This window comes from Pseudorca crassidens, chromosome X, assembly GCF_039906515.1.
Source record: "Pseudorca crassidens isolate mPseCra1 chromosome X, mPseCra1.hap1, whole genome shotgun sequence".
Classification (NCBI taxonomy): domain Eukaryota; kingdom Metazoa; phylum Chordata; class Mammalia; order Artiodactyla; family Delphinidae; genus Pseudorca; species Pseudorca crassidens.
Window position 1 is genome coordinate 19347671 of NC_090317.1, and position 144179 is coordinate 19491849.

General features: G+C 39.6%; 2 protein-coding genes across 2 annotated transcripts; one reads left to right on the forward strand and one right to left on the reverse strand.

The window, feature by feature from the left end:
• Positions 1 to 7106: 7106 nt before the first annotated feature.
• On the forward strand, positions 7107 to 35949 carry FRMD7 (FERM domain containing 7). Its single transcript, XM_067724489.1, is given in 12 exon segments — positions 7107 to 7628; positions 8341 to 8445; positions 9251 to 9293; positions 11294 to 11372; positions 14225 to 14322; positions 20799 to 20913; positions 21133 to 21280; positions 26071 to 26166; positions 27539 to 27702; positions 29027 to 29095; positions 29438 to 29513; positions 31124 to 35949. Coding segments are annotated over 12 exon segments (2079 nt in total). The 5' UTR covers positions 7107 to 7619; the 3' UTR covers positions 32201 to 35949.
• Positions 34351 to 99457, reverse strand: STK26 (serine/threonine kinase 26). Its single transcript, XM_067724490.1, has 12 exons — positions 99196 to 99457; positions 98943 to 99093; positions 54723 to 54953; positions 46720 to 46776; positions 42155 to 42263; positions 41912 to 42069; positions 40807 to 40992; positions 39559 to 39707; positions 38199 to 38292; positions 37712 to 37774; positions 37493 to 37629; positions 34351 to 36440 (listed from the first exon to the last, which is right to left on the reverse strand). Exons 2-12 carry the CDS (start codon positions 98982 to 98984, stop codon positions 36416 to 36418), a joined length of 1251 nt encoding a protein of 416 aa, XP_067580591.1. The 5' UTR covers positions 98985 to 99093; positions 99196 to 99457; the 3' UTR covers positions 34351 to 36415.
• Positions 99458 to 144179: the final 44722 nt, after the last annotated feature.

The following is a 144179-nucleotide window of genomic DNA, read 5'->3' on the forward strand; positions in this document are numbered from 1 at the left end:
ATCAGGGCCTAGACGAGCTCTCTGACTCCCGAGTTCCCTTCTGAACTTAGTTTAATCAGTATCAACATGGCTGCAGATAAAGAGGGTGGTATATAGGTATAACTGAATCACTTTGCTGTACAGCAGAAATTAACACAACATTGTAAATCAACTCTACTTCAATAGGAAAAAAAGGGGCGGGTGGTCAGTCAGCTGCTCAGGTTGATCCTTCAGGACTCCCCTAGGACAGCCACGTGGGCCGGAAATCTTTCTGAGCTGTTAATCTTAAGCAACTTTAAGCCTTCCATCAATCACACAGGCAGTACTTTGAACTGCTTTATGTTTTCAGAAATAAAATAAAAACCAGTTGTAATTTGGTGTGAATTTCACACGTGCACAAGCAACTACAAGGCTTGTTCTCTCTGCTTACCACCACCAGGAAGTCTTAAGTACCCATTTAAACTGTTCTTCCCTCCGGGGTTTATTGCTGAGTCCTCTGGGCTCTGGGGAAAGGGCCTCCCTCGACATCCTACTTATTCTTTGTTCTTTGATGTGTCTAACTGCACCTTGCTCTCTACCAGATGCTGAAAGACTAGACTGCCTGCAGAGAGGGCTCCATTTTAGAATGAACTGCAGCTACCTGGTAATTAGCCTCTCACCACTCTCAGCAGTTCTCTTTTTACCAGGAGTTGAACCCCCAGGAGGGTTATAGCTTGGCCAGTAATTTCTTCTGCCCTGCCCCAAAGGAGCTCTGTTTCCTAGTTCCCCGGGTCGTTTACACAGTGTAAATTTTGAAAGTATGTCCAACTTCGTTTTTAGAAAACTGGTTGCATCTGACTATATTGGTAGATGAATAAGATATGTGTCGGATTTTTGCTGTTGTTTGTTGCAATGTCAGGATATTTGCATTAAAATATTTTTTTAATTTATTTATTTTTGGTTGCTTTGGGTCTTCGTTGCTGCGTGGGCTTTCTCTAGTTGCAGTGAGCAGGGGCTGCTCTTCGTTGCGGTGCACGGGCTCTAGGCACACAGGATTCAGCAGTTCTGGCACGCGGGTTCGGTAGTTGTGGCACATGGGCTTAGTTGCTCCACAGCATGTGGGATCTTCCCGGACTAGGGATGGAACCCTTGTCCCCTGCATTGGCAGGCGGAGTCTTAACCACTCTGCTACCAGGGAAGCCCCAGGATATTTGCACTTTTAATGAAAAGTGAAACAGCCCTTTAAAAGGAGCAGTCCCAGGGTTTAACACTTAAAGGGTTCTGAGGTTTCTGGATGTAGCCTGCAGACAACAGGAATGGAGGAAGACTTACCTTCCTTCAGAAAGGTCCAAACTCTGTAAATGAAGTGTGTGCCTATTGCTGCTTACAAACAGAGAGCTGGATGGAGGTGAGGGAGTGTAGACCAAGATGCAGAACAAGATTTCTGCATCTTGGTCTACACTTTCTACAAGATTTCTGCCCATCTTGGTGAGGCTCCTGCTCAGTGTCCCTGTATCTCCCTCGCTCCTTTAGGAACACCACACTGCTTACAATCGAGTTGTTCACACCCTGTTTTCTAATCTCTGCCTCTGACACCCTTCTCTTTTCCTCCTCTTCACCTGGCTAATTCCAACTCTTGCATCCTATCTTGGATTAGGTGTCCCCACTGTTAAGAATCCATTATGCAGGGACTTCCCTGGTGGTTCAGTGGTTAAGAATTCGCCTGCCAATGCAGGGGACACGGGTTCGAGCCCTGGTCCGGGAAGATCCCACATGCCACGGAGCAACTAATCCCGTGCACCACAACTACTGAGCCTGCGCTCTAGAGCCCGCAAGCCACAACTACTGAAGCCCACACACCTGGAGCCTGTGCTCTGCAACAAGGGAAGCCACAGCAATGAGAAGCCCGTGCACCGCATCAAAGAGTAACCCCTGAGTGGCAATGGAGACCAAATGTAGCCCTCCAAAAAATTATTTAATTAATTAATTTTTAAAAAAAGAATCCATGTACTATACCCTCACCCACATTTCTGGGTTAGGTGCCCTTTGGGTGTGATATCACATTAACCCCTGCATACAAGCTTAAAAGCACACTTAGTCCCAACCACTGCGATCACCTGTTGACGTGCCTGCCTTTCCTGCCAGCCTATGTATTCCTTGGTGGTAATGCCTGGGTCTTGTTCACCTCGGTATCCCTGCAGTTCAGGAAAGTACCTGGCACAGAACAGGCACTCAGTATTGTGTGTTGAATTGAAGGGGTTGTAGAAAGTGTCACAAAAGAGTAAAGGCATATACAGGAGGAAAAGGGCAAACGCATCAAAAGTAAGCCTGGAGTTTGCACAGGGGGAAATTACAACAGGAAAACAAAGAGAACTGAAAAAAGAGAATAAAGAATGGAGAAAAAACATGTTAAAGGAGAGGGATTGACTTTTAAAATGTTTATTAGGGAGAAGGTTAAGACTGGTGAAGCAGTTCTCTGTCCCTGTTTTTTTGTGTGGTTGTTACGGTTGAGCCTTACCTATAAAAATACGGAACCAGGGTTAACATGACTGAAGGGTACCTCATTCACTTGCTACTGGAGGAATGATCATCAGACACCGGTTTCTATGAGGGGAAACTAATAGTCATGTCTCTGATTCTTAATATTCCAAATTTTGAATATTCAAATAAATGCTGCCGTTGTCAAAACAGACCCCCTGGAGTGGTCCAAATACAAATAACTAGGTGACCATACATCAGAGTTTGTCCAGGACAGTCCTGGTTTACACCTATTGTGACAATATAACAATTACTAGTGCCCTGTCAACTCTCAAAACCGTCCCAATTTGGATGATAAATTATATAGTCGCCCTATAAACAGTCAACATTTCTTGAGCTCTTCCTTTGGACCAGATACTGCGTAAAGTACTTGACAAGAATAGTCTCATTAGATGCTCGCTATGACCCTTCTTTAAAATGGAGATGCCATTCACATGCCAGAAGATTCATCCTTTTAAAGTGTACAATTCAGTGGTTTTTAGTATATTCATTGTTGTACAACCATCACAACTATCTAATTCCAGAATATATGCATCCTCCCCAAAAGAAGCCCCATACTAGTTAATAGTCACCCCCTATTCCCCTCTCCCCCCAGTCTCTGACCACCACCAATCTGTTTTCTGTCTCTATAGATTTGCCTGTTCTGGACATTTCATATAAATAGAATCATATAATATGTGACCCTTCTGTGTTTGACAGTCTTATTTTGCAACTGAAGAAGCAAAGGTTCAGAGAGATTAAATAGTCTGCCCAAGATTACCCCTCTAGCAGGTAGACAGGTCAGAACTAGAGCCAGCTGTGTCTGGCTTCAGAGCCCACATTCTTAGCCACCGTGATGTGCTGCCTTCTCCTGTGTATTGCAGGTACTCAGCACATTTTGGAACTCCTTTTTGGCCTTCTGTAACTGGGCACATTGCTTCCAAAATGACTCACAAATCTTCATTATTTGAGAGTGGATTTCGTGTTTGGAAAGAGTCAAAAGTCATAAAGAGCAAGTATGATAACTAAAGTGGGCTATCAAGTTGGGTCATTGCTATGGACTGAATTGTATCCCCCCAACCCAGATTCATATGTTGAACCTCTAACCCCACTCCCCATGTGATTAATCTGACTGTATTTGGAGATAGGACTTTTAGGAAGTAATTAAGGTTGAATGAGGTCATAAGGGTGGGGCCCTAACCTGATAGGACAGATGGCTTTATAAAACAGGAAGAGACAGGTCTCTCTCTCTCTCTCTCTCTCTCTCTCTCTCTCTGCTATTTTGTTGTCGTCACCGGAGTTTATATAGTCATATTTTGGGATTCAAAAATGAGGCATAACCATAAAATCAGAAGAATGGGTGATTATTATCTGTGACTTCAAAAACAGTTTCCTGAGGGGAGCATGAGAAATATTTTGAATGTGGGAATCAGCACTGGAAACAGGAGAAGCATCTATAAGACTCTTTAATTTTCCTTATATTTGTTATATTTTCCAGAGAAACACAATACACATTATAAAATTAAAATGGCCTATCATGCTACTGTTAATAATACGCTGTTGTTCCAGCTTATCCTTTTCTGAAACCTTAATTCTGTAGCCTACATTCTTTTGAAGTACACAGTCATTATGTGGATGCATTAGAATCTCTGTTATCTAATGTGATCAAAGGTGATTGTTGATCAGTTAATTGATCAAATTTGCCAAAGCAGAAAATCATAATAAATACATACATTTACACACAAACACCTTAAACTTCTTACTTCAACATAAAACGTATACATTTATATTCATATGCCAAGCTTTTGATGCAGGGTCAAGGGCATTTTGAGTAAGGACTTCTGATCGGTGTTTCCATTTTTCTTCTCTGACTTATACGCATAAGGCATCATCTATGATTTCCAGTATTTGTTCATTTAATGTGGAAAAATTTGAGTACAGAATCCTTCCAGATTTTATCCCCCAATATTTTACTGCTGTCCTACCCAAAACTAATTTGACAGCACATTTTGGGGGATTCCCCCCTTATTGATTTTTTTTCAATTTGGTTTTCATAGAAACTACTCTTGCTATTAGTGATCATGATTCTTGTGATATACATACAATATAATTAAATTGTATAATTACAATAATAAGTAGAATTGTCAAAATATGTTCAAGAAAATAATTATTATCAAGCCTGAGACTCAGTCAATGGATGTAGAAGTGCAAAGTCATATTAGCTTACTAGCCATGAGCTTTCATCATGACTTAGGCATCTGTCAATGTTTTAAAGGGGGAATGGAAAGCATTCTCTGTGCGTTGTTGAATTAAAGTTTATTAAGAGAGTTTCTACTGTCCCTGTTCATTTAAAAAAAGAATCCAGATATGTACAAACTAAAAAGGTAAGGTTCCCTTTAATCTAAACCCCTCTCCAGGAATAATGTTGTTAACAGGTTGGTATGTATTCTTCCAGACTCTTCTCTCTATATATCTATAAATATATGTGTGTATTACTTATGTCTTGTGATGTGCCAGGCATAGTACTAAGGCCTTGATGTGAATTATCTTGATTAATCCACACAACGACTCTGTAACATAATACTATTATTATCTCCATTTTACAGATGAGTAAACCAAGGCTCAGAACGGTTCAGTAATTTGCCCTAGGTCACATAGTAACTAATTTGTTCTTCCTCTTGAGAGGACTGTCCTGCTAATGCACATGAATCAAGTTAAATGTTCGGATCCATTCATCTATTTATTCAGTAAACATTTATGGAATGTCCACTCTTTTCCAATCACTGTATATAATGCCAGGTACTCAGACACATGGTTTCTGTCTTCAGGTACCTGGAAAAGGGAGATCAATCTGTGAGCTAAAACATTTGCCCCAATTCATCCAGTTAGTAAGTGGGTAGAGCAGGATTACAATACAGGCTTGTTTTAATAAACTGTTATATGACAGCCCTATGTGCATAGAAGATTTGATGGGCTGTTTTTTGGAAACGGTCACCTTGAATATTTATTGTTTCCGTGAGAAGATGAGTTTGGAGCCCCAAGAAATCAGTGTCCAATGGTTAAGACCGAGCTTGTAAGCTGAAGATTATAAACACAAGTTCTGAAAAGTTTTAAATTATATGTGTGTGTGTGATTTTTTTAAAGGCAAACACTGCTCTACTGTAATCCAAGGGAGATGAATATAAGACAGGGTTCAGGATTGGAGTTCCAATTCCTTGAGTGGGAGGCCCGGTGATAAATAATTTAGATCCACTAAGGAGCTTGATTAGAATGTTGAAAAGTGTCAGCTTAAACAAGAACAAGCAATGGAAAAGAGAATCAGAAGTCCAGAAAAGAGAAAATAGGAAAGTTGTATATAGAGATATTATGAGAAAAATAATCATAACATACAAGTTGAAGAATTGGTTGAAAAAAATTAAAGGCTGCATGTTAAGACAGAACCAAGACCTTACCTATTGTGCAATACATTCCACTAGGCTGGCCAATTTCAACGTACACTACGGAGGGTTGAAGGGAAATGCCTCTCCCGGAGATGTGGGTAGAGAGCTTGAGCCACATGAGCTCCTGACCTCCTAATGCACAAATGCCAAAGGCTTTTAGAGCCAGTTGGCAAGATGTACAGGGGTGGACGAATCAGAGGATTATTCTTATAAACATGGTATGGGATCTTACAGAAAGGAGCAAAAAGGCAGCCTGGATTGGAAACCTTACAGGGATGGCTATATATTCTTTGTGACTGCAGAAACATTTAAATATACAAACACATGGAATGTGGCAGCATTAATGGCGATGATTAAGCACCCCAATGGTAAAAAAAAAAAGAAAGAAAAAATGAGGAGGAGAAAGGAAAATCTTGAGTTTCTTAAATTGTTTGCAAAGAAACTGGAGTCTATGACGGAATTTGGTCCTCATGACTGAAACGTTTCTTTGGTGTTGGAAAAAGTATTGCTGTCATCTCTCTCTCTCTTTAGAAAATTTTTTAATTCATAATAAAAATCCCATAACAGCTCCTGGTCTGGAGGACTTTGAAAATAGCAGCGATTTCATCTGTCTGGAATGGTCTGTGTCAGGACTTGCCCTAGGCAAGGTTGCCACATAGGCAGAAGCGCCCCCTCCCTCCTCCCTCCCAGACACCCCCTCCCCCACTGCCCCCTAATGCCCTTCAAGCCCCCGAACCCCACCATGGGCTGACCCCTTTTTCCTGGATCACAGCTCCAATGTGACTTCCCACATAAAATCAAACCCCCTTTCCCTCAGCCCTCTCTCCAGGCACTAAGGATGCAGTAGCTTTCACCCTCTGCATCCTATTTGCATTTAAAAATAGGACCCTGGTTAACCCTCATGGATCTCAGTTGATGGAGCTTTGGACTACGAAACCAAGTGGAGAGAAGTCCAAGGGAGAGGGGAGCATTTGGGGTCGTTGGGGGAAGGGGATGGGGGAGGTCGCCTTCCTGGAAGCTATTAAATACCAGATGTGGGTTCTGTTCCGTGTGGGACTGCCTTGAGGGAGAGGGTGGGGTGTGGGAGGAGGGTGGCTGGACTCTCTGACCTCTCAAGGTTGGCATTAATTCTATGCGTCGGTGATTTCCAACTACATTTCCCTGCACCCAGCTTCCTTTGCAGCACCAGAGGCACCGTGTGACTTGGCTTTAACTAGGGGTTTTCAGCAGTGTGTCTTTGTGCCTATCAGCTAGGGCCCAATTTTCCCATCACCGTCCTCCCTGCAACTGTAACCCTCGGCCTCAGCAATGCTGGCTGAAGATCAGCTCCAGCCCCACTCAGCTCATAGAGATTTTCACAGAGAGCTCTTCACAGCTCCTATTCTCAGAGAAGCCTGAAAAAGGGACTGTTTTGTGCTCCCAGTGTATGCGGGCTTTATGAAGAAAAAAAAATATGTGTGGCCTTATGTGAAAGGAGTATGCTAGATGCAGTTATGATGGGAAAAGCTGTAGAATGAAATCTCCTCGTGGAGCTCGGAGGAGGAAGTTGGTCAATTTCATGTTGGATCAACCAACATTCAAGACCCCTAGTATGTGGCAGGCTCTGAGTTAGACCTGGTGAGTAACAAGACAATTAAAGCAAGGCCCCTGCTATGAAGGAATTCAGTCTAACGGGGAACATAGACATCCCGTGTGAGAAGTGCCATGTTTGAGGTAAGCAAGAGTGTTTGGGAGCACGGAGGTTGCCCTTGGCTCCAAAGGTCTCCCGGGGAGTGGCATCTGAGCTGAGTAGGAGGAAGCCAAAGCAAAGAAAGGTGGGAAGGGCGTTCTGTGTAGAAGGAATGACATGAGCAGAGGCATGGAGACATGAATTTACTTGACGTGTGGGGAAACATGAGCAGGCTGCGATTATTAGAAAGGAAGGGGGAAGGGAAAGTGATGAGGCTGGAGGGGCAGGCAGGGCCACATGAGGGAAAGGGCCCAGCCTTCCTGCTAAGGAGTAGAGACTTTATCCTGAAGGGAGCCACTGAAGGATTTTAAGCAGGTCAGATTTGCATCTTGATTAAACTATCTGTCAATTTGGGGAAAATCTTTCAAATTGCCTGTGGGATGAATTGATGAAAGAATTCCACTGAAAGGGTAGATTTGCAGATCTAGCCATACGTAGTTAAGTGCAAGGCTGTCTTTTTCCAAGAGGGTTTGTCATTAATCTGAGGCTTTTAAAGAGGTACCGCTAAAACAATCTACAGATAGATGCATGTATTTGTGTGGAAAACTCAACAACATTTGGGAGGATACAGGGCCTGAAAACAGTGTTTAAAGGAAACTGAAGAGAGTCTAGTTGCTTCTACCCTTTACTCCACACTACAGCAACAATATCAGCTTAGGATCGCAAACTGTGCTATGGTCTCTTTGTTTTGTTTAGCAAAAGTCATCCGGGAAGGTGCTGTTTAACCTGAGTTGCAGCCATCTAAATCTTGCTGAAAAGGAATATTTTGGATTAGAATTCTGTAGCCATTCTGGAAATAATGTAAGTTGGTTTCATTATAGGTTCTTTGTGTCTAGAATTGCTTCTAAATGCAGCTTGCAGCTAGATATGCAGGGCTCAAACCCCCAACTGCAAAAGGAAAAACCATTTAAACCCTTGCAAAATGAGTGGATTTAACAACTATTTCCCCTCCTTGTCTATTAAAAGTCACCTCAGTTTGCCAAGCACAAACTCTTCCACCCTCTGCTCCTCTTTTGCCACTGTGTGAAGAGGTCTCTGTGCTTTATTCTGACTTTCCAGAGGCTGGACCTCAACCTCCAAACTGAAGACTCCTAACCTCACCAGTAGTATTCGGGAATGCTCCTTGCCCCTCTCTCACATTCTAACATTCCCGATGTTCTGCCCGCTGTGTTCTGCCTTGGTGGATCTGTTATCTGGCTCCTTCCCAGAAAGGCTCATTATGACTATTAAGCTGGCATTTGGGGGCTGTAGGATTCAAATGTGGAGCCATGTGCCTTCATTAGTCTTTGTGGCAACTAATGAGCCTTGTATATGACACCTCTGTCATTCTCCTGAGGCAGGGAGCAGTGACTCAAATGTCAACAGCAAGAGTTTATAGATCATCAATGTGCACTGTCATTGGGAAAATAGAAGGGGACAGATTGAGTGTGGTGGAAGCACAGCATTTCTTTGACGTTGCTATTTCTTACTATCTTTAGAAGTCTAAAGAGTCTTGACATTTGTTTGTTTCATGTTGACTTTAATCTGCTATCAAAAAAAAACCCAAAAAACAAAAAGCTATACTCAGTGCCATGTTCTACCAATTCTTTCATTAATGTTATTACAGGTCTGGTTGGAACTTCTGAAGTCCATTACAAAGCAAGTAAAAAGTAAGTATGGAAAATCACTTAAGGAATAGAATTCCCAGTTACAACTTGAAAATATTTCAACAATACCACACTGTTCCTCGCCTTAATATAAGCGGAGAAAAGGGCTTTGATGTATTGTTTTAATCCTTCATCCATCCAGTAAATTTAGCAATTTAAAAAAATCATTTTAACTTTGCCTGAGATGAGGAAAATCAGGCTGCTGGATCTTTGAGTAAATTTCGAGAACCCTGGTAATGACAGCGCTCTGTGGATTGGCTCTAGGAATACATCTCTGAGTCTAGACCTGTAAATCTTCGAGCATCCTTGATGTCAAGCAGCAATGCCATTCACCTTCTTCCAGGAGGTGTTTCAGTTTTATCCCATCACAGACATTGTCCATCCATTTCAGGTCATATTTGAGTGCCTACTATGCATGAAATATTCCCCCGAACCCTATATGTCACAATCTAGTGTGGTGGTTCTTAACTTTCAGTGTGTATTAGGATCACGGGCCGGGAGGAGGGGGCAGTTCTTGTTAAAATGCATATTGCTGGGCCTCATCCCCGAGTTTGGGGGCAGCAACCTGCATTTTTAACAAATTCCATAGCTGCTTCCGCTGCAGGTGGATTTCAGTCCACACTTTGGGAAAGGCTGTTTCGTGTCACTTCCCCCTCCTGCTCTCTACGTGTTGGTGTCTCCCACAGTTCTGTCTTTTCCCACTACGTATTGATAATCTGTCACATCATCCCAACAGCTTCCCAACTGACTCCCCCCAATCCATCATGTACACTACTCCCAAAGGGAACTATTGCAAATACAAACCTGACCACATCAGTCTCCTGCTTAAAAATGCTTCCATGACTCCCTATTGTCCTTAGAATAAAGTCCAAACTCTTTAACATGATCCTCAAAGCACCGGACTCTGCCTGACGTTTCAGCCTTTACCTCTGCCTCTGACCACTTCATACTCCTACCTCTCCTAATTTGAACAAAACTAACTTCAGGTGTAGGCTTCTCAGATAAAATAGAAGTTGCCCAACTATATTAGAATTTCAGATCAACAAAGACTAATTTCTTTGTGTAAGTATGTCCCAAGCAATCATTGTATATCTGAAATTCAAATTTAACTGGGAGTTCTATATTTTTATCTGCTAAATCTGGCAGCCCTACTCAGATGTCAGCTCTTCCAGGAAGCCTTCCTTGACCTCCTCCAAACTCTTTTCTCCCTCTTGTGCTTACCCAGTACTCGGGGCTTATAACACTTTGTGGTTCTGTGATTGTCTGTCTAGGTGTCTGCCTCTTCTACCAACCTTTGAGTGCTTAACTGTATTTTCATTTCCAGGAGCCTCTAGTACAATGCTTAGCATACAATAGGCACTCAACATATATTTACTGAATCAATGGTGTTAATGCTACATGTGTGTATTTGCTTTTGATACAGAAAGCTTCTTATTTTCAAATGCAAGTAGGAGTGAAGGCAAGTAGATATGTTTTCTTCATGTAGATTTTAAGATACACAGAGGCCTCAGTCCCTACTACTTCTAGTTCCCTTTATGAATCCTTGAGCCAGCTGATATTCACCTGCCTCTATAGCTGGGCCCTTCTCTCAGCCAGGAATGCAGAATCCCAAGTAGCAAGTGGTATATTTTTCTAAATGGAACACTTCTTAAGAGAGGACACAGTAGGCCCCAAACGAGGCACATCTTTACAAAAAGAAACTCAAAGAAAGAGAAGGGAGGAAGAGGGGCAGGAGAACTTTCCCAACTGTTATCCACATAGAGGCACAATTCAAAAATAGCAACAGCTCACAAATGTGAAAAATTGAAATTTAAATGAAAAGTCTGTGAGAGGGAGTGCTGGGGAGAGGAGGGAAGAGGAGAGGAGAGTGTGTGTGTGTGTGTGTGTGTGTGTGTGTGTGTGTGTGTGTGAGAGAGAGAGAGAGAGAGAGAGAGAGAGAGAGAAGCTCTGTAACTGTTGTGATGGACATTTAAATAAAACTTATGGAGATATTGTGTTTTAAGATCCTAAGGAGGTTGTTTTCAAATTTATGGTGAAATTTTTCCCAGTGGACCCTGGACATCTGCGAGAAGAGCTTACAAGGTATAGTACTTGCATGATGTTACTTAATCATTATTATCCATTTATCAGGGAATGGGCTCCTAGCCTTCTTTGGAAGGCTTGGGTCTCAGTCACTCTGGGAGATCGTAAGAAGTTGGTGAGAAGGACGACCTGGCTGGTCCCCAGGGTTAATCTTCCAAAGGATAGGGACTTCAGGGAGAAGGAAGGGTGGTGTTCTTAAAGTGGTAACCAGCCTGGGCGCCCACTTGGGGGTTAAGGCATTAACTACTACAACAGTTAGAGTGTTTGCCTTCATTGCATCTGTGTTCTAATCAGAGGGCAGCTTGACAGCTAAGTTCCCTGCATACTGAAAACGGCTGTGTGCACATGTGTGTGTGCACGTTTGTGTGTGTGTATATCCCATAGGTAGAAAGTGATGATGACATACACTTATAAAACCTTTTTGAAAGTAGAGAAGTAAAAAATAATTTAATAAATTATTTTGCACAATTATAAATTATTGATATTTTATTATAATTATTAATAATTACAATAATAATTATTAATAATTTATATAAGTAAAATATTTGTATACTTACAAAAAAGTAAAAAGTATAAAACATTTTAAAGTATTTTTATATTTATAAAAATGCTCTTTAAAATGACCATGTAAACCTACTTCTTCAAAAATACTTTGTCAACATAACACTCCCCAAACCTTACTCTGCTTTCTAGACTTTAGACTCCAGACTTCTACACATAGAAGGGATGTAAGAGATAATCTAGTCCAGACCTTTTGGTTTACAGATGCAGAAACTGGTCCTGGGAACTAGAGTGACTTGATCAAGGTCACAGCGTGTTGGCAATTATTCTACCTGAAATATTCCCCATCATGGTTCATGGCCAATTTTTCTTCACCCTTTTTGTAAAATGGGGGGGTTCTTTTCTGAGGGGTCTTTGTAGAAGTCACTTTAAAAAAGTCAGTCTCGGGCTTCCCTGGTGACGCAGTGGTTGAGAGCCCGCCTGCCAATGCAGGGGATGCGGGTTCGTGCCCCGGTCCGGGAAGACCCCACATGCCGCGGAGCGGCTGGGCCCGTGAGCCTTGGCCGCTGAGCCTGCGCGTCCGGAGCCTGTTCTCCGCAATGGGAGAGGCCACAACAGTGAGAGGCCCACATACCGCAAAACAAAAAACAAAACAAAAAAAAAAAAAGGTCAGTCTCTCTCTCTCTCCCAATCCTCTCCAAATTTGTGAGTTGTAGGCCCTTTTCCCAGATAACTTGATGTCTTGGTATCTCTATCAGTTTGCCTTTGCTAACTCATTTCAGTCGAGTCTCAAATTGTAACCAATTTTGATGGAGATAAACTTTCTCTGGGGAAAAAAAAAAAGAATGAGAAAATCAATGTGATGATAAATGATTCATCAGCTGTTCAGAGGAAGGATTTGGTATTTGCAGCAGGCAGCTGCCTTCTTAACAGCAAGGAATGTGTCAAATGACAAGAAGGTTACTTTCTTTCTTGCTAGGAGTAAAATGAAATTCACGTCCCCTTTAGCAATTGAGGCTGATTATTCCCATTTACATCTATATTTGAAAGCAGGTAATGGCAACGGTTAGACTTCCTTTATTTTTTCCCCATTGGTCCATTTGAGAATACTTAACTGTAGTTGACTTTACAAGGATGCCTTGATTGGAGCCACTACGTGAGTTTCTCAGAGTGGTGTGCAAATATAACTTTTCTAATGAATCATTTCTAATCCGTTAAGAGAGATCACAATTTGAAGGATTATAATGAATGGCTTTGTAAATTAAATAATCACCTACTAATTTACCTGTTTTTTCCCAGTCTGCATTTTCATCTATCACGTGCAATTAATTCTGGTTCACCACATTGCTGTCAAGTCTTAATTGGTTTAAAAAAAATCTAGACAGAACTTTATTCAGAAAATTACATCTTATTTAGGGAAATGCCCACAGTAGATAGTAAATGTTTTAATATATAAAATAAAACTTTGGAACCAATTTTGAACCAAGAAGGAACATAGTCGGCAGTAGAATCTTAATTATACACATCTTTTCAAAAGTTGATTGCCTTTGATATGGGCTTAAAAGTGTGGGACAAATGCCATCTGTTTTGCAAAGTTCTGGATACCAATGTGTACTTTATGGGTCCCTGATTATCGGTAGGAAAAAGGGTAGTCTGGCTTCATTCCATTCAATACACAGTAATCCCATACCTGCTCTGTGCAAAGGGCTAGGCTGGGCTCTGGTGATACGGAGACGGTGGTCCAGGTGAAGGGGCAGAATCACGGCCTCAAGTTCTTGATTTCTGAAATACAGTCTTTTGGATAGGAGGCAGCCTGGAATTGAGAGGCAGACCTGAGGTCTTGCCACAGTTTCACTGTCTTGGGGTGATATGACTCTGCCCAAATCGCCTAACCTCTCTTTCCGTAATTGGAACATGTGGTGATGATGCCAGCCTTCTAAGTTGTTACGATAGTGAGTATTTGATAGCATTTTGTAAACAGAGCAGTACTGGCCTCCTGAGTAGGCTTATTCTTGCTGAATCTCCCTTTCTCTCTGGCTGGGTATGTGGCTTTGCTACGTGGCAGAAATCACCAGAGGATTGTTGGCCAACTCCCTCAAGTTGGCGGGAGGATTTGGCCGGGGCAATTCCTAATGGCTGTGAGGCCTGCTGAAATGCTGGATCAGCTGAGTTGTGGTCTAGTGCTGGTTAGGGGCCGAAGCAAAGCCTATGCATTACTCACCACCCCCAAAAGGCATCTCCCTGACTGGGGGCACCGTGTCTTTCTTGAAACATCTTGATCTGGGAGAAGGGAAATGCTTCTTTCTTGTTCCTGTTTCTTCCTCAAGAGATTTCCCCCCACTTCTTTGCAGGTATCTTTTTACTCTTCAAATAAAGAAGGATTTGGCTCTGGGAAGGCTTCCATGCAGTGACAACTGTACAGCGTTGATGATATCTCACATCTTACAATGTAAGTAGCAAATGTCGACTTTGGGGCCTATCAGCCAGCTAGAGAACCAGGCAAAGAGGTTGAGCACCCTCAACATCCCTATCATCATGTTAGCGCTTCTCTGTAGAGGAGAGAAAGCCTGGATGAGATAGAAATGGCAGGGTCCAGTAGAAAGAGGCTGGTTACTGTAGTCATTGAGATTTGGATTCAAATCCTGTTTGTATGTTCTAACTGTTGTAGCCTTGGGTGAAGTCCCCTCATCTGTCTTTGCCTGAGTTCCCTAGTCTTTAAAAGAGTGACAAGAATGCCTTCTCACAGAGCAGTTATGTAGATTAAAAGTAAATGCTGATTTTCTTCTACCTCGGTCTAACCTTGGCCTCCCACTGCCCCAGGCTTGCTCTCCAGGAGCTGGTCTGGACTAATCTGGGCATGGACTTTGCTAGGCAGGCCCCCACTCCCTCTGCTTGCCCCAGGATCCATTTCTGGTACGTGCTTTCTGCAGCACATTGTCACGTTTAATGTGATTCCCATGTTGCTCTTTCTCATGATTCCAGAGAACAAAGCACAGAGTATAGCAGGTGGAGAGAAACTAAAAGGGAAAAAGGCCCCAGGCGTCTATTAGAGTTCCCCATATCCTAGCAGCCAAGTCCTTGGACTAGGCTGAGTAATGTAGGCAGGGAAAAGAGGCCCGGGGAGCAGTGGGGCCTTTCCTGGGAGGGGGTGAAGCTGGGCACGTCAGGCTGCTCCTGTATCCCCGAGGGCAGGATTAAGGCAGCTGGAAATATTATCTCTTCTTCTAGGGCTGGCTGGACTTTCTCTCTCTTCTAGAGAGGCCGTCCAAGAATAGGCTGTTCCTTACTGTTCCTGAAGGATCATAACTTCATTTTTTTGTTTCAAAAGTTCATTTTTGACCTCTATCCATTGCCTTCCTGACAGTCCAGAAATGGTAGATTTCTGATTTCACTGGGAACTCCAGAATGAAGGGCTTGGATAGAGACAGTATATGAATCAGTGTTTACCAAGTGACTCATAAGCGAGACAGGATGAGAGCCCAGGATCTCAGGAAGGCAGTGAGACCAGTAGTTATCAGGGAAGGCTTATGGATGAGATGGCTTTTGCGCTGGGCCTTAAAGTGATGCATAGGAATTGGATATGTAATGATAAGCAGAGAAAACAGAAAAGAAAAAAAGGTGATGGTACAAGAAAAAGTATATACAGAGGATGCAGCTCAAGTACAACTCGAGCATAGGGTCTGTTTAGGAGAGGTGGCAAAAAACTAAGCATCATTTTGAAGGGCCTTGAATGCCAAGGACACTAACTATATGTCCAGTATTGTTCTTGGGGTGGGGTCGGGAGATGGGGTAAGGCAGGTGGAGAAAACAATATTGGAAGACTTATCCTTCTCCGTTAGCTGCCTGTTTAAGGCAGCAGTCAGAGGATTGGGGCTCCCCAGACAGCCTCTGATGGGGGAGCCCAATTTCATTCTTAATAGTTCAACATTATGGATTTGAGCATTCCCTAGTGGCCATTTCAGGCATAGCACAGAACACTTCAGCTTTTCTAGAGGATATTTTGTTTGTCAATAGAAGCTCTTTCCACAGAAAAAAAGCGAAAGTTTCAAGGAGTCAGCTCTTCACAATCCATCCAGGTCAGATTATTTCACTGGTTGCTAAGACAGTGTGCAGAACACAGCCAGGATGCTCATTCATTTGCTCATTTATTTATTCATCTAATATGTATGTTCTAGGCATTCAAGAACCTCCACATTCTGACCTCATCTGCTTAAATCTCTCTTACACACCCCTCTGGCTCTAGCCAGACTCTTCCTCCCAAATACAGTTTGTACATTCCAAATGAAGCCTCCCTTTTATGAATGCCCTTAGTACAGTAACTCTTCTTTGTCATTCACTCAGCAAATTTTATTAAGTACCTACTACATGCCAGGTACTGGGAACATAGCAGTGAAATAAAAAGATCTTTGCTCTCGTGGAGCTCACATTTTGGCAGTGGAGGACAATCAGACCAAAATAAGGAAATATATAATGTAAGTTTGAAGGTGATAAGTGCACTGGAGAAAATAAAGTATGGAAGGGAGAGAGGGAAATTCGGGGGCTGGGTACTGAATTTTTAAATAAGGTGGTCAGGGTAGGCTTCACTGTGAAGGTGATAGTTAAACAAAACTTGAAGGAGGTAAAAGACCAAGCTATGCAGAAATCTGGTGGAAGGGAGCTCCAGGCAGAGAACATCCAGTGCAAAGGGCCTGAGGTAGGAGCATGCTGGGAGTATTCAAGAAACATTAAGCAGGCTTTGTGGATGGCTGGAACTGAGGGAGAGAGGGAGACAGTAATCATGGAGTGCCTTAAAAGCATATTAAAGACCTAGGACATTACTCTAAATGTGATGGGAAGCCAATGTAGCATTTGAAACAGAGGAGTGAAATGATCTGAACTAGGTTTTAACTACATCATGTTGGCTGCTGTGGTGAAAACAGAAATTTGTAGCGAGTAGTAAATAAGCCATAGTGATCTAATGTACAGTATAATAAATATAGACAATAATATTGTACTATAATTATGTAATGTGATAAGTATTGCTACAATGGCAACCATATTGCAATCTATAAATGTATCAAAGTAACATACTGTACACCTTAAATTGCTGCAATGTTATATGTCAAATTTATTCAATTTTTAAAAATGAGAGAAAATAGACTTTATGAGGGATGGTGGAAGTGGGGAGACAAGATAACAGACGACAGCAGGAGAGAGAGAGATGATGGTAATTTGGACCAGCGTGGTAACAGTGAAGGTGCTCACACCACATGCTACCTTCTATCACTAATGATATTTACTCATTTGTATGTCATAGGTCTCTTCCTAGATTGTTATAGTCCTGCATGGAGAGAATGTTCCTATGTTCCTATGTTTTCCTTAGGGTCAACGTAAGGTCTTGTGCTTAATACTTGTGCTTAATAAAGAGAAAGATTGGGGTGTGTGTGTGTGTGTGTGTGTGTGTGTGTGTGTGTGTTTAATTTATTTTTTAAAACAGCTCTATTGTGGTATAATGTGCATACCATAAAATTCACTCATTTTAAGTCTGTAACTCAATGGTTTTTAGTAAATTTACAGAGTTGTGCAACCATTACCACAACCCAGTTTTCAAACATTTCCATCATGCCAAAAGAGCTCTCTCATGCCCATTGGCAGTCACTCAACCACTAATTTAATTTCTGTTTCTATAGATTTGCCTTTTCTGGACATTTCATGTAATAGGAATGATAAAATATGTGGTCTTTTGTATCTGGCTTTTTTCATTCAACACAATGTTTTTGAAATTCATGCAAGTTGTAACATGAATCACAGCAGTTTGTTCCTTTCTATTGCTGAGTAGTATTCCATTTTATGGGTATACCACATTTTATTTATCTATTTACTTGGCCAGGGACATTTGGATTGTTTCCAGTTTAGCTATTATGAATAATGTTATGAATATTCATGTACAAGTCTTTGTGTGGACACATGTTTTCATCACTCTTTTGTAGATTTCCAGGAATGTAATTGTTTTGTCTTAAGGTAAATTTGTGTTTAACATTTTAAGAAACTGACAAACTGTTCACCAAATTGTTACAATAAAACCAGAAATGTATGAGGTTTCCAATTTCTCCACATCTTCACTAAAATTTGGTATTGTCTATCTTTGTGATTATGGTCATTCTAGTGCAATGAATCTCATTGCAATTATAATTAGCATTTTCCTAATGACTAATGATGTTGAGCACCTTCTCATCTGTTTATTAACCATTCCTATGTTTTCTTTGGTAAAATGCGTATTCAAATTTTTGCCAATTTTAAAATGGGTTGTCTTATCGAATTTTAAGAGAGTTTTATATATTCTTATTAAAAATCCTTTATGAGATCTATAATTTGTGAAATTTTCTTCCAATCTGTGGCTTGACTTTTCATTTTCTTTGTGTGTGTGTGTGCTCTTTTTTTAAAATTGAAGTATTGTTGATTTACAATGTTGTGTTAGTTTCAGGTGTACAGCAAGTGATTTATATATATATATATATATATATATATAGACTGACTGACTAGAATCACCAGTAGAATGTTGGATAGAAGTGGCAAGAGCAGACATCCCTGTCTTGTCCCTGGTCTTAGGGGAAAGCACTCAGTTTCTCACCATTTAGTATTATTATGATGTTAGCTGTAGGTTTTCCAACTTTATCAGGTTGAAGAAGTTCCCTTCAATTTTTTTGTTTGTTGAATGTTTTTACCATGAATTGGTGTTGGATTTTGCCCAATGTTTTTTCTGCATCTATTGATATGATAATGTATTTTTTGTCCTTTATTCTATTAACATAGCATATTACATTAATTAACCTTCACGTGTTGAACTGATCTTGCACTCCTGGGATAAATCCCACTTGGTCATGATGTATAATTCTTTTTTATATGTTGCTGGATTCAGTTTACTAGTATTTTGTTGAGGATTTTTGCCTCTGTATTCATGAGAGATATTAATCTGCAGTTTTCTTGTGATGTCTGTGTCTGATTTTGGTATCAGAGTAATACTGGCCTCATGAACGAGTTGGTAAGTGTTCCTTACTCTATTTTCTGGAAGAGTTTGTGAAAAATTGGTATTTGTATCTTATCTGAATATTTGATAGCATTAACTAGTGAAACCATATGGGTGGGCCTGATTACGTTTTTTTGGTTTTTTTGGTTTTTTTTTTTTTTTGCGTTACGCGGGCCTCTCACTGCTGTGGCCTCTCCCGCTGCGGAGCACAGGCTCCGGACGCACAGGCTCAGCGGCCATGGCCCACGGGCCCAGCCGCCCCGCGGCATGTGGGATCTTCCCGGACCGGGGCACGAACCCGCCTCCCCTGCATCGGCAGGCGGACTCTCAACCACTGCGCCACCAGGGAAGCCACTGATTAAGTTTTAATGAGATTTGTACATTTATCAATTTGGGAAAAAAATAAATAGATAAAAGAGCCATTGATTTGGTCTTTTTAAAAAAGCTTGTTATATAAAGATTTTCATTCTAATGTGGTTTTGAAATATATAAATACACTTCACCTATCTAAAAATGAGCATGCCATCTGTCTAAAACACAATAGAAAACCAAGCCAAAAGAGAAAATAACTTTCTAGTACTCAAAACTGATGCCCCCATGTCCATGAATTTTACTCAGTAGGAGAGCACCACATGATTCCATGGAGTCTATTTACTCTTATAATTCATAAAATGCGAACAGGTTTGGATATCTGCATTCCCCTTTTTTCATGTTAAAATGTGAATTTTAATTGTAAAAATTGTTTTGGGTGCCCATTTTATGGTAGATTAGAAGTCACAATTTGGAACCAAGTAGAGACTTCTTCAGGGGAAGTCAATGACCAGGAAGTGATTCCTATTAATCTGACAGAGAGGGAAAAGGCATAATAATGATAAAGAACACACAAGAATTCAAAAATCAAAACAGTTTCAAGCCATTTACTGTAGGGGCAGATAATCCTATATACCTCAATTGCCTTTGTAGGCACAGTGCTATTATAACAATAAATTGGATATATCTAGAATAGATTATGAGCAGGGATAAACTTCCAGTGATTTGGAAAAGTGAGAATAATTTCCAGAATTATTCACCGACTGGGGATTCCATATAGCAGGGTTTTACTAGATTCCCAATGTACAGAGTGATGAATGGCTGTGACTGGCTTGCATTGGAGTTGGCATTTATATTCTCCTTTCTTAATAATGCCTGATCAAGGCAGAGGGAGGTTAGGGGGCTGAATTAGTTTGCTAGGGCTACCATAACACAATACAACAGACTAGGTGACTTAAAGGACAGAAATTTATTTTCTCACACTTCTGGAGGCTAGACATCCAAGATTGAAGTGTCAGCAGGTTTGGTTTCTTCTGAGGTCTCTCTCATTGGCTTGCAGATAGCTGCCTTCCTGATGAGTCCTCACCCAGTCTTTCCTCTGTGTACCTGCATTCCTGGTGCCTGGTGTCCAAATTTCCTCTTCTTATAAGGATACCAATCAGATTGGATTAGGGCCCACTCTACTGCCTCATTTTTAAAATAATCACTCCTTTATAGGCCTTGTCTCTAAACACAGTCACATTCTGAGGTACTGAGGGTTAGGAGGTCACAGTTCAACTCATAACAGGGACTGATCAGAAGTAGAAGAGATCATCAACAGAATGTGGGAGAAGAAAATAAGAAAATATTCATCTATGATCCTGGAGCCTTTAAGACCTACACTGTGTCTGTGACTTCATTACAACCCACTGCTTCTTATTTGAAGAAGAACCAATTAGGTCCTCCCCCACCACCCATATCCTGAAACAAATATACATATATTCAGGAGGTCTAGGGCTGCACTGGCTGCAAAGAAAGGGCTGTTTGGGGGAGGTCAGAGGGTCTGCTGGGTGCTCCACTGCTTAACTCATCAATGGTAATGTAACAAATGTCACTTTACTGTCATGCAGCAGAACTGGGAGACTTTCATGAAGAAACAGATAGGAAATATTTGGCACAAACCCGGTACTTACCGAACCAAGACGATTTAGAGAGCAAGATCGTGCACTTCCATCAGAAGCACATGTAAGTACTTTCCCTGGCATCTGCTTCCGCCTGTTCTGCTGGCAGGGAAGACTGAAGCTGAGGACAGACTCTTAAAAGCAAGCCTTTAAGTCAGAGAAACTTCAGGCTCAAGAAAACACTGAGTTCCTCTTCGAGCTCTCGGGGTAGAGGTGTCATTCTTTTTTTTTAGGCGTCATTCTTGCTGCATTTATTAGGCTCATAAATTCTTTCCCTTTGCAGTGGCAGGAGCCCAGCTGAAGCTGACATTCTGCTACTGGACATAGCGAGGAAGCTGGATATGTACGGCATCAGGCCGCACCCTGCCAGTGATGGTGAAGGGATGCAGATCCAACTGGCTGTTGCTCACATGGGCGTACTGGTGTTACGGGTAACAGCTCTTTTCCTTTAAAGTCTTCAGTTTTGGGTGTTATCTTGGCTCAAACTTGAATGTCCATTCTCAAGGTGACCCCACCCCTCAGTCTTACCACCAGCAAGGAAAGGAGGCAGTGCTTGGAAGAGTTTAGGGTAAGTCTCCTTCCCTTGATGTCCTTTGCTTCCATTTGCAGTCTGGAGCTGACTGTTTTGATTCTCAGGAGCTCACACATTAGATCAGGCCAGCATGGTGAAGAGATGAAGTCAAGAGGCTCTTTGGAACTTTTAGACCCTAAATAAGAATACAGGTTTTTGGCATCCTAAAAGCTTAGGCTGTGAAATAAAGTGCATTCAGCCTGTCCAAATCCACCAGAAACAACCTGAAGGGTTGTTCTCATTCAGTTAGCAGTTTTTTTGGAGGTGCCCAGTGCCAGCTAGTAGGGAATTAGTGCCCAACCCTGAAAGCAATGGTTGATGTTTACTGACTCATCCTTTTCCCAGGACTCTGTTTTCCAGAGAGGGCTCTCTCCATCACCATTAATCCTCACTCCTTGGAATGTGGCCAGAACATATTTTTCAACAGTTTTTCAGTCTTTTTGGACTTCTTATATCTGTGAGCATTCAATGAATTTAGATCCAAGTTAAGGTTTAAGAAGCTTCAGAATGATAGGCAGATACCTAGACAGGTTTTGGAATGAATCACCTGTGACAAAGAAAGGGGTGGCTTCAGACCCACTGACCCCCAGGACCGAATTAGAGCACTGAAATAAGTCACAAAGCAGATCAGGTACAGACTTGGCAACAAGAATCTTAACCTTCTAATTTATGTGGTTATAAACTTTACAGCATGAGAGCCACACTGATGGACAAAAGACCCAATGGATCACAGGCACACCTGTTCACCCAGGAGGGAATTTTTACCCAGTCCACTCAAACCCTGATTCTTTTTTATTTTTATTTTTTTTTAGATAAGCAACAAAGATATATTATACAGCTCAGGGAAATATATCCATTATCTTGTAATAACTTTTTAAAATTTTATATTGGAGTATAGTTCATCAACAATGTTGTGTTAGTTTCAGGTATACAGCAAAGTGATTCAGTTATACATATACATGTATCTATTCTTTTTTTATTAATCTTTTAAAACATCTTTACTGGAGTATAATTGCTTTATGATGGTGTGTTAGTTTCTGTTTTATAACAAAGTGAATCAGCTATACATATACATATATCTCCATATCTCCTCCCTCTTGAGTCTCCCTCCCACCCTCCCTATCCCACCCCTCCAGGTGGTCACAAAGCACCGAGGTGATCTCCCTGTGCTATGTGGCTGCTTCCCACCAGTTATCTATTTTACATTTGGTAGTATATATAAGTCCATGTCACTCTCTCACTTCACCCCACCTTCCCCTTCCCCTTCCCCGTGTCCTCAAGTCGATTCTCTATGTCTGCGTCTTTATTCCTGTCCTGCCCCTAGGTTCTTCAGAACATTTTTCTTCTTTTTTTAGATTCCATATATATGTGTTAGCATACAGTATTTGTTTTTCTCTTTCTGACTTACTTCACTCTGTATGACAGACTCTAGATCCATCCGTTTCACTACAAATAACTCAATTTTGTTTCTTTTAATGGCTGAGTAATATTCCATTGTATATATGTGCCACATGTTCTTTATCCATTCATCTATCGATGGACACTTAGGTTGCTTCCATGTCCTGGCTATTGTAAATAGTGCTGCAATGAATATTTTGGTATATGGCTCTATTTGAATTATGGTTTTCTCAGGGTATATGCCCAGTAGTGGGATTGCTGGGTCATATGGTAGTTCTATTTTTAGTTTTTTAAGGAATTTCCATACTGTTCTCCATAGTGGCTGTATCAGTTTACACTCCCACCAACAGTGTAAGAGAGTTCCCTTTTCTCCACACCCTCTCCAGCATTTATTGTTTGTAGATGTTTTGATGATGGCCATTCTGACTGGTGTGAGATGATATCTCATTGTAGTTTTGATTTGCATTTCTCTAATGATTAGCGATATTGATCATCCTTTCATGTGTTTGTTGGCACTCTGTATATCTTCTTTGGAGAAATTTCTATTTATGTCTTCTGCCCATTTTTGGATTGGGTTGTTTGTTCTCTTGATATTGAGCTGCATGAGCTGCTTGTAAATTTTGGAGATTAATCCTTTGTCAGTTGCTTCGTTTGCAAATATTTTCTCCCATTCTGAGGGTTGTCTTTTCATCTTGTTTATGTTTCCCTTTGCTGTGCAAAAGCTTTGAAGTTTTATTAGGTCCCGTTTGTTTGTTTTTATTTCCATTTCTCTAGGAGGTGGGTCAAAAAGGATCTTGCTGTGATTTATGTCATAGAGTGTTCTGCCTATGTTTTCCTCTAAGAGTTTGATAGTGTCTGGCCTTACATTTAGGTCTTTAATCCATTTTGAGTTTATTTTTGTGTATGGTGTTAGAGAGTGTTCTAATTTCATTCTTTTACATGTAGCTGTCCAGTTTTCTGAGCACCACTTATTGAAGAGGCTGTCTTTTCTCCATTGTATATTCTTGCCTCCTTTATCAAAAATAAGGTGACCATAAGTGTGTGGGTTTATCTCTAGGCTTTCTATCCTGTTCCATTGATCTATATTTCTGTTTTTGTGCCAGTACCATACTGTCTTGATTACTGTACCTTTGTAGTATAGTCTGAAGTCCAGGAGCCTGCCTCCTCCAGCTCCATTTTTCTTTCTCAAGATTGCTTTCATGTATCTATTCTTGCTAACCCTGATTCTTGCTATTTCCTATTGCATGAGAGAAAATGGGAAGGGTATGAGAGCAAGACCGTCATGTTAGTTGTGATCTCTTTCATTGTGAATACTTCTGTGGACAGTTGGGAACAATATAGATGGTCTATTTTGTCCTACCTGAAATCCAGTCAAAGAGTATTTATGTATTGAGTACCCTCTATCTGTTCTTCATTGTACTATTCTTTCTTTAACAAAAAACAGCTTTATTGAGCTATAATTTGCATAACATAAAAGTCATCTGTTTTAATGGTACAATTCAATGAGTTTGAGTATATTTATAGTTGGGCAGCAATCCATTCATCCTTCTATCAGTATACTTATTGTACATCCACTCTGTGCCAGGTACTAGAGCTGCAGAGGTAAACAGGCATGACCCTGACTTAAATTCTAATAGGAACTTAAATTCCAGTAGGAGGAAGACAGACAATTAAACAAGTAATTATAAACAAATGTGATGTGCTTTGTGCTAGAGGAAGCACAGGATGCTAAGGTAACACATGTGAAAGGGACTTAACATTTAAGTAAGACCTGAGGAAATTAACCAGACCAATGGGATATGATTGCCTGATGAAGGAGGGTGTTCCAGGGAAAGGGCACACAGGCAAAGGCCCTGAGAAGGATAAAGGATGACATAATCAAGAAACTAACATTAAGCATGACATATGGCTCCTGTCATTACGATAGTCACAATTTATTTTGAAAGACCAGAGAAATAACAATCAATATCAGACAATGAGTAATCAAAAGCTAATCTATCACATTTACTTTAGTTGCAGAAGTAGTATACCCAACAAAATAATGTGGTTACCTGTAGACAGTGGTTAGATGGGGACAGAGGTAGAAGTGACAGTGGTGGGCGTGAGACTTCTCAATATATTTATTTTTGTGCCCCCTTTGATTTTTGGACTATGTGAACAAACAAACAAACAAGAGAGTTAAACTGTTTGAGTAGTCCAGGAGAGCTAAAGGAGTTCAGAGGAGTTAGAAATGGGTGTAGGCTATGGCAATGATATGGAATATCCTAGAGGAGGTGCTAGTCATTCTGGGTAAGGAGAATGAGGAGACCTATGGGAGGGAAGGTACAGAGTAGGATGGAAAGGTGTTTTCTGGGAGCAGTGAGATCAAAGTTATAGTCAATATAGTTGGGGCAAAAAAATCAAGCCAAAAGGGTTTAGAGTTGATGTAGGTGGTGCAGAGCTATTGAAGGGGTTTGAGTAAATGAGTGGCAGAATAAATGGGATTTTTTTTTAAAGCAGTTGAATTTGGAAACATGGGAAGGGGGTGAGATTAGAGGAGCTATTGCAGTTCAGGTTTCCCCTGCTATTTGAAAGTAGAGCAGTCCTATGAAACCTTTCCTAGCTGAAAGAGTGTAAAGTGAAGAAGCATTACCTGAGGACACATTTTGCTAATGGGTGCACAAAATAAATCGAGATAAAGTACCGATGTACAGTTCAAAGCTATGGTGGTTTGATGCTGAGCTGCCGAGCAGAGTGTAGTTCCTGGGGAAGGAGCTTAAGAGGTGCCGCTCTCACTGCTCAGGGTGTATGCTGGCTCTATAACAGCTCACTGCAAAACAAATGCTGATTTTTATTTTCTCCTTTTTTGGAGTAAAATCAAAAATCCTCTTTGGATTTCTTTCAGTTAGCAAAAACTTGTAATAATGTGGGTCTTTCGTCAAAGCGAAGTAAAAGCGAAGTGGCATAAAGTGAACTTTCGAAAAGTGGGGTATACCCGGATACCTGCAATCTTTTTCTACTGTGATCCCCTATCCTGGTTAGAAACTTTTCCCAGGCATGCCCCTTCTTACTTGCATTTCAGAGCAGGCTTGTGTCCCACCTGGAATGCCTTCTTTGGCCATAGCTTCTATCTAGTACAACTGGATCAGTCTGTGCAAGAGATAGATCAAGGATAGTCCTGTTCATGAAGTGCATTTTCCAACAGGTTTGCATTGTCTTACAAACCAGCTTGTGCTGAAATTCATCCTGAAATTTGCATGTGTTTCATCATAGGGAAATACAAAGATAAATACTTTCAACTGGGCTAAAATCCGCAAGTTGAGTTTTAAGAGAAAACATTTTCTCATCAAACTTCATGCCAACATCTTGGTAAGTAGCTTTTGAATAACTTCTTTTACTTTCTACTCACTTGAGATTTCTTGGTTGTTTCTGCAAATGGTTTGATTGTGAGTGATGAAATCTGCCTGGCCCTGACCAATAATATTCTCCCTCTTTTGCCTCTACATAAATAAACCAGAGCTTTAGTCATATTTTTACTAAAGGCAAAACACTAAGAAATCCTATTGGCAGTTCAAAATGAATAAAGTAATAGGAAAATGGGGTGGCTGGGATGAAAGACAAGTCTCCTTAGAAACCATTTTTCAGGGATTTGGTAAGTCAAATGAAAGAGCCCAGATCTAAGACTGTGGACATATTAATTCAACGTTATTTGCTTCCTTTTATAAAGCATTTTCATCTTCTTTCCTTAAGCAAAAATAATTGAACACGTACTACATGCCAAATAATTGAATACCTACTCTTTCCCAAAGCAGGATGTGGGGAGTGGGTATATATTAAGCAAAAGAAGCAACTATTGGGCAAGGCTGCATTGTACAGGGTGGGACAAAGGGGCTAGAAAGAATTTTTTATGACTATAAAGGAAATTAAAAATATGTATCAACTACATTTTTGACCTACAGATAATTCAGTAGTTTGGGCTTCATTCTCTGAACCTTAGCCTTAGATAAAAGTGTTCATTTGAGCAGTTCAGAAGATTGAATCCAGTGCGAAGCTTGTGACGAATCCCAGGGCTGCATACAGGGACCTGGAGAGGAATGAGAGAAGGGGAGCAGCAAAGTGGACTGCACACGTGCATGGGCAAATGGGGGTATATAGTGAGTCAGGAGATGGGGCAACCTTGCACTTTAGGTCTGGAAGACTAAGCTCCCCTACAGCCGATTAGAATACGCTAAATGAGCAACACAGAGCATCATAGAACAAGGCAGCATAAAGAGGGAGAATGTTTCTAGCTGGTGTGTTAAAAAGACTCATGTATATACAATCATCCTATAAAGCCTACCATTTGTAGGAAAGATCTCCTCCTCCCTCCCCTTTTCCTGTTGGTCATTTATAACTTCTTGTCACTTTGAAAGGATGTCCTTTGATGTTCATTTTAACCTAATTTACAACTTCATAAATATGTTCCTGGCAGAGAAGAGGGGGTAAAAAAGCGTGTGAGGTGAGGAGGGTGTGCAGAGCAAGATTTGCTTCTTAGAGAAGGTTCTGTTTTTGAGCAGTGGCCCTGTCTGTTCCTTGGAAGTTTGCCAATCATTTGGTTTCAGTAGGTGTGAAGCCAAAGGGAGCCAAGTGGAAAATCAGAAGCTGGATGGGCCCCTGGACCAATAGTTTAGAAGGCGTTGGGATTTGAAGGTCTTTGATATTCTTGAAGGATGTTTTGCTTGATGGAAATTGGTTTATACAGGTGTTGTGCAAGGATACCTTGGAGTTCACCATGGCCAGCTGAGATGCCTGCAAGGCTTTCTGGAAGACTTGTGTGGAGTACCATGCTTTCTTCAGACTTTCTGAAGAGCCCAAATCAAAGCCTAAAACCCTACTCTGCAGCAAGGGTTCCAGTTTCCGCTACAGGTAATTAAATATTGCACACAGGCAAACTAAACACACAACTTCTTTTCAATAGCATGGAAGGCAGTAGGAGGAGCTTGAATTCTAGAAGCAATAAAGAATTCATTTCAATCACATAAAGGATGATACCCTTTACTGCTCATTCTCTGTGTGACTCATTAAGTCAATATTTCCTAACAGGGAGGTAGGGGCAGGTGTACACCCCACTTAAGAGGTTAGATCAGAATTTCTGCAAGGATAAGGGGGCATATGCCGTTTGAGAAAACGTAGTCAATGAACCTACTGTTTTCCTTACGTGCAACTTACATGCTAGCCATAGGAAGGACAGCTCAACAACATCCTTTTGGTGGTGGTTAGGGAAAAGATAGGGTGAGAAAGCACTGCAGGGGCTAAGGGATTTGAGAGGTTGAACAATATTGTAGTGGAGGCTCCTTACTACACGTTAACACCTTGGAGGAAAGGAAGCGAGGTCAAAATAAGAACTTGTTTTTACTTGATCCCACCAGCCTAGGAGTTCTTTGGAAGACGCTTTCAAACTCTTAGCTAAGATAAAAAATTCGAATCCAGTGCTTCCTGTGAAGGATTTTTTCAAGTAGTAGAAGCCTGCCCCAGTAAAAAGTGAGATTTTTACAACGTACATATTTTTATGGACTCTTTCCAAAATGTATTCTACAAATCCCTGCCTTTTTAAACAGATGATACTGAGGATATTTGTCCCTTTTCTTAATGACCTATTATAAACATCACTTATTTATCCTCTGCTGGCAGCTGTAGTGCAGTGGCAGCCTCAGGGCGGGGGAGGCATGTCAGACCCTGCACCACAGTGATAAATGGCCCAGACTTTTTGGATTTTATTATGTTAGTGATTTCTTTTTTGGCTCTTGTGTTTCTCCCAGCAATCAGCTGGCTTTCTTTGCTAGTGTATGTCTGACTGGAGCAACCTTCTTCTACTGTTTAGTTAGCTGTTTTTCTCCTGTCATGGATTGCGAGACCAGACAAATAGCCTCATTAGAAACTATGTGTAAATTTGGAGGAAGGGGAAAGGCCTTTAAAGGAAAGTATATTAGTTTTCAAGGCCAGAATTTGTAACTGCTATATAGCGCTGTTCAGAAGCATTTAAAACTTTCTGGGTTCTGAATAGTGGAGGTTGCTCTGCCAGATCCTCAGGTAAATGGGTGTATTACTAATGGGATGGTCAGAGATTCACGACATATGTCATTCATCCAGAATCTTTCGATTTCAACAATAAATGACACTTTTGAGTTTTAGTTAGCCTACTGGGTTACAAAGAGCATTCATAAAATTGTTTATCTTGATTTTATAATAGCGGAAGAACCCAAAGGCAACTTTTGGAATATGGGAAAAAGGGGAGGTTGAAGAGCTTGCCATTTGAAAGGTACATGGTTTTGTTTCTCTTTGTCACGTTGATTTTTTCTTTTTTAACATCTTTATTGGAGTATAATTGCTTTACAATGGTGTGTTAGTTTCTGCTTAATAACAAAGTGAATCAGTTATACATATACATATGTTCCCATATCACTTCCCTCCTGCGTCTCCCTCCCTCTCACCCTCCCTATCCCACCCCTCTAGGTGGTCACAAAGCACCGAGCTGCTCTCCCTGTGTTATGTGGCTGCTTCCCACTTGTCACATTGATTTTTAAGTTGAATTTAGAGATTTATAGGGATCCTGTACTCACATGAAGACTATTTCAATTCCTTCTCTGTTTGGGGATTTCAGGAAACATTACCCATCTCAGTACCATGAACGACAGTGCAGGTCCTCACCAGACCTCCTCTATGATGTGTCAAAACAAGTAAGGTTTTTGAAAATTCCTTCTTCTTTATATAAATGTAATACATGCACATTTCAAATGCTTCCAGGAATTAATTCTGCCAGAATCTCCCAGTATGTAAAAAGGTTACTCTGGTCAAGTTGCGTTAGCCTCCTGGGGAGGTCTGTCAACTCAGTCTCCAGCCAATAGAAGAACATTGGGTAAACTGGTGTGTGTGCCTTATAGACTGGAAAGATCTGGCACGTCGTTAAATTGCAACCTGTATTTCTAACATCTTGCAAAATGCAGATCCAAACGAATTTCTATGGCTTTGTATTTTTAAAACTAAAAGCTACTTTTTTACCTATGAAAATCTTAAGGCTTAGAAGAAGCTATAAGGTCTTGGGTTAAGTTTTTTTTTTTAAATAAATAAATTTAGGGCTTCCCTGGTAGCCCAGTAGTTGAGAGTCCGCCTGCCGATGCAGGGGACATGGGTTCATGCCCCGGGCCGGGAAGATCCCACATGCCGCAGAGCAGCTGGGCCCGTGAGCCATGGCCGCTGAGCCTGCGCGTCCGGAGCCTATGCTCCGCAACGGGAGAGGCCACAACAGTGAGAGGCCCGTGTACCACAAAAATAAAATTTAAAAAAGTAACTTTAAAAATAAATCAATAAATTTATTTATGGCTGCGTTGGGTCTTCGTTGCTGCGCGTGGGCTTTCTCTAGTTGTGGCGAGCGGGGGCTACTCTTCGTTGTGGTGCGTGGGCTTCTCATTGCGGTGGCTCCTCTTGTTGCAGAGCACAGGCTCTAGGAGCGCAGGCTTCAGTAGTTGTGTCACGCAGGCTCAGTAGTTGTGGCACACCGGCTTAGCTGCTCTGCAGCATGTGGGATCTCCCCGGACCAGGGCTTGAACCCGTGTCTCCTGCATTGGCAGGCGGATTTTTAACCCCTGCACCACCAGGGAAGTCCCTTGGGTCAAGGTTTTAAAGTACTTTTGCTATGTAATTTTGTTAAGAACAAAGTACTATTCTTCTGGAACTGTGAGATGATGGCTTCATTTGAGTTTTATAGTATGAACCATTGCTCTCTCTTGAAAAAAATTAATTAGAGGTCTCATAAACTCTGTCTTCATTCAAGTCAGAGGCAATTTTTATCTGAAAGGCATCACAGAGGTATAATGCTGGAAGGTACCATCTATTGATTGACCATCTCATGCCATTTACAGCCCTCCTCCCCACCATTTTACAGAAAATAGGGAGGAGGCTGGAACAGGGAGGTTAGGAGACTTGCCTAAGGTCACACAGCAAATAAAGGCAGAGCCAGGACCAAAAGGCAGAACTCCTAGCTCATGAATACAGCTACTTAACCATACTGCTTGAAGTACGATGCTGGCTCAAGTAGATAGAGAATGCGGAGGCTGGGAGTGTGATGGTGTTGAGAAAGGAAAGTGTCGTGTATTTTTCAGCACATAAATTGGGATGTGGTACAAGTTATTACCTTTTATGTATCTATTTATCAACCCTGGCATAGAACATGGGTTGAAAGGCCTTTGTGAAAAACTACCTTTGAAAATTCAAGGCTGATTTAGATCCCTGCCCCCACCCCAACCAAATGGTTTTTTCCTTCTTTCACCAACATGTTCTTTCTCTCAAGGTGGAAGATTTGAGACTAGCCTATGGCAGTGGGTACTACCGAAATGTGAATGGAGTGCACGCCTCTGAGCCTGTGCTGGACAGCAGGAGGAGAAACTCTGCAGTGGAGGTGACCTTTGCAGCCGAGCTGGAGCATTCCAAACCAGAGGCAGAGCCCACATCATTACATCAGTCCCAGAGCAGTTCCTCGTTCCCTTTTATTTATACAGACCCTGTCTTTACCACCGACCCTGATCCTGACTACTTTGAGGAAAGGAGTCCTCTAAGCTCCTTCCAAACAAGCTGTAAGTTTGCTGACAATCACACGAGCACATCTTCTGCCCTTATAAGCAAAGTGAGTCCAGCAAGGCAGCTAACTTACACAGATGTGCCCTATATTCCTTGTACTGGTCAGCAGGTTATTATGCTTCCCCAAGTCTTCTTTTATGTGGACAGACCACCCCAGGTGCCCAGACAGTCTCCAATCATGGCAGAGGAAAGGGAAAGGCCAGACAGCTGTCTACAGCCTACCGCAATGAAGCCAGCCAAAAGAAGTCCAAGGAACCTCAGAATGAAGAGCTTTCAGCAAGACTTTCAAGAACTCCATGAAGCTATGGCCCAAACTACTGGCAGGGGCAACCTCAATGTAGATCTAGAAGAGGAAGATCCAAATTTAGAAGATGCATTTGCATATAACATTCAAGAGCCAACCCCTAAACGGTCCCAGAGCCAATCAGACATGAAAACTATCCGTTTTCCTTTTGGATCAGAATTTAGACCTTTAGGGCCTTGTCCTGCTCTGAGTCGTAAAGCTGACCTGTTTACATATGTGTTTGCAGAGCAGGAGTTTCCAACAGTTTTAGTGGATCAGGGAGCAACAGAAGGGTATGTAGCTAGTGAATCCAGTGATTCTGAATCAGAGATTCTTAAACCAGACTACTACTCTTTGTATGACAAAGGAATAAGTTCACCCACGGCCAGAATCCGCTTGTCTTCTGGTAGCCTACAGCTAGATGAAGAAGATGAAGATGTCTCTTTCAATACATCAAGTGCTGAAGATACGACTTTGTGAAAACCACGTAATTACTTTTTAGCTTAAAACGTGAACCCTATGAACATTTCCAGGCCAATTCCATGTTACTAACTTAGGTGAAACATAAGGAACCTTCTGCAAAAACCACTTTCTTTGTTACTATGCATTGGTATTAAGGGACTCTTCTAAGATTAGGCACTTAGCTTATGAAAGATCCAGCTCTGCCCCATTCCTCAAGCCTCACTCTTCTATTCCCTCTGAATCATTCTGGAACATGCCCTTTCCTCACCAGCCCCATAGCAGAGTGAGGTGGGTATTTGTCATCTCCATTATACATTTCCCCAAAGAGACATTATAAACGAAGGTCAGGCTCTTCAACACTGAAGAACAGTGACAGTATGGATTGACCTATAGAATTGGGTTCTGATATCATTTAGCGGTTTAGTAGACTGTGAGTGTGTTGGTCATGTTGTTCTTAAACAATACTACAACTAAAGGTTTCAGTCCTCATTATTCATGTGGGACCCAGTAAAAATGGCCCTGTTTTATGTTAAAGACTTCAATTTTTTTTTTTTTTTTTTTTTTTGCGGTACGTGGGCCTCTCACTATTGTGGCCTCTCCCATTGCAGAGCACAGGCTCAGCGGCAACGGCTCACGGGCCCAGCTGCTCCACGGCATATGGGATCTTCCCGGACCGGGGCACGAACCCGCATCCCCTGCAATGGCAGGCGGACTCTCAACCATTGCACCACCAGGGAAGCCCCAAAGACTTCAATTTTTATAACATATGTTAGGGGGAGCATGGCTCTCCTATATTTCAGGAACAAGAAGGAACATAGATCCTCTCAACAGAACACAAGTTTATAATTAATCTAGGACTTGGCAGAATTCTAAACCTCAGGAATTCAGGAGTTGATCAATTTCTAAAGCCAGACATCTGCCTGATGGGGATAATATGATGTTTGACTTACTCTCTATTCTTAACTAGCTATAATATGTAGTGAAAGATAAAAGTTAACATGTTGGTCTGTTTATGTAATCTCTCCTGTAAGCATTTTTTTTGCCATATCTTGTTGTGTGCATGTAGGCAAGGAAATGAGATGAATAGCATTTTAATAAAGAGTGATGGAAACCCATTTATTTGAAAATTAAGTTGTAAGTATGAACTTCATTTTGTTTCAGTCAGTTTCAGAAGTAATTGGCTCTAGCCTATAATTAAGGGAAGGGACATTTAGAGAACAAGGAAAAGGAGGGAAGCAGGTAAAAATGTATAGTCAGGGATGGAGAAGTGGTAGAATTGGGGTAGCTGAAAAAAAAAGGATAGTACTCCAGGCTGAGTTAATGAACTAAAATTCTATTTTTTTTTTTTTCAAAATTCTACTCTTGGCCGATTCAAAATTTTTCTATTATTTCCCTTGGAAGGTATAGCATTCTATTTGAGAACTTTATTTTCTTTATTGATTTTAATGGTAAGTAAAACATATTTACAAGATAATGTTAGGTAGTGACTTCAAAGAAATGATGCAATTATGTAAGCAAGCTATTTTTATATATGACTGAATGGAGAAAAGATGGATGGAATAGTTTTCTTACTCTCCTAGTCCTTACACCACAAAAATCCCTTTGAATATACCTCACTCTACCTCTTTCCAACATGCTAGCACTTTCCTTCCTGCTCCTGGAATCGAATCCGGTAACTCACAAGTCTAGAATAGCTATTTAATAATAAGAATATATTGAAACCCAATCACCTATATATTAATCCTATAGATACTCAAAGCTATATTAAGTTCATCTTTGACCTTTTCTCTAGGAAAAACTCAAATTCTTTTAGGATTATATGCTATTTCTCATCTCAGTTTCTAGAAATCTTTGTGAAATTTGTTTCCCCCAGAGAAATACAGCGTTCAAATCTGTATAAAATTTCCTAATAAAACTATAACTAGGGTGACCATAAAGTTTATTGTGTAACCTAGGAAGGACATTTTTGAGTGAAAGAGGACTCTTAATAATTTTGTCAGGACAGGAGGCAGAAATCAGGACATATTCACTGGAGCTATAATCAATGTTTAATAAAATGTGAAGAATACCTTCTAGTTTCCAATGGAAACACTGGTGTAAAAGTTCCAACAATAAATGAAAGGGGACAGGAGAAATGATGTGAAACAATTAAAATACCACACCATACCCCCACCTCAAGAAAACTAACACTGGGGACCAGGAAATTTAAATATTTATTTTTAACCCCCCCACAAAACACTGAAGTTTGCTTACCCAGAAACAGTTTACAGGACTAATAACTATAATGAATAAGCAATACAATTTTCTATCTATGGTGCAGCTGTGCTGTACAGTTTCAAATAATCAATTTAAAAATTTGTTGCTTTTATTTTTACAAAAATATTCATTTGATACATGATATGAGCTGCAAAATTACCACCAGACCTCTACAAATTATAAACTGTAATTGAGTTTCAGTTACATAGCAGGTGAAAAATTTAACTGAACTATTACTTCAAAATACAATGTGTTAAAAGTAATTATTACAGTATAGGCACCAATGAAAAAATTTTCTTGGCATGTGACACAAAAACAACTTATTCAAGTGTCTGTATTATTACAAAAAAGGAAGAGGTAATGGCCACTTTGACTAAAAACTGTATTCTTCACTTGAAGAAAATCTTTCTTCTAATATTTGGCAATTATTCAGGTTTATTAAAATGACTTTTGTGCAAAAACCAAACTGTTCAGACCCAAACATTAAAACATTAACTATCAAAACTAATTAATATCAATGATTCTACAACTACTGAAATATAGCCCCACTTCAGAACTTAGGCAGGCATAATATATATACTGGGCTTAAAAGAAAAAGGTATTACCCATGTAACAGTACCATAAATATAACTGAAAATTAACTGTACAGTCTAACTTACCTTTGTACAGACAGAAATCATCCTGTACTATGGTTATTTTCATATGAACTAGAAAATGCTTATTTAAATACCCTTTCAAAAATGAACAAATGATGTTTATGTATTGGATAGTTATGAGGAAAAAAAATGTATAAATAGTTTATAGGACATTTTATGACCATGACAAAAATATGCTGGTGTAAATTATATTCATACCTGTTGATCAGGTATTTATAATCACATGATAATCGGCTTCTTTTAAGCTCCCCAAATCCAAGCATATAATATGCGATTTGAGTTGATTTTAAAAATGAATTAAAAACTAATTCTTCCGGTATTACCAAAAATCCATCCTTGGCTAATTAGTACTGCTTTAACTTTCCAACCATGTTAAATAAGGGTCAATTGTGTCTTCTATAAGAGAAAGTAAATACTGCACACCAAGAGGTACCTCTGTTGCTACATGTTGCCTCTAAATGTTTCAAACGCAGGGCTCTCAGATGTAATCATCATTGAGCTGCCTGGAATATCATACCCACTTGGGAGAAGAGTCAATAGTTTTCCAGGTTTCATTTCTAAGAGCTTATTAAAAACTTCTGCTTTGGGCTTCCCTGGTGGCGCAGTGGTTGAGAATCTGCCTGCTAATGCAGGGGGCACGGGTTCGAGCCCTGGTCTGGGAAGATCCCACATGCCTTGGAGCAACTAGGCCTGTGAGCCACAACTACTGAGCCTGCGCGTCTGGAGCCTGTGCTCCGCAACAAGAGAGGCCGCGATAGTGAGAGGCCCGCGCACTGCGATGAAGAGTGCCCCCGCTTGCCACAACTAGAGAAAGCCCTCACACAGAAACGAAGATCCGACACAGCCAAAAATAAATTAAAAAAAAACCTTCTGCTTTAAGAACGTGTGACTTGTTTCCGCCTCCCCACCAGTAGTCATTTTTAGAATATGCTTGTGTTTAAAAAAAAGCTTTTTGAGGCTTGATGATTACAAAAGTTGAATATTTAGGATGACTTTGAAAGACCTGTATGTTTCATAACTGTACAGTTAACTAAAGATCAAAACATGAAAGGTATTCATCCTAGTAACTTAAGTAATAATGATACCTAAAAGCAAAACTGCATCTCAACATTTACTAGAATACAGGTGAAACTATAGTATTAAAAGTTATTCCTTACAAAATAATCTCTTTAAAATATAAAATGATAAACACCATCACAAAATAGTTGAATAGCTTCTTCCAAATCTTCAATGTCGCAAAGATCCAAAAGGCACGTGGAGCTCATGAGTTAAGCATTGTTAAGCTTGAAGTAGCTTTGGTGGGTTTCTCTGGGTCCATATGAAATAGAAGCCACTAACAAGGAGTTTCTTAGGGGGATTCATCTGCTGAACACCTATAAAATTAAGAAAAACTTAAATTGATATATAACTATGCATGTGTCTATTTTACATCTGTATGAACTCTGCAATGAAAGAATTGATTCAGCAAACAAAAATTGTATTGCGTCTCATCATGTAAACGTTAAAATGTAAAGCAGTTCAAAAATCCCTTCTGGGTCTGATTTTACAACTTCCAATGATTTGTTTGCAAATTGGAAAAGAGGGGAGGTTTCCACTAAAAACTAAGGGATTTTAAGAGGGGCTTTAGCTGATGAGTATAAATAGGCTTTATCAGCCAGAAAGATCTAGGAGATTATGTGTTTTACAGGCTGTATGGTTTGTTCCAACTTGATCCCAGCGGCATCACAAATACAAAGGAATATAAAGATGCACTGAGAAGCAATATAATGGGATTAAGGCTAAGATTAGTAGTGCTTTTTATAACTTGCTTGAGCTAAGGAGTTGTGTTTGTATATGCATACAAAAGTCTTGTTTTTAAAGGGAATTTAAAAATTAAATGTAAGAACTTTATTGAATGTGAACAAAGTTAAAGCAACAGTTCAAGAGGCAGTATAGAAACTGAAATCAAACATAAGAACATTTTAGAGTCTTCATTTGAGTTTCTCTACCTAAAATCCTTAACTTTTCTTATGGGGGTTAAACTTAATGAACTTTAGCACTGAAACAATGTGAACAGCAGTGTAATAAGAGTAGTGGCAAGAATGAAAGCATTCCTCAATGGTATTTACAAGGGTCCAAATAAGAATATGTCCCCTGACCTTTTGTCTGTACTCCTACTAACAGGGAGAGGAAAAAAAAAAAAAAAGCCAGGCCATTTCGTTCAGTGGAAAACTACCTTGTAATGCCCGAAGATAATAATTCCAAAAGCTAATGTTTAAGATGGGCAACAAACAAACAGTTTTCAAGCATATGACTATTAAGAATTGACTTTGTTAGGAATAAACAGAATGACTCAATCAAGTAGGTAATTATATTATCGCATCATAAATGAACATGCAACAGAAAATGTCAAAATAGTTTTTTTAAAATGACATTTCAAGCTTACTTTTGAAATTTTTCAATTAATTTCTTCACCATTTTGTCTGTGATGCCAGGGCAGGCAGCTTCAGCCACAGCAATACTTTTCTCCAGTTCTTCGATTGCCTGATTCCTGCTAGCATTATTCTCATCCTGCTGTTTAAGCTGAGAAAGATCAATAGCTATAACATTTAAAATTATTATACTTCTTAAAATAGATATCCAAAGCTAATGAATCTGTACTTACTTCAGCAAATGCAGGTGTGATTATCATAGACAAACAGCTCAGGGTTTGTACAAGATCTTGCTCCTTTGAACAAATATTATAGATTATACACATGACATTAAAATAATCATTCATGTGCATTCATTGGAATCCTCCTCCCAAAAGACCCAATACAGGGCAAGTTTCCATGCTTTCTTCCCATCACTAATTCCCATCCGTCATCCAGAAGTTCTCTAACTTAGAGGATTACAACTGATATACATGATTCCACTGGGTTTAGATATCTCTAGGTAAAATGCATTTTAAAACATACCAATGGCCACTTAAATGACTTCTATGACCTTTTCTTAATTAGCTCAAAACGAATGGCAAATGAAACCTACTATGGACACAGTGAGGTAGATGAGCGTTTAGGGGTATTAAATTCTAACAATTTTTGGCCATCATACTCTCACTATATAGTTCGAAAAAGTCTACCAAGAGGAAGTGATCATCTCCATATACATACTGCCCCATTCTGTAGTTTCTTTGGATCAGGCTTCTTTCGCACGGTGGTAAAGCTCCATTCAGGATGAGTATTATTTTCCCTGCTGGTGGATTCCCTAAAGAGATTGCCAAAGATACTTCTATAAGCTCCTAAATGCTACAGCTTGGTGAAAATACCTAATCAATGCAGCCAGACTCCGAACGGAGAATTGTCCCGATGTATAAAAAATCATTTGATCTCAGTTTCAAATCGACGCTGCTTTTTTTTTTTTTTTTTTTTTGTTGCTGTACGCGGGCCTCTCACTGCTGTGGCCTCTCCCATTGTGGAGCACAGGCTCGGGACGCGCAGGCTCAGAGGCCATGGCCCACGGGCCCAGTCGCTCCGCGGCATGCGGGATCCTCCCAGACCGGGGCACGAACCCGTGTCCCCTGCATCGGCAGGCGGACTCTCAACCACTGCGCCACCAGGGAAGCCCTCGACGCTGCTTTTTACTGAAGAGTAGCAATGGTTCTCAACTCTAAGTGTGTACCAGCATCACACGTGAAGGTCTCTTACTATATATAAAGCCCTGCCCCAACCCCTTCCCACTGACTAGATCAGGATCTCCTGTAGTGTGGCTTGTGATCTTTTTTTAATTTTTATTTTATATTGGAGTATAGTTGATTTACATTTTTGAAAGGCTCCATGGGTGACTCTCATTGGGCAGCTAAGGCCAACAACCATTAGAACAGAGTAAAAACAACTATCCTGGTATTTTTCAGACCTTTTAAAAGTTGGGCAATTTCTCATAAATGCAAGTAGTATATCTAAAGAAATTTGGTGTTGCCTTTGTGTCAATTCAGCTAGCGAAGGAGTAAATTAAATTACGGACTTAGAGGTTAAAATGTTAGTATAAATGCTGCAGTTAAAAAACAATGCAACTTTTTAGGGTGTACAAATGAGATATAAATGAATATTTCAATGTCCCGGTCTGATCACGGTTTGGTACATGGCCAAGAGCTGGGAAACGTTAGTTCTCCAGAGGGATTTTGCAGGTTGCCATCAAAGTAAGAGAAGACATTGCTCCTCATCACTTTGGGCAAACTAGTAAAACACCTTAAATCGAATTTTGTTCCAAAATTTTGTAATATACTCAAGTATCCACTAGGGGTTAGACCGAGACCATTTAAAACTAAAGCAATTCACTTCTAAGAAAAAAAACGTGTTTCCAAATTCATTGTACTTCACAGACGGTGATTTTAAAAGATTTTCACAGTTTCTAAAGTCAGACTTTAGAATAAGGTTTATATTTTATGCTAGAGAAAGCATATTGGATCACCGTTAAAATATATGCAATATTAAAATGAGCTATCTACATAAAAATTAAATAATTGGTACATACGAATCAGAGCCCTCAGAATCAGATTCGTCATCACTGTGTCCTTCCGCCTTCCATCTCTTAAATCGATCTATCAGTTCAGTCAGATAAGAAGTCTTCTTTGAATTTTTTACAATGAATTTATGTTTCAGAAGTTCTTTAGCTGTAGGACGCTAAGGAACAAAAAAGAAAGGATGCATGAATATTTCTAGGCTCTTTTGATTGCAAGGAGTGATAAGAAATCACTTCAGCTATTAAGCGGAAAGGTGTAAAAGTATGTCTGCAGATATGAGGATAACTAAAATGCCACAGGACAATAGCTAATTCTACTTTTGAAGTGGCTCAAGGCAACCAAATTAAATTCACTACTTTGGTACCAATTTGCTAAAGCCCAATGGGCAAAAAGTGGCCTACCTACTAGCAACAGGCAGCAGGGCTTTCTTAAAAGCAGAGAAACACATGGCAGGACTTTGATAATTAAGTAAAAATTTTAAAATGTTTCAAAATAGTGCTTTAAAATACTTTTATTATATTTACTGTAAATTGGAAAAAAGAGTGAAAACTAGCAAGGCTGTAACTTTAATTATCTGCACATATCATATGACCCCCTTCTTCATCACACATTAATTCATATCGCATCTAAATACAAACACCAGGTGCTGTGGGGGATACTTGCCCCCTAGTATTTTATTACTATGAGAATAGCCATTAGCAACTTAAAAATTGTCACATCAAATTCAGTTCTTGTATATTTCTAGTTTCTCGAAGTCATCGGGCAGCTTTATTTTAAAAACAGTAGAACAACTGTAATCAACTTTGCCAAGTAAATGAATGGAGCTCATTAGACTTCAGGAAACGTATACAACTTCATGTTGGAATTTCTGAACATTTAAATTAAAAATAGTGAAACGCAAACAACTTTTCATGAAAAATGAAAACACAGTTGAATAAAAATCATTGTGAATAGTTATACATATACTTTCATAATGACACCCTAGAAAATGAACTTTATTTCCCACTGAAATAGGAAATGATCAACAGAATAAGGAAGAAGCTAGGGACCATAGAAAAGAGAGAAAAAGATGCAGGGGAAGGAGAGAAGGAACTGCGGATCTTGTCAACAACTAAACAAAATTAGCAACATAGAGGGAACATAGAGGGAAGAATCTTAGACAGTTTTCACAGGCACTGTATTCCTCACTGTTGAACAAACCACACTGGCTCTATGTAGATCTGATCATAGAAAATAGTAGTCATAGCATATATACTCACAAATGATGGATCTTTGTTCAGGCAAGCATCAATAAACTCCTTAAAGGATTTAGTAAAGTCTCCGACAAGAGTTGGAGGATTGTTTTTTGGAATAAGAAACAGAACTCTCATAGGATGCATATCGGAGTTAGGTGGCTCTCCCTTGGCTAGTTCAATAGCAGTAATTCCCAGTGACCAAATGTCAGCCTAAGGTAAGGAGGAAAGAACAATTACCTTGAAATTCCATTCCAACATAATGCCACAAAATAACCTGTGGAGTCTAACGGTCATACAATATGAAAGTGTCTCAAGAAATGTGATGTTAATAAATTTTTATTAATATAATTCATTTATTTAAAAAAATGATCGAATATTCTACTTTGTGCCAGGTACTGTATTCTAGGCACTGAGGACTCAGGTGGTGACCAAACCAGACAAAATCCCTGCTCTCAAGGGGCTTATGTTCTAGTAGAAGAGACAGATAAATAAATAAATAATAGGATGTCAGATGGTGCTAAGTTCTGTGAAGAAAATAGTAAATCAGGATAAGGGAATAATGAATAAGGTAAAAGGGCTGCAAATTTACACAGGATGGCCAGGGAAGACCATTCTGTGTAGGTAATGTTTAAGCAGAGACCTAATTGGGAGAAAGGCTATTCCAGATAGAGGGAGAGGCAAGTGCAAAGGTCCTGAGGCTAGAGGGGACTTGCTGTGTTTATGGACCAGCAATGAGGCCACTGTGGCTGAAGCAGATAGAAAATAGAGGGCCAACACAAATTAATTTAAAAAAAAGTGGAAGTGAAGAGAGATCAAAAAAAAAAGAAAATAGAGGAGAGTGATAAGAGATGAGCCAGAGGTAGACAAGGGCCAGACTGTAGAGAGACACATATGTGATAGTAAGAACTTTGGATTGTATTCCAAGTAGGATGAAAGGCCACTGAAGGGAAGAAGGTCCAAATATTACCAGCAACAAGGGAACGTATGATTTACCAGCAACAACTGACGTGACTCTAGCTTTAGGAATACTTTAAAAGGAAGGAGTATTAAGGCAGTTTATTAAATAGGATAGTACGCTATATAAAACTTAATATTAAAAACAAAATAGTTTGTACAGGTAACACTTTACTTTTGAGTCATAAGCTGACTGCTGGATAACTTCAGGAGCCATCCAAAATGGTGTTCCCACAAAGGTATTTCTTTTAATTTGTGTATCTGTCAGTTGGCCAGCAACTCCAAAGTCAGCAAGTTTCACATCTCCTTGTTCTGAGAGCAAGACATTGGCAGCTAGGAGGGAAAAAGAGATGAAAAAACCCTCAGCTTCCTCAGAATGCATCTGTTTTTCTCAGGTTCACATTAGACTTCTGTATACCTTTTATGTCTCGGTGAATTTTCTTTTCTGAATGCAGGTAGTCCAGACCTTTCAAAATTTCCTTTAGCATGGTAGCGATCTGGAACTCATCAAATGGACCAGCTCTCAGCTTAGGGGGAAAAACACATACATACATATACATGTAAAAGTTTGGAACAATGAAGTTCGAACTTGACATTCCCTTTGAAATAAGAGAATCGCTTAGATATATGAAGCAGTTCTGTTTATTAAACCAATATTTAAACAAATGAGAAAATTTTAAAAGGTGAGGAAAGTTAAGTCAAAGGGCAGAAAGGGTTTTTTAATGATTAAGTTTAATCTTGAAAGATAGTACAACCTATATACTAGCTCCAAATCCTAAGGTTCTTAAATATTTACATCAAAGATCTAAGAAACATGCTTAAATAATGACAGAACTAGTTTTCTTTTTCTCAGATAGGAAAAAAGAAATCAGCTACTTAAATTTTGGCATTTGCTGTTTAAAACTTATTAAATATTTACACCGAACTGATTTTTAGATCAGACGGTCCATAAGATTTTTGCAGCAACCAAATTTGATCATATAGGTCAGCTGTAGCACAGTTCTTAGCATTTGTGTATTTCAAAAACATTGTAAAGCATAGAGCCTTTTTTGAGACTCAGATTTAAATTTTAGCTAGGAATATAATAATTAAACTATTCAGACTTTCATTGTAAAAAAATATCAAATCATGGAGGGATACGTTTTTTCAAATAAATGTAACACATTTCCCTGTACTAAAGCCAGTAGTTTTAACTGCAATACAAGGAAAGCAATGATTAGGTTTCAGGAGAATTTGTAATGGAATATCTGAAAATCTCTCCTTAAAATAAATGGTTATTTTAAAATTCTGGTACCTCATAAAGCACAAACAGTGGACTGTACAATATTATTACAGGAAAGGGTGGGAATCTAGAGTCAGAGCTGAGGTAGAGTTCTGTTTGCTGAAAGGAGGGAAGAGGTGGTGAAAATCAAATATTGCCCACTATGCCTCACACTGGGAGGGATTCACAGCTCTTTGGCACCTTCTGTATTTCATCTTTCATGAATGCCATATTTATTCTGAATAAAGGGCACTTTCATGTTGAAATTTAACAGCTTAAAATAGAAACCACACTTCAGTCTCACCATTTAATATTAACTATGCTCTGGATATATAGTATACTCCAGGGATGTTCATAGTTCAATAGGTGCCTTTCCTAGGTAACATTATCTGTTTACTTTCAAATATATCAACTTCCACCCCAAAAGTTTCTTTTTAAACAGCAGTGATTAAAGTCATCTAAAAGGTGAAAATGGCATATTATTTTATTGATTGCTGGCAATGAAATTCTGAGGTACTACCAAATAAGTTAAAGATAAATGTCATACTACGTAAGATTAGTACTTAGTATCACTGATTATAAAATGTTGACAGGGCCAGAGGAGGTATACCCTCAGTCACTTAGGAAATTGGGCAAGGTCCATATAAAAGATACTAGCTATCATTCTGAAGGATTTCTAAAAGTGCCCTGGATAATACAGAATTTTAAAAATATATTTAAGTAAAAACAAACAGAAAAGTGATCCGTCGCTTATCTGGTATACTTAGGTCCAGTTTAAAATTCAGTAAAAGTAAAATCTCACTTAACTGGGTACCGGAGGGGGATGGTAGGGGCGCCTGGGTGGCAGGGAAATGGGAATGGGGTGGTGGTAGAGTTGCGTTTTTCTTGTTCACTATCAGACAGAAAACTGTCCCAAACCTTGTGGTTAAAATGTTTCCTTAGCCATGATGATAATGATCAGAAAAGGAGAAATAAGGGAGTTGGAAAGAGAAGGAAGGTAAAGTAGATGGAACACAGATTGCTTTTTAAAAAATTTCCAATGCAACCTTGGGAGAGATGACGCAAGATCTTGGTCGACTGTCCCTGGAGCGCACAACTGAGCTTCTCTCCAAAGACTGAAGACCATATCACGTCTCTAATAGCTAACACTTCTGCCCCCAGGGCAGTGTACTGGCCTTGTGTGATTTGCCTCTGTTGTCAACTGAGGATATTCAAGAGAGGGACATTTTCCCTTTCAGAGACTATCTACTTGTGGGCTTGGGGGTGTTCCCCATACTCTTTTGACTTCCAGCCAGTCCCTAATGCACCATGTTTTGTTATGCTTTCTCTTACAGTTAGCATATTGTTTCCAACTTTTTCCCTTGGTGCTCATGTTTTATTCTCTTAACCTTATTATATGTGTTTTTGTTGTAAGTCACTGCAATTCTATTTGGAAAGAAGTAAGGTATAATCAAGTCAATAAAATAACGTACAGTATGCTCAAAGTCTGTTCACATACAGCTAATTATTTTTGTTAGAATGGGAGGGAATCTTGAGGTATACACTATATAATGTTGACATCAATACTGGTCATACTCATGTTCCATTAGTCAGGCACCAGTTTAAGGGATGAACACTCTACCCAGCATCCCTCCTGATTTCTCTTGTCCCTGGTAGCAGTGCCCTCCTCTAAGCCTGATCCTTTCTTAGATTCCCCCAAATGATAGCATTCATTCGTACAGGACTATATATGAAGAAGAAGTAGCACATTTCCTCATCACTTGCTCTGCCTACAAAGTCCAGTCAAATGAGGTTTATAATTAAATCACAATATCATTAAGCGTTAGGGCTAGAAAAACAGAGTTAGATTACTCATCTAATTTCTTCATTGAACATTTGAGGCACAGGTTAAATGGCTTGCCCAGTATTAGCCAGCTAGCCAATGGCAGAACCAGGACTAGGATCTAGGTCTCTTGATTTTAAGAACATTTTAAGTTCATTGAATTTATGCTAATAGGTATTTGTTGTATTTAGGTGGAGATCAGAATGGCAGAATGAGATTATGATCTCACAATCATTTCATTCAGAGATTTCATAAAACTGACCAAACTACTACTGGGGATACAGATTGCATTAGTTAGGGCTGGGCCAGTGTCCAGTGCTTCACATTGCTATCAGAAATCCGATGAAAGCAGTGCACTAACTTTGCCAATGCCTACAAAACAGGGAAGTGACATGGTAAGCACTTTTGGGGGCAGTTAACTGTGATAAATTTGGAAAGGGTTCTTAATATTTAAGAAGTGGAAGGAGCCTTGTGGAGCAATTGTGAGGCTTCTTGTGGAGCTAATGAAAAAATTATTGTGTAATCAAACCACGTGACAAGAGAAATAGAGCTGAGATCATTTAACGGCAAGAGGAGAATGAGACCTGACTCCACAGGCATGAAGGATTATTATCCAAAGAAACACCAGTTATGTTCTCTCACTAGAGAGGAGAGAGAAAGAAAAAAATGAACTCTAGCTTTAGGATATAAGAATTACATTAGACACAAGGAAGGATGACCTAACTCAGCAACTGATTAAACTGCGATGAATTCCTAGAAGATGAGGCTCTCCATCAAGTTTAATTACCATTTCTTTAGAATGGTTTAAGTATGGTTCTGTTTAAAGGGAAGAAAATCGCTTATGGTCATTTCTGTTCACAGGATTATCTGAAACTTTGGAGTCATTGGCAGTCAGGATGAAAGCCTTTAAAAAATATTTGATTACTTTCAGTCAGAAAAACTCATCTCCACTTTAAAATATAAGAATTAAAATTACTTTTAGAAACAGCAGACTCTATAATTTCAAAGGCAGAAGCATATTATATAAAAGTCATATTATAGTAAACATGGAAGAGGAGCTTAGTGCAAATTCTTTGTTTTATAGGACATCCAAGTCCAAGGAATTTATGTGTCTGGTTCACAGTCACAGATTTAGTTATAAATAGAGCCAGCGCTAGAACCTCAAACTCCCACAGGCCAGCCCAGTGGTTATTCTACTACACAAACTTGTCTCTAGTCATTCATATTGCATTTTAAATACAATGTCATATTAATAAAGATTTAAAAGGCGGGGAACAACACTGACAGAATCACACCACTTGGGGAAAACAACCAGTGTTTCTCAAAAACATTTCATGCATGAACATATCTTCATTGGTTAGAACTCCTCCCGCATACTGCAGGATTGTAGCAGCCTGGTCCCTGCCCACTAAAATGGCTGTGGCACTTCCAAGTCATTGTGACAAAGATGCCATCACATTTCCAAATGACCTATAGAGGGGCAGAGAGAACTCTGCAGAGAGCTGGGTCTGTAGGCCTTCTTGGTCAGAACCCAAGAGCCAATTTTAGAGACAGTTATCTGAATGATATCTTTTTTAAAAATCTAAGAACACTGAGTCTTCTCAGGGATAAGCATGTAAAGTAAAACTCTAAACTGACGGCAACTGTCACACGCTCATTCCTAATTTGGGGGGAATTTTATTTTATTAAGCTGTTTGCATTTCTTATATACTTTAAGAATGCCAGCAACGTGCAGAACCCTGCAATATAGCTGAATCTATATAAGAGTAGTAGTCCTGAAGACAGAGTGAACATATTAACTAAACACCTGCTTAGCTTGTCCAAAAACCATTGCTTACTCCAATTAAAAGAAAAAAGTGCAAGTATGGATATATGTGTGTAATTATTTAAAAATACTTACAAGATCCAGTGCTGAACCGCCACCCAGGTATTCCATTATTATCCATAATTTTGAACCCTGTAAAAGCCATGAAATAGTTTAATAACTATAAACCTGAGCCAAGTAACATACTAGCATAAATGTTAAATCTGACATACTAATGTACTGGTTCTAAAATACAGGTTTAAAATTAGTTGTTTGGAACTCAGAATATATTTTTCCATAGACTATTACAAATGAAAGTCAAGTTCTGAGTCTTGGCCCTCCCTGAAACCGATTTACCATATGATATAGCTAAATAAATAACACATTATTGTTCCTTATTGTTTAACTGTTAGCAACTTTTATAAAACCCAGAAAAAACCATCGCTTTAAATTATTTTGAATAATGATACTGAAAGGAAAAGACAGTTACACTAAAGAATGAGGAGAGAAAAAAAAAGAATGAGGAGGTAAATAGAGACTTGTAGAAATTTTGAATGGGGCTTCTGGGTACTTCCCATGTGATTTTAGAGTTTGAGGACACTGGGTATTGTGCCTTATTTTAGTTTTTGGCTTTTGTTTTAATGTACTTTACAACTTTTACCAACCAGGATTAACGGGGATTTTTCGTACACATATGGAACCTAGAAAGAACATTGACCCCCCTCTCCCCAGAGGTAAATGGATAAGAGAAAGGGAGTGTGTAGCTTAAAAAGCATTATGATTAATTCATGTAGAATTAACTTCACTGTAAGTTGTACAAGAGGAAATGGAGCTCATAGGGGGAACACGTGTGTTTGAATTACAAAACAGGTGTACACACACACACACACACACACACACACACACACACACACCATTCAGCTACATCAGATAAAATTTGGAATAAATCATTAAATCATTTTTCTTTCAGCTATACTTTGAAATACGGAAGACATCTCTCTCTCCATACCATTTCATGAGTGGTATTCTCTGAATTACTGTAGGACCACAGAATTGACTGAAAGCGGAATGGTTGGTTTTGCTAAACTGGCCAATAGCCAAGTTGTGAATGGATTGTGTTCCAAAAGTTCATTTTTAAGTAAGATGTTTGGAATTTGGAAAGCAAGCATTTTCCCATAAAAATAATGCCTAGGTTCCTGGAGCAGTGTCCTCCAAAAAGACAATTTAACACAAAGGTATCCATAGTATAGCAGAAAGGATACCAGAGACACTACCATTTATACCATAACAATGTTTCTAGGGGAAAATATATTCAGTGTCGTGCTTCGATTTGGGATGCCAGGAACACATCTCTCACCTTTACAGTCCCAGCTGTGGAATGAAGATTCTCAAGCTGTTGCCAGTAGTCCTCAAACTCCAAAATCCCTGGGAAGTACTCAGGAGTTCCATTCAAAATTTCCAAGTGTCTCCATGAGACTGGGGCTTTATTATGGCAGAGAATGGACTCCAATAACATGATGATGAGTGTTTAGGGGACACTGTAGTGGGGGAATGGGTTGTGGTGTAGGGTAAGGGTCCGGGGAGGGAAGGCTCAGTTAAATTAAGATGCTGACATTATGTAGAATGTATAAGAGAAAGAAAGGAACAATGTCCCCCGCCCATCTTGACATCAACTCTCTCCTGTCACAGCAGGCCAGCTTGAACTGAGAAGAGAGAGTGGTGTATACAGTAGGCAGGAGAGGAAATAAATCCCCCTAACAGTGGGAGAGGAGAAGAGTTCCAGGAGTGGTTCATGTAACTTGTTTCCATGTATAGAAATTAGGACTCAGAACATGAGAACTGTGAACCTGATGAGTCTTCCTATTTTTTTCTACAGAAGAAAAAAGTGTTTCTCACAATGCCGTACAGCCTGAGAAGTTTATCTTTTGCCACGTTTTTTTTCCTAAGTACTACATTCTACCTCATGAATTCAGAATGCTTCCCATTCACCTGACATTCAAAGAAAAATAAAAAGATCTTATAAAACATGTTTATCTGTTTTGCAGTTCTGCATGAATGAAAGCGCCTGTTTTCCAAGTTAAAAACAATGTGTATCTTTTTTTTGGTACCGATTCAAAACAGAAACCTACCAAAATGTATTCATAGAAAGCTTAAAAAGTCAGTAAACTTATGACTAAGCAAATTCCCGATCTGAAAAGAAGGCTTCCTCTTTGCAAGCAAGCTATTCAGTGGAACTAGGACTCTTCTGAAACAGGCAGGGAACCAGAGCTGCCTCATAGCTTTTCTGGCTGCTTCCTTCTGATTGTCACTTCTGCAGACAAACCTCGCTGGAGGATGGTCATAGGTCCAAACATTCAGAAGACTGCGAGGCAGGCAGGGGAATTGAAGCGAGGCCCGCGTGGGCACAGGCAGGAATGGCGAGCCAGTGGGGCTCCTCCCTACTCAAGGAAGCTTAACCCACACAGGCTCTTACTTGTTCCTTGTCCACAGCAGGTCTTAACGAAAACACCAATCACAAACCAAACCCAACCAAAAAACCTAGACCCTGTGTTTGTATTCTTTTGGGGGACTACAATTTCTATCTTTGATTTCTGGTAAAAGATGTCTGTGTTGGAGAATGCAAATATGTATGTTTGGTTTGTTCTTAAATAATTTAAAAGACTAAGTTGATATCTACATACTGGTTTACAAATCCAAAAGAGCCAAATGACTCTAAACCTCTAAACCATAACAATATATCTGGCACATTTAAGTATAGGAAGTCCCTGAAGGAAAAATGTCACTTCTCCAATTATAAAATGATCCAAATGTTTTAACAATGGGTTGGAGGAGTTAAGTTTAAAGTCCTGCAGCAGGGACTTCCCTGGTGGTGCAGGGGTTAATAATCCGCCTGCCAATGCAGGGGACACAGGTTTGAGCCCTGGTCTGGGAAGATCCCACATGCCTCGGGGCAACTAAGCCCACGCGCCACAACTACTGAAGCCTATGCGCCTAGAGCCCGTGCTCCGCAACAAGAGAAGCCACCACAATGAGAAGCCCGCGTACCGCAACGAAGAGTAGCCCCCGCTCGCCGCAACTAGAGAAAGCCCACACGCAGTAACAAAGACCCAACACAGCCAAAAATAAATAAATAAATAAAATAAAGCCCTGCATCAACATGGGTGGTCAGTTAGGGGTTAAGAAATGGCTCTCTGTTCCAAAATTCAGAACGCCTAAAGAGTAAGTAATTCAAGAAATAGTTACAGACGTAGAAAACAAAGTTATGGTTACCAGGGGGTAAGGGGGGAGGAGGGATAAATTGGGAGATTGGGATTGACACACACACACTACTATATATAAAATAGATTACTAATAAGGACCTACTGTATAGCACAGGAAACTCTACTCAATACTCTGTAATGGCCTATATGGGAAAAGAATCTTAAGAAGAGTGGATATATGTATATGTATAACTGATTCATTTTGCTGTACACCTGAAACTAACATAACATTATAAATCAACTATACTCCAATAAAAATTTTAAAAAAGAGTTAAGTACTTCAGAGTTATACTGTTTACTGGGGAGAAGTTGGAGCCTAGTTTTAACAAATCACTGGTGTCTGGAGTATCAACTCCATCACCCCATGGGGCCTTTGAATTTGCCACTAAAGCAGACACTTGGCTATAGGGGGGAGAAATGCTACTGTGGAACTTGGAATTCATTTGCTCATAGAAAAAACGTTTAAAAAAACATTTAAAATACCCATTATATATATTTATGAGATAATTATTGAACATAGATCAAGTACATGTTGAATTAAGTAGGTTGGTCTATGAAGCAGATAGCCAATCATAACACTGACCACATAAACCAGCATGTGTAAGTAAAATAAGCCAGTCACCAAAGGGCAAATGTTGTATGATTCCACTTATATGAAGAGTCTACGGTAGGGAAACTCATAGAGACAGAAAGTAGAATGGTGGTTACCAAGGACTACGGTGAGGAGAGAATGGGGAGTTATATAGTTTAACGGGTACAGAGTTTCAGTTGAGGAAGATGAAAAAGTTCTGGAGATGAATGCTAGTGATGGTTGCAAAATCACATGAGTGCATGAAATGCCACAGAACTGTACATTTAAAATGGTTAAAATGGTAACTTTCGTGATATATATTATACCACGATAAGAAAAGAAACAGAATGTGAAATCTTATATAACTGCAAGGAATAGTAGAGATCATCTTGCCAGATACTTTACCACCTTGGAATCGTTTTCTTCCAGTCTAGAATGCCTTGTCTATACCCCACCCTCACATCCCAAACCCTATCAAAATCATACTCAAGACCCACTTTAAATGCTATTCCCCACGTTTTGGGTTATTGCACTTGAGGTACCTACCCACAGATAAGTGGGAGATATGAGACAAGTTAGATATACCTATCTGGGGCTAAGGAGAGAGGCTGAAACCAGAGACATGAATTTAGAAATTGTCAGAATAAAGTAGATGAGACCGACCAGGGCAAATATGCAGAATGAGAGGAGTGCACAGAGTAGGTGACGGAAAAATAAATATCTGCTGAATTGAATCTAATATGGGGCTTCTTAGAGGTGTATTATAGGAAGTTTAAAGCTATTCTTATTTTGAGAGAAAAAAACACTGTACAAGGAGGAAATATTTCCCTCTCCAATTTCCTTCAAGTTTTATAAGAAAACTATGATTTTTAAAAATTAAAGAATATTCCAGAAACATTCGCCATACTTCGGAAATAAGCACACACAAAAGTCTCAGCAAAAATAATGAGAAGGAAACAAAACTGTACAGACTCTATTCTGGAATATTTTACTTCAATCATTCAATTCTTTTTTTAAAATAAATATCAGTCGTTGTGGTATGTGGAGGGGGGCATATTTCCTTAACATAAACAGAAATCTAAAAGCAATTTTCAGCAGCAAATAAAGGCATGATTCAAGTTCTATTCAATGCCTGAGTGAGCTTCATTTTAAGATTTACATCGAACTAGAAAAATATTTAAAGATTATAAAAGATTCTTCCAATGTTATGAGATCAGAAGGGAAGGGTTTGCTTATTTTAGCACTCATCATAAAGACTAACTTTGTCTGTCAAGAAAATCTGCAGTGAAGTAAAATTAAAGGAAAATATTGTGGTCATACTGATGTGTCTGTCTGGTTTTTACTCTTGTTTTTAAAAACGAAGTTATACAGTGAGCTCAGTCAAAATGAATACCTAGTACATTTCTGCATGTCTCAAGGAAAGTGCTACAACTACATACAGTTGCAGAGAGCATATAATTTTCTCTCAAGTGCAATAAATTTTCCTTCAGCTAACAGTGAGGGTCTTGGTTATGTCCTGTGTTAGGACAACCTGAGAAGAACCTGTATCCTACTTTACTCAATTAACTTGACTCACAAAATCTCCCATGTCATCTGAAACGGAAGGATGGGCCACAACAAGAACATAAGTCGATTGATGATGCAGTTCTCCGATGGTACTTAGAGGATGTAGCCTTGATTTCACTGACTGAACTAAACAGAACCCTGTTATATTTGATGTGACTTTAGTTTAAAAAAATTTAAGCCTGTGAAGTCACACTATGGTTTAATATAAATGGAAAATAAACAAGTGGTCAATTTAAGAAAGTAATTTAAATAAATGGTATTAAAGAGTTATAAAATCATATTTCTTTTTCTCTGTGCATATATATGTATATCCATATAGAGATAATATGTGTGGGTACAGATAATCTAGATACAAATGTAATCAACAGCAGCCATCTGTGAATTTCTACAATTTTATCATGAAGTAACATGTTCTTCAAAGTAGGCTTTCTCATCATGTATTTTAATTAATGACGGGTAAACGAGATAAAAATAATGCAGTTTAATTCTGTAAGAAGACATCTTGGATAACAGTTTTGTATCACTAACTGGCCTGAGAACATTCAACAATCAAGATTTGGAGAAAACAAACTATCAGTTGGATTTATTAAAAGATTAAGTATTTTTTGGGTGACCAGTACATGTACACTATGAGGAAAATTTTTTAAAATGTGAAATCTTAGGAATAAATAATAAAAACAGAGTTATAATTCATTTTCCATGTGAGTACTGAATATGAATAAAGAAAGATTGTAAGCAAACAATAAAACTCAATACCATGTCAGTACCCATTTTCAATATAATATACAATAGCGCATTTTAAATAGGGCTTCTTTAATATAAGTCAGTCACCAAAACTAGCTTATCTGATACAGGTGCCTAAAAATAGCAAGTGTTCAGATTTGCTCTAGAGTGGGTCTGGAATTACAAGGATTCAATCCAGAAAGAGTAAACCAGAATAAGCAAAACACACACACACATCACCACCACCAACAACAAATTCCCTGGGCTGCCTACAACCCCGCCTGCTATGGAAATTAGAAGGGAGACTTAAAACCACTGAGATTGAATGACCACCCCCATAGGATTCCTAAAAAGGAATCTGACCCACTAAATAAGCTTTTTAGGAAAGAATATAAAAGCAAAGTGAACCACAAAGAATCAAGTAATTAGGTATACAGTAAAATAGAGTAATGGCTAACACTTAAAAGTATATTGTATAGGAGCTACCAGCAGTATCACCTCCTCTTGGAAGCCCTTCCTTCATACCATCATGGAAAAAAAGGGTAGAGGTGACCATTTTCTTATTTATGCCTCATCTGTACCTTGTACACATTCAGTCACAAAATCTACACTATTTTAGTGCAATATGAGACTGTGAGCTCTTTAATGGTAGGAGTTGTTCACTTTTACATCTCCATAACCTAGTACAGTGTGTGACACATAGTGACTGTTTGGCTATTTAATGATTCATTCTACTATGCATTAATGCCACAGTCACCTAATTCACGTACTATTAGAATAAATTAGGCTCTGTGGGGAATTCCTGGCAGTTCAGTGATTAGGACTCTGCGCTTCTCCTGCAGGGGGCCTGGGTTCAGTCCCGCACGTCGTGCAGCGCAGCCAAAAAAAAAAAAAAAAGGTTAGGCTCTGTAAAAAGCCAGGGAAATCGATGCATTTCTATATCAGTATTAACTAATATAGATAGTTTATCCTAGGGTATATTTGATCAGCAGAACATAAAAAGACAGCATCAATTTTTGTGCAGGCCAACAGCCTGATGGGTTATAAACACACCCTTTTGGCCTAGAGATAGATGGACAAACAAACAAACAAACAAAAAAAACCTTCCCCGTTGTAAGCTCTGAAAATCAAAGATCTAACTAATACTGCCCTCCTTTAAAAAATATCAATATGGGGATACATTTTTTAAATTTTAAGATAATTTAAACTCTAAGCTAGATTTTTCTAATTATGTATTGTTTTATATTTCAATAGACACAAACCCTGACTCTATAAATATGAAACCCAAGAACTCGGGTTTTAGTCACCAAAGAGTTTTCTGTGATGCAGTAATAACTCCATCTGCTGGAACTTCAGGTGTCTGCTAATTCCATAATCCTAGAAACTAAAAATCCAACTTTTTTTTGGTGGGGGGGAACAGATATTAATCTATTTAATTCCATTTCAACAAATATTTATCATGTACTTAAGATGTGCCATGCTCTGTGCTAAGTGATGTGAAAACCAAGACGGGTTGAACTAAACTCCCTGCTGTCAAGAAGCTTACAACCTAGAGGGAAAGAGAGATGTGTAAATAACCACCATAACTCAATGGAATAGTGACATGCTTACATATGCCATTCATTCTGAGGTTGAGACAGACTGGACCATTGAGAATAATGTGTTAAAAGCCCAGGGAGAAAGCTCTTTCCAGGCAAAGGATACGTCTCAAGGCTCAGCTGCCTTTCTGTTCCTCTATCAACCCAAAAGTTCAGGTGTGGAAAAATGTTGCAGCTGAGTACTGGGATGCATTCAGGATACAGCTGCTAAATCTAGAACCAGCCTATTTTGGCACTACAAATGGAGCTGAGTTCTGTCTGGAGGCCAAAGGCTGTCAAATCCTAATTTAAGACATTGCCTTTCGAAAAACAGAGTTAAAAAAAAAGAAATACTTATAATGAAAATACCTTATGACTTAAATAATCCAGCGTACACATTACCTTTAAATATGATCCATAGTATTTTGTTACATATGAGCTGTCACACTGACTCAAAACAGTTATTTCTTGCTGAATGTCTTCAATTTCATCTTCGGCTTCCTCAAGGTCTATGATTTTAATAGCAACCACTTGCTGGGTACGGTTATCAATACCTTTGAACACTTCTCCAAAGGAGCCTTTTCCAATGCGTTCTAATTTTGTGAACAGTTCTTCTGGATCGGCTATATTATTCTAAGGGGGGGCGGGGAGAGAAAGAAAGGAAAGAGCACAAACATTTTGCATCAAGTTTTTAAATGAAGGAAAATAAATCACATAAGACAATACCACATTTTTTAAAAAAAAGCATACAAACTCCCTTGACTCTCTGCACGTGCTTTGTTAGAACAACTGTATCCCAAATGGCCAACTAGTCCATATTCTACTGGATCACCCACACTAAGTGGGCTTAGCTGATCCTGCTAAGGATCACAATCTCCTATAGCAAATGTCTCTGGTGCACACCAAAGGGCCAGACTCTTTTTAGAATAAAGCAGCTGAATATACACAATTTGCACATTAATGCAATGGTAGTGATAATGAGAGAATACCTAATCTAAGCTCTAGGTAGGTGAGTTGTTAAAATTCTTACATTCCACCAGCAAAATGTTACCTTTTAAATCTCTCTCTCCAACTTGGACATCCTAATCACTGCACCTATACTTCTAAACCACCATATAAACAACACAGAGCACAAAAGACCCAAGAATCTACAAGTCCTTTTTTTCTTCTTTACTTGGGATCCTATCTGTATGTAATGTTCTTATCAATGGCTGAAATAAGATTCTATGCTTTTATCATGATTGCAAGTACTCATAAGGAAATGGTAATATGTTGAACTTTCACAACACATCTCACAGTAGGAATCCAGAATAAATCAACATTTTGCTACAACAAAATCTGAGTCAAGCATAAGGTTTTAGGTTAACAGATGTATAGGCATGACTTAGATTTATAAATTCACTGCCCTTTCCTGATTCAGAAATATCCTTTATCTAACAGTGTACAATTCTGAATTCAAATTTTACTCCCACAAGATAACTTTTGACCTTACTTAAACTCATATTGCTGAATATATACTACTGATCAAGTAGAAAAAAAGATTTCCAAACCTCACAGAAATGGCATGTTATTAATTTATTATTTTTTATTTATTTTTATTTTTTCATGGGAAGGTGTTTTATTTTAAATATAGCAGTGTATACATGTCAATCTAACTTATACTTAAGTGCTTTATTAGTCCAGACCCAAAACCTTACTTTGCGTTCCTTCAAAATATAGAAGGATGCTATATAGTTCTGATGAACTGTCTATATTTAATTTGTTAATTGGACCTAGATTACCTGTTCATTTATTACAGTTGAACCTGGTCATCAATTTCAGGGGACAAATTATTGAGATAGCATGTTCCCTTATATCTTCTTTTATTAGACAAATAGATCATTAAAGTTTATTATTTTTCTGTCAAGTTTGTTGCACCATCATCACCAAATAGACCCAGTAAACTGCCTGCTTTTGAGTAACTTAAAAACTTATGACTGATTTTAAAGAATTTCGCCAATTTTTCTTTTTTCAACCAGCCTAAATGACAGTTCGCACATGACCTGCTAAATGTATAAGCTTCCCCATTCTCCTTGATTGGATTTTTTCCTATTTCTAAAAGACACTTTCCATGTATGCCATAGTCTCTTTGATATGGCAAGCTACTTGTTTTATCCCCACCCACCTCTAGTATTCACATGGGACAAATACATCTTCAGCTGCCCATATGAGCTTTTAAAAATAGTTTAGGCTTCGTAGGTTGCAAATGTTTCTTTAATGCTAACATTTTGTTATAATACCTTCTCCAAAACTTGCGTACCATCGTTATTGATTTACTTGGTGCTTAATTTCTTACCAAGACATTGTATAATAGCTAACCCACAAGTTACCTCTTCCTACTTTTGGTGATGGTTCTTGTCTTTCTAGTACCTTGCGGCAAAAATACTCACCAAATAGCTCAGTGATAGGTTCACCACCCTATAACTTCCTAAATTCAGTGAATTTGGAAAAATAAAAAGAGCAAATCTTTCAGTATTTCTGACGTAACTACAAAATAATCTAAAAGTTATAAATATACCATTGATTAAAAAGTAGACAGTACTGAATATGTACTTTCCGATAACACATTCTGGACTAGGAGGTATATTAACTCTATGATGAGATTTTCTGTTGTTGTCGGAAGAAACAAAGATTAAATCCTAATCTTCTTAATTCGTGTTTTAAAAGGATTTGACTGAAACAATCAACCTTAGGGAGAACACAGCTGTTCTTGATTTCTATAATAAATGGGTTCCTGAAAGTATGTAAATCAAAGATTTAAAAATCAAGTCACATTTTGAATTTTAAACATGCTCTGAAGTGAATCCTAACTCATCAATAAATATAATTTAAGATTTTCAATCAAGGAATACCAAGTTGGAAAAAGAGAAAGATCTCTCATTTACACAACATTTGCACTTCCCAATCTTTTATTTTGGGACTAAAACTTCTCATGCAAAACCCCAATTTTCAGAGTGGAGGGAACCTTGAAAACAAGTTTTCATTCGTATAACCTCATCTCCCTGACTTCCTGAATCTGGGGTAGATAATACCTAAGTTCTAACTCCCCATTCACCACGTCGCCAGCTTCTTAAACCAAAGTAAGACATATTTCCTTTTGGTTTTTCATGCAAGGGCAAAAGTCAAGTAAATAAATGGTAAACACTCCAAGCAATGCAATTTAAAAACCACCTTTATAAAGATGCTGGCTTGCCCAATCATTCATATTCACTCTTCTTTAGAGCCTCTAAGAAAATCAAGTCAGCTCCCTCTCAACACAAATCAAATAGTCTCTTAAGAATATTAAAATTTCTAAATCTTTCTATCTCTATTGCAAAATTAGTTTACTTCTATATCTGTGTTTGCATTACCTTCTTAAAGCCATAGCCCAGGAAGGAGCTCTAACTTCTGCAGCAGCAAAAAGGATGAATGGCTAAATTAATGTCACATTGGTTTACAACTAATGGTAGATGACTTATACATGTTGCACAAAAATGCATCTGTGAAAATGAAAACCTCAGAGATCCATCTCAGGACATTCTCATTATTCCTTGACCTTCATCACCTGTCCTTCCTTAGCTTGGATTTGGACTCTTCAGCTATAGGTAGATTGTTACAGATTTAAGTCTTAGACAGTATCATCGCCACTAAAACAGCAAAGATAACAACAACCTTTTAGTATGGAAATACTCTGAGGAATTCCAAAGGGGAAAAATGTAGGATGATCATCTTACTTGTCTCCTGTGGAAAGTCAGGGGCAGATGGGAGGGAGATCAAGATGGCAGAGTAGGAGGATGCTGAGCTCACCTCCTTCCACAAACACATCAAAATATATCTTACACATGAAGCAACTCCTGCTGAAAACAACCTGGAGCCTGACATAAAGGCTCTTCTACAACCAAGGCTATAAAGAAAGAGTTGCACAGAGTTGGGCAGGAAGGGAGGAAAAGCGATCTGGTTGGGACAAGTGCCCAAGGAGGGGACACACAAGAGGCAGGGGATATCACAGCCTCAAGGATCCTCTGTGGGTAGTGATGGGTTCAAGTCACATGTTGGGCCTGACTCTGGGAAGACGAGTCCCCTTAGCTGGTTTGAAAACAAGTGGGACTTACCAGAGGGCTGTAAGAAACTGACACTCCACTCATGAAGAGCATGCACACACTTGCTTACTCCCAGGGAACAAGGCGGAGGAAACAGACTGAAAACTACCTGGAGCTCTGGCTGGTTTCCCGCAACTGCCACAGCCTGCTCCCCAGCCTGCTCCCCAGCCTGCTCCCCAGCCTGCACCGGGTGCCCACTACAGCCTCTCTTGCTCTGGTGCAGCTCTCCACTGCCACAAAGGCTGCTGCTGCCAAGGAGAGTGTTCACACTTAGAGAGAACGGAGCTGCCTCGGACCCAAACCTGCCTCTGAACAAGGGGAAGGCAGCCATTACCAGCATGCACACAAGGAAGCAGCAGATTGAAAATTGCCTGGGGCTCGGACTAACTTGCTGGGACTGTCCCAGCACTTACCCTGGCCTGTCCCGCAGGCCCCCTCTAGTACCTGTTGCTCCAGTGCTGCTCTCCACTGTGGCAGAGGTGCCATTGCCAGGGGGGTGGTGCACACACTTAGAGGGAAAGGAACCAGCTCGGACCTGAACTTCAGGGCTTCTGCTCCAGTACCTTGGGCACCAACTCTGCCCCCAGTGAGGCGGTGATGGCCGCTGAGCATAGAAGAAGCCCTGGCTCTGGCTCTAGCCCTTCCATCTCCAGCACCACCTTCTACCAAGCTGATAGCTGCCAGCACACCCTGGGGGAAGATGTGACTCTTGCTCACGTCAGATCTGGCTCTCCTACCATAGCCACTGGGCACATGTAGACTGTATAGGGATGCTCCCACAGAAGCGTCAGATAGGTAACTCTATCACCTAACTTCATAGAGACAGAGAAAGTTAAACAAAATGAGAAGACAGAAGAATATGTTTCAAATGAAAGAACAAGAAAAAAAACCTGAAAAAAATCCTAATGAAAGAGAGATAATTAATTTACCAGATAAAGAGTTCAAAGCTTTAGTAATAAGAATACTAGCTGAACTTGGGGAAAGAATAGATGAACACAGTGAGAATTTTAGCAAGTAACTAGAAAGTATAAAAACAAACCAGTCAGAACTGAAGAATACAATAACTGAAATGAAAAATACACTAGAGGGAAGTAATAGAAGATTAGGTGATACAGCAGAATGCCTAAGTGATCTGGAAGATAAAAGAATGTAAATCATGCAATCAGAAGAGCAAAAATAAAAACGCATTTTTGAAAATGAGGATAGTTTAAGGGGCTTATGAGACAACATCAAACATACTAACATTTGCACTGTAGGGGTCCCAGAAGGAGAAGAGAGAGAGAGAAAGGGGTAGAAATGTACTTGATGAAATTATGGATGAAAAATTCCCGAAGCTGAAGAAGGAAATAGATTTCCAGGTACAGGAAACACAGAGAGTCCTAAACAAGATGAACCCCAGGAGAACCAGACCAAGAAATATCAGACTTAAAATGGTTAAAGTTAAAGATAAAGAGAGAATTCTAAAGTCAGCAAGAGAAAAATAAAGAGTCACATACAATGGAACCCCCAAAAGGCTATCAGCTGATTTTTCTGCAGAAATTTTGCAGGCCATAAGGGAGTAGCATGATATATTTAAAGTGCTGAAAGGGAAAAACCTACAACCTAGGATACACTACCAAGCAAGGCTATCATTCAGAATTGAAGGAGAGATAAAGAACTACTCAGACAACCAAAAACTAAAAGAGTTCATCAATAGTAAACTGACCTTAGATGAAGTGTTAAAGGGTTTTCTTTAAATGGAAAAAAAAGGCTACAAGAAGAGTTTATAGGAAAGGAAAAATCCCACTAGTAAAGGAAAACATATAGTAAAGGATGTAGACCAATCACTTAAGTAAACTAGTATGGTTTGTGACCACCTAGAGGGGTGGGATAGGGAGGGTGGGAGGGAGGGAGATGCAAGAGGGAAGAGATATGGGAACATATGTATATGTATAACTGATTCACTTTGTTATAAAGCAGAAACTAACAACAACAACAAAAAAGAAATGAACTATCAAGCCATGAAAAGACATAGAGGAACCTTAAATGCACATTACTAAGTGAAAGAAGCCAATCTGAAAAAGCTACATACTATATGATTCCAACTATATGACAGTCTGCAAAAAGACAAGCTGTGAAGACAGTAACATGATCAGTGTTTGCCAGAAGTTAGGTGGGAGGGAGGGATGAATAGCTGGAGCACAGAGGACTTTTAGGGCAGTTGAACTATTCCACATGATACTACAATGGTAGATACAAGTCATACATTTGTCAAAACCCATAGAATGTACAATACCAAAGGTGAACCCTAATGGAAACTGTGGACTTTGGGTACTAATGATATATCACTGTAGATTCATCAATTAACAAATGTACCCCTTTGGGGCAGGATGTTGATAACGGGGGGAGATACTGTGCACATGTGGGCATGGGGGTATAGGAGAACGCTCTGTACTTTCTGTTCAATTTTGCTGTGAACCTACAATTGCTCTAAAAAAAAGTTTATTAATTAAAAAAAAAGACAAAAATTGTAAAATCAAGTACAATGATACAAAGGTAAGAGACAAACACAAAGATGTAACATATGTCATCAAAAACACACAATGTGGGGGAGAGGAGTAAAAAATGTAGATCTTTAAAATGTGGTTGAACTTAAATGACTACCAGTTTAAAACAAGTAGATATAGGCCAACATATAGGAAACTGATGGTAAGCACAAATCAAAAGCCAACCATAGATTTAAAAAAAACCAAAAAGAAAGGAACACACACATACCATTTAAGAAAATCTACAAACCACAAGGGAAGAAAAAGAAGAAGAAATGAACAAAGAAGTACAAAAACAACCAGAAAACAAGTAATAAAATGGCAATAAATAGATACCTATCAATACTTACCTTAAATGTCAGTGGACTAAATGCTCCAATCAAGAGACATAGGGTACCTACTGTATAGCACAGGGAACTCTTCTCAATACTCTCTAAAGACCTATATGGGGAAAGAATCTAAAAAAGAGTGGATCTATGTTTATGTATAACTGATCCACTTTGCTGTACAGCAGAAACTAACACAACACTGTAAATCAACTATACTCCAATAAAAGTAAAACAAAACAAAACAAAAGACATAGGGTGGTTGATTGGATAAAATAACAAGACCCATATATATGCTGTACAAGACACTCACTTCAGAGCTAAAGACACATAGACTGAAAGTGAGAGGATAGACAAAGATATTTCATCCAAATGGAAATGACAAGAAAGTAGGGGTAGCAATACTCATATCAGACAAAAAGACTTTAAAACAAAGGCTACAACAAAAGACACAAAAAGGCATTATATAATGATAAATGGATCAATACAAGAGGAGGATATTAAATTCATTAACATGTATGTACCCAATACAGGAGAACGTAAATATGTAAGGCAAATATTAACAGACTTAAAGGGAGAAATTGACAATAATACAATGATAGTAGGGAACTTTTAATACCCATCTTACATCAATGGACAGACAACCAAGACAAAAAATCAACAAGGTAACAATGGTCTTAAATGACACAATAGACAAGTTGGACTTAATAGATATCGACTTACATGACATTCCATCCCAAAAGAGCAAAATACACATCCTTTTCAAGTGCACATGAAACGTTCTCCAGGATAGATCACATGCTAGGCCACAAAACAAGTTTCTCAACAAATTTAAGAGACTAGAAATTAGATTAAGCATTTTTTCCAACCACAATGGTATGAAACTAGGAATCAATTACAAAAGAAAAATAGGGAAAACACAAACAAGTGGAGACTAAACAATATGCTACTAAAAGACCAATGGGTCAAAGAAGAAATCAAAGTGGAAATCATAAAATACCTCAAGACAAATGAAAGTGGAAACACAACTTTCAAAAATCTATGGGAAGCAGGGGAGACATTCAAGATGGCAGAAGAGTAAGACGTGGAGATCACTTTCCTCCCCACAAATACAACAGAAATACAACTACATGTGGAACAACTCCTACAAAACACCTACTGAACGCTGGCAGAAGACCTCAGACTTCCCAAAAGGCAAGAAACTCCCCACGTACCTGGGTAGGGCAAAAGAAAAAAGAAAAAACAGAGACAAAAGAATAGAGACAGGACCTGCACCTCTGGGAGGCAGCTGTGAAGGAGGAAAAGTTTCCACACACCAGGAAGCCCCTTACTGGCGGAGATGGGGGGTGGCGGGGTGGAAGTCTCAAAGACAAGGAGGAGAATGCAGGAACAGGGGTGCAAAGGGCAAAGTGGAGAGATTCCTGCACAGAGTATCAGTGCCAACCAGCACTCACCAGCCTGAGAGGCTTGTCTGCTCAACCACCAAGATGGGTGGGGGTTGGGACCTGAGGCTCCAGCTTCTTCAGAGGTCAGATCCCAGGGAGAGGACTGGGGTTGGCTGCATGAACACAGCCTGAAGGGGGCTAGTGCACCACATCTAGCTGGGAGGAAGTTGGGGGAAAAGTCTGGACCTGCCTAAGAGGCAACAGACCATCGTTTTGGGGTGCGTGAGGAGAGGGGATTGAGAGCACCGCCTCAACAGGCTCCAGAGAGGGGCACAAGCTGCAGCTATCAGTGCGGACCCCAGAGATGGGCATGAAATGCTAAGGCTGCTGCTGCAGCCACCAAAAAGCCTGTGTGCAAGCATAGGTCACTATCCACTCCTCCCCTCCTGGGAGCCTGTGCAGCCCGCCACTGTCAGGGTCCTGTGATCCAGGGACAACCTCCCCGGGGAATACACGGCACGCCTCAGGTTGTTGCAACATCATGCTAGCCTCTGCCGCTGCAGGCTCGCCCCACATTCCGTACCCCATCTTCCCCCCAGGCTGAGTGAGCCAGAGCGCCCTAATCAACTGCTACTTTAACCCCATTCTGTCTGGGCAGGGAACAGACGCCCTCAGGCGACCTACATGCAGAGGCGGGGCCAATCCAAAGCGGAACCCCAGGAGCTGTGCGAACAAAGAAGAGAAAGGGAAATTTCTCCCAGCAGCCTCAGGAGCAGCAGATTAAATCTACACATTCAACTTGATGTACCCTGCATCTGTGGAATACCTGAATAGACAAAGAATCAACCCAAATTTGAGGCAGTGGACGTTGGGAGCAATGATATATACATACGTTTTTTCCTTTTTCTCTTTCTGTGACTATGAGTATGTTTCCTTGTGTGATTTTCTCTGTATAGCTTTGCTTTTACCATTTGTTCTAGGGTTATGTCTGTCTGTTTTTTATGTTTGTTTGGTTGTTTTTTTCTTTTTCTAATTACTTTTTACTATTTTTTATTTTTAAAAATTATATTTTTTAAGAAACTTTATTTTGTTTTTCTTTTTCTCTTTCTTTTTTTCTCCCTTTTCTTCTGAGCCATGCGGCTGACAGGGTCTTGGTGCTCTGGCTGGGTGTCAGGCCTGTCCCTCTGAGGTGGGAGAGTCAACTTCAGGACATTGGACCACCAGAGACGTCACAGCTCCACGTAATATCAAACGGTGAAAGTTCTCCCAGAGATCTCCATCTCAATGCTAAGACCCAGCTCCACTCAACAACCAGCAAGGTACAGTACTGGACACCCTAGGTAAAACAACTAGCAAGACAGGAACACAACCCCACCCATTAGCAGAGAGGCTGCCTAAGATAATAATAAGGTCACAGACACCCCAAAGCACACCACTGGATGCTGTCCGGCCCACCAGAAAGACAAGATCCAACCTCATCCACCAGAACACAGGTACTAGTCCCCTCCACCACAAAGCCTACACAAGCCACTGAACCAACCTTAGACACTGGGGTCAGACACCAAAAAGAATGGAAAGTACGAACCTGCAGCCTGCAGAAAGGAGACCCCAAACACAATAAGTTAAGCAAAATGAGAAGACAGAGAAACACACAACAGATGAAGGAGCAAGGTAAAAACCCACCAGACCAAACAAATGAAGAGGAAATAGGCAGCCTACCTGAAAAAGAATTCAGAGTGATGATACTAAAAACGATACAAAAGCTTGGAAATAGAATGGAGAAAATAAAAGAAACATTTAACAAGGACCTGGAAGAATGAAAGAGCAAACAAACAATGATGAACAACACAATAGATGAAATTAAAAATTCTCTAGAAGGAATCAACAGCAGAATAACTGAGGGAGAAGAACGGCTAAGTGACCTGGAAGATAAAATAGTGGAAATAACTACTGCAGAGCAGAATAAAGAAAAACGAATGAAAAGAATTGAGGACAGTCTCAGAGACCTCTGGGACAACATTAAACATACCAACATTCGAATTATAGGGGTCCCAGAAGAAAAAGAGAAAAAGAAAGGGACTGAGAAAATATTTGAAGAGATGATAGTTGAAAACTTCCCTAATATGGGAAAGGAAATACTTAATCAAGTCCAGGAAGTGCAGAGAGTCCCATACAGGAAAAATCCAAGGAGAAACACACCAAGACTCATATTAATCAAACTATCAAAAATTAAATACAAAGAAAAAGTATTGAAAGCAGCAAGGGAAAAACAATGAATAACATACAAGGGAATACCCAAAAGCTTAACAGCTGATCTTTCAGCAGAAACTCTGCAAGCCAGAAGGTACTGGTAGGACATATATAAAGTGATAAAAGGGAAAAACCTACAACCAAGATTACTCTAACTAGCAAGGATCTCATTCAGATTCGACAGAGAAATTTAAAGCTTTACAGACAAGCAAACGCTAAGAGAATTCAGCACCACCAAACCAGCTGTACAACAAATACTAAAGGACTTTCTCTAGGTAAGAAACACAAGAGAAGGAAAAGATCTACAATAAGAAACCCAAAACAATTAAGAAAATGGTAATAAGAACATACACATCAATAATTACCTGAAATGTAAATGGATTAAATGCTCCAACCAAAAGACATAGACTGGCTGAATGGATACAAAAACAAGACCCGTATATATGCTGTCTACAAGAGACCCACTCCAGACCTAGGGACACATACAGACTGAAAGTGAGGGGATGGAAAAAGATATTCCATGCAAGTGGAAATCAAAAGAAAGCTGGAGTAGCAATTCTCATATCAGACAAAATAGACTTTAAAATAAAGACTACTACAAGAGACAAAGAAGGACACTACATAATGATCAAGGGATCAATCCAAGAAGAAGATTTAACAATTGTAAATATTTATGCACCCAACACAGGAGCACCTCAATACATAAGGCAAATGCTAACGGCCATAAAAGGGGAAGTCGACAGTAACACACTCATAGTAGGGGACTTTTAACACCTCACTTTCACCAATGGACAGATCATCCAAAATGAAAATAAATAAGGAAACACAAGCTTTAAATGATACACTAAACAACATGGACTTAATTGATATTTATAGGAATTCTATCCAAAAGCAACAGAATACACTTTCTTCTCAAGTGCTCATGGAACATTCTCCAGGATAGATCATATCTTGGGTAACAAATCAAGCCTTGGTAATTTGAGGAAAATTGAAATCGTATTAAGTATCTTTTCTGACCACAATGCTATGGTCAATCAAAGGAAAAATTCTGAAAAAATACACACACAAGGAGAAAAAATAATAAACTACCAAGTAAACAAGATATCACTGAAGAAATCAGAGGAAATCAAAAAATACGTAGAAACAAATGACCATGGAAACACGATGACCCAAAACCTATGGGATGCAGCAAAAGCAGTTTTAAGAGAGAAGTTTATAGCAATACAATCCTACCTCAAGAAGCAAGAAACATCTCAAATAAACAACCTAACCTTACCTAAAGGAATTAGGAAAAGGAGAACCAAAAAAACCCAAAGGTAGCAGAAGGAAACAAATCATAAAGAGCAGATCAGAAAGAAATGAAGGAAATGATAGCAAAGATCAATAAAACTAAAAGCTGGTTCTCTGAGAAGATGAACAAAATTGATAAACCATTAGCCAGACTCATCAAGGAAAAAAGGGAGAAGACTCCAATCAACAGAATTAGAAATGAAAACGGAGAAGTAACAACTAACACTGCAGAAATACAAAGGATCATGAGAGATTACTACAAGCTACTATATGCCTATAAATTGGACAACCAGGAAGAAATGGACAAATTCTTAGAAAATCACAACCTTCTGAGACTGAACGAGGAAGAAAGAGAAAATATAAACAGACCAGTCACAAGCACTGAAATTGAGACTGTGATTAAAAATTTTCCAACAAACGGAAGCCCAGGGCCAGATGGCTTGACAGACGAATTCTATCAAACATTTAGAGAAGAGCTAACACCCATCCTTCTCAAACTCTTCCACAATATAGCAGAGGGAGGAACATTCCCAAACTCATTCAACGAGGCCACCATCACCGTGATACCAAAACCAGACAAGGATGTCACAAAGAAAGAAAACTATAGGCCAATATCACTGATGAACATAGATACAAACATCCTCAACAAAATACTAGCAAGCAGAATCCAACAGCACATTAAAAGGATCATACACTATGATCAAGTGGGGTTTATCCCAGGAATGCAAGGATTCTTCAATATACGCAAATCAATCAACGTGATGCACCATATTAACAACTTGAAGGAGAAAAACAATATGATCATCTCAATTTTGACAAAATTCAACACCCATTTATGATAAAAAAAAAACCCTCCAGAAAGTAGGCATAGAGGAAACTTTCTTCAACATAATAAAGGTCATACATGACAAACCCACAGCAAACATCATCCTCAATGGTGAAAAGCTGAAACCATTTCCACTAAGATCAGGAATAAGACAAGGTTGCCCACTCTCACCACTTTTATTCAACATAGTTTTGGAAGATTTAGCCACAGCAATCAGAGAAGGAAAAGAAATAAAAGGAACCCAAATCGGAAAAGAAGAAGTAAAGCTGTCACTGTTTGCAGATGACATGATACTATACATAGAGAATCCTAAACATGCTACAAGAAAACTACTGGAGCTAGTCAATGAATTTGGTAAAGTAGCAGGATACAAAATTAATGCACAGAAATCTCTTGCATTCCTATACACTAATGATGAAAAATCTGAAACAGAAATTAAGGAAACACTCCCATATATCATGACAACAAAAAGAATAAAATACCTAGGAATCAACATACCTAAGGAGAAAAAAGACCTGTATGCAGAAAACTATAAGACACTGATGAAAGAAATTAAAGATGATACAAACAGATGGAGAGATATACCATATCCTTGGATTGGAAGAATCAACATTGTGAAAATGAGTCTACTACCCAAAGCAATCTACAGATTCAATGCAATCTCTATCAAACTACCACTGGCATTTTTCACAGAACTAGAATAAAAAATTTCACAATTTGTATGGAAACACAAAAGACCCTGAATAGCCAAAGCAATCTTGAGAAAGAAAAACGGAACTGGAGGAATCAGGTTCCCTGACTTCAGAATATACTACAAAGCTACAGTAATCAAGACAGTATGGTACTGCCACAAAAACAGAATTATAGATCAATGGAACAGGATAGAAAGCCCAGAGATAAATGCACACCCATATGGTCACCTTATCTTTGATAAAGGAGGCAAGAATATACAATGGAGAAAAGACAGCCTCTTCAATAAGTGGTGCTCGGAGAACTGGACAGCTACATGTAAACGAATGAAATTAGAACACTTCCTAACACCATACACAAAAATAAACTAAAGACCTAAATGTAAGGCCCGACATTATCAAACTCTTAGAGGAAAACATAGGCAGAACACTCTATGACATAAATCACAGCAAGATCTTTTTTACTCACCTCCTAGAGAAATGAAAATAAAAAGAAAAATAAACAAGTGGGACCTAATGAAACTTCAAAGCTTTTGCATAGCAAAGGAAACCACAAACAAGATGAAAAGACAAACTTCAGAATGGGAGAAAATATTTGCAAAGAAGCAACTGACAAAGGATTAATCTCCAAAACATACAAGCAACTCATGCAGCTCAATATCAAAAAAACAAACAACCCAATCCAAAAATGGGCAGAAGACCTAAATAGACATTTCTCCAAAGAATATATACAGATTGCCAACAAACACATGAAAGAATGCTCAACATCATTAATCATTAGAGAAATGCAAATCAAAACTACAATGAGATATCATCTCACACAGGTCAGAATGGCCATCATCCAAAAATCTACAAACAATAAATGCTGGAGAGGGTGTGGAGAAAAGGGAGTCCTCTTGCACTTTTGGTGGGAGTGTAAATTGATACAGCCACTAAGGAGAACAGTATGGAGGTTCCTTCAAGAACTACAAATAGAACTACCATACGCCCAGCAATCCCACTACTAGACATACACCCTGAGAAAACCATAATTCAAAAAGAGTCATGTACTAAAATGTTCATTGCAGCTCTATTTACAATAGCCAGGTCATGGAAGCAACCTAAGTGTCCACTGACAGATGAATGGATAAAGAAGATGTGGCACATATATACAATGGATTATTACTCAGACATAAAAAGAAATGAAATTTAGTTATTTGTAGTGAGGTGGATGGACCTAGAGTGTGTCGTACAGAGTGAAGTAGCTGAGAAAGAGAAAAACAAATTCTGTATGCTAACACATATATATGGAATCTAAAAAAAAAAAAAAAGGTTCTGAAGATCCCAGGGGCAGGACAGGAATAAAGACGCAGACCTAGAGAATGGACTTGAGGACATGGGGAGGGGGAAGGGTAAGCTGGGACAAAGTGAGAGAGTGGCATGGACATATATACACTACCAAATGTGAAATAGACAGATAGTGGCAAGCAGCCACATAGCACAGGGAGGTCAGCTCAGTGCTTTGTGACCACCTAGAGGGGTGGGATAGGGAGGGTGGGAGGGAGATGCAAGAGGGAGGAGAATGGGGATATATGTATATGTATAGCTAATTCACTTTGTTATAAAGCAGAAACTAACACACCATTGTAAAGCAATTATACTCCAATAAAGATGTTTAAAAAAATCTATTGGAAGCAGCAAATGCAGTTCTAAGAAGCAAGTTTATAGTGACAAAAGCCTTCCTCAAGAAAAAAAAATCTCCTACAGCCTAACCTACAATCTAAAGGAATAGAAATAGAACAAACAAAGCTGAACGTCAGCAGAAAAAAGGAAATAATAAAGATCATAGAAAAAATAAATAAAATAGAGCCTAAGTAACAATAGAAAAAAATAAATGAAACTAAGACTTGCTGTTTTGACAAGATAAACGAAAGTGATAAACCTCTACTAAGAGGAAAAGAGGACCACAATAAAACAAAATACAAAATGAAAGAGAAGAAATTACAAGTGATACCACAGAAGTACAACAAATCATAAGAGAGTACTACCAACAGTTATATGCCGATAAATTGGATATCTAGAAGAAATGTACAAATTTCTAGAAACATGCAACCTGCAAAGGCTGAATTAAGAAGAAACAGAGAATTTACAGACTGATCACTACTAGTGCAACTGAATTTATAATAAGAAAAACTCCCAGCAAACAAAAATTCAGGATTGGATGCCTTCACAGGGTAATTCTACTAAACATATAAGGAAGAGCTAATACCTATCCTTCTTAAACTATTCCAAAAAACTGAAGAGGATGGAACACTCCCAAATTCATTCTGCAAGGTCACCACTACTGTGATACCAAAACCATACAAAAACACTATAAGAAAAGTTTAGGACAATATCGTTGATGAATACAGATTCAAAAATCCTCAACAAAATATTAGCAAACCAAATACAACACTTAAAATGATAATACACCATGATCAAGCGGGATTTATTCCAGGGATGCAAGATTGGTTCAATATTTGCAAATCAATCACTGTAATATATCACACTAACAATAGTAAGGATAAAGATCAAATGATCATCTCAATAGATGCAGAAAAAGCTTTTGACAAAGTTCAACATCCATTCATGATAAATACTCTCATCAAAGTTGGTACAGAGGGAACACACATCAACATAATAAAGGTAATTTATGACATACCCACAGGTAAAATCATACTCAATGGTAAAAATCTGAACATCTTTCCTCCAAAATCAGGAACAAGACTAGGATGCCCACTCTCACCACTTATTTTTTTAACGTCACATGGCCATATGTTTTTTTAAAAACATTTATTTTATTCACTTCTTTTTTTTTTTTTTTTTTTTTGGCTGTGTGGGGTCTTCGTTGTAGCACGCAGGCTTCTCTCCAGTTGTGGCATGCGGGTTTTCTCTCTCTATTTGTGGTGTGTGGGCTCTGTAATTGTGGTGTGTAGGCTCCAGAGCGCATGGACTCTGTAGTGTGCAGGCACACGGGCTCTCTCATTGAGGTGCACCAGCTCAGAAGTTGTGGCACACAAGCTTAATTGCCCCGTGGCATTTGGGATCTTAGTTCCTCAGCCAGGGATTGAATCCACATCCCCTGCATTGGAAGGCAGATTCTTTACCACTGGACCACCAGGGAAGTCCCTCTCACCACTTCTAACATAGTATTGGAAGTCCTAGCCACAGCAATCAGATAAGAAAAAGAAATAAAAGGCATCTAAATTGGAAGGAAAGAAGTAAAAACTGTTACTACAATATTTGCAGATGACATGAGACTTTATGTAGAAAACCCTAAAGTCTCCACCAAAAAAATAAATAAATAATATAGTTAAGTTACAGGATACAAAATTATATACAGAAATCTGTTGCTTTCTATACACTACTAATGAACTATCAAAAAAAGAAATTAAAGAAGCGATACCACTTAAAACTGTATCAAAAAGAATAAAACACCTAGTAATAAATTTAACCTAGGAGGTGAAACTCCTATACTCTGAAAACTATAAAACATTGATAAAGGAAACTGAAGATGATACAAAGAAATGGAAAGATATCCTGTGTCATGCACTGGAAGAATTGCTATTGTTAAAATGTCTATATTACCCAAAGCAATCTATAGATTTAATGCAGTCCCTATCAAAATATCCATGACTTTTTTTTTAATAGAACTAGAACAAATCCTAAAATTTATATGGAACCACAAAAGACCCTGAGTAGCCAAAACAATCTTGATAAAAAAGAGCAAAGGTGGGCTTCCCTGGTGGCGCAGTGGTTGAGAGTCCGCCTGCCAATGCAGGGGACATGGGTTCGTGCCCCGGCCCGGGAGGATCCCACATGCCACGGAGCAGCTGGGCCCGTGAGCCATGGCCACTGAGCCTGTGTGTCCGGAGCCTGTACTCCACAATGGGAGAGGCCACAACAGTGAGAGGCCCACGTACCACAAAAAAAAAAAAAAAAAAAAGAGCAAAGGTGGAGTATCATGCTCCCTGACTTCAGACTGTACTACAAGTCTACAGTAATCAAAACAGTATGGTACTGGAATGAAAACAGACACACAAGTCAATGGAACAGAATAGAGGGCCCAGAAATAAACCCACACATTTATGGTCAATTTGACAAAGGAGACAAAAATATACAATGAGGAAAAGATAGTCTCTTCAATAAGTGGTGCTGGAAAATTGGACAGCTACATGTAAAAGAATGAAATTAGAAAATTTTTCTCACACCACATACAAAAATAAACTCGAAAGGGATTAAATACTTAAATGTAAGACTGGAAACTATAAAACTCCCAGAAGAAAACAAACATAGCAGATCACTCTTTGACATAAGTCATAGTATTTTTTTTAGATCTGTCTCATCAGGCAAAGGCAATAAAAGCAAAAATAAACAAATGGGACGTAATTAAATTTAAAAGCTTTAGCACAGCAAAGGAAACCACTGATAAAAAGAACAGGCAATCTACTGAGTGGGAGAAAATATTTGTAAATGATATAACTGATAAGGAGTTAATATCCAAAATATATAAATAGCTCATCAACTCAATATCAAAAAAACAAACAACCTGATTTAAAAATGGGGAAAGGACCTGAATATACATTTTTCCAAAGAAGACATACAGATGGCCAACAGGCGTATGAAAAGATGCTCAACACCACTAATCATCTGGGAAATGCGAATCAAAGCCACAATGAGATATTACCTCACACCTGTCAATATGGCTATCATCAAAAAGACCACAAATAACAAATGTTGGCGAGGATGTTAAGAAAATGGAACCCTTGTACACTGTTGGTGGGAATGTAAATTGGTGCAACCACTATGGCAAACAGTTTGGAGGTTCTTCAAAAAACTAAAAATAGAACTACCATATGATCCAGCAATCCCACTCCTGGGTATATATCTGAAGATAACAAAAACATTAATTGAAAAAGATATATGTACCCCAACGTTCAGAGAAGCATTCTTTAAAATAGCCAAAATATGGAAACAACCCAAGTGTCCATCAATAGATGAATGGATAAAGAAGATGTGGTATATGTATCCAATGGAATATTACTCAGCCATCAAAAGAATGAAGTTTTGCCATTTGCAACAACATGGATGGACCTGGAAATGGATGGACTTAGTGAAATAAGTCAGAGAAAGATGAACAGCGTATGTTATCACTTATATGTGAAATCTAAAATATAAAACAAATAAATATATATAACAAAACAGAAATAGACTCACAGATATAGAGAATAAACTAGTGGTTACCAGTGGTGAGAGGGGCTAGGGAGGGGCAAGATAAGGGTAGGGGATTAAGAGGTACAAACTACTATGTATAAGCAACAAGGATATATTGTATAGTTCAGGGAATTATAGCCATTATTTTGTAATAACTTTAAATGAAGTATAGTCTATAAAAATATTGAATCACTATGTTGTACACCTGAAACTATTATAATATTATAAATCAACTATAATTTTAAAAAAGGAAAAGAAAAGGAAAGTCAGGGGCAGATGGAAGAAGGCTTCTTGTATAATTAAATCACAGAATTAGAGGGCTGGAAGAACTCTCTTAAAGGCTTTCTAAGTACTCTCCAGTCCTGGCTACACATTAGAATCACCAGTACATCTTTTAAAATGCAGATACATAGGCCTCATTCCAAAACTACTGATTCAGAATCTCTGAGACTAGGGCCCATGAATCAGTATTTGTTTAAAAAAGTACTCCAAACTATTTTTTATCTAGTCATTTTGGCACCAGTCTTAAAATCAGCATTTAGGAACCACTGAGCAGATAGATCTGAAATTTGAATCCTTCATTATAGTGAACTCATTATCCCTATTTTTCCCAGGCAAGCATGTGGCTCTCTTCTAACTCTGCACACTAAAAGTGGACATCTTGGAGATTAAAATAAAACCAAGAGGACTTTGGTATTTACATATACATACCTATATTTTAAAAATTAAGTCCTGCTATACTCGTTCTAAGGACACCTCGAATAAGACTGTAAATGTAACATTTACCCAAACTCATGCAACATATCCCATACTCCTTATGTATGTATTCTTGAATAATTTTTACCCAATACAGTCTATGTAATAATAGGGTATATAATAAGTTATGATGTATTTGATGGCCATTTTGAGTTAACAGTCAATATTGACAAAGAGTAAAAGTTTAGGTCTAGTTAGCTTCTAGAAAATGGGTACAAACTGTGGAGGGGGGTGTAGGGGCAAAAAAATTTTTCCTCAGCCCTCTTAGGGTCTCTGCCTAGGTTTGAAACTTAAACTAAGACAGATGAACAGAAGAAAAGAATATAATTTAATAAAAGTTTTACATGACACTGGAACCTCCATATGGAAATGAAGACTGAAAGAAACGGTTAAACCTGTGTGTTTTTATGCTAAGTTTGATGAAGAGTGGAACGTCGCGGAAAGAGTGATTGGGCAAAGGGTATGAGCTAAATACAGCAAACTGTGGGAAACTTAGCAACGCCTGTTTGTTCCAATTCTTTTTGGCGTCACCTTGTCTTTGGAGATAAGGATGCTCCTTTCCTCTGGGCATAGGGAGAGCACCTCTCAAATGAGAGTTTTCTGACCTGCTTCAAGGCAGCAGTGTGGGGGAGGTCTTTCTCAAACTCCTTCAACTTAAAACATTCAACATGCCAAAGTGCGTATTTTGGGGTTAGTGTGTCCTGAACCCCATCAGGGGACATTAAGAATAGGTGATTAGAAGAAACAAGAAAACTGTAGGCCAAATTAGAATTAGTCTTGGGGTTCTAGCAGTATGAAGACCTGGAAAGCCAAAGGTAGGAAAGAACCAAAGATAAAGAATCTAGTTTCTTTGAATCTGAGGTAGCTATGCAAGCCCTCTAGTCTGGAACTGAAAGTGAAAACATAATAGATTCAGGAAAAAGAAGATAGATTTCTCAGAGGTTTTTACCAAGAAGGGTTGAGTTCAGGTGAAAGAACCTTCAGAAACCGAGAACCAAAGTCAGCAAGGCTGACCTCAAACTAGGTTTTGCACTTGCCTCCCAACCTTAGTAAAATCCATACTATGAGTGCTCTTGACTATAAAATACATTTTGCACTTTACAAAGACTCATCTGTGTATTGGCCTATCAGTGACTCACTAATGAGGAGGGGCACACAGGAAATTATGAGCAAAGAACGTGCTAATACTATCAAGGCTTAGAAAGGAATATCTCTTACTCATTCCAGCCTCTCAAGTGGTAACAACCAGAAGGGATCTGCAATGAACTCAGGATGCCCTGACAATCACAGAGAGTAACTAAAAACATTAGCTTAACAATGTACTAAAAACTAGAGATACACCCAGTTAGCTATCTCTTTAAGTTGCTCAGATTAGTTCTCCTAAGTTAAAGAGGAAATATTTTTCTAGATTACTTCCACGTCTGTACTATTACATGTCATTTAACAATATGGAATGCATAGAAATATAAGTCTTTCTCTAGTGGTTCCATAAGCCTCAAATTCAATTCGTTTTATTATGGTATGTTAAGATTTTTCAATTGCCCTATGAACACTGCCTCAAAAGTCTGTTGTGTGCTTCCTAATCAAGATATTGCCAGAAGAAAAAAGGGAAAGATTAAAAATCAACAGCCATCTATCCCTTAGCACTACTTGCGTTCAATACCACAGGACACTATCTGTCTTTTTAAAGTGCTATATATGATCTAAGCACAATTGACTTCTCTCTGGATAGAACCATAACAGTCATAGGCATTTAGAGCTGGAAGGAAATTGTCATTTAATGCAACTCCTTATCACCACCGTCAGCAACAAGCATTTATTGTTTGCCTGCTGTGTCCTAGGTTAATACCACCAAACAGAAGCTGCGAAATTTAAGGCCATTTATGTCAAAATGATGGTTGATGTAGGGAGAGATTAAAAACGGAAACAGAAATCCTGGAATTAAAATAATTATAGAATCTCTGAGATGAACAGGAATTTAGCAAGGAATGAATTTAGCAGGATAAAAGGAATTTAGATTGATCCAAAATGTATTTTTACAGGGAGAAAAACTGTAGTCTAGAGAGGTTACAAATTGTTCAGTGATATAAGGTAATTAACTAGTGGCAAAGCTCAAACTTGAGCCCAAGTCTCCTGACTCTTAAGTCTAAGTTTCTTTCACTACAGCTTGTAACCTAAACTATACCCTTTTGCTATAAAACCAAAATTATTTTCCATCATGAACAGATCACACAACTATCCAATGTCTACATACTAATATCCCTACATTTAAAGAAATTGAAAAAAAAAGAATTTGAAAAAAATTTAAACTTAGAAGAATTTGAAAAAATTTAAAATAGGACTTTCCTATTCTTTGAATACGATTTCTTATAATTTTTGAACGACTATGCAATTGACTGACCCTGTATATATGCACAATTACCAAACAGTTCATATTAGAGCCGTACAGTATGTAATCTTGACTTTCTGACAAGGTTACTATACTTGGACCATTTTTCCATGTCAATAACTAGACTGGATTGGGGTAGCCTCTAAAGTGTGGGAGGCAAGGTAGCAATGGTATTCTATACCATGATTCCCATAGGACCCAATGTCCGGAAGCCAACAGCTCCAATTCCAGCTTTATCAGTGATTCATTGTAGACTTCAGTAACCATTAACACTAAGGTTTTCAGTTCTGTTCAGAAAAAAGACCCTCAAACTGATGAAATTATCCAAGAATAAAGACAATACTTTTGTGCTAGGTTTTATATAGGCATAGAATTGTTCAAATGACCATGTGAATACTCAGATTACTTTAATAATGAGAAGGATAAAGCAAACTCCTCATAAATTTTTCTAAATTTTTGAAGAATGTGATGTTAGCAGAGTATTTCTCTACCTTACCTCAGGTTCATATTACAAATATCTGATGAAATTTTATGGAAATCTTAAGAGACCTCTGTGATTTATATTTATGAAGTAAAATATTTAGCTTCACTACATTTTGCATATAACAGAATAAGAACTAAGATCAAAATTAATTATGTCTGTATGTGTTTCAAATTAAACAGAAGAACTGAGCTTAAAGTCAAATCTCTTGAGGTGGTCAGTCATTTGAGTTTGTATTTCCATGTCTGTGAGAGCTCAAAATACTTGTATAAAGAAAATGTTCCTAGTTAACCTATTCTTATTGAATACCCACATCTCTCAAAGGTAATTATAACTTGCTTTTGCAACATAAAGTAGAAGTCAAATTATTTGATTTTATGTACATAATGACATAAATGAAATGTAGTCAGAGATATAGTTAAAACAGCCCTGGGCTTCCTTGTGGTATTCAGACAGCATTTTCTAAACTCACAGTTGAGTCCTTGTCTTTACTCACCCACTTAAAAGGCAGTTTAAAGATGGATGAGGCAGCAACAAGGCAGCCCTGGTCGTAATAGCAAAGCATAAAGTCAACAATTTAAACTTTCAGCAATACTGTGCACAGCAACAAGAAAAATGTGTTCATAAGGCAAAAATAAAATTAAATTTATAAGTACTTTTTCATCTTCCCTTTATTATTCCTGTTTTTTGGGGTTTTTTAATTTATTTATTTTTGCCTGTGTTGGGTCTTCGTTGCTGTGCACAGGCTTTCTCTCTAGTTGAGGCGAGGGGGGCTACTCTTTGTTGTGGTGCATGGGCTTCTCATTGCAGTGGCTTCTCTGGTTGCGGAGCATGGGCTCTAGGCATGCGGGCTTCAGTCGTTGTGGCTCACGGGCTCCAGAGCACAGGCTCAGTAGTTGTGGCGCACGGGCTTAGTTGCTCCGCAGCATGTGGGATCTTCCCAGACCGGGGCTCAAACCCATGTTCCCTGCCTTGGCAGGCTGATTGTTAACCACTGCGCCACCAGGGAAGCCCTATTATTCCTGTTTGTAAATGCACCTCATTAGCAAAAATACTTAGAATGCAAATATTTTAGTAAAGGATAACTCTGTTGAAATTATTACAAAAGATTTTGACATAGCTGTTTGAAGAGTTTCACCTGATTAATAATTCTGAGTCTACTTCATCTTTAAGAACAAAAGAAAAATTGATAATATTCCTTCATCTTAATTCCTCCTACTCAAGAGAGGATAAGAGAAGAGCTTCCTCTGCCCCCTAAGTTGCATTCTTCTTTTTACCCAACCTCAGATCAGAGGAAAAGAACAATGAAGTAAGCAGGACACATTCTGGGATGTGAAGAATGCAATTCTTTACATAAGTTTGCAGGACAGTCCAATGTACAATCCGGTAAAGAAGAATGAAATATTTCTTTGATTCTATTGTCACTTTACCACATGCCACATTTTTCTCAACACAGCTGAACTACAGAAAGACTGAGAAGAAATTTAATTATAGCTTCCTCCATCTTAGAAATCCTCAAGCAAGAAACAAAGTCATAACAGGCAGCACTTTTATTAGCTCCATTTCCCAGATCTTTAAATTCCTATTATTTTAATTGAGAGTAGAAATGTCAGATTATTTTGTTCAGCCAGGTAAATCACCTTTGGATCTAAGACCTCTTAAATTAAAGGAAATAACTAATTTTGTCTTTTTGACTAACTCTCTGGGAGCTGAAGTTCCCTTAAACCTTTAATTATATCCATAGGTAAAGGGAAGGAAACATCCTGCAAACAATCACATTCTTCTTTCAATAACCAAAAGTCAAGGCTATCATCAAAATAAATGCTGGACGCAGATTCCATTGCATCATTTAGCTCATTTCTCTCTGACCTCACAGCCATTCCAAAGGAAAAAAGGAGATCTGGTTTCTTATAAGTATTACAGAGGTAAACAGCAGAAAGGTCAGGCAAAATTGGCATAATTTTGCTTATCCCAGAAATTACACGAAATCAGCGATTAAATGTCGGCTTCACCATCTGTATGATGAGGGAGAGAGGTGGGCTCAGGGAACTGTTAAGTCCCTTACTGTTCTGACACTGTGAATTAGTGAAGCATTAGAAGCCAAATCCCTTTGTTCCCCTCCTTCTATCACTAGCAGTTGCCAACTCTACTTTTGAAGCAATCATTAAGGTAAGGGATGAACTGGCATTGGCCACATGGCCAACTCTACAGTGGTATACAATGGCTCAAATGAAAAGTATATACTATCCCATTGTTCCAGTAAGAAATTCAGAATTAGAGTAGGCTGCATTCAAGTTCCAACTCTCTGATACTATAATGAAGCAGGCTCAGAAGCCAAGGATGGATGCATAATGAGTAGCAGAGTGAACTACAGTCCAGACTGACCTCTGGCCCCTCACACTGGCCATGGCCCATTATACATGAGCGACTGCTCCAAGGAAGACAAGGGGAGCCAGGAGTTCAGCTCATACAGGACCTAAGGTTATATTCGTCTTCCTCTTCTTTTAATTGTAAATTCATTCAGAAAGTAAAGTGGCATGCAGAAACGAATGCAGTTATATTTGCCCATATACAGAACTAGAACATCCAACAAAACTAAAGGACAAAAGGGAAAATTTCAGGGATATCTTACCATATCTCAAACCCAATGCTTCAGTAAGTAGTAGCTTAGACGTACAAACAAATGCAATGTTCCATTGGGGCACAATTCTACTTTCTTATGTTTGAGCCTTTAGGCCATGCCATTTTCGCAGTCAACAACACCCTACATCTCCTCTGGAAATCCGCATCTCTAATTAAAACAAACAAACAAAAACCACCTTCCGAACTCCCCAGGGTAACCTGATCACCCAAACAAATTCAATTGTTTCACCCTCTGCCTTCCCACAGCCCTTTGCTTGAGCCTCCGTTACAGCACGCATTTCATTATTTTTGCATTCTCTTTCATTGCCATGACTTTTCTATTGCTATTTTCTAATGAGTAAGCTCATTGAGGTTGGGGCTCTATCTCAATAAGCACCAGGTACCCTCACAGCACCCAGTACAGTCCTTCGTATACTGTGGCTCTTGAATGTTTTTAGGGTGCTTGCCTGGGGGCCCTCCTAAGATGAAATCTTTGGCATGAGGTTATCCTTCCATTTGCAATTTGAATTGACTTTCAGTACAAGGAAGATTACATTCAATAAACTGAAGGATGTTAAAATAGATATGAGATTCTAAGTCAATCCCTACTCTCACATGTGATTGACATAATAAAAACTTTCCAAAGTGACAACTTTGAGTTTTTTCCTTTCTACTGGGGAGCTCTTTGGGTTGCAAAACAGCACTTCTTTTTTTTTTTTTTACATCTTTATTGGAGTATAATTGCTTTACAATGGGGTGTTAGTTTCTGCTTTATAACAAAGTGAATCAGTTATACATATACATATGTTCCCACATCTCCTCCCTCTTGCATCTCCCTCCCTCCCACCCTCCCTATCCCACCCATCCAGGTGGTCACAAAGCACCGAGCTGATCTCCCTGTGCTATGCGGCTGCTTCCCACTAGCTACCTATTTTATGCAAAACAGCAATTCTTGAAATAATATGGAGCTATACTCTAAGGAGAGTTGGTAGGAACCATACACACAAGGATGCACCTCAGTGGCATATGGAAATCTGATTCTGGAAGCACATCTGTAATCACTATTAAACAGAGCCACATGACTACTGTATGTCCTAGAGAGTCTCGCATGATGTCATACATTAATGCAAAGATTAGAGGCCTCAAAGAGCTACAGTCTATGTATCACTCTGCCGAACATTTCTTTTAATTTAGTTGGGCTGAACACATATAGAAATGCACAATTCGATCAAGGATCGGGTTTAACCATAAACATTAAGGTTAAAGTTAAAGGGATTATTACTGACTAGACAGGATACTGTATAAATATGGCTTGGGATTGATAACAAGCTCTAACTATAAAATGCTCATTTGGAAAGGAAGACAAGGCTATACAATGAGAGGAAGACAAAGATTCTGCTAATATATAAATGATAAAACGGGCCATTATTTAATCAAACCCACACAGGGCACTTTAACATGATGGACACTGAGAGCCTCATTTTATGCTATCCATACTAGAGGCAAAATTAAAGGATGTCATTCTAGTACTTTCAGAAATAAACACCTTTGGATAGAATCTAAGGCAGAGGCCCCTTATAGCAAATATCAAACTATCACGGATAATGTTATAATGAATCTTCAACACACTTATTAAAATGCATTGAATTAAAACAAAATTGATTTGCTCACTGTCTATCTTCCTTCTCGATGTGGAACTCCAATTAAAATCAATAGGTTTGAAACTTGTAAGCACAGCACTAAATTATTAACACCATGAGTTCTTTTAGAAAATTAACACTGAAAAAGTGGAATTTTACATAGACTTACCTTTTCATTCTTCATGAGAAAGTGGTTGCAGTATAATTTCCTTCCAACATTTCCCTCTTTAATCAAATCTATACTTTGAATGAATTTAATCAAATAGTATTTGCAAGGAGTTACCCAATGGAATCTTAGGACTAAGGAAATTTATCTCTTGGGTCCTGCTGGCTTTAACATTCTTTGATCCCAAGAAAATGATACCGATGGCATGATGTGTCAATAGCAAAAATTTTAATCTTGGCCAGCCCTAAGAATGGAGCAGAGAGGAGATTATAGAATGCTCTGAAAGAATGTTCCCTAATTTCTCAACAATCCATTTCCCACTTTTCATTTCCCCAAAGTGAAAAATATCATCACAATGTGTGTTTATGTGTGTGTATGGGTGCATGGCTAAAAGAATAATGTTTATTATTTTTTACGACCTATCTACTTCTTTAAAAGAATTGGAGCAGTGCATTAATAAATAGGAATGCACTCAGAAACGAAGTAAAGTGGGATGTGTATGTGTAACTGTTGTACCTGAAAACCTAAGCTAAGAAGAACTACTACAAGGGAGCATAAAGTAGTTCTGTGCCCCGCACCATGATACACTCAACATATATGAGAAATTAGCTCACATCAACAAATTTGTTACATTAACAAAACAGGGTCTGGATTTCAACATCCTCACTGATAAGGATTTTATCATCAGTATTCCCTTTCCTTTGCACAGGGGGTACCAGTTCATTTGAAAAAAAGAAGTCCTAAATATTGCCATATTTCCAGTTTCCCATAGAATTTCAGCTTAGAGAACTCTTCTACTTTTTATTATAAATTAATCTCTGCCTAGAGTTCATCAGCTTTTCCTGAACTAAAGTTTCTCAAACCCATCTCCATCCTACCCTACACCCCACTGTCAATAACATTTGTGAATGTTCTAATCCCTATCCCTAAAGGTACAGATTCATCAGTTTTTAATCCCCATTGATCTGTGCTGACATTGCTGAAATCTATTCATGTCACCAAAGCACAATATTAGAAAAATAAATTTTCAAATAAAGGGGAAAATGCTACTGAAATTATGAGATACCTACTAATATGAGTTGAATTTTTAATTTTTAAGAAATACCATTATAAACATAAGGCTGTTTACATATTCTCCATAAAACCATGGCTAAGGTAATATATTTTAGTAGTTGGAATAGATGGTCCTGTTCACTTTGCAATCAACTTAACGAAACTGTAATTCTCCAATAAGGATAATCAACATCCAGTACCAAATTTGAATACATGTACAAAATCTGATTTTGTCCTCCAAAAAATATGCTATACAATCTGTTTAGAAACTTTAAAGGACCATAGGATTTTAGAACTGGAAGTGATCTTTATAAAATACTTGGCGGTTTTGATTTTATAATGAGTGATTTCTAGCTGGGGATGGGGTGGGGGGGGGCAATGACAAACAAGTAACCTCAGGATGCAGACAAATGGCAAAGTTCCTTAATTAGTTTTCGAACTGCCATAGCGAAAATAATCTTGATGAGCAATTCAAAGTAATTAGAATGCTTTGAACAGTATGCTACCCAAAAAGATCTGTGATCTACAACTTGAGCTGACTGGTACCCTATCATTTTACAGCCCTAACCAGAGATAAAGTACCATTCACCAAACAAATCTTTATGGCCCTCCCCAAAAGGACCCACAGAAGATTTTGAAAAACACAACCTTAGAAGTCCATTTGTCTTTTCTTGTCTTGCCTAATTTCATTCCCTTCCTTTCTTTCCCTTCTTCCCACCCAGTCTTAAAGCCAGCTCAGCCATCCAGTGATGCCTTTCCTGACCATCTCAGAAGCCTCGCTTGACTCATCCATCCTAGGAATTTCTGACAGGTTAGTAGGGAGCCACTGAAAGCTTTTAGCAGATGAGTGAAAAAATAAAGTCTGTGTTTCAGGTAGTTTCATTATTTCTGCACATTGCCTTGGCAAGTTGTCAGCACAGCTTTCCAAGTGTATTTAGTGACAGAGGCTAGAATGGCATGATAAAAGAAGGGATGATGTCTGACATTTCCCAAGAAAAAAACACTGCTAGAACTTCATGATTAACTGAATATGGAGATAAAGGAAATCAGCAGCAAATTACAGATAATGCCTGCTGGTCTTTTTCTCCCTTGATAATTTTGTGATTGACCAATATATGTTTTATGGCTGATGGCATCTCTCCCACTAAATCAAGTAGTTAAGTGGCATTTGGTAGAGCCTAATTACTTCATATGCTATGATCTAATCATTTTAATGCAGTTTTGATTAAGTACTATTCTCCTTACTGCTGACAAGGTACCTGAGATGCTAATTGTAGGGTGAAGACACTTATTCAGTACAAGGAGGAAACAAATGTGATTATATCTGATGCCTAATTCTCTCTATTCACTTTCCTTCTCTAATAGATATAGCTCCTTAATTTAAAATAGTGATAAAAGCAATCAATGCCCTCCCTCATAGTCCTATAAAATTCAGTCACTTTTATTTTTTTGCTATAGAAACTAAGAAAAATATTAAAATATATTTGTATATACATACACATAATTTATCGTTCATTTTCTGTTACCAACAGAACTTTCTATATCACTCAACCGTTAAAATTTTTGTCTAGAAAACAAATAAAAATGTATTTCCCTATTAACTATGATCTGGAGTCTTTCCTTGAATTAAGCATTACAATAATGGGACCAATATACAAGTCAGTTACCTCAAAAAGAGAAACTTTCCTATTATCTTACTGTATACCTAATCCCAGAGAAAATACTATATAATGCTTCCTTTTTTTAGATCAGCAATTCTCAATGAGGTTCCATGCCCTAAGACAGGGCTTGGCAAACTTTTTCTGTAAAGGGCCACGCAGTCAATGTCTTAAAGGCTTTGTGGGCCAGGTACAGTCTCTGGTCTCTGTCATATATTCTTTTTTAACAACTCTTTAAAATGTAAAAAAAAAAATTCTTTTTAGCTTTCAGGTTACACACAGACTGCAGGCAGGATTTGGCCCTTGGCTATAGTTTGCCAACTGCTGCTCTAAGGAATCTACTGTGTGTAATAAATAAACTCCTCTCTAGTGCATCTAGAATGGTTTTAGTTGTGTCCTTCTTGGGAGAATTGAGAAAACATTAACTCATACCATTGTCTCTGTTTTGTGGTGCAGAATGACAATTGCAATTGAGAAAGGCTGCATTAGATTAACAAAGCTCCAAAAACACTACTGGAAGAAGGTGATCATTATTATTTTTAAAAAATACAGGCATTCAAAAATATTTACAAGGGAGAGGGGAAAATGCAAAATTTCAAGGAAACTTCCTTTTGTACAAAACATAAGCCAAACATTACAGCCTTACTACCTCTTAGTAGAAAATTAATTACACATAGTAGAAAAGTAATTACACATTAATTGCCTCAGGAGAAAATTAATTACATCCAATTCAAAATTTGCTTGGAATGAATACATGATCTCTTATCTTTTATAAATAATAGCCTAGGTCCAGACTCCTGAGCAGAATCCCCAAAGCTCACAGTTTTACATTTGAGGAGATGTGTGCAGGCATTATTTCACAGTATAAAGGAAGAGAATACACTACATTCTTCATTCTAGTAATTAAGAGAAGACAATTTAGTGTCCTAGTAGGAAAAAAGAATTAAATTCTCAAACTTTGGAATCACTCGGCCATATTAAATAAGAATATTCTTTTACAATATATGGATCATCTTTTGAGTTAAAAGGGTTTTTAAAAAATCATCTAAAACCGTGCTTTATCTTTCAATCAGGATCATACTTACACTATGACTGCACGACACACTGCCATTAAAGAATAACACACAAGAGTAATCAAATTAAATTGCTTTGGGTTATACAGATTGACTCTCCCCAAAAACCCAGGCACGTGGATGGACAATGGGAGAAAGCTGTCTCTATCCTGGAAAGTGGGGAGGGGGCTGCAATCCCTGGGCAAAATACAATGTTGTTGTTGGTTTTTTCCAAGTATGAAGACATTTATACTTTTTAAACTATTGGAAAGTTAAAAGCCAACAACAGAATAATATAGTATAAGTCTTCTTAGAAAAAAGTAATTGGACTACAAACTTCTCTAGAATTCTTCTCCCAGCCAAGACATAAATCAAGTGGTGCTAAAAAGTGATTAAGCAAACTTATTTAAAAGTAAATCTGAGATGCTACACAGCCTTGAAATGCTCCAAAAAACTGTTTTAATCATTCCCTGAGGGAGAATTTTAAGGCCAGAACCTACTGGAAAAGTAACAATCATATTAATTCCAGTCATTTGGAAGAAAGATTTCTTCTCTTTAGCCTCCCCTTCCCCATCCCCAAATAACAGTCCAAATTAGTCAGATATAATCCAGTGATAATCTGGCACTTTTCCTTGTTAATGAAAAGTATTCATTTTGCCTACAGAGGGAAAAAAAGGCCACCCAAAATGACTCCAAGTGTCTAGAAACAATTTATTGGTGCAGTACACACGCCACCAAAATTGCACATCGTAAACAGAAAAGCAGCTGAAATCACCATCCCTATGATGTCAGCTCTTCCCCCTGATCTTTCACAAGCTTTCTCCCAACCACAAAAGACTCTTTACATTTTCTTGCCATAACAAGTCGATTACGTAAATGTAACTTTTATCACAGAAGTCATAAGCAACAAGAAAGAAATGAATTACTATTACCTCCCCAATTTCCTTTTCTGTTAGCTTTTTCTCCTCTCTGCAGAAAGTAGAGAAATTTCCCATTCTAAAAAATATAGAGAGAATTCTCAATCTATAAAGCAAAAGACTACTTTTTCCCTTCCTAGGAAATACTGTCTTTCTCTTCTTCCAGTGTCCAACACCTTTTCCCTCACCTACATTTTCTGTCTGCTCATGAGCAGCAGAAATCCTCTGGTATTATGAAATTCTACCTTCCCAAAGCACGGTTTACACTGCAGCCTCCAAAACGATGCCTGAACCTCAGCACATAGAAGAGCCATAGCAACAGCGGTGATAGTTTTTTTTCACTTGCTATTACCAGAAATCACAGTCCGAAAAGATGACGATGGAGGTGTCACCTATGCTAAAACCTGATTCACTATTTAACTAGTTAAATCCCACGTTTTCATTTTATGTACCCTTTGGGAAGCCTGTGACAGAGTAAAAAAAAAGATCTTTCAGTGACAGTCACCATTTTTCATGAAGAGATAAATAGTTTAAAAAAAAAGCAGCTCTCCTGTATGAGATTTTGTTTGCCACTAAAACAGAATCCAATGCCCTAACCCCCTCCATTCCCTATCACCTTAGAATCTAGTGTAAAGTACCTATAACAATTTTAGCTTCAAAATAAGAGCTTAGACAATGATCACAAGTTTCTGTTAACCAGAAGTCATTTGTATACTACTCACATGCCTCTGATTTTACTAATAGGTAAACAGATTTATATCTATCAAAAGCAGTTCCTTTGATGCAATGATTCTCTGTAAGACTATTCTACGGGAGAAATTAAGCAGAGAATTGAGAATCTTGATAAATATAATCCTACGTAATGTTCAATCCAATTCTAATTCACTAAAACAGCTTAACACTGGTACTGAATTTCATTAAAAGTTGTTTTCCATGACCTGTTTCCTGTATGGAATAGACTGCTGTGAGTCCAATTTCTTTAAGGATAGTAATAGTTTAAATATTAAAGACAGAAAAAGGAACTAGTGATGATAAAACTGCAACGTGTAAAATCCTCATAACACTGTTATGTATTTAGTCATAGGTACATATATGCATATGTATTTACCTTTTATAAATACATATTTAAAGATTTTTATAAATCTTTCTAAAGGTGGTAAAGAACTCTATATAATAAAAATATTTAGCAAATCCATGGATACCATAATTTTTACTGAGTACATAATTTTTACATCAATTTTACTGAATTCCTTTTATATGCAGACCTTCTTTTTTTTTTTAACATCTTTATTGGGGTCAGACCTTCTTAAATGACATTACCAAATCATCATTTTCTGCTTCTTGAACTTAGTGACCATCCTATCTTTTACCCATTTTTATTTTGACAATGCACTTTTCTACTTTTTAAAATAGTTATGTCTAAATTTGGTACAGCTGACTAAAAACTCTACTGGCCAATGTTGAGCCTCATTTTCTTGAATAGATCAAAAGTGTTTTCAAACACAAAATATACTTCATGTACAATATACATCTCATGTGCATATACACACAGCCCCCATCAATTTTCCCCAATGAAAACTTAATTTACCGTCCAAAATAATGAAAAATGGGTCACAAAAGTAACTAAGTATCCTGGAAAAGAGATAGCTACCCCAAAAGAGGTGAGAGGTATAAGGTAAACATATCAGAATTTTACACCCAAACAAGTTGTATTGCCTAAAGGGGGAGAAAGTCCCCTAGGTACTCAAGGAACTTATTTTAATGGTAATTAAACATCACCTAAAATGTGTTTAGAGGTACATTTCTACACATGTTTTTGAACATCCTCACTGGTGGCACATCTTCGATTCTGAAGGATAATTTCGGTTTTGTTAGCTGTGTGTTCATTTTAGAAATTGAAAAGTGACTTAGGTCCAAGACTGGTGAATGAAGTGGGGAATCAAGTTTGCTCACACTGTTTAGTGTTGGCAAACTCATTAAGTAGGCCCATTTGCTTCTCTTATTTTCAGTTCTAATCCTTTGTTTAAACTGAGCTCTGAGCTTTCCTACATGGCACCTGTTGGCAAATGGCAATATATTAATCTGACAGGTATAGAGAATATTTTAGAGAGCAGAAGCTGGAGTAAGAAAGGCCATTTAGGAAGTGGTTTGATATTTCCTTAATGATTCAGAAGTAACTTCCTCTCCCCTCCAAGAATTTCCATATGTAAACACAAGGTGGCTTTGGAATATGATAACTTTGAATGGGTATTTTTGACATAATAGTAGCTCAGAGTTATTACATCCGGGTTTTGTTGGGGGGGAATACAGAGTGAGGGAAAGGGATTCTGTACAACAGAATTGATGATATGTATCAAAATTGGAAAAAGTCTTTAAAATGTCTATCTTTGGGGTAAATGGTGCCACTTACTGGCATTTAGGAAATTGGCATTTTATTTCACTTTAGCCAAACTGCATTTTCACAAGTATAAGCATAAATAGATTTCATGTTCTTAATAAAAGTGTTTGCATTTGAAGAGCATTTACTGAGCTGTCAAACCTACCTGGATCAAGGAGCACAGAAGTGGGTGACGGCGAGATTTTGGAAGCTACAAAACTTAATACAAAATTGAGTTCAGCTTCTTGGAAGGATGATTGAAAATCATGTTATTTTGATTTCTCGCAATTTCATCTACTATGTCTCTCCATGTAGGACCTCCCATCTCCATCTTCACTGCTGAACAAACCTGTTACTAATTGCTTCTGCTTGGTTGTGTGGCCAGTGCTTCAAATTCAAGTTTTAAAAATAACCCATTTTCTCCCAAACTCAACAATATCTTTGAGTCTTTACTCTCCCCTCATGTTTTTGCCCTTCCCATATCCAATTAGTCACCAAGGTCTGTCAAGTCTTCCTTACATGGTGCTCAGAGTGGTCCCCAGACCAACGGAGCAGCTGGGAACTCATTAGAAAGGCAAATTCACGGACACTGCAGACCTACTTGAATCAGAAACTCTGGAGGCAACCTAAATGTCCATCGACAGATGAATGGATAAAGAAGATGTGGCACATATATACAATGGAATATTACTCAGCCATAAAAAGAAACAAAACTGAGTTATTTGTAGTAAGATGGATGGACCTAGAGTCTGTCATACAGAGTGAAGTAAGTCAGAAAGAGAAAAACAAATACCGTATGCTAACACATATACATGAAATCTAAAAGAAAAAAAAGGTTCTGATGAACCTAGAGGCAGGACAGGAATAAAGATGCAGACGTAGAAAATGGACTTGAGGACATGGGGAGGGGGAAGGGTTAGATGGGACGAAGTGAGAGAGTGGCATGGACATATATACACTACCAAATGTAGAATAGACAGTTAGTGGGAAGCAGCTGCACAGCACAGGGAGATCTGCTCGGTGCTTTGTGACCAACTAGGGGGGTGGGATAGGGAGGGTGGGAGGGAGACGCAAGAGGGAGGAGATATGGGGATATATGTATACATATAGCTGATTCACTTTGTTATACAGCAGAAACTGACACAACATTGTGAAGCAATTATACTACAATAAAGATGTTTAAAAAAAAAGGAAAAGAAAACAAGAAACTCTGGAGGTGAGGCCTGGCAATCTGTGTTTTAACAAACCCTCCAGGTGGTTCTGATACATGCTCAAGCTTGACCATCACTGCCCTAGATCACACCCTTAACAGCTAAAGCCTGGGCTATTACAACATCCACTTATTATATCTAGCCTTTCCCTCTCCAACCCAGCCTGTTAGGTTGGAAGCCTAATGTAATCTTCCAAAAACAGACAACGAGCCATTGCTTTCATCAGTTGACTTTCTTGATTAAAAAACAACAACAAAAACAACAACAACAACTTGCTATAGACTGAGTTAAAAATAACTGTCTCAGTCTGGCATTCAAGGCCTTTCATAATTTGGTCCTAACGTAGTTCATGGCAACAAGCACCTACCTCACACCTCTGTTATGGAAGGAACCTTGTGTGTGTCCCTTTATGCCTTTTCTCCTGCCTGTCTCCCACTCTCCTTTAAGGGTCTGTTCAGGGATGTCCTGCCTAGAAGCAAGGTAGTGCAGTGACAAAAGCACAAGTGCCTAGCATAAAGGCATTCTATAAATGATAATTCCCTTCCTTAGTCTGATGTTCCTTGGAATGCTGCTATGTCCGTTTCTATCACATTTGGGATTCATTACTATTGCTCTGCATTGTTAGATGCCTAAATGTGTCTAATCTCTTCAGTTTCAGTATAAACTTCTTGAGGTCAGGGACTCCTTTGTGCTTTTTGTATCTCAAAGACAGGTATCAAGCACTATGTCCTACACAATGTGGGTCTTCCAAACTTTGCTGCTAATAATTTTCTAGCTTAAATCACACCTAGCTGTTTCATGAAGACTAAGCGTGTAAAGACATTAAACCTGGATCACCAGCGTCCAACTTGGGAAAGTCTAATATATTACCATTAACTGACAGGCACATAGGAAGGCTCAGAGCAAAGTTCAAACAAAGGATTTGAAATAAAACTAGAGAAGCAAACAGGACCCTAATTAATGAGCTTGCTAACTGTTCTTCCCATGGGGTTGGTAGCACTTAAAAAGCATACATTTGAAATATGCTTCTTTCCCTGAGGCTGCTAGACACACTGACTGTAGTCTCCTTAACCACAAGAGGTCAAAGTTCTATTTTCTATCCCTATACTTAGTAGCATGTGTGCATGCTTTGCTGATTGGTTTCTTTTATGCTTCTACTTAAAGTTAAGGCAGGCAGCAGGAAATTGAGACCAGGGAGGCCAGAAACTTTCCCAGCTCTAGGGGGCAACAATAATGATGAACCTAGCTCTGGGAAGAAATTATGACTTTATGGTTTCTACTGGCTCAGCTGCCCCAAATTTTCTTGCATTAATAACAACTTATGCCCCACTTGATTATCTATGTTGCCCATCCCTTCCCCATCACCCACTGCTATGTTATTTATACTATACTGCAGCAAGCAGTTAAATCCTAGCTTAATATAACATACTGTAAAGTGATACGTCCCAAAGCCAATGGCTTAATGGAAAGCCGGGGGAGGGGGATGAAAAGGCACTAACAGAGCAACTCAAAAATGCATTTTCAAAGAAAAATCTGGATGCGTCTAAATGTCCTTGAAGTCTTTACTCCACCTGCCAAAAATTCACTCCTAGGATTGTGTTACTAGGCACTATTGAAATCTGGTAGAGTAATTCACTAGTGTGCTTAGAAATTCCCTAACATATCTAGTATGGTATGGATTTCAAATCCAGTAAAAACTTCATTAAGTTGATACTGGGAAGCTATTTCTATAATTCAAAGCAACTGTTATTCTTCAGCTAGACACTCTATTGTTCTGTAATAAACAAATTGAAAAATTCAATGATAGTTGATTTGAACCCTACTTTTTTCAGTCCTTTACATTTTAAATTGATAGGGTTTTACAGATTTCTTTTCCTCACTTTTTTATAAAACAGGTGAAAGGGGAAGAGGGGAAAAAATACCACTACGAACACACGATCTCTGTTACAAGGATCTTAAAGAAAGGTTGAGAAGTTTTTATCTGTAAACATCTTTCATGAGAAAAAGATAAAAACACAATGCCTTGGATTTCCTCAGCAGCACATTCTTGAAGGTACTTGATCAAAAAGGAGGAGAGTGGACATTTTTTAAAAGATAATTAGAATATTTTTAACTCTTACACCTAAGCTGTCTATAGTTTTGTTTACTCTAGTCCCCAGGAAGTATGAACCACAATTTTGTTCATATTTTGCTAGAATATCCAAAGCTGTCATACCAACGGCTAATCCAATATTTTAGGACACGAATTATTCTAATCCATGATCGTATGATAAACGAAGGAAAAGAAAGGCCAGCGGGCTGCTGTCAGAAGTATGCTGGAACAAGTCCAGAAAAGGCTGAGGGAGAGTATAGCTCTATCCCCAGTAAGGTAAATGCTGGTGAGAGGTAATGGGGAGAGACAAGCAGGAATAGAGGAGAAGGACGGGATCTGCTCTGCACTAGGTTTCCTGGTTTCTCTGAATGTGCATGTCAGAAGATCTGCTTGAAATATATGGGATTTGGGGGAGGGACAACAAAGAGGATGATGGGTAGAGTTGGCCAGCAATATGCTCTTCTGTTTTTAAATATAAATTTGAAGTCATTTTCCTATTGGAGAACTCTTCCTATTTCATAGGATTGTTGAGAGGAATTAGTTAATATCTTATTTAAATGTTTGCTTTCTGTGGTCCCTACCATATAACACCTTGGTCTAAAGTGGCAGATGACCAAATGAGAAATGTACATAAGATGGAATGAAAATTTTAGCTGTGCATATTTTATTGATTTTTGTTCTTTTAAAAATGAGTTACCTCATGGCATTCCTCCAGAGACATTGTTTTATATGTACCTGTGGTAGAAATTCTTTGGGTCTTAACTACAAGAAATGAAAAGGAGTTTGTTGCATCACACCTAATAATAGTGTTAGTTTTTGTTCTCCTAACTCTGCTTTCTAGCAACAAATGAGTAAAACCACGACTCTTTCAAAAGATACAATTCATTCAAAAATTATCACCAAGCAGTTTGAAATTCTACTATTATATTTCTTTTTAAAAGGCATTACTTCCTGTAACATGTGAACATCCATGGGAGAGGTCACATAGTGAGCCATTAATCAAAAACACCTTAATATCAGTGAAATGTATCAGATTCTTTCTAATGTGACGGCTGGGACAGAGAAGTAAAGAAGTTTCTTTTATTTATTTGTTTGTATATTTGGGGGACGGGGGAACAAAGGGAAGGAACAAGAGGTTATTTCTCCCAAAGCCATAAATTTGTCTGAAATCAGCCCTAGTTACTAGGAAAGCAATGAGGGCTCCTTTTTCTCTCAAAGGTCTTGCAAGATGAGAATGAGAGCTTCAGTGTGTGGACAGCTGATTAGTTACAAGTATATTTTGTTAGACCTATTACATGTAATATATTAAAATCATTTTACTAAGTATAAAATGTCTACATTGTACACACATAAATTAGCCTTCATGAGCTAGAAGAATTCAAGCATTACACAATATATTTACAGAAACAGAATGGAAAAAAGTCAGAAAAGTCTAGTCTATATGTACTGCACTCACTAGCCTACACTTTTACATATAATTCATACCTAACGGTATAAATAAAAGTAAGATACATGGTCCCTGCTTTCAAGAAATTTACAACCTAGTTTGGGAGACAAGTATAACATATATAATTAGGGAAAATCTAAGGCAGTATATAAATCAAGGACTGGACTGTCTGCTACTGACAAGGGATATAACAGGTGCTTGGAAATGGGAGTGATTTCTGTAGCCTGGAACATTCAGAGAAAGTTCATGGGGAAAGCAAGATGGAGACCTTGAAAATCAGGTAGCATTTGGCCAGTCAGTGATTGCTGAATTGCAACTGGCATGGTAGAACAAAAGGGATTTCTTGTTGGGGAGTAGAAATAACTAAGTACAGATCTGTAGAGAGGAGCCAGATAACAGAAAGTCTGGAAAGCTGAGCAGGAGACTTTGGGTCTGGTGGTGGTGGTATGTGTGTGGGTGTTTTGGGGGGGTGGGGAGGCTGGATTTCAATAGAAAAACATGGGTTGTCAAGCAGGAGTGAGAGGGGATAATGACAGTGTTTTCATGTGATTAGCCTAGCATTGTTCTGTAGGATGAACTGCCCACATACATCATAACACCTTTGATGAAGGAGTTCAAAATATACTCCACAGATGATAGCTAATTCATCCTAATAGCACTCACTGAGGCAAAGGAAATGCAGCTTTTATTATTCCCCATTTTGTAGATGATTTGCTCAAGGTCACTGAATAAATGAAAGGCAGAATAAAAAAACACAGTATCACAATGTTCAATGGTTCCTAGGTACCAGCTAAATTATATTCTCTCATTTTCTATAACTCAAGCAAGGGAGGTACATGATGGACATTTGTCCTCATGTGCCATTTTTAGACCCTCATGAGTGTTCAAGGCACATGTCCTACCATGCCCAATTCCTGTTTACTCTCCGTTCAGCCCCCAGCCTGCTTACCCCATACCCTGCAACTACCTCCAACTCTCCCAGCTCACAGTTGTCTTTGATTATTCTGTTTCAGCTGCTCTTCTGCCACTATCATTAGCATATTCAACATCTCTGAATATGCTTCCCACCAACGAGGACAATGGTTTGGCTTTATCTATGAGTGCAAGCATTGCTCTCTACCTCTTTCCACCTCAAATTGCAAAGGTGATCAGTCCTTTCAGAAGGTGGAAGGAAGGTAAGAAGCCTACATACTAGATTCTGACACCAAACTGAATTCTTTCTCCAATTTAGGTTTCATGATGAGAGTTAAATTAAGAAGTCCCCCCACCCCAGTTAACTCCTTCCCGATCCTGACACATTTTCTCATCCCTCCATGCTTTTTTTTTTTTTTTTTGCGGTACGCGGGCATCTCACTGTTGTGGCCTCTCCCGTTGCTCTGGATGCGCAGGCTCAGCGGCCATGGCTCACGGGCCCAGCCGCTCCGCGGCATGTGGGATCTTCCCGGACCGGAGCATGAACCCATGTCCTCTGCATCGGCAGGCGGGCTCTCAACCACTGCGCCACCAGGGAAGCCCCCCCCCCCATGCATCTTAAGTCACCCTTCCTTTTCTTACAAGCCAACCCTCCACCTATGCTTCCTGCCTCACAAGGGCCCTCACTTCCACATGCTCTCTGGCATTATGACCTTTCCCTCCTTGGTGGCTCCCACCCTTCAGTTTCAAGTAAAGAAACTGGCATATAGTAAATGCTCAGTAAATGTCTGATGAATGACCAGAGCTCCAGATCTATATCTTCAAGTATTCGCTGGACATTTTTAAAAACAGCTTTACTGAGGCATGTTGAGATACAAAAAAAATTGTACATATTTAATGTATACGATTTGATGGGTTTGGACATATGTATACACCTTTGAAACCATCACCACAATCAAGATAACAGACATACAGCTCTACATTTTTATTTTGTCATCCCACTGTTACCTCGAACTTCACAAACCTAGAACAGAAATCATTAATGTTCTACTGGATCTGGCTCTTCTCCCTGACTTTCCGATTTCTTTTGGATGTACCATAATTGTCCCAGTTGCCCATATTCAACATCACAAAGGCTTCGATTCTTCCTCCTGTAACTAGCTAATTACAAGTCTGGTAATTATATTTTCTACCTCATAGTACTAAGCATAGGGAAGGCAATCAGTCAATGCAAGGCCCATTACATCTGTACAGATATGAATACCTTGTTGAAATAGTCTCAGTAGATCAAACTGCCTCAAGTCTCTCAATCCTCCAGCTCATCCATTCAACCAATCTTAAGATTTCTCTTCCTATATACAACTTTGTTTGTTGAGCCTCCCTTACTTAGAAATGTTTAGTGGCTAGTCTGAAGGCCAAAACCCTTCCCTAGCATTCAAGAACCACCATAATCTGGACGCAGTCAAGTTTTCCAATCTTACCCCCTATTATTTCTCTAGTGTAATTCTTCATCATAGGTCAAGTGATTTTATCCGACGCTCAAAGATCGTGTGCGTGCACACACTTGCTCAGGGTATTTCCCTGCTTGGAAATGCCCTCCCCAATATGGATCCTAAAAATCCTTTGGGGGCAAGCCTTCAACTCTTCCAGTCAGCAACTTCTATTATAGAGTAAGTATCACAGATTTTGCATTATTTGATATTTCATGTGCTAGATTTATCTCCCCAACAACATTTTAAGATCTTTAAGGGCAGACATCATGTAGTATACTTCTGTATCCTTCCCAGAATCCAGTAACTAGGTTCACCAATGCAAGGCAATGTTTTCCAACTCTTAGATAAAAGTCTCCAATAAAGTGTTCATTAATCCTTAAACTTCATTTCCATATCACATCTCAAATAACAACCATTTACAAACTGTACCACCCTGATCATATTTAAAGATACATGAAGACTAATGTTTAAATTCTTTAGCAGGAAGTTTAAAAAATTCTTTCACAAAAGGCATAACACAAAGCATAACATAATAATACTTAGTACTCTAATTCAACATTTAACCTTATTCTCCCACCCACATTTTATGAAAGATTTAACACCCAATTTAGAACACTTGTCTTCATAAATACTAATGCAGGTTCTAAGGGGAAATATCTTAAGCTTAAGTATGATTTACAACTGAGAACTTCAAAGAAAAAACATGTTTTAAATCATTAAAGAGTAAATATTTGAGTGGAAAGAAACAGGTTTATTGGCTTATTTTTTTAAGTTGTGCTTTAAATATTTTTCAAGAGTTTAGCTCCTGGTATGGAAAATTAGTTATATACTAGAGAAGTAAGCACAAATTAAGTACCCAAAAAATTCATACCCTCCACATTTGGTGTAATATGGCAAAAAGGTCATTACCACAATATTAAGAAATATTAACAATATGAGTCTGAATAACTAATTCACAAGGAAGGGTTTGAACTGGACCAAATCCTGGGTTTTCTTTCGTCACTCCAAGTTTCTTTTCTATTTTAAACTAGTGGCAACAGAAATTTCTTTGTTTGAAAGTCAGGAATGCTGGAAGTCTTAAGTGATAGAACAGGTAGCTCGACTTCACGTCTCTCCTCAGGGGGGAGAAAAACACTGTGGATAAAGTAAATTTGTTTTTATTTCTGGAAAAATCATTTTTTCCATCAATCTTCATAATTCCCTAAAATAAACTGTTAAAAAGTTATAGGCCGGTCGACCACTTCACCCAGATTTGTGGAAATACTATACATGAATTTCAAGAACACATGGCTAACTCACGTTTTCTTACTACTCTATAGGTCTAAAAGTTGCCCCTCTTTCACAAAACTCGAGGAGAATTCTACAAGCTCGTGATATATTTCTGCATCTCATCTGCAATATTTTTAAACAAAAGAATAGTCAAAGTAGTCTAGGCTCAAGAGTCGCACTGCATGCCATCAAATTTATTTTTAGGATACTCCACAATTTTAAAAGTGGAAAACTTTTGTGTTGCACCAAATGCATAAGAACCACATATACAAAGAAAATGGAAATAAGAAGTTAAGAATTTACCATTTCATTCAGACAGAGAAAATGACAAATAAATATTCCTCTCCTCTTTTCTAATATTGAGATGATTGCCCTCCCCAAATCAGGGTAGACAAAGTAATCACAACTTTGGGCAGACATAAAGTGAAAAGCAGAATTTATCTTTCAAAATATGTGATTCACATTCTAAACCACCTTAATTAAGATTTTAAAATTCAAGAGATAGGGAACTCAGATAATGAAACAAAGCAGGGAGCCATAATAAATACTGAACAGCAAGCAGTTCCTACACCATATAAATCAAATAAAGACAAATCAAATAAGGACCAGAAACCATATAAATCAAATAAAGTCAAGACAAATGAAATAAAGACCAGAAACCATTTTCTCCTCAGCACACAGAGTTCCCCAGAATCACAAACTTGATGAACGGGAGGCACTCAATCTGCTGACGCACGCACGCAGGCAGCGCGTGCACACAATGGAGAGAGAAGTACCGAGACCCTCAGAGACAAACTACACATCCGTAACGTTCTACTCTTCACAGAATGGAAAGGAGAGCACGGTGGGAAAAATTTCGCACTTTCTTCCACATCAGACAGAGCAAAACTGTAGTTAGTAATGCAAATTACTAATTCTCTTGATATAATCAAAGGCAGAACTGAATGAATGGGGTGAGGGGCAGTGGCTGGGGGAAAGAGGGAGGGAAGGAGGGGGGTGGCGTGAGAAGAAGGAAGTTTGAGGCATTTTGTAAAGCTTGAATGGATCAACCTATAAAAAGGCCCTAATATTTCTCATTTCCCTTTTTCTTCCTTTCTTTTTTATTAACTACACAGCGACTTCCTGGGACTCAACCCAGACTTGCCCTATATTTAGCTAAAAGGCCTGGTGCTTAGGAGACACAGGCGTCCTAGGTCAGATATATGTCCGACACAAACGGTCCTTTTGGGGGAAAGTATTTTAAAAGTCCCCTTTTTTGTGTGACCATGCATCAAATGTAACCAACTGCTTTTTTAAAAAAATGAATTCCATTAATTAATTAGTAAACTGAGGCCCCAATCCATAGCACTTTGATTTCTACTAGAAACATAAGCTGTTTACTACTCTAAACATTTTTTCTGAACGTAGAAAAAGTTTGCTTTCACATTTTTAGAAGGTAATGAGGCTTAAGTGTTTCTAGTCTCTGACCTATTCATAAATAGGTTGTTTAGGCTGTCTAGCAAAGGAAAAAAAATAAAATGTGAACGCTTAAAAGTCAGTAAACTTGGATAACATTTAGTAGATAGCTTGAAATGCACCGATTTAAAAACATAACAGCATAAAAAGTGTGTGGCCATAGCTTATTTCTTCTTCAATAAAATGAAAATATAATGGGAGAGAGCTGGGAAGATGTCGAGTAAAAAGTTGGGTCCCAGGCAAGTAGTCCCTTGTTCAGGACAAAAAGCTTCCTTTAACCGCATTGCAACAGACCTCCTGTGGGAAAGGCAGGGGGCGGGGCGGGGGAGTCATCACCTCCGCTACTCTAACTTAGGACCCTGCATTTCTCACGCCACCCTATGGGCTGGACCAGGTTGGGGGAGCGAGATACAACTTGGCCCTGAAGCAGCAGCACCAAAAGGGGAAAAGAAGTCACCTCGCTCTTTGCTCTACGCATACAGGAAGAGCCCAATTCAAAGCCGCCACCACCGACACCCCGTTGCCTTGCTCCGCCCCAACTTGTGTCGTGTGTGTGTGTGTGTGTGTGTGTGTGTGTGTGTGTGTGTGTGTGTGTGTGTGTGAGGGGGGAGCACCACTTGCGTTTTACCCCACGATTTCCGAGACACCTCCATCTCTCCCAAGTTAAGTGCTCCCACCTCCAACCCCCAACCGCACCACGCTCAGCCGGCGCAGGTGTCTCGCTCCGGGCTATTTTGTGCACCCCCCCTCGCCCCCCAGCATCCCCACCTCGCCGCGCCCCCAGTCCCTCCGCGCCCGGCCGGCGCAGTGCACCACCTAGCTTACACGCCGGGAAACACTGAGAACGCTCTTCCCGGGTCACCTGGCCGGAGCGCCCGGCCCGGCTTCGGGGAAGCCCTGGGCCGCCTCTCGTCGCCCGTGCCCAGCGCGGAGCGCGCCCCCGGCTCCCGGGCAGTCACGTGGACGGCGGGGGAGGCCCGGGCGTCCTCACCTGCATCCCGGGCACTTGGACCGCCACCGGTGAGTGGGCCATGAAGGCGAAAGCAGCTCCGCGCGGCTTCGGCGGCGGTGGCGCCTTGGGCTCCGACTGGCTCCTCCTCCGGGGGTAGGTCGGCGGCCCTCCCAGGCTTTTCGACCGGGGCCTGGAAGGACACATACGAGTGGGGTTACGGGGCGGGTGGCGCGCGCGGCCCGGGGACGGGAGGTGGGCGGTCCGCGGCGCTGCTCCCCGAGACTCAGTCTACCTTTCTGGCGCCGGCCCGCCGCTGTGGCAGCCGCCTCAGCTGCTGCTCCCCCTACTGAACGCTGGGCACCGTGTGTGGCGGTGGCCGGGACCTGGGCTCGAGTGATGCCGCTCGTCTGCTCCTCGCCGCTTTAGGAAGAGGAGGTGGAGGCGCCCCAGCCACCCGCCTGCTCGCCGGGCCGGGGAGGCGGTTGGGGGCGGTTCCGCCGCTGGCCCTGCCTCCGCCCTGCAGCCGGGCGGTGTCAGGAGAGCTAAGGCTCCGCGCAGGGAAGGGGCTCGGCTGGGGTGGTTGGAGCCCGAGAGGAGGGAGGCTTTCCCGGCCCACGGAGAGGAGAACCCGCGGCCAGGGGGGCCTGGAACACGGCTCGGCCTGGAGAGAGAAGGGAAGAGTTCGGGTGACCCTCGGGGTCCGAGGGCGTCCCGGACGCGGCCACGTTGCAGGCAGGCGTGCAAGGGCTCGGGCACACGCGGCCTCGCAGAAGTCTTGAGTTGAAACTTGGCGGGTGTTGGAAGTCCTTCTTGACTCCCCGATCTGGTCGAGGGCGGGGACGCAGAGAGCCGCCAAGTCGGTGGACCCCTGCTCTTTCCCCCGCTTCGGGCCGGGCCACTGGGCGGGTCCGTGACCACTCTCCTCTTTCCGGATTCCCCGCCCCCAGACAGGCTTCAGGTGACTTAGAACTGAGGCTACCCCTACCTATCTCTTGGGCTGTCAGTTGGGGGGTTTGGTGAGGGCGACCAGACTGGGGCTTCTCTTCATCACAAGTTCTGCACATGTAAGAGAGAGGGAAGTTGGAAAACAGATGGTACATCGGCAGAAAAATTAATGAGGAAATAGAGGCATGGGAAATGAGATTGGGTCATTAGATGGGCGTATTATTGAACTCAGCATACACAGCAGTGGTTTTAGCAACTCCCTGCCTCCACCCCATTTGAAGTTTCACTCCAGCAGGGAGACAGGCTCTTTTAAGAATAACCTAACAATAACAACCGCTATAATAATAATAGCAATTATGGTCATCTCATTATGAAGGAACCTTTGAGAACCCACAAGGGGTTGTAATATGTAATACAAGTGCCAGTTTAAAATGAGGATGGAGTTCCCTAACTTGCAGGTTGTTGTAGGTCTGTACCCAACACAGTGTTGGGACTCCGGCAGACAATAAATGTTTCTCTTGTTCCTTTAGAATCTGTCTCCAAAGATAGCAAATTATTGTTATCACTATAGTTATTGTTAATGGGTGCCATTTTCTTTGTGCCAGGGACCATTAAGTGCTATGTATATGTTACCTTATTAAATCTTTACAAGGGTCCCCTGAGGTCACATTGCTTTTCTTCCATTTTGCAGAAATGCAGAAAAAGGCTCAGTGAGGTTAAATAATTTGAGCCAAATATCACATAATTAAGAAGTGGTAGGGCTGGGAATTCAAACCCAGGTCCTTCTAACTTTTAAGATCTGTTGTCTTAGCAACTGTCAAGTAGTATACAAAATAGTGTTGTTAACTATAAGTCACCATGCCATACATTACATCCCCAGAGCTTAGTAATCTTCTAACTGGAAGTTTGAACCCTTTGACCACCTTCACCTACTTCCCCCATCACCCTCCCCTGGCAACCACCAATCTACTCTCTGTTTCTATAAGTTTGGTATTTATTTAGATTCCTCATATAAGTGAGATCATACAGTATTTGTCTTTCTCTGTCCGCCTTATTTCACTTAGCATAATGTCCTCAAGGTCCAACCATGTTGTCACAAATGGTAGGATTTCCTTTTTTATTGCCAAATAACATTCCATTTCATGTATATACACCACATTTTCTTTATCCATTCAGATGGCAAAGGATATCATCCTCAAGTCCAGGCCCTCACCACTTCTAAACTGATGATAGGCCACAATCCAGTCTCTATTTCCCACCAGCCCAGTTCACACTTAATGCCAGCTTGACCAGAAACCTGCAGTGCCATCTAAACTTTAATGTCCATAGAAATTCCCTGGGATATTTTTAAACTGCAGATTTTGACTTAGCAAGTTTGGAGTGGCCCAAGATTCTGCATTGCTCTCAATTTCCCAGGTGGTGCATATAGTGCTGATTCTTAGACCACACTTTGAGTAGCAAGGGTCTGAATCAAGCTCCATCATTTAAGGCTCATCTCAAGTCCCACCCCCACTGACTCTTCCTCATTGATCGAAGCCCTCCTTCAAGCTCCTCCTATTGCATGTTGGTGGAAGCAGCACTCACATTGTAGTTCTTTCTTTTTTTTTTTTTTTTTTGCGGTATGTGGGCCTCTCACTGTTGTGGCCTCTCCCGTTGCGGAGCACAGGCTCCGGATGCACAGGCTCAGCGGCCATGGCTCATGGGCCCAGCCGCTCCGCGGCATGTGGGATCTTCCCGGACCGGGGCATGAACCCGTGTCCCCCGCATTGGCAGGCGGACTCTCAACCACTGCGCCACCAGGGAAGCCCAGTTCTTTCTTCTTATTTCATGCATTTCATTTGCTTCTCTTACGTAAGAATTATTCAGATAGAATGTCAGCTTTCTGAGGGCAAGATTTTTGTCGGTTTTGTTCATTGCTGTATCCTCAGAGCCTAGAACAGTGTATGGCACATAGGAAGCCCTCAATAGATATTTGTTGAATGAATGGATGGATGGATTTCCTTTGAACTCTTCACTGAGGTTGGCATAGTGCTAGTTGGTATAGTGTTTTATTGATGGCCTGGTTTAACTCCTAGGCACTGCTCTTGCTGAATCTTTAAATTGTTCACTTTACTATATGTTACATCTTTCTTTTTTTTGTCTCCTAAATTATTTTCCATTACTTTAATTTCACAACTACCTAAGAGCAAGTTGTGTAATTTTAATAAATAAGGTAAGCATATCTAAGAAGTGATTTTTCTTGACATGGTTCTGGGCCAGAGTTATGTAAGCCTGTGGAAGACTGAATGGTAAATTTTGAGACCTGAACTATTGAGAAATTTCCTTAAAAACACTGCTTTTGAGATCTTAGTGAACTTTCTGATCTTTCTTTAGGTTTCCTGCTATTAAATAAACTGTTGTTGTTATTATTGATAGAGATCACTTGAGCTTTTATATGGAGTTCCTTGTAGTTTGCTTATGCTTTTTCACGTGTCTGTTTCTTAATTTAAACAAAATGACAAGAAATTCAAATATGCTTTTGTTATTCCCCCCAAAACGGCACTTGAATATTTTTACTCCAAAATGTCAGCCTAGAATCTAATAACATATTACAATGTGTTCCCACAGCTTGAGGGGAGACACCACATCTTATGTTCTGAGTAGCCGCATAGAGTGTGACATAGTGTATCAGATCGGATTTGGTACCTGCTTGATTGATATGACCTGAGTGGGTATGAATACTTAATAACCACATAAATAAAGCAAAATTATATGCAGATTAAGCAAAGTCAGTGAATTCCAAGTTAGACTGTACCCTTGAACCCAATAAGAGTTACTCATTTAAATTTACAATCTGTGGCTTCGGTTTCCTGACATTTGTCATACCCTCAATATTAAATATTTAACTTTTCCCACATTTATAAATATTTACTGAATGGACTGGGTTCATAGCTAAAGTGTAGGTAGACAGAAATGGCCAAACTTTAATTTAGGCAATAGTGAGGTAATGCATTAGGGCCATGGTTCTCAAACAGGAGCAAATTTGCTTCCTGGAGACGTTGTTGGTTGTCATGAATTGGGGGGAAGGGTGCTAGTGGTAGTGGGTAGGGGCCAGAGATGCTGCTAACCATACTCCAATGCACAGGGCTGCCCTCACAACAAAGGATTAGCCTGCCCAAAATGTCCATGGTGCCAAGGTTTGAAACACCATGCTCTATACTCTTTGCATTAGGGTTTACTAACCAAGTGACAGACTTTTTTTTTTAAGTTTTTTTTGATGTGGACCATTTTTTTTAAACGTCTTTATTGGAGTATAATTGCTTTACAGTGGTGTGTTAGTTTCTGCTTTATAACAAAGTGAATCAGCTATACATATACATATATCCCCTCCCTCTTGCATCTCCCTCCCACCCTCCCTATCCCACCCCTCTAGGTGGACACAAAGCACCAAGCTGATCTCCCACATATCTCGCGGCCAAAAAACCAAAACATAAAACAGAACCAATGGATGTGGACCATTTTTAAAGTCTTTACTGAATTTGTTACAATATTGCTTCTGTTTTATGTTTTGGTTTTTTGGCCGCGAGGCATGTGGGATCTTAGCTCCCCAACCAGGGATCGAACCTGCACCCCCTTCATTGGAAGGCGAAGTCTTAACCACTGGACCGCCAGGGAAGTCCCATAACAAGGTAACAGACTTAAGAATCCTTGTTCCCTGAAGATTTTAGTTCAATGTGGTGGCTGGGGCTAAAACAAAGAAACAAACAATCCCACAAGATATTGGGCCACATCAAGGGGGTACCGGAAACAAAGCAGTATTTTTATGCCACCTTTGTGTAGACCATAGATTATCTTCCCCCAAAGAGTGAATACTACTTAATGAAAAATACTATTGAACAGAAAATAACCTTAAGCAAAATTTAATGATTTGTGTTAAAAAATGTAATCATGGAGCATGTTCTAATGTACCGGGCATTACCTAGGAGCCTTCAAATATGTTACCTCATCGAGATAAATTTGACCTCTTACTCCACTTTATAAAATTTAAAGGTAGGGTTTCACATTTTAGACTGTCACATTTTGAGACTCATCACTACATTAAAATGTATAAAGTGCATATATGTCTGAAGTGTAAGAGAAGTTGATATAATTATCTGAATTTCTTTCAATTATCTGAATATTTGAAACTAAAGGAAATTATCTGGGTAATTCTAGAACCTCACCATCCAGTGATAGGAATATTTTGATTTAAGCTACTAGACTCTATTGATATTTGGAAATATAACATTCAAAGGTTCTTTTCTTTTCTTTTTCTTTTTTTTACAAAAGCATACGTGATACTGTAACTCTCCTCTTTACTTTACTCTCTGTGGGTATCAAATTGGAAAGCACGAAATAATAGTTCTTGCAGATGTTGTAACCTCGCTGTTGTTCCAGCAAAGCATCCCAAAGAAAAACATATTGAATCAATTCTTGGTCAAGGAGCATTAAACCTGTGTAATTGCTTAATTCTGCTAAATAACCTTGCACCTTTGGGGGCTCGCACAGTACTCTGCCATAGTATTATTTATAACAAAAAACCTAGCATTTAAGACTCAGCACAGCTGAATTTTCTTGCTAGCTTTACTTCCTGACACTACTGAGGGGAGTAGAGCAACGGAGGAGGTGGGTGGAAGCAGATGCTGCTTAAGCGGTTTCCTGCTTAGAACATTTCTTTACATGTACGCTTACTCACTTTGCAATATTTGCATTTAAGTATGAAAAGAATTGAGCTCATTACTTCTTGCCTTCACCAATTGGTTACAGTACTGAGAGGCAGATGTGGCCCGAACAATTTCATTCACATGTAGAGGTAGGAGTCGAAAGATAGCACGATAAGAAATAACTTCCTGGTTCTAGTTTTGCTGCCTGCCTTAACTCTCACACAATTGCACTGTTGATCTTTAGATGGCTTAGACCCAAGGTGAAGGCCCTCAGAAGCCTGCCGGCACTCACTCACAGTCTCCTCAATGATGACAGACCACTGCTTGCTGTACCATTCGTCCTATAATTGAGGTTTGTGTTGCCATAGGGGTACATGAGGAGACTGGGGAGTTTCTTAGGAGAGATTCTTTGGGAGACTAGGCTCCTTGTAATGAAGTCAGGTAACTTCTTTGTATTCTCCAGAGTGCAGTTTTTAGTCACAGGAGAACCATTCATGTGTTACCATGAAATGATGCTAGACAACCAATTTGGGTGATACTTTTCCCCTCAGAATTAACTTTTTTACATGTATTGAATTGACCACTTGTTCTTTAATTTGTACGTTTCTCAAGAAACAGTTCTAGTCTAAGGTGGCAGTTAAAAACAGGAAAAACAAACTGGCAGTTGAGACCGAATAGGAAGTGACTATGCCATCAGCTCACACTGAGGAAAAGGAAGTTGTTGCCAGGACCTCTAAGAAAGGCAGTTGTGTAAAATTACCCTTCAACTTGCTTGCTAAGGTTCTGTCACCCTGTGGTAAAAGCTCCCATAGTTTTGTTACATCTGTACTCAAGAGAACATGAACAGAACTGGAGAATAGCAGGCAGCCCTTGCAGGACTGTTATCAGGGACTACCAGAAGTTTCTGGGGCAGAAACTCAACATTGTAGACAAGCAGAGCTCCCTCTCTACTCATTTTTTTTTCTGTGCCAAATAGATATTTTAAGATTAGTTAAAATTCAGTATGTTCCACCGTGAGGCCCACTAGAAGGGTCCAACTATAGACTGCAACAGGGGATTTTTGCTGAGAAATCGAAGGCAGAACGTTTTCTTATACTTTTACTTGGGCCCCAGAGCCAGGCTAGGCCACACCACCTTACCCTTTTTCCTTTAGTTTCTCTTCCCTTCTTTGCTTTCTCACATATTTCTCGAGCACAGTACCAGGAACTGTGCTTAAGTGCTGGGAATACAAAGAAATGCAAGGAGTTTGCTTTCTTGCAAAAAATACAATACAAAAACAAGAATCACTCAGTAACCTTTAAAAATTGTATAAAATTTAAAAAAATAAATAAAAAACAAGGAGCACTCAAAGTGATGTATAATGATAGTAGCAATAGAATTTTTAAAACTGTTACAGCAACTGGCACCAGAGAGCAGTTCATTTTACCTGCGTAGATCCTGGAAGGCTTCACAAAGAAGGTGATATTTGAGCTACGCCTTGAAAAATGGGTAGAGAATTGGGAAAAGGGAGTGGAGAAGAAAGGGGATTCCACATAGAAGGAACAGCATGAGCAAATGCCTAAGCGAGGCATGTGTATTCCCATCACCTGATGACCTGGTTAAAATACAGATCCTGTGCTCCATTTGGACAGATTCTGATTTTGAAGGTTTCAGATGAAGAAAGGGCATTTGTATTTTATTTAAAAAAAAAAAACACTCCCCAGGTGATTATGATGCGTCCTCTTGGTTATGAACCACTAACTTAGAGGAATGACAAGCTTTCTTTGAGGACGAGCTGGTAGTTTGGTCTAACAGGCAGAGGCCTGTTACATGAGGCATTCCCAGCAATGAAGTTGGAAGGAGGAATGGGGGACAGACTGTGAGGCTTGTCTGCCATGCTAAAGACTTTGGACTTGATCCCATAGGCTCCCAGGAGTACTGAGCGGTTTTAAGGAAGAGAGGAATTTGCTCCAGATTTGTATTTTTTTAAAAAACTCTCTATTTAGTACATAAAAGACAGATTGGATATAGGAGAGACTGGAAGCAGAGGGACCTATTAAGATGCTATTAGGAGGCCATTGTAAAAGTACAAGAGAAGAATTGAACTAAATTAACGGCTGTAGAATAAAATACCTAGGAATAAACCTACCTAAGGAGACAAAAGACCTGTATGGAGAAAACTATAAGACACTGAAAGAAATTAAAGATGATACAAACAGATGGAGAGATATACCATATTCTTGGATTGGAAGAATCAACATTGTGAAAATGACTATACTACCCAAAGCAATCTACAGATTCAATGCAATCCCAGTCAAATTACAAATGACATTTTTCACAGAACTAGAACAAAAAATTTCACAATTTGTATGGAAACACAAAAGACCCTGAATAGCCAAAGCAATCTTGAGAAAGAAAAACGGAGCTGGAGGAATAAGGCTCCCAGACTTCAGACTATACTACAAAGCTACAGTAATCAAGACAGTGTGGTACTGGCACAAAAACAGAAATATAGATCAATGGAACAGGATAGAAAGGCCAGAGATAAACCCATGCACTTATGGTCAACTAATCTATGACAAAGGAGGCAAGGGTATACAATGGAGAAAAGACAGTCTCTTCAGTAAGTGGTGCTGGGAAAACTGGACAGCTACATGTAAAAGAATTAAATTGGAACACTTCCTAACACCATACACAAAAATACACTCAAAATGGATTAAAGACATAAATGTAAGGCCAGACACTATCAAACCCTTAGAGGAAAACATAGGCAGAACACTCTATGACATAAATCACAGAAAAATCCTTTTTGACCCACCTCCTAGAGAAATGGAAATAAAAACAAAAATAAGCAAATGGGACCTAATGAAACTTAAAAGCTTTTGCACAGCAAAGGAAACCATAAACAAGATCAAAAGACAACCCTCAGAATGGGAGAAAATAGTTGCAAACGAAGCAACTGACAAAGGATTAATCTCCAAAATATACAAGCAGCTCTTACAGCTCAATATCAAAGAAACAAACAACCCAATCCAAACATGGGCAGAAGATCTAAATAGACATTTCTACAAAGAAGATATACAGATTGCCAACAAACACGTGAAAGGATGCTCAACATCACTAATCATTAGAGAAATTCAAATCAAAACTACAATTAGGTATCACCTCACACCAGTCAGAATGGCCATCATCAAAAAATCTACAAACAGTAAATGCTGGAGCGGGTGTGGAGAGAAGGGAACCCTCTTGCACTGTTGGTGGGAGTGTAAATTGATACAGCCACTATGGAGAAAAGTATGCAGGTTCCTTAAAAAACTAAAAATAGAACTATCATATGACCCAGCAATCCCACTACTGGGCATATACCCTGAGAAAACCATAATTCAAAAAGAGCCATGGGGCTTCCCTGGTGGCGCAGTGGTTGAGAGTCCGCCTGCCAATGCAGGGGACACGGGTTCGTGCCCCGATCTGGGAGGATCCCACATGCCGCGGAGCGGCCAGGCCCGTGAGCCATGGCTGCTGAGCCTGCACATCCGGAGCCTATGCTCCACAACAGGAGAGGCCACAACAGTGAGAGGCCCGCGTACCGCAAAAAAAAAAAAAAGCCATGTACCAGAATGTTCATTGCAGCACTATTTACAATAGCCAGGACATGGAAGCAGCCTAAGTGTCCATCAACAGATGAATGGATAAAGAAGATGTGGCACATATATACAATGGAATATTACTCAGCCATGAAAAGAAACGAAATTGAGTTACTTGTAGTGAAGTGGATGGACCTAGAGTCTGTCATGCAGAGTGAAGTAAGTCAGAAAGAGAAAAACAAATACCATATGTTGACACATGTATATGGAGTCTGAAAACAAACAAACAAAAAAAGGTTCTGATGAGCCTGGGGCAGGACAGGAATAAACATGCAGATGTAGCAAATGGACTTGAGGACACGGGGAGGGGGATGGGTAAGCTGGGACGAAGTGAGAGAGTAGCATGGACATATATACACTACCAAACGTAAAATAGATAGCTAGTGGGAAGCAGCTGCATAGCACAGGGAGATCAGCTCGGTGCTTTGTGTCCACCTAGAGGGGTGGGATAGGGAGTGTGGGTGGGAGGGAGACGCAAGAGGGAGGGGATATGGGGATATATGTGTACGTATAGCTGATTCACTTTGTTATACAGCAGAAACTAACACACCATCGTAAAGCAATTATACTCCAATAAAGATGTTAAAAAAAATTGTATGAAAGGAATTCTGGCTAAGGACAAAGTTGTTAATAAAAGAGTCATCTTTTGTAATTTAAACAACTCTGAAATTCAAAAATAAAAATAAGAATTATGGGGAGAAAAAGAGAAGCACATGTGATCAACAACAGTTTTATCATATTCTGTATTATATTATTATGATGTACAAATCAATAACTTAATTAAACATTGATACAATTAAATTTTTAAAATTAATTAATTAATTAATGGCTGTGAGAATGAAGAGGAAGGGATAGATTCCAGAAATAATTTGGAGGTGAAATAAACAGCATTCAGTTGATTGGATGTGGACAGGACCAGAGGGAGAGGTTTAAAATGCCAGAGACATCTAGCTTAGAGAACTGGGTAAGCGTTGATGCCTGCAACTGAGCCAGGGCATACAGAAGGAGGACCAGGTTTTGGGGAAAGATAAGGAGTTTAGTTTGGATACACTGAGTTTGAGGTGCCTGTATGACATTTAAGTGGAGATGTCTAGAAGGCAGTTGAAAGTAACAAGAGGTCAGATTGCAAATACACATCTGAGAATTGCAAAGAGAAATGCTTTGTAACCTCATGGCGAGGTGTCAATAGAGGGCATAAAAAATAGAAATCAAGTTGGACCCATTCACCTCCTATTTAGAAAATCACTTCTTGAATAATTTTTCTATGTTTTGGTCTGGTTAAATGCTGCCTGTGCCTACTGACATTATATCTATCTCAAAAAGTATACTATTTTCTTCAGAGTAATGATTGTTAATCTCATGTCTATAAGATGGTATTACTAAATATTTCTGCTGTGTCCCTGCATGCGTAGATTGCCTTTTGAATGCATGATAATGACAGTAAAGAAAGGAATGGAGCAAAGGACAGAAATGATGTGAAGAGATCTGAATGCTATGTTGCCAGGTTTTCTGGGATGGTTTTCTTGCATGCAACTGTAAAATAGATTATTGTGCGCCAGAACGGTTTGTATTATATTTCCCCTCCTACACTCAAAAGAAAATGAGGTGGGAGATGACATGCATGCCTGGTTTCATGAGGCCAAGTCAGTGTCTTCTACAATAGAAAGAAAAACAGGAACAATTTATTGCAATCTAAAGCACAGATTACTGGCAAAGTCATGATGTTTGCCTGCTGTGAAAGTGCACAGCAACCTTAGTTAATACTGCTTCAATTTTTCAGAATCATTCATGCCATTCTGGTTCTTCCATTCTTTCTGTGCTATTGACCTTTTATGAAACTTCACACATCCCTATAGTTTACCATATGTGAAGGTAGGCATTCAAGTGGCTAAATGCCAACTTGAAATTCACATAGATAAATCATGCTTTTCATATAAATTGTGAAAATAGTGGTAGACATTTACAATCTGAGATCATGAAAGCAGACACAAACAGAGTATATTTTAAATGTTTTGTACAATGCATTTTATTATGTGTTTGGGTTTTTCTCAGGTGTTACAAGAAACTGAAATATACCAGCTCTTAAATTTTAAAGTAACTTTTGCATCTGACAATATACAGATTCCTGCTATGCAAATATAGAGAAATGAGTGCTTACTAAGTTGTGAAGGATGGATTTAGTTCATGAAACATATACTATAAAGAGATTATTTTCTTCTTTTTTTGCCAGACTCTCAAAGCATAAAAAGGTTATTGCTGTATGGAAAGGTCACTTGTATGAACAATGACAAAAGAAACTGTGTCCGGGTTGTAAAATGCTGGGTTGTTGAATATGTTTCCTACTAGAAAAAAAAAAAAGTAAGGTAATCAATGTGAGAATGCATAACAATACACTTCAATATCACTCTTCTACTTTGGCTCTGCACATAGTAAATTAGGTATAAAGTAGTTCTTTCATTGTCCTTTTTAAAGCAAGAAGCTCAAGCCAAAGTCATATTAATGTAAATTGAGGAATTAAAGCTATTATTTATATAGTGCTTACTATTATTTATATAGTGTCAGGCATGGTTGCAAATTATATATACACCCACGTAATCCTCAGCATGACTCCATGAGCTAGGTACTACTATCATAATGTCGTTCCCATTTTACAGTTGATGAAACTGAGGCACAGAGAGATTAAGTAACTCATCCAAGGTAGGGCTGGCAGATAAAGTACAGGATGCCCAGTTAAATTTTAATTTTAATAAGCGACGAATAATTCTACATGAGACATGTACTTAAAAAGTATTATTTTCTGAAATTCGAATTCAACTGGCTGTCCTGCTTTTTTATTTGCTAAATTTGACAACCCTACCAGCCAAGGTCATATAGTTATTAAGGAGTGGAGCCAGAATTTGAACCCGGGGAGTGTGACATCAGAATTCATGCTCTTAACCACTATGCTTTTACTGGTTATAAGGAATGCAGGGTAGAGTGCTTTATTATCTATATGAGGAATATTGAAAAATATCATGACTCATGAATACCTCACGGGCAGGATCATAGATTTATAAGTTTGAATTTATTTCAATTTACTCTAATTGTTACTATTATTTGGGCACAGTATTTATAGTGAGACTTTTTGTTCTAAAACTAATAAGACCTATAACATTTTTGAACTAATTTTTTCTTCAGTGCTCTCCAAGGAGAGAGACTAAAGAAAAAGTGTGATTCAGTGTGATGTGTGGAATTAACTGATCAGTACTGTTATTCCAAACACCTTACTCTTCCTTCAGAAAGCAGCTTCGTGTTGTTTATAAAGAGTAAGAGCTTTTTAAAAGAAAAATATGTGATATATTTACTCACACCATTTTCTTCTCTCTTCTTTTGATATTTTTACTCTAGAATAGATAAAGGGGCATCAACTTTTTGCAGGGTAATGCAATTTAATGGAAGAAACCTGGGCTTTGGAGCCAGACAGACCTTATTGGCTGTGCAAACTTGATGTCTGAGCCTCATTTTCCTCATCTAGGAAACGGGGATTATTAATGCCTCTTTCAAGTGGTGATGATGAGGCTTAAATGAGATAATGAACATACACCGCTCTAATGTGGTATCTGATACAGAATTGACACTTTACAAATAGTGGTAGTTCCTTTCCCCTGTACCTCTGCCTCTTCCCCTGAGCCTCCACTACTGTCAGCAACCCTCATGAATCTTTGAAAATCTTCTGCTTATTTATGAAAGCATTTTGACTTGCCCAGAGGTTACATAGCAATCAGGGGTAGAGTCAGGTGGAATCCAGAGTGCGTAAAATGTTTTTCTTCTTTTTGTGATTTGTTTGAATCCCTAAAATGTTTAGTTTAGAACAGAAGACTGCAGTGTGATTTCTGCTCTTAGAAATCCATTGTGAGGATTTTGGAGGTGCTCTTTTTCCCCCCTACATTGAGAATGTTCTTAGAGTTTCAGAGTGGGGTTTATATACTTCAGTTTCATGGGGAAAGTCACCAGGGACATCTCTGAGGGACACAGAGAGGCACAAAAAGAAATGGCAAGAGCAGGGAAATGATGTCATTAAAGCATTTTCCTGTGTATACATGTGTACACGCATGTGTGTTGAAGCACGAGGTGGTGATGTGTGATGAGGGAAAATACAAAAGTTACTATAATAAAATCAGATGCAGTTATGGTCAAATACAAAGTCATTATAATATTGAAAAAAAATCAATTCGGGAAGGTGCTATACAGTGTACTAAGTAAGAACATGGACTGTGGAGCCAGACTACTGAGGTTCAAATCCCAGTCTTGTTTACGTACTAGCTCTGTGATCTTCAGCAAGGTGTTTAGTTTTCTGTACCTCAGTCTCCTCATCTGTCAAATGTGGGTAATAAAAATACCTATCTAATCGAGTTTACTTAAGACCTTAAATATGTGCTATTTTTCCTTTAAACATTTATTGAAGTATGCCATACATACAGAAAGTTGCACAGATCATGTGCTGAACAGCTCAATGAAATTCCACAAAATTAACACACTCATGTATCTGTCACCCAGATCAAGAAACAGAACGCTACCCACACCCCAGAAGTCTTCTTGATGCCCTCATCCAGTCAATACCTCCTCCAGCCCCAATGTGTCCATCTCCGTGTCTACAAACCTTGTGGATTCATATTTTCTACCTTTGAACTTTAAATGAGGATCTATGTGATGTGCTTAGAACAGTGCCTGGCACATAGTAAACACAATATAAGCTTTCCAAAGTGATTTTAACCATAACAAGAAAGAAGGTATGTTTTGGGGGTAAAATTCTTAATAGGAATAAGGAAATCAAAAGCAAACTTGTGAGCTAAAGGAAATGACAAAGTTAAATATAACAAGCTTCTTTAAAAAATATTAGAGTTCTGGAAAACATTTTGTTTCTATAAATTATATCTATTGTGTATTCCATGGTAAGAAAAATACATTCCATTTGAGACATCAGAGAGAACATATGCCCAAACATTTTAACACAATCCAGAATAAGATTTTTATTCAAATTGTTAAAAGATTAATAAATGAAAAACGAGTTTGGCAGAAGCCTTTTCGGGCCTCAGTGTCCTCATTGTAAAATGAAGACAATTGGTCCATCTCTAAGGTTCTTTCCAGCACTGACATTTAATGATTATATTTAAAAAATTTCTTAAAAAGCACAATCTGGAAATCTCCAAGCCACTGTTTTATAGACAAATAATAAATCTAGAGTCACAGTTAAACATCACCTTTCAGAAGAAAGGCAGCAGAGTTTCTATGAGAGAAAATCATGTCTGATTAATCTATTAGCACTCAAGAGAGTAAATAACGTTATGGACAAGGAGAAACCAGGGGATAGGATCTACACAGACTTTTTAAAAATCTTTTGACAGGCTTCCATACTGTTGACATTTTTGTTGCTGTTAAATGAGTCCCTATGGGACTTGGGGAAACATTTTGCCATGGAAGGTGAGCTAACTTACAGAATGAAATGGAGAATAGGAAAAAGTGGGTGCTTCTCTGGATGGAGAAGCGTCAGCATTAAGATTCCCATGGTCCCAGGCTTATTTAAATGTTATAAGTCGTGTAAAATAAGGTGTACACAGTGGTATTTCTGTGTTTGTAGCTGGCGCTAAGCTCTTCTCAGTAGTGAAGTGGTAAGCCAACATAGGATAAATTGCAGGAAGATGTCTCAAAATTGGGGGAGTAAGAAAAAGAAACAATAGATTACTTCAGCAAGGTAAAGCATTTACAGAAAAAAATTCCTAACTATACAATACGAATAATAAGATCTGTTGTTACTTGTGGCTCTGGAAAGAGACCCAGGAGTTGTAGATATTTCTAGAACAATTTCAGCTGACTGTGCCATTTTGGCTGGAAAGGTCAACAAAATGCTGTGCGTCAATAGAAAACAAACTAGAAACAGAATAACACATTATCCTATTTTTGAAAAAAAAATTTAAACCTTCTACAGCCACATCTGGAGCAGAATATTTAATTCTGGGGGTTTTAATTTAAGAAAGGCAAAATGTACCTCAAGGTGGTATAGAGATGGGCAGCAAGAATGAAGGAGTGAGAAGGAGCTGTACTGAGACAGACTCAGTGTTAGGATTCTTTAACCCAAAAGGATGAAGATAGAGGCAACGGCCAAAGTTCACTAATAGTGCTTATTTAGTACTCACTATGTGCCTGGCACAGGTCTTAGCACTTGACGTTTACTGAATCATTCAATACCTATTAACCCTATAACATAGGTCCCACTATTATCCTCATTATAAAAGCATCATGAAGGATATGTACAGAGTAAATAGTGATCAAAGCTATTCACTGGCTAGAGCTCAGCACAGACCTTAAACCTCAAAAGAGTCAAATCCAAGACAAGCAAAAGGAAGTGAGACTTTACACAGTGGGCAGTAAAACCTAGGGAACTCACCACCTAAAGCAACAGTACAAGTTGAGCTGAAAAGAGATTCCAAGAAGGATTTAGACTATATTTATAGAAGATAAAACCAAAATAGCTTATGAAGAGAATCTTGTGAAATGTCCTTAACCTTTGAGGTTGTCATAAATGAGGACAGCCACACCCTCTCTCCTACTGCCAACGTGTGTCTGAATCCCCCTGTACAAATTCTGGGCTGGATGGGCCAGAAATTTGGCCAAGTGTGGCTTTTCCTTTTAATTATGATGTAAGTAGGGGAATGGTACATGAATTCCCTGTGGGTATTTCAAGATGATTGTAATTTATACTATACTTGAATGTTTTCATTGATAACTTAAACTACACATAATCCTATTTTAAGCAAAGCTTTGCCCTGTAGAAATGGATCTTTTTCAAAAAATTACGTGCAGAAGAATGAATTGCCACACAGGAGCAGGTAGAGGGTTTTTGCTTTAATATCCACCCTCTAGTCAGTGTTTATTTTGGGTTATTTCATGCCCATATATCTTAAAGATATTACATTTCAGAGAAAATACATTGCATGCAAGGAAAAACAAAAAAAATAGCTGAAAAGAATATCCCTCTGTAAAAACCCTCCCATGAAAACTTACATAGTACCTTCTCTGTCACATCAGTCCTCATGAAACTCAAGCACAGACCCATCCAGTGTTGCTGAGGGCTTCTTCGGTCTTGTTGGTATAACACTGCTAGACTCCACAGAATACACCAACGTTCTCCCTTGGCTTGGTGACCTCTACCTTTTTGAAACACTGTGTGTGCGCCGGGCATACCATGAAAAAGAAACAGAGAAGAAAGTCTAGGAGTGAATGTGTAGTTCACAGAGAACTAACCTTATCTGTGGGAAGGAAGTATGAAAAGAAAAATGAAAAAATATTGGAAAGCTGAGAAACAGATGAAGGTGAAAGGGACAAATGAAAAGATAGCATTGTTCTGAAGTATATTATACAATTAAAAATTGTTTGGGGAGTTCCCTGGTTGCCTAGTGGTTAGGATTCCAGGCTTTCACTGTTGTCGCCCAGGTTCAACCCCTGGTTGGGAAACTGAGATCCTGCAAGCCATGCAGTGCGGCCAACAACAAAAATAATAAAAATTAAAAATGTCTTTAAAAATTTGTTTAAAAGAGAGATAGGACTAAATGTGGATCTAAATGGTAACATGGATAATTGGGCCATAAGCAAAATGGCGAAGCTGACCAACCCCTTGAGCTATTCTACTTCTCATAGCAGAGGCTCTGTGCTCTCCTCACTCCCCTCACCCTGACCCTGTGTGCTCTGGCTGCCCAAAGCTCATTTCGACAGCTAGCGGCTAAGCCAGTACTTCCCCAGGCAGTGCCCCGGTGCTAGGCCACTCTCACCTCTCTTGGTCAAAATGAATCTGTGTTCTGCCCATCTTGTTACCCTAGCTTGAGAACATTTTCAGCTTCATAGAGAATACTTATTAAATGCAGCTCTCTCTTTACTTCTAGTGGCAAGCAGAGATATTTTGGGAGCAGAGGCCTCCTGACACCCTCAAATATCTGGTGGAAAGCCAACAGTTTTTGTCTAAATCAGGTAACCACAGTGACCTTACGTTTCCTCATCTGTAGAATGGAGCTAATAATACCCTTCCTTTCTATTACAATTGACAACACTCTGACACACATTGACCTGTTTGGTCCTCAAAGCCACCCTGTGAGGTAAGGATTATTTCTCCATCTTACAGACAAGGGAACTGAAGCTCAGTGAGGTTAGGTAACCTGTCCTGGGATAATATGCGAAAGGGCTAGTGCGGGAGGAGAGAAGTCAGCTAGCCAAGACAGTGAGTTGATACGCAATGATAAAGCTGGTGATGGAGCCACGTAGCTGTGCGGAGGCAGTATGGAATCAAGGGTGTATGTATAGACTTTGGAGTCACAGACACCGAGGTATGAATCCTGGCCCTGCCTCATTTTACCTGGCATCCCTTGGGCAGGTCACCTTCTCTGAGTCTACATTTCCTCATTTGGAAGATGCAGATAATAATGCTTCCCTTATGGACCTCTTGTGAGGATAAGGTGAAACGCTGAGTGTAATGTACTTAGTACAGTGCAAGGCACATGAGGAACATGCAAAACATCTGGAAGCTTCTGGAATCATTAGTAGTAGTAATACTTGGTGAGTGTGCTAGCCCAGAACATGAAGTCCACTGGCCCAAAGGTAGAGTTAGCCACTAGTAAGCAGGCCGTCAGCAAACAGAACCAAACATGGTTGGCACAAGGAAAGAAAAAGGAGACTGGTCAAGGCTACCTAGGACTAGGTTGCAGTTTCCTTAGAACAGTGGTTCCCAAACTTGAACCTGTACTAGAATTACAGGGCTCATTAAATGACAGATGGCTGGGCCTTACTCCCAGAGTGTCTGATTCAGAAGTTGAGGATGGGGCCTGAGAATCTGCATTTATAATGAGTTCCCTGATCTTGGGAGCCCACTTTGAGAATCATTGTCACAGAATAAAGAATCCTGTCCAGTTCTAGGCATCAGAGTCTCCTTGCTTTTGTCTCCTCTTTCTATCTTAATAAAAATTCACCTGAAAAATGCCAACCTGGTTCTGGTAGAACGAAGGGAATTGCCCATAACTGGTCCAGGGGAGCTTAGGCAATTAGAGGACTGCTGGAAACCAGGAATGGTAGTGGCAATGACTGCCCCAGTTAGAGGATGGGGAGAAGTCTTACAGCAGAATAAAGGTCAAAACTCAGATGAGAAAGAATCAGAGACAGCTGTGATGACTGAGCCCTTCCCAGCTTGGATTTCCTTCGCAAGCTTTTTCTTGCCTAAGCTTTTTATCCCTTTTGTAACTACAACTGTATTGGGGGTAATGGGAGAAAGATTCACCGTATTTTCTTTATGCACTTTTCCTACTCCCTTGTTTTATTCTTTGTCAACCACAAGGCTAATGTGAACTTGGAGAGCCTAGAGCAGCACGCACAGATTATGGCAGCCAGAGCAAAAAGTTTAACAAAATTAGACATGTCTCTTGAAGTAAAGTACGTGCTATGTGCTCTGTATCATGTTACGGCAAATTTGAAAACCAAAGGCTGTGTTCCAAGTCACCACCTGGCAGCTGTCAGTAACAAAGCCTCTGCTACCTGTTAAAGACAGTTAATGAAGCAGTCTGTATTTATAAATTAGAGGATTTGTCTTTGAAAATAGTAACCTAACAGAATGAGAAAGATAGATAGCCTTGGATTTAGACTTCTGGATTAGAAATGTGTCCCATGTATTTCCAGAAGGTGAAAGAACTTGTGCTCTTACATATTGAGAATATATATATTTCTACTGCAAATCTTAGGAAAATGAAACACGAATAGGAACCTCTGCTATAATTCTAAGAATGTAAGTTTCTTCAGCTCTTGACACAGAGATACTTTGGACTAGGGATTCCATATACGGTGTCTGGGCCTGTTCAGTGCCTTCAGCTATCAGGTATTTGCCTGTACCAACCTACCCATATTACATGAAAACAGGCCTTGCTCATTCTTTCAGAATTCATGGCTTCTGTCCTGAGCCATTCACCCCAGCTTATCTCACACTCATTCCTACCTCTTCCTCAGTCTGCTCTAATGTCTGATCTCGTGACTCATTTTTCCTCTTACCGCCTTACCTCACCCTAGGACCTGGCACTTGGTGTACTTCTCCAACTTGAACCTTTTTGCAGTCCTCTTTGGCCAGTAATCAGATTCCCCACTTGACTAGACTTCTGTTGGCATCGATGTATGAGTGCCGCATGGGGACCAACCCATTCCCTGGGACTTTTATCCAGGTCCCCATGAGAGGTACCCCTGCCCCATACACCACATCCTGGGAACAGAACTCAGATTTGAGAGATTTGTGACGCCTTGATACTGCTCTCAGAAGGAACAGAAAACAAATGGAAAGAATTTGATTGCCCAATCACTAGGTACAGAAGAGTTAACTGAGTTTCTCTATTATGTACATAAGGAAGAAAAATGATGGTTTATAGTATGTACTGTTTAGTAGTTCTGAATTCTTAGTTGTGAAGAATTACTATTTTTTCCCTTTCTTCATACTCACCTCCCCCCAACAGCCCACCCATTGATTGATCGCCAAAACTTTTCTTTTTTCTTTGTACCGCTGTTGAAAATCATTTAACCATATATGCAAGGGTTTGTTTCTAGACTCTGTATTCTGTCCCATTGGTCTGTATGTCTGTCCTTATGCCAATATCACATTGTTTTGATTACTGTAGCTTTGTAGTAAGTTTTGAAATCAGGAAGAATGAGTCCTCCAACTTAGTTCTCTTTCAAGATTGTTTTTGCTGTTTGGGATTCCTTGAGATTCCATATGAATTTGAGGATAGATTTTTCTGTTTGTGCAAAGAACACCATTGAGATTTTGATAGGGATTGCACTGAATCTGTAGATCATTTTGGGTAGTATTGGCATCCTAACAATATTAAGTCTCCCAATTCATGAGCATGGGATGTCTTTTTTTTTTAACATCTTTATTGGAGTATAATTGCTTTACAGTGGTGTGTTAGTTTCTGCTTTACAACAAAATGAATCAGTTATATATATACATACGTTCCCATATCTCTTCCCTCTTGCGTCTCCCTCCCTCCCACCCTCCCTATCCCACCCCTCCAGGCGGTCACAAAGCACCGAGCTGATCTCCCTGTGCTATGCGGCTACTTCCCACTAGCTATCTACCTTTCGTTTGTTAGTGTATATATGTCCATGCCTCTCTCTCGCTTTGTCACAGCTTACCCTTCCCCCTCCCCATATCCTCAAGTCCATTCTCTAGTAGGTCTGTGTCTTTATTCCTGTTTTACCCCTAGGTTCTTCATGACATTTTTTTTCTTAAATTCCGTATATATGTGTTAGCATACGGTATTTGTCTCTCTCTTTCTGACTTACTTCACTCTGTATGACAGACTCTAGGTCCATCCACCTCATTACAAATAGCTCAATTTCGTTTCTTTTTATGGCTGAGTAATATTCCATTGTATATATGTGCCACATCTTCTCTATCCATTGCATTACGCGGGCCTCTTACTGTTGCGGCCTCTCCGGTTGCGGAGCACAGGCTCCAGACGCGCAGGCTCAGTGGCCATGGCTCACGGGCCCAGCTGCTCCACGGCATGTGGGATCCTCCCGGACCGGGGCACGAACCTGCCCCCTGCATCGGCAGGCAGACTCTCAACCACTGCGCCACCAGGGAAGCCTGCCAAAACTTATTAATTCTATTCTCCATAATGTCTCTTGAATCCATCATCTCCTGCCTGAGCTATTTGCGATAGTATCCTAACAACTGGTCTCCCTGTGGCCAGTGTCTCTTTCTCCCCTGGTCCTACTCTCCCATGCCCCTCATCCCCTGCCAATCCATTCTCCACACTTCCGCCAAAGTAATCTTTCTAAAACATAGGTCTGATCCTGTTACTCCTCTTCTTAACATTTTCATTCCCATATGTGTATCTGATTGTTATTATATACATATGATTCTGGGTTTCTAGAAGATAGACTCTTCCAATTAGGACAATAATATTGATCTACCATGTATTGTGCTTTAGAGTGTTTTCACAACTACTACATAATTTTTGAAAATTAATCCTATGACTTTAGTATTGTTTTATCTCTATATTTGAGGAGAGAGTATAACTTTTATATTTAGTGAATGGTCCACAGTATGCAGTGGATATATTAAAAATTAAATATGTACTGGATCTATTTGGCTAAGTGAGTAGATTAGGTACTCTTAAAGAAAAGTCAAAGTTTCAGTTCCAGAGAATGAATTTGTTAAATCTTATTCGGATGCTGGCAAATCTCAGTTGTTTAGAGCATGCAATTACTGAGGTCAAAGTTGGTGGTTCAATTCCCATTTGTTTAAGTTAGTCTCATTCAGTTTCATGGACATAGTCTGTAACCCTAACCTCAGCCAGCTATTTCACAATTGCAGGTCCCAATGGAACATGGGTAACAGAATATGGATAACTCTACAGCATGACTCCATCCCTGTTACTTGAAAACTCAAATATAATGGTAACTCCTCAGGGTTATATAGATTTTTGTATATGCAGTTATACAAAGAAATTTTAGTAATAACCATCTAGACGAAGAGACAGTATGATTTTCCCAAATAGTACTTTGAGGACCCTTAAAGAATGCTCCATAAATATCTCATTCCAACAGTAGTTTCCTAATTATACACTTCCTGTCTAAATGCTAGTTTCATCTCTACTGATGACTCAGGTAACAATTATTAATGTAGCTTCACATAAATCCTGTAACAATTCCACTTATTAATTTCTGCATTCTCGCTTAAATGAATACCAAAATACTGTACATATCATATTAGCTTCCTCATTCACAGAGGTGTGAAGCTGGGATGAGCATCAGACTGAACCTATGTACCCATGACATACAAACTACCTATATGGTAGCACTGAGAAGACCCTGACCTGAAATTTTCAGGTTTCCTCTTATTTACTCTGGGTTAAGGTAAGAATCCATTGTTAACATGCAAATATCTCTGAGAGAAGTGATAAATTGTTCTCAGTCATTAGCACCCAGGTATGAATTAATTTATCAGATCCCTTCCACTAACACTTAATTAAAAGAGGCGTCTTAAGGAAGACACCTGACTGGTATATTTTGATGGGAAGATAGTAGAGGCAAAGGTTCATATTCCCAAAGGACAGATTTAGATCACGAGGACACTATAAAGGCACAGGATGGGACACATAGGGGTGAAGTAGGAATGGTCCTAGAAGAGAGAAGTGGAACAGTGCTGTAAGACAAGCTTCTCTTACATCCCCATTTGGCTTTAGGCCAGCAGTAATAAGAATACATGAAATAGTATTATATTAACAGCATCCAATAATGGTTAAGAAACCAAGTTCTGGTATCAGACAGACTTGGGTTCAAATTATAGTTCTGCCACTTTCTAGAACTATAGAAAGTTCTAGAACTATAGTTGTGGTCTTAGGCAAGTTTCCTAATCATTCTGAGCCTCGATTTGCTGATCTTTGAAGGTAATAATAGTACCTACCATACAGGGTTGTCTTGAGAATTAAATGGGATAGTTCGTGCAAAGCACTTAGTGGAATTTCTGAGACATACTAAGTGATCAAGAAATGTAAGCTATTACTATATAAATAAAAATTTAAGGTTGCTTATTCCCAGTATATATAATATATTCTCAGTTGGAAGGCTACTTTTAGTGGAGATGGATTTATGCCACCTCAAAATAAAAACTCTAGAAAATGTCTTTGATGCTAGAAAGAAATAAACCTGATTAAAATAACATAAGAAATAAGCCCAAGAAATACATGAAGACAGAAGGGTCCCTATGTTCCAACAGAGACCTGAAAGCTATACTTTAAAAAGATGAGGTCTAATCAAATGTGTAGAGTTGACAACTGAATTAGTACCATGAGAACTCAGAACAGTGTAGAAGGTCAGCAGATGTAACAAAGTTGGAAGCAGAAGCCAACGTTACTTATTCACCGAGAAACTGTGTAAGATGTCTGGTCAACCTGTAAAAACAAGATGTAGTTTCCCTCACAAACACAATTTAGAGGAAGAGAATGAAGGTGCAGCTCCTTTCCAAGATAGGAGTTTGAGGGCAAGACATCACTGATGACCAACTGAAAGGTCATGTTTATTATTATTTATGTAGACTGTTAATTGACAGTTCAGAGAAAATAACATTTGTGTTTGTGTCCTCCTTGGGCCTGAGGACATTTTTCTTGTTCCAAATCCGCTGATTAGCTGGCATAAACAAATCTCAAATCACCAAGTTACAACTGTTGCTTTTTTAGGAAATAAACAAAGAGTCCTTACCTATGTGACTAAAAGCAGACCAAAGCACTAGGTTTGATGGAATGTTAAAAGTATGGCTGTTAACTGTCACCTGCATAATAACCCCTGACAGCCATTTCCTGCTTGGCAGCATAAGGAAGCGGGGGTGCTGGAGAGTGTGGGTGATTGACTTGTCATTATGACTTGAGTAATCCCTTCTGCCTACCTGTCCTGAACAAGCAACACTTTCTTTCATTATGAGAGACACAGTGTCAGTAACTGGTTCTAAGGGAAAAGGTCATGATTTAGTTTTGTTGGATTCAAGAAATGTGAGTTTTCAAGTCAACGGAAGAACAATTAACATTTGTATATGGTACCTTCCAGCGTATAAAGCATATTTTCAAACATGACTTTAATTAACTCCTACAATAGATATGTGAGGTAAGTCATAGCTATTTTTGCTTCTACTGTGAGTACACTGAGTTTCCAGGGTGAAAAGCCTTGTCCCAAACCTCACAGCTGTTAAGTGATGAACATTCCAGCACTGACTCCAAATTCTAGGCTCTTGACATCCCACCTAATCTTGATTAACATTAGCTCCATCTACCAGGGTTCCTGGTCTATAATCCTTGTGTCTGACTTCTCCTTCAAACCCTTTCTTCTACTAGTCATGAGCTGCTATTCATTTCACCTCCATAGTGCTTCTCAAATCTATCCACTATTGAAACTCCTCTCCCCATTTCCATGGCCCTAGCCCAAGCCACCATTGTTTTTAATCTGGATTATTGCAGTAGTCTCCTAACTGGTCTGCTTGTGATCTTCTGCTCTGTCTGTTTACAGCCACATGTATGTTGCTGCTAAAGTGGGCTATTTAAAAGTGTAAATCTGAACATGACACTCACTTGCTTAAAACCCATCAATGGCTCCTCAACACCTTCAGAATGAAATCCTAATTCCTTAGCCTGGCCCTGCCTCATCCCTTTCTTCCTCTTCTTTTCATACACTCTATGCTCTGGCTAGACCTAGCTCTCTTCTCCTCCTTGAACCTCTCATGACCTTTCTCTTTTCTGTGTTTTTCATTCTATTGGAAAAATCTCTTCCTCCTGTTGTCTACCTTATTACGTGGGAGCAGCCCATAACAAATGTCTCCAGTGAGGTATTCTAACCCTGACGTAGTCCTTCTATTCAACTTCATATAAACTCCTGTTATGGCATTTAACAACTTTAGTTGTAACTATTGATTTACATGTTCATCCGATGCACTAGACTCTGAGACAAGGGCCAAAGACTTGTCCTGTGAAACATATACCCAGCCTTTTTGCCTTCCACAGTGTTTGGAACATAGTACAGAGTAAAAAAAAAATATTTTTTACATGAAACTCATAAGCAATGATTAATTATCTACCATATGCCCAACTCTGTGATACGTGGGAAGGTCCTAGGTCCAAGCCTTACTGAAAAGAGTAGAATTACTCAGTTCATTTTGCCGAGGAGCAACATAAGGCGTTTTATAATTGAGATATTGTGTGGCACTGACTAAAAGTCCACAGCAGTTTAGAAGAAGATTTGAAACTAGGGAGGCACCTCTTTCCTTTAGAAATGATGATTACTTATGAAGGGCCAACAGCAATTGAATATTTGCCATCTGGCAACTGTCACAGTACTCATTGTAAGTCAGATTTAATAAACCCAAGTCCTTTTAAAGGTGAAGGTGTTTTGTGTTATTTAAGGAGGAATACCATCCCCCAGGAGACTGACTCAAGGAAAGTACTCAGAAACTGAAACTAAATTCCTCCAAGTGTTAGGAGGCAGAATTCTACCTGTCTGGGATGTGACACAGTTGGAATACTTTCTTTAAGGCAGTTCAGATCCATTATTTTCATTGAGGAGAAAGCACACTTGCTTTTCATTTAATCAAAGTTTGAATAAATCAGGGTGGACATTTGGTGCTACCCATTGGGCGCCCTTTCCTAGGTTAGCACTGCTGAGTCTCCACTTACTCTCAAACAGAATGTGATGCCAGTGGTTGTGGCTTGCACCCTCTGTAATACTGTGACACAACCTGTAGAATATTTCCCTCCACTATCAGTTAAGTTAGCTAACTGGGAAGCTACATGCCTTCCCTCAAAAGTGATTTTGAACAGCCCTCAACCTCCACTACATAGAGTTGAAAATAGTTGTTTTCATTGAAAAGTGTGGGGCCTTAAGTGTTTTCCCAGTAAAGCTGAAGTAAATCAGAATTTTCTTTAAAACATGTGTGCATTGTGGAGCTCTAAATGCGAGATGTTATTCAAGAAAACCAAATCAACAAACCTTTACTGAGTATTTGCTATGTGTAAAGCCCTGTGCTTATTGCTGTGTGGGACATGTGGAAGCATAAATCAGGGTCCTTGCCCTTAAGCTGTTTAGTTAGGTGGTAGAGGAATCCCTTAGCTAGATCACGGATGGGAGGAAGAGGTGAAGTTGACCCTTAGTTGGTATGTTATGAACTTAGTAATTGAGGCATTTAAAGAAAACAGAGCAGACAAGCTATGATAGGAGAATGTAGGTCGTGGGACAGAGATTGGCTGAAGAATTAAGAAAGGAAAAAGGAAGATTCAGAGCAGAGGATCCTAGATGCATGGTGGTGGGTAATGCCAGGCAGAGACTCCTAAGGCAGAAAAACACATAGGAAGGTTCATGGAGAGAGCAAGACCTGTGTCGTGGGCTGGAGTAGGAGGTAAAAAGAAGCAAAATTCGTAGAGCAGAGTAGTCAGAATGTGCCAGTTGTGTTGGTGATGAAGGTATAGACTGCATACATAGAATTGGGTTCTACCAAAAGCAAACAGGTTCCATAAAGGGTTCAAACAAAACAGAACGTTAGGCCTCCAGAAACCAGAATGAGAACCAAAGATAATAGCTCCATGCTGGACTGGTGGGTGGACTTAAAGTGAACCAACCTGAATCCCATCACTCTAAGGAAAGGCCTATGGATTAGAAAGGAATGCCAGGAGATGGATCCTGAATTAGAATCCACGCATGGCTTATATCTGTGCAAAGTGAGCCACGTGAACTGTACCTGGGAGAAACTTTACTAGTACATAGTATAGAGCTTGGAATGTCTTTATATTGGAGCGAGGCTGAGTTATAAATTACTTGTGCTGGTCCTCAGTGGACAAGGTGGGGAGACGAATGCTACTGGAAAACCTGGACAGTCTGGTGAAAATGGGGAACTTATAACTCCAAGTAAAGAAATCTCCAGCCCCATTACACATGGCATCTTAAGAGCCTGAGATATGTCAAAGTGGGGGAAGCATGCCTGAGGGTCTGAAATCCCCACGATTTGATTCTATCTTCCATGGCCTTGAGGAGACAGATCTTTTAATTGAACTAAAACATTACTACCTTGGAGGGTAACGCTCTATCTGATTCATTAGTTTTGTCTCCAAAACTTCTTTCAACAAACGTTGAGGGCCTGATACAATGCTAGGGGTACACATGTGTATAAAACCTAATCATCCCTTTCAAGAAGCTCACAGTTTAGCTGCGCTTACGGCCTTATGTGAGGATGGTACAGGAAAATTCGTCTTCGGAGGAGGTTAGGTGGGATGAGGTTACATGGAGGAGAGGGAGGGGGATAGGAAGAGGGGGAGGGGGAGGGGAGGGGAAGAGGGAGAGAGAGAATGTGCAGACAACTAGGAAAAGTTCAGGGCTTGGAGCTCTGTGAAGGCTGAAAACCTAAGCATCTGGTGACAAAGGAAGAGGATCATAGCAAAAGATAGGCTGGGATGGGAGGATGGTAAATTCTGGGGATTGGAAAACAGATAACAAAGCCTATAAGGAAGAGAGAGGACCAAACCAAAACTGGAACTAGAAGAAACTAAGTTTTCTGAGTCTAAGTTTCTGATGGATAGAATGTCTGTTGTTTCAATATAATGCCTCTAGTGTGTGTGTGTGTGTGTGTGTGTGTGTGTGTGTGTGTGTAAGAGAGAGAGAGACAGAGACAGAGATAAAGAGAGAGACAGACAGAGAGAGAACTTGAGATTCTGTCAAACTTTTTAACCATTGGTACAGGGTGGAGATTGTAACCACTAAAACAACTAGAGCAACTAGACCAGTGAGCCTAAATTGAACTTTAAAAAAGAGGAAGTGAGGAAAGTTTGTTTGTGAGCTTTGTGGCAGGAAATCCTGTGACTAACCTTATTTCACACATCTCACATTATTCAAAGGGATCTGAACTTTCTTAACACCATTACTTAAAATGGAAGGGGCTGTCTCAGAGGTACTGATGTCTGAGAAGAGCTGACCCCCTTGCTAAATAACCTAATCCAATATAGGTTGCCCTTTACTTGTGAAGAGATGCTTCAGGGAACATGCCCCCCCGCTAGTATTTCCAATCAATAGAGTAATGCAGCATTAACAAATGGAATTCAACTCTATTGGGGAAAAATGCCAATATATTGGAAACAAAACCAACAGGTTATCCTTCTTTACCTGTAGAAATATTTTTATAGGGCTAGTATCAACCACTGTGTATGTGCTATAGTAATATTCAATAGCACTGGTGGAAGTATGGACTATGATGAGGACTGCAGGGGGCTGAAGAGTCGGTGAGGAAGGGAGAGGGTGATGGTCAGGGTAAGACAATTACAAAACAACAAGCACCCAGGCAAGTGATGACATGTTCTTCTGCAAGGGCACACTAATAGGAAGGAGCCCCTATGCTGGGCCGGGCTGGCCTATTAGCAGGGAGAGTTAGGATTCCAACCACCTGGAGCTTTCATTTCCAGCTGAAGGTGCAAGTGTAGCAAGAAGGGGGGTCTCAGACTTATCTTTTTTTTTTTTTTCTTGCGGTACGCAGGCCTCTCCCTGTTGTGGCCTCTCCCATTGCGGAGCACAGGCTCCGGACACGCAGGCTTAGCGGCCATGGCTCACAGGCCTAGCCGCTCCGCGGCATGTGGGATCTTCCCGGACCGGGGCACGAACCTGTATCCCCTGCATCGGCAGGCAGACTCTCAACCACTGCACCACCAGGGAAGCCCTCAGACTTATCTTTTATCAACCATGAGTGAAAATGTACTTCAGGCAACACTGAAGCCCTTGGCATTTTTTTAAATTAATTAATTAATTTTTGGCTGTGTCGGGTCTTCGTTGCTGCACACGGGCAAGTGGGGCTACTCTTCGTTGTGGTGCATGGGCTTCTCATTGCAGTGGCTTCTCTTGTTGTGGAGTACGGGCTCGAGGCGCACGGGCTTCAGTAGTTCTGGCACGTGGGCTCAGTAGTTGTGGCTCGCGGGCTCTAGCGCACAAGCTCAGTAGCTGTGGCGCACGGGCTTAGTTGTTCCGCGGCATGTGGGATCTTCTGAGACCAGGGCTCAAACCCGTGTCCCCTGCACTGGCAGGCAGATTCTTAACCACTGCACCACCAGGGAAGTCCCGCCCTTGGCTTTTTCATATTTCAGAAGTGTATATAAAGCACGCTCAGTTTTCTGAAGACAATACAAAAAGAAAGTGTGCAAATTGTTGACAATATATGCTGAGAGCTGCCGCACTTCAGGCCAAGTGACTGCATTTTCTAAACAGCCAGTGGGACCCTTGTTACAGTACATCATATCACTGCTCTGCTTGATGGAGTCCACAGGACTCTCACCAAGAGTCTAGTCTCCCTTTCAAATAGAATTATATATCTAGAGGTGCAAAAACCATGTCAATACTCATCTTCCCACCTCCTGTCCGGGCCCTGTATCTCTGTGGGGGATATGCTGCACAGCTGCGTGTCTCTACAGGCAGCTGAGCCTTAGAAAAGGTCAGAATCCTATTTACAGGCCTGACTTGCCATTTCACTCGTGGACTGATGAGGGCAGGGTTCTTTCTGTACTGTCTGAAATGGTTTGGGGAAACCTGCTGTGTTCAAAGAACTCAAACAAAAGGCAGGATGAGTAAATAAGTTAGATATTTGCAGGCACATGCTGGAAACCAGGCCTCCAGCGGAAACAGACATACTGGTGGCAACCTCTCAGGGTACTGTGCCTCCTTATTAGGTTCACACTGGCCAGCACCAGATCTGAGGGGCCAGATCAAGGTTGGAGACCCCAGTAAGCTGAAGTAAGTACTCCCAGCTGGTCTGGAGAGCAGGGACTGGAGGCTGGGGCTGGAATTACATCTGCACCTGGTTCAGGCAAGGTTCATGAAGCTGAGACAAGAGCCAGGCAGAAGCCAAGAAATGGGGGAGGGGGATATTCCAGACCAAGGGAATACTGTGAACAAAGAGGCAGGAAGGCACGGAGCACTTCTGAGTAATAGTTAGGATCTTTTGTCAGCGCCCAGGAACATCGGAACCTGAGGATCTAGAAATCAAGCTTTAGGACCCAGGAGAACACCTGGAAAATTGTCCAGGGCTGGGAAGGTGGTGGGGGGAGGTCAAAGAAGAAGCTTCTCATCACTGACTTCAGAGGAGAGAAAACGATGGCCTGAAATCCTGGTGATTGGGTTGATTATAGTTTCAAACTTAGGCAAGGGCCTTGGGCCTGGAAACCAGTAAGGAAACTTGGGACTCAGTTCAATCCAGTTATTGAAAGCCTACTATGTGTAAGTCTCTCTGCTAGGTTCTGAATCAGGAATGTGACAATTTGGAACTCAGTGGCAACATCAAAAGTATAAACCAGGGGCTTCCCTGGTGGCGCAGTGGTTGAGACTCAGCCTGCCAATGCAGGGGACACAGGTTCGTGCCCCGGTCCGGGAAGATCCCACATGCCGCAGAGCGGCTGGGCCCGTGAGCCATGGCCGCTGAGCCTGCGCGTCCGGAGCCTGTGCTCCACAGCGGGAGAGGCCACAGCAGTGAGAGGCCCGCATACCGCAAAAAAAAAAAAAAAAAGTATAAAGTATAAACTATGCCAGATTTGATAGTGTCAGAAAGCCAGGTGTATGGAATGTACAGACCTGATTGGGCATATGATGTGCTTTCCACTCATTATGAATATGACAACTATAATTTATGAATCCCAGATCAGACACATGACTTAAGGATTTTGTCTCAGGACTCTATTTATTTATATAAAGTTGTTATAAATTATTATAAGGTTTAAACATTAAATCACATTTAGTTCTACATTTTACAATTGATCTTTATTGAAAGTAATAAACACACATGAAGAGAAACACAGTAGACAGTGATAGAAATGTATATGAGTGAGAAGCAAAGAGGTAAATTAGAAAATGCAAGCGCTTTGGAATAGAAAAACATGATTTCAGATCCTATCTATACCATTTACTAGCTGTGTGACCCCGGAAGCATTACTCAACCTTTCTGTGCCTCATTTTCCTCATGTGTAAAATTGGGATTAAAAAATAATACCTTCAGTAATCATTGTGAGGATTAACTGAAATAACGTACATAAAACATTTAGCAAACTGTCTATACTTAAGTACTCAAAAATGACAGTTTTTACTTTTGCTGTTGATTTTGTCATTCATTTATTGTTGAAGCTGTTAGCATATTGTTCCATTTATACTTTCTTTTTAAATGTATTCAGCTTGTTTCAGAAATATTTATCCTTAATATTTTCAAACAAATCTTGGCAAGCATTTCTGTATTCCCTTGGATTATTCAGAGAAAGTTCATGTTTTTTAGTGATCAAGAGCGGCTTTTTCTCATCCCCTTATTTTGCCAATTTGTGAAAATGGCCCTTGATCCCAACATTCCTACTTCATAGTAAAATGATGATTTTGCACATCTCTTAGATTTAGAAGATTGATATTCTCAAGAGGAAATTATGTAAGTACATTATACTATATCAGATCTATAGTTACTTTCTCTATATCCCATTTGGCTGATAAGTACTCATTAGGGTGTGACTTAAGATCCAAAGGTTCATTACAGAGATTATTGTAAGACAAAATAGCAAAAACACTTTGGGAAAGATTCTGCTTCATTCATGGTTCTTTATCAACTGACTCAAGGGTAATCATGGAATCTTAGCTTAGGTTCTCTAGGAATCAGACCCTGAGACAGGGATTTGAATGAAAATGGTTTGTTCGGGAATTGCAGGTAACACCTGTAAGGGAATGGGTTAGCTGTAAAGAAAATAAAGGCAGTCAGTAAAGAGTATGCTATTGATTTACAATGTTGTGTTAGTTTCAGGTATACAGCAAAATGAATCAGTTATACATATATCCATTTTTTTTCTTTTTTTCTAAACATCTTTATTGGGGTATAATTGCTTTACAATGGTGTGTTAGTTTCTGCTTTATAACAAAGTGAATCAGTTATACATATACATATGTTCCCATATCTCTTCCCTCTTGCATCCCCCTCCCTCCCACCCTCCCTATCCCACCCCTCCAGGCGGTCACAAAGCACCGAGCTAATATCCCTGTGCTATGCGGCTGCTTCCCACTAGCTATCTACCTTACGTTTGTTAGTGTATATATGTCCATGCCTGTCTCTCGCTTTGTCACAGCTCACCCTTCCCCCTCCCCATATCCTCAAGTCCATTCTCTAGCAGGTCTGTGTCTTTATTCCTGTCTTACCCCTAGGCACTTCATAACATTTTTTCCCCTTAAATTCCATATATATGTGTTAGCATACAGTATTTGTCTTTCTCTTTCTGACTTACTGCACTCTGTATGACAGACTCTAGGTCCATCCACCTCATTACAAATAGCTCAATTTCGTTTCTTTTTATGGCTGAGTAATATTCCATTGTATATATATGTGCCACATCTTCTTTATCCATTCATCCAATGATGGGCACTTAGGTTGTTCCCATCTCCAGACTATTGTAAATAGAGCTGCAATGAACATTTCGGTACATGACTCTTTTTGAATTTTGGTTTTCTCGGGGTATATGCCCAGTAGTGGGATTGCTGGGTCATGTGGTAGTTCTATTTGTAGTTTTTTAAGGAACCTCCATACTGTTCTCCATAGTGGCTGAACCAATTCACATTCCCACCAGCAGTGCAAGAGTGTTCCCTTTTCTCCACACCCTCTCCAGCATTTATTGTTTCTAGATTTTTGATGATGGTCATTCTGACTGGTGTGAGATGATGTCTCATTGTAGTTTTGATTTGCATTTCTCTAATGATTAATGATGTTGAGCGTTCCTTCATGTGTTTGTTGGCAATCTGTGTATCTTCTTTGGAGAAATGTCTATTTAGGTCTTCTGCCCATTTTTGGATTGGGTTGTTTGTTTTTTTGTTATTGAGCTGCATGAGCTGCTTGTAAATTTTGGAGATTAATCCTTTGTCAGTTGCTTCATTTGCAAATATTTTCTTCCATTCTGAGGGTTGTCTTTTGGTCTTGTTTATGGTTTCCTTTGCTGTGCAAAAGCTTTTAAGTTTCATTAGGTCCCATTTGTTTATTTATTTTTTTATTTCCATTTCTCTAGGAGGTGGGTCAAAAAGGATCTTGCTGTGATTTATGTCATAGAGTGTTCTGCCTCTGTTTTCCTCTAAGAGTTTGATAGTTTCTGGCCTTACATTTAGGTCTTTAATCCATTTTGAGCTTTTTTTTGTGTATGGTGTTAGGGAGTGAGCTAATCTCATACTTTTACATGTACCTGTCCAGTTTTCCCAGCATCACTTATTGAAGAGGCTGTCCTTTCTCCACTGTACATTCCTGCCTCCTTTATCAAAGATAAGGTGACCATATGTGTGTGGGTTTATCTCTGGGCTTTCTATCCTGTTCCATTGGTCTTATCCATTCTTTTTCAGATTCTTTTCCTATATAGGTTATTACAGAATATTGTAAATCAACTATACCTCAATAAAAATTTTAAGAAAAAGAGTATGCTATTGAGCCAGCTACCACAGTGGGGGACTAACACTTAATCATATAAAGAACCTCTGGAAAATGGTGCAACACATACACCTCAGAATTATCCCACTCAAGAGGCAAGGGAGCTGAAGTATTTATACACCAACTTACGAGCCACATCTTAGCACTCCTGCGGTGTGTTAATTCACTGGCATTTTTTAGATTGCTGCACATATAGGCAGCATAGAGATCTACAGTTCTGGGAAAAGAGTCCTCAAGCAGTCATGCAGATACTGGCAGTTAGAACTCAGCCCAAGCACATGGAAAGGACTGAGGGACATAGGTGGAGCTCCAACAACACCTGTTATATCAAGGGAAGCTGAAATGGGCTTTTATTCCGTGGGATGAAGGGCTACTGGGCTAAGGTTTGGTTTAAGCTCTGACTCTGGTTCTGGCTCTTTTACTCTGTTGCCTTAATCTTTTAATCTGCTTCCCACTGACTGACATGTATTTTCTTTGTACCAGAGTAGAAATATCTAACAATTGAGGATGAAAGGAATCAAGCTGAGAGAGAGAGAGAGAGAGAGAGAGAAAGAAAAGAGAGCTGATACCTGTTTAACCTTGTGGAAGCAAGAGACTGCCTGGAGAGGAGGTCCCAAGAGAGAGGCAGACTTTCCACCTCCTAAGACAATGGACCAATAGTGTCCTGGAATGTGAGGACTCTACTGCTGTGCTACTCTTCTTCAGTGTGGAAGGGGGTTGCTGGGAGAAGGGAGAAGTTGGTTAATATTTGTTAGGATTTGTCTTCCTGAGGTCTACGGTGGTAGCTTTCACACTGCACTCCTGGATATAGTATGCATTTGCCATAGTTTGGTTATCAGCATTGAATTCCTCTTTCTTAATAGTTCTCAGTCTCCTTTTGAGGAATTTCCCATTGCGTGTGGTCCCAGTAGGAGACAGTACTTACCTTTCATTGCAGTATCCCAAGGGCTGGAACCTTGCTCACCACAACTCTTTGGAGCCATGGGGCAGGCATGTAACTGTCAGAAAAAAATCCTAGAATTTCTTAGTACAATTATGGAAAACTTGGGACGTATGATAGCAAGTAAATTGAAATCAGAGGTTGAAAGAAAGAAGCTTCTTTACTTCCATGGATTTTATAAGTGGAATGTTTCTGAGTTAAACAGTAAGGGTCATCTGGACGGTTTCATCACACTGGGAGAAGGAGTGATGATGGTGATAATGATGATGGTGATGGTGGCGGTGGCTACTAGTTACTGAATGCCTACTCTTCACGGGGCCAGACACTTCACATGGGTGATAAAATTTATCTTTACAATGATCCTGTGGTCTAAGTGCTATTATGGACCTCCATTTTTCAGAAAATGGAAATTGAGCCTGGGAGAAATTAGGTAACTTGCCAAAGATCATACAGCTAGTAAGTAGGCTTTAAATCCAGTCCTATCTGACTCCAGACCCTGAGCTCTTTACTGTCATGCTGGGCTGTTACTTCCCATAGCCAGCAGTTCAAATACGTAGTTGGAATGGGCTTCACTGAAACATGAACAGAAAGTTGAAAGGAGGGCACCATTAAATTAGCTGACCACAGAGTGTGACCTGGGAAGGGAGGCTGTCATGACCAAATCATGTGGTCACGATTCAGTGTTGCAGGGAGGGTGACAAACTAGGGAGTGACGGAGACAGTATGGAAGACTGATGTGATTAGATATGGAGACTGCTGTGTGGATAGTGGCATGTGCTGTTCTATGGCTTACGTGGATTTAAAAGAGCTAGCTTCTCTATCTGCTGCAATTATCTTCTTCAGTATTCTGTTGATTTCCTGATTTTACAAAACCCACTGGAATGTTGACTTCACAGTTTTGTTCTCCTCCTACTCATTCAAGTACAATTGACATTAAGCTTAAATCTCTGTTTTTTAGACATCCTCATACTATGAATTCCATTGGGGCAAAATTCTGATAATGATTTGGGGTGTGTGTGTGTGTTTGTGTACACATGTCCATGCGTGCTTACATGGTATGTCCCAGCTTATTTCTCTTTAGTTTCATATATCTCTATTGATAGGGAAGTTATATTCAAGAATGCTCAGTTCAAATATATGTGATATTGCATGCTTGAGGGGCTCTAATAATGATGATTTGCATATTTCAAACATAAAATAATGAGCTTAAGATTCTTTTCTTCTTTCATCTAAGAGTTTCTAAGGGTTTAGAGAAGTTGTTTCTGAGTATGCAATGACAACATGAGAATTATGGCTTTATGCTGGGTTGTGCAAGTGTGTGTGTGTGTGTGTGTGTGCATGCATGTGTGTGTGCATGCACTCATGCATGAGTACATGCGTGCATGCTTCTCCCCATCCCTGTGCTTTGCTGTGATTGAAACCTCACAGAGTAGCCCCCAGCAGGAAGCTGGCAGATACCCTGAAGGCTACTAGTAGTGTGATATTCTTAGAGTTGTGAAAAAGAAACTTGAGAAATCATGATGAAAAAAAGTTTTTTAATCTCCTTGGGCCTTAGGGTCTATAATAATATGGATGGATATAAAATTCACGCAGGTGTCTAACCTCAGCATAAATTGGAAAGGATTAGACACAGTACTCCTCCCCCACACATATTCCTTACAAACACTTCCCAGGATCCCTTGTTTACATTAGTTGTTGGGAAAATGTGTTTTCACATGAGGGGCAGAAAAGGTTAGAGGAGAACGAGTGTATGTTCAGGTGTCTTAACAGCTGTGTGAGGGACATACTTGTTTGTAGAAGTAGGTTGTTTGCCAAGGTCCAAGGCCCCTACCTATATCTAGCTGTACCTCCCAGCCACACTGTTGTGAGACTCCAGACTGATGAGAGTGAGCCTTGCAGGCTTGCAAACTGGCTAAGCCCCAAATCAGAGGTTCATTATTGTTGAAAGGAACCATAGGGTTTATCCAAATTACTGAGATAAGGGTCACAATGGGGACCAAATCCAATTTCCTATTTTGGGAACTCTGTGATGAGAAGGGTAAGCTGCCAGGAGTCTTATTTACGTAAGGACACAGGACACGTAGGCCTCCTGGGATAAATAGTGAAGGCTCTCAGCACAACAGCATTAAAAATGTGAACAAAGAAGGGGAGACAAAGGCTGTTCCAACAGTGAGGGTTGACGGGAACTCACTTGAAAGTAGGAAAGGATTGAGGTCCCTGGGCTCCTTCCTGTGACACTAGCTTGGAAGCATTGAGAAATGCACTAATGGGACTCTGGAGGGCAATGCTCACATGCCCTCTGGCCTGATTCTTCAGACCTTATAGCACAGCAAAGGAAAGAACAAAACCCAGAATAGTCAGGACACCTTGCCTTGCACAAGATCGTATGCACCTGAGACTAGATCAGGTTAGGCTGGTCAAGAGAGTGTTACTGAAAGGAAGATATGCTCCCCATTGGGGACCCCTGTAGCAGTAGTGGTGGGAGCAAGAGTAGCAATGGAGTGATGACAGTTGCATTAACAGAGTGCTGGGTGCAGTTAGTGGTGCGCCACAGGTATTAATAGCAATAACACCACTTCTCGAGGCTTACTATGTATCAGGCCTCTTTCATACTTTATTACCAATCCCATGCGGTAGGTACTAGCTTATCTCCGATTTACATATGAGAAAACAGAGTCAGAGAGGGTAAGTATCTGGCACAGGGTCATATAACTGCTGAGTGGCTGCCCAAGTTCAAAGATTTTAACTTCAAACCCCATGCTTTTAATCACTGAGCTATATGGTAGCAAGAGTTATCAAAAAGAACATGATGCCTTCCCTGGTGGCGCAGTGGTTAAGAATCTGCCTGCCAGTGTAGGGGACACAGGTTCGAGCCTTGGTCCCAGAATATCCCACATGCTGCGGAGCAACTAAGTGCGTGCGCCACAGCTACTGAGCCTGCACTCTAGAGCCTGCGAGCCACAACTACTGAGCCCGTGTGCCACAACTACTGAAGCCCGGGAGCCCAGAGCCCATGCTCCGCAATAAGAGAAGCCACTGCAGTGAGAAGCCCGCGCACCACGACCAAGAGTAGCCCCCACTTGCCGCAACTAGAGAAAGCCAGTGTGCAGCAACGAAGACCCAATGCAGCCAAAAATAACTAAATAAAATAAATAAATTCATAAGAAAAAGAACGTGAGCTCCCTGGTACTAGCCTTGGAGTTCCAGAACAGTTCTGATTGGAAACTCTAAGTGGAGCTCACTGAAAGGCTGCTATGATCCAGCAGAAGAAAGACCCCATGATGTGATCCTTGGTTTCTCTGGGATCTACTTTGTCCATGGGGGAACTAAGGCCAGTGCAGAGCAGAGGTTCTCAACAGGGCTAGTACTGCCTTCTAGAAGGGGTTTTGGAAATTTTGGGGAACAGGCGTGTCTTCTTGTGTATTTCTACCCAAGACTTTACATATAGAAACAAGTATTGCTTTATAATAAATCATTTCCCCTTTTCCCTCTTTTATATCACAGGACGTTATTTTTTTATTTTTAGTTTTTAAACACATGTGTAGATGGGTTGAATCACCTATGTTTTCCACTTCAGGATAATGGCAGGAGTTAATTTGTTTTTCTTATTAAAAAGAAGCACTAGGTTAAGAACCACTGTTGTAGACTGTTTATAACGGCCCCTCCAGTTGTGATAGTCTATGTTCAAATCAGTCTTGGGGCAAGTAAAGCAATGTAATGCCCAGTATCAGTAGTATTGTAATGACCTGACAGCTGAGGCCTGCCTCCCTGCCTCCCTGATATGGATGTACCTGGATTGCCTACACCTAGGGCACCCTGCTGATAAGGTTCTCTTGCCACCATCTAAGGTCACAGAAGTTGCTCCACAAACGATCACATAGCGTTGGACTTTGACCTCTTTCTTTTTCTCTCCAGTACAAGCCTCTGTCTGCATCAAGAGGCTACAGGGAGGACAATCTTTGCTACTCTGGGCCAGAGGGATGGTATAACAGAGGAAATCCATTAAAACAAGTGACAAGTATGTCTCCTGATTTCCCTTAGTTTAGCTCAGGTCACATTGATTAGGTTCAGACCATAGACTTTCTGTTATACGCACCTAGCTCCACCCCTCCCATCCATGATGGTGGGCTGTTCCTTACTCCTAATTTAGGGGACTCGCCATCCTTTCTTCTTAGGCCAGCCCCAGCCATAACCCTTGAATTTCAGCCTAAGACTGCTCACTGGGCAGGCAGCTAAACTCAACTCCACAGTTGTGTCCTTCCAAGGCTTCTGCTAACATCTCTTCACAAGTCTCTCCTTAGAGGCTTCCTCTTTAGGCTCTTCCTTAGAGCCTGCCTACTAGAGTGGCCTATGAAGCTACTTCCTCTTCGAAGGCCTTTCTGAACTACCCCTAACTCACTGCTTGCCCCAGTCATTCCAGCCTGAATCAAGCAAATCAAGATGTGACCTCAGTTTCTCTGCACAGCATGTTTTCTCTCTGGCATGGGCTCCATTGAGTTCAGTCATTGTATCTCCATCATCCTCCCAAGCAGGGGCCTTCTTAGTTGTCTTACTGGTGACTGCACATGGTATCCAGGAAGTTCCACGAGAATAAGGGTACATCTATGATGTTCACTGTCATATAACTCCAGCCTGCAAGCACAGATCCTGACACCGAGGGAGCACTCAATGAATGTATTTCAAGTCACTGACTGACTGTGAAGTCCCTATGTCCACTTCCTATTAAAAGTAGTGGGGGGGGGGCTTCCCTGGTGGTGCAGCGGTTGGGAGTCCGCCTGCCGATGCAGCGGACGCGGGTTCGTGCCCTGGTCCGGGAGGATCCCACATGCCGCGGAGCGGCTGGGCCTGTGAGCCATGGCCGCTGAGCCTGCGCGTCCGGAGCCTGTGCTCCGCAACGGGAGAGGCCACGACAGTGAGAGGCCCGTGCACCACACAAAAAAAAAAAAAAAGTAGTGGGGGGACTTCCCTGGTGGTCCAGTGGTTAGGACCCTGCACTTCCACTGCAGGGGGCATGGGTTCAATCCCTGGTCGGGGAACTAAGATCCTGCATGCCACACAGCGCGGCCAAAAAATTAAAATTAAAAGATTTTTTTAAAAAAAGGTAATGGGGACCACGGTATCTGCCTGGACCCTAAATAACTATTAAATCCAGGATTTCCTATAAGGAGCCATGGATACTAATCAACACTGGGACCTAGTCTGGTTCCCACGAGGAGCCTAAAAATCTCATGGCCTAAATTCACAAAATCTTTTTCCTACATCTATTTCTAGACAGTTCTACTACCCCAAGGAATAGTCCAGCAAGGCCCACACCAAGCATTTGCAGTAAACAGCTTGACTCGGAGTTGGGTGAGAGATGAGAAGGGGCACTCCTCCATATGCATTCCTGTCTCTGCCGAGCTGGGAGTGAAGGCCAGCTTAGAGCTTCACTGCCCTGGTCTTTCAGAGCTGCCCACAGCTTGGAATTCAGTTTAAATAGGACTCTCGAGTTAAAATTTGGTTCAAGCCACACAGTGTCTTTTTCTCCTCAGAAAATGGGAAAATAAGACTGGCCTATGAGTCACACATGGAAAGTGTTCATCATGATGCTGTGAAAAACTATTTCCAAAGGGCGTCCAGACACTGCTGTTGTTTCCACTCTGCCCTAGTGGCCAAGGAGGGTGATGTGCACCCTCAGAAGAGGACAGCAAAATTTCCTCCTGCATAGGGCCCTGCTGGGGTTAGCAAAGTCCTCCTCACTCCGCTTCCTTAGAGTATAGCCACAGGAAAGTTAGTGAAACCCGTGACCTTCGGCAAGGTAATTCATGCTCTGGGCCTCAATTTCTGCATTTTTAAAATAAAGGAATTGGGCCTATTGAGGTCGCAGCTCCTTGAAAGAGACAATATTGAGAACATACGGGCTTTGAAACAGATAAAAGCAGATTTCATTCACATCTCAGCTACTCAGTGGCTGTGTGACCCTGAGCAAATCAATTAACATCCCAGCCTCAGTTTCCTTATCTGTAAATTGGAGATCAAACCTACTTCATTAAATGAGAGAGCATGAAAGAAAACACCTAGCACAGTGCTGGAATGCAGCAATTACTAGTTTCCTCCTCATCTCCCTTCCTTATTTTGTCCCTTCTCTGTGTGGCCATAAATTACTATCAATGGAGTATTTAGAACAAGCATGGTGGATGCCACCTCCCTGTGCAATGTCTAGACACTTATTTTAAAAAAATTTTTTACTGGGGTATAGTTGTTTTACAATGTTGTGTTAGTTTCTACGGTACAGAGAAGTGGAGTTCCCTGTGCTATACAGCAGGTTCTCATTAGTTATCTATTTTATACATATTAGTGTATATATGTTAGTCCCAATCTCCCAATTCATCCCACTGCCCTTTCCCCCCTTGGTGTCCATATGTTTGTTTTCTACATCTGTGTCTCTATTCCTGCCTTGCAAACCAGTTCATCTGTACCATTTTTCTAGATTCCACAAATATGCGTTAATATATGATATTTGTTTCTCTCTTTCTGACTTACTTCACTCAGTATAACAGTCTCTAGGTCCATCCACATCTCTACAAATGACCCAATTTTGTTCCTTCTTATGGCTGAATAATATTCCATTGTATATACCTACCACTTCTTCTTTATCCTTTCATCTGTTGATGGACATTTAGGTTGTTTCCATGACCTGACTATTGTAAATAGTGCTGCAATGAACATTGGGGTGCATGTGTCTTTTTGAATTATGGTTTTCTCTGGGTATATGCCCACTGGTGGGATTGCTGAGTCATATGGTAATTCTATTTTTAGTTTTTAAAGGAAACTCCGTACTGTTCTCCATAGTGGCTGTATCAATTTACATTCCCACCAACAGTGCAAGAGGGTTCCCTTTTCTGCACACCCTCTCCAGCATTTGTTGTTTGTAGATTTTCTGCTGATGCCCATTCTAACTGGTGTGAGATGACACCTCACTGTAGTTTTGATTTGCATTTCTCTAATAATTAGTGATGTTGAGCAGCTTTTCATGTGCCTCTTGGCCATCTGTATGTCTTCTTAGAGTATGCCTGCTTCCATTCGCAGTGGAAAGTGAAGAGGACACTGCGTGCTGTAGATCACAAGGAAATTGTCTTCTGGGAACACATGGCCATGGACCCAGAAGCATTATCCCAATTCCTGTCTCAATAAATATATTTTCTCAGATACAGTGTAATATATCCCACTTTCAGGTGATCAAAACTGTAAGATTAGAATTTGCTCTCCCAGTCACTGGTGTATATAAATTTGGGAGACTGGGATCCACTCTATTGACCAAAGGTGAGAAGTCAGAGTCTCCCTTAAATCCATTTCAACAATTTTGATTTCTGGACGTATCCAACTAGGAAATATAGAGTGAGTGTCATCAAATATACTTACATAGTCTTATTACCCATGGAATGTATATCCTTGTTGCTTAGAGTAGATTATGAATGCCATAAAAAAAACAGGGCTTGTTTGTATGGATTTTAGTAATTCCCCATTGTATATGCTTTGGTGCTCTTGCTATAAATAGGAAGTGTACATTGTTCAATTTCTGACTATTGGGTAGTATAATTTTTTGTTGTGGTGGTGTCAGATGTTCCTTTATTATAAAAACTTTTTATAACTTCTTTATTGGAGTACAATAGCTTTACAATGGTGTGTTAGTTTCTGCTTTATAACAAAGTGAATCAGCTATACATATACATATATTCCCATATCTCTTCCCTCTTGTGTCTCCCTCTCTCCCACCCTCCCTATCCCACCCCTCTAGGTGGTCACAAAGCACCCAGCTGATCTCCCTATGCTATGTGGCTGCTTCCCACTAGCTATCTATTTTACATTTGGTAGTGTATATATGTCCATGCCACTCTCTCACTTTGTCCCAGCTTACCTTTCCCCCTCCCCGTGTCCTCAAGTCCATTCTCTAGCAGGTCTGTGGCTTTATTCCCGTCCTGCCCCTAGGTTCTTCATAACACTTTTTTTAGATTCCATATATATGTGTTAGCATACGGTATTTGTTTTTCTCTTTCTGACTTACTTCACTCTGTATGACAGACTCTAGGTCCATCCATATCACAACAAATAGCTCAATTTCGTTTCTTTTTATGGCTGAGTAATATTCCATTGTATATATGTGCCACATCTTCTTTATCCATTCATCTGTTGATGGACATTTAGGTTGCTTTCATGACTTGGCTATTGTAAATAGTGCTGCAATGAACATTGTGGTACATGACTGTTTTTGAATTATGGTTTTCTCAGGGTATATGCCCAGTAGTAGTAGGATTCCTGAGTCATATGGTAGTTCTATTTTTAGTTTTTTAAGGACCCTCCACACTGTTCTTATAGTGGCTGTATCAATTTATATTCCCACCAACATTGCAAGAGGGTTCCCTTTTCTCCACACCCTCTCCAATATTTATTCTTTGTAGATTTTTTGATGATGGCCATTCTGACTGCTGTGTGATGATACCTCATTGTAGTTTTGATTTGCATTTCTCTAATGATTAATGATGTTGAGCATACTTTCAAGTGTTTGTTGGAAATCTGTATATCTTCTTTGGAGAAATGTTTCTTTAGGTCTTCTGCCCATTTTTCGATTGGGTTGTTTGTTTTTTAATATTGAGCTGCATGAGCTGCTTGTAAATTTTGGAGATTAATCCTTTGTCAGTTCATTTGCACATATTTTCTCCCATTCTGAGGGTTGTCTTTTGGTCTTGTTTATGGTTACCTTTGCTGTGCAAAAGCTTTGAAGTTTCATTAGGTCCCATTTGTTTATTTTTGTTTTTATTTCCATTTCGCTAGGAGGTGGGTCAAAAAGGATCTTGCTGCGATTCATGTCATAGAGTGTTCTGCCAATGTTTTCCTCTAAGAGTTTTTTACTGTCTGGCTTTCCATTTACGTCTTTAATCCATTTTGAGTTTATTTTTGTGGATGGTGTTAGGGAGTGTTCTAATTTCATTCTTTTACATGTAGCTGTCCAGTTTTCCCAGCACAACTTATTGAAGAGGATCGCTTTTCTCCATTGTATATTCTTGCCTCCTTTATCAAAGTTAAGGTGACCATATGTGCATGGGTTTGTCTTTGGGCTTTCTATCCTGTTCCAGTGATCTATATTTCTGTTTTGGTACCAGTACCATACTGTCTCGATTACTGTAGCTTTGCAGTATAGTCTGAAGTCAGGAAGCCTGGTTGCTCCAGCTCCGTTTTTCTTTCTCAAGATTGCTTTGTATATTTGGGGTCTTTTGTGTTTCCATACAAATTGTGAAATTTTTTATTCTAGTTCTGTGAAAAATGCCAGTGGTAGTTTGATAGGGATTGCATTGAATATGTAGATTGCTTTGGGTAGTATAGTCATTTTCACAATTTTGATTCTTCCAATCCAAGAACATGGTATATCTCTCCATCTGCTTGTATCATCTTTAATTTCTTTCATCAGTGTCTTATAGTTTTCTGCATACAGGTCTTTTTTCTCCTTAGGTATGTTGATTCCTAGGTATTTTATTCTTTTTGTTGCACTGATAAATGGGAGTGTTTCCTTAATTTCTCTTTCAGATTTCTCATCATTGGTGTATAGGAATGCAGGAGATTTCTGTGTATTAATTTTATATCCTGCTACTTTACCAAATTCATTGATTAGCTCTAGTACTTTTTTGGTAGCATCATTAGGATTCTCTATGTATAGTACATGTCATCTGCAAACAGTGACAGCTTTACGTCTTCTTTTCTGATTTGGATTCCTTTTATTTCTTTTTCTTCTCTGATTGCTGTGGCTAAAACTTCCAAAACAATGTTGAATAATAGTGGTGAGAGTGGGCAACCTTGTCTTCTTCCTGATCTTAGTGGAAATGATTTCAGTTTTTCACCATTGAGGACGATGTTGGTTGTGGGTTTGTCATATATGGCCTTTATTATGTTGAAGTAAGTTCCCTCTATGCCTACTTTCTGGAGAGTTTTTATCATAAATGGGTGTTGAATTTTGTCAAAAGCTTTTTCTGCGTCTATTGAGGTGATAATATGGTTTTTCTCCTTCAATTTGTTAATATGGTGTATCAAATTGATTGATTTGCATATACTGAAGAATCCTTGCATTCCTGAGGTAAACCCCACTTGATCATGGTGTATGATCCTTTTAATGTGCTGTTGGATTCTGTTTGCTAGTATTTTGTTGAGGAGTTATGCATCTATGTTCATCAGTGACATTGGCCTGTAGTTTTCTTTCTTTGTGACATCTTTGTCTGGTTTTGGTATCAGGGTAATGGTGGCCTAGTAGAATCAGTTTGGGAGTGTTCCTCCCTCTGCTATATTTTGGAAGAGTTTGAGAAGGATAGATGGTAGCTCTTCTCTAAATGTTTGATAAAATTCGCCTGTGAAGCCATCTGGGCCTGGACTTTTGTTTGTTGGAAGATTTTTAATCACAGTTTCAATTTCATTACTTGTGATTGGTCTGTTCATATTTTCTATTTCTTCCTGGTTCAGTCTCAGAAGGCTGTGCTTTTCTAAGAATTTGTCCATTTCTTCCAGGTTGTCCATTTTATTGGCATAGAGTTGCTTGTAGTAATCTCTCATGATCCTTGGTAGTTCTGCACTGTCAGTTGTTATTTCTTCTTTTTCATTTCTAATTCTATTGATTTGAGTCTTCCCTTTTTTTTCTTGATGAGTCTGGCTAATGGTTTATCAATTTTGTTTACCTTCTCAAAGATCCAGCTTTTAGTTTTATTGATCTTTTCTATCGTTTCCTTCATTTCTTTTTCATTTATTTCTGATCTGACCTTTATGATTTCTTTCCTTCTGCTAACATGGGGTTTGTTTGTTATTCTTTCTCTAATTTCTTTAGGTGTAAGGTTAGGTTGTTTATTTAAGATGTTCCTTACTTCTTGAGGTAGGATTGTATTGCTATAAACTTCCCTCTTAGAACTGGTTTGCTGCATCCCATAGGTTTTGGATTGTCGTGTTTTCATTGTCTTTTGTTTCTAGGTATTTTTTGATTTCCTCTTTGATTTCTTCAGGTATCTTTTGGTTATTAAATAGTGTATTGTTTAGCCTTCATGTGTATGCATGTTTTACAGATTTTTTCCTGTA

Excerpts from the sequence above, each read along its gene's own strand:
- STK26 (XM_067724490.1), bottom strand. The coding sequence starts at position 98,984 with ATGGCCCACTCACCGGTGGCGGTCCAAGTGCCCGGGATGCAG. Across the intron at positions 42,264-46,719 it reads GCGGTTCAGCACTGGATCTT|CTGAGAGCTGGTCCATTTGA; the intron begins GTAAGTATTTTT and ends TTTCCCCCTAAG. Across the intron at positions 42,070-42,154 it reads AATTCACCGAGACATAAAAG|CTGCCAATGTCTTGCTCTCA; the intron begins GTATACAGAAGT and ends TTTCCCTCCTAG.